Source organism: Mesoplodon mirus (assembly GCF_964341445.2).
Source record: "Mesoplodon mirus genome assembly, chromosome: 9".
Classification (NCBI taxonomy): Eukaryota; Metazoa; Chordata; class Mammalia; order Artiodactyla; family Ziphiidae; genus Mesoplodon; species Mesoplodon mirus.
The window spans coordinates 101,846,698-101,990,876 of record NC_138985.1 but is presented as its reverse complement, the minus strand read 5'-3'; the positions used below and the strand labels follow the sequence as shown (position 1 = coordinate 101,990,876).

Below are 144,179 nucleotides of genomic sequence, written 5' to 3'. Positions count from 1 at the left end.
CAGAGAACATAAATTCTAGTTTCTCTAGGACCTTCCAGAGGCACCCATGGTGGGGCGGGTAGTTGGGGCAGACAGTTCTTCAGGCTTCATGATGTCCCAGCTCAAATATCCCTCTACATTCTCCATATCCCTTTTCTCTGAATTTTATGCTAAAACCTCTTTGGACACATATTAGGTGCCAATAAATTATTGAATTATTTCACATATTACAGTGTTTTCATTTCCTAGGGCTGCTGTAACAAAGGACACAAACTGGCTTAAAACAATGGAAATTTTACAGTTAGAGGCTAGAAGTTCAAAATCAAGCTGTCAGAAGGACCATGCTCCCTCTGAATGCTCTGTCAGAGGATACTTCCCTGCCTCTTCCTAGCTTCTGGTGGCACCAGGCATTCCTAAGCCTTTAGTAGCATGACTCCAATCCCTGTCTCTCTCACATGGCTTTCTTCTGTGTTTCTCTGTGTCTTTCTTAGTCTTCCTCTCATCTTATAAGCATACCAGTCATTAGATTTGGGGCATACCCTATATCCAAGATGATTTTGACTTAACATCCTTAGCTAATTACATCTTCAAAGACCATATTTTCAAATAAGGTCACATTCTGAAATTCTGGGTGGATGTGAATTTTGGGGGGATACTTCAACCTTTTAGTTGCAACAGAGAGCTTTTTTAGTTGCACCTTAAAGAAAACCCCCATCTAACTAGCTTAAACAAATAAAAATAACTACTGGGATGAGTAGCAGAAAAGTCTAGGAATATATGGAACATCAAGAATGGCTTGGGCTTCCCTGGTGGCGCAGTGGTTGGGAGTCTGCCTGCCAATGCAGGGGATGTGGGTTCGTGCCCCAGTCTGGGAGGATCCCGCATGCCGCGGAGTGGCTGGGCCCGTGGGCCATGGCCAGTGGGCCTGCGCGTCCGGAGCCTGTGCTCCGTGGTGGGTTAGGCCACAGCAGTGAGAGGCCCATGTACAGCAAAAAAAAAAAAAGAATGGCTTGACCAAGGAAGTCAGTTTCTCTGTTTCATTCTGATCTGTCTTTTGCTGTGTTGGCCTCATTCTTAGGCTCCATCATGTGGCTTTTGGCAGCTCCAGGTTCACATCATCCTTATTGGTGGTAATCCTAGCTAAAAGTATATCTCATACCTCTCTCCAAACAGTATCAGCAAACATCTCATGTATATCATTGGCTTTTATTAGGTTTCATGCCCATATCTAAAGCAGTCACTGTGGCCTGGCCTTAAGTCTATACCTCAGCTCTAGAACCAGGCATTGAAAGCATGCAGACTAAGGGTGGAGGAGGGGTTCTTCCCAGAGTGAACTTGGGGTATTATTACCAGGAAAAGCATGCATGGGTGCTAGGTAGTGAAAAATGTAGCTATCCACTAGAATGTTAATCCTACCTTCATAGTTAAAGAGCTCCTGGAAGACAGCAACTCTGGTTTTCTCCTCTGTATTCCAGAGCCCCAGATAGCATCAGGCCTTCACATAAGTATTTGCTGACTTGTTTTGAATTTTTAACAACATTTAATCTCTGCAGACTTTACCCACTATAAATCTGCAACCCAGTTCCTGAACCAAGGTGACACACCCTACCCCATCTAGATACTCTCTTTGTAAAGCTCTATCTAGGTAGACCAGTTGGCCATCTGTTGTGAAATCATTCTGAAAAACTTCCATGAAAGGGAACTGGGAAAAAAGGCTCATGATTGGGTCAACATGGCAGGAAAGAAACACAAGTGGCAGGAAAGAAACAGTGGGTGGGGGCTTCCCTGGTGGTGCAGTGGTTGAGAGTCCGCCTGCCGATGCAGGGGACATGGGTTCGTGCCCCGGTCTGGGAGGATCCCACCTGCTGCGGAGTGGCTGGGCCCGTGAGCCATGGCCGCTGGGCCTGCGCGTCCGGAGCCTGTGCTCCACAAGGGGAGAGGCCACAACAGTGAGAGGCCCACGTACCGCAAAAAAAAAAAAAAAAAAAAGAAAGAAACGGTGAAACTGAGGAACAAAGAGATACAGTGCCACTTCCCCACTTTGTCCCAACACACACACACAAATCTCAATATATCTGCTGGGATGGAGTATTGTTACTCTCACATACCCCGGAGCCCTGGTGGAGTAAATAAGATTCTGAGTTTAGGCATGTGTCATCGAGGGGTTTAGGCCTGAAATGTTGTACCTTAAACACACGCAGATGGGCCTTGTATCCAAGGCCAATGCCCAAAGGGTGAAATCAGACAGCCCTTTAGGTAGATGAAGCTGGACTTGGTAACCACCCTGTGGAGTTTAATTTGCTGACCTAGATGTAGTTTGCAGCCCACAAAACCTCATGCCACAGCAAAGCTTTTCTTGTGCTGAGACAGCTGGCTGAGCGTGGTGTTGCAATGACTCAGTTCTTGGTAAAGGGTCTGCAGAAATTAGGGGCAGAGCTATAGTCCTAAGACCACAGTCCCAAGAGACCTTCCTGTTTATTCCATGGTGAGAGAAGAGGAACCTTCTGTTTGTGGGCACTGGTGTTTCATCAGATAGGACAAGGCTGGGGCTATGGGTTTGGGCTGCGTATACACAGTCCACTCATGATGGTCAGACAATTATACTCAGACTGATCATTCAGACTTAACCACACAGGCCAAAAGCATTTTTGGAAAGTGGTCTTCAAACTGTGTGAACCGAGTCACATTTCTCCTTGACTTCCATTTTGAAATTGGGGCTAGTTTACATGAGGAAGCTGACTTCAATAAAACTGGGGTTGAAAACTGTGGCTTCTGAGGACGCCCCATTAAACATAGCAGATTGAACATGTGTATAAGCTTCAGCCTCCTCCCAAAACCCCAGTAAAATATGAGTAAAGACACTTCTTTTTTTAAAAAAAATGCATATATCCAGAAGAGAGATAAGAGCAGAGAGAGGGATCAAAAAAATCCTAGCTGAAGCCTATTGATGTTCAAGGGAAATAAATTTACTTAGGATATATTTCCCTATTGTGAAATATATATCTAATAATAAATTGTTAGACATTGTTACATTGATCAGTGTTCACTAAAATATTCACCATCTTTGTGTGAATATATGTGCATGCTGTGTTGGTTGGTTTAATTTTACATAAATTTATGTTCTCAAAAGGATACATCTTAGAGTAAAAGGTGGCAGGGGATTTAAGTAATATCCATGTGAGTTTATGACATCAGCTAGTACATTTCAACCCTAGCAGTGCATTAGAATCACCTTCAAGTGCTTACTAAAAATGGGAACCCTGGGACTTCCCTGGCAGTCCAGTGGTTAAGACTCCATGCTTCCAATGCAGGGGGCGCAGGTTCAATTCCTGGTTGGGGAACTAAGATCTCACATGCCAGGTGGTGTGCCCCACCCCACCCCTAAACAAAAAAGGGAAGCTTTATTAAAAGTATATTCCTGGGCTTGCCTCAGATATATGAAATGGAACAGGATTGTGGATGGGGGAATTGCTAGGAATCTGTTTTTCCTTCAACTTTTTATTTTGAAAATTTCAAACTTACAGAAAAGTTGAAAGACTATAATGCTCACCCTATACCTTCCACCTAGATTCTACAATTATTAACATTTCATGACATTTGGGTTTTTTTTCCCTTTCTCTCTTTCTGTAACTATAAAATCTTTTGCTGAGACATCTGAAAGTAAATTTCAGACATCCTGACATTTTATTCTTGTTGTGGGTTGAATTATATTCCCCCCAAAGAGAGGTTGAAGTCCTAACAGCTTGGTACCAGTGAATGGGACCTTATTATAAATAGGGTCTTTGCAGATGTAATCAAGTTAAGATGAGAGAATATTGGGTTAGGGTGGGCCCTAAACCCAATAACTGATGTCCTTATAAGGGGAGAGAGAGATTGAACTCACAGAGAGACACACAGGGAAGGACAAGTGACCATGAAGGCAGAGATGCAGTTAATGCTGTCATAAGCCAAGGAACACCAAGGATTGCCAGCAACTACCAGAAGGTAGTAAGAAGAAGCAAGGACGGATCTTCCCCTAGGGCCTTCAGACAGAGCATGGTCCAGCTGCTACCTTGATTTGAGACTTCTAGCCTCCAGAACTGAGAGAGGATACATTTCCGTTGTTGTAAACCACCCAGTTTGTGGTAATTTGTTATAGCAGTTCTAGAAAACTAATACAACCTCTAAGTACAGGAGTTACCAAAATGCAGGTATTACATAGGAGTAAGGACGTTCTCCTCACAATCAATACCATTACCGCACCTAAGAAAATTAAGAATAATTCTATAATTTCCAATCCATAATCAAAAGGATCCAACTGTCCTCAAAATAACTTTTGCAGATTTTTTTTTCCTTTTTTGGTCAAGATCCAACCAAGGTATCTGATATTCATTTGATTGCTATCTAATTTCTTTTAATTCTATTTAATTAAAAGAATGTAATTAAATTAGTTCAATTTCTCTAATTTCTTTTATTCTGTAGTAATCCACCCTTTTAAAAAATGACATCAATTCTTTGAAGTATCCAGGTGTTAAAGAAAAAAGAATTCTCAAACTATAAAGAAGACTTGATTCAAGATTATTGCAACAAGGGAGAGAGAGAGGGAGCTCGACTCCAAATTCAACAAGGACAGGTGGGGATTTACTGCCAAAGAGCAGGTGAGGGAGTCAGTGGACGGAGATGTACTCATAGGAGACATGGTAGAGTAGGGCAGGGTGAATCTTGTTAAAGATAGGTTAAGTCCTTAGACATTGTCGTGGGTAGAAGAGGACGAACTGGATCAGATATTAAGGGTGATCAGATAGCGAGGGCGGAGGGATGACCTAGCAGCCCTCTGCTCAGGTTGGGTTGGGTTAGGCCCAAGACAGGGTGGGGACCAAGGTCAAGGCCGAGTGGAGAGAGGGTTCAAAGGAACCTGACTAAAGTCTGGTCAAGGAGAGAGCCTTTGTCACAGGTCAGTTGTCTCAGAGTACGTTCCACACTGTGAATTTGTCTTTTTGATCTCTCTTGGTATAATTTAACTGTTCCTCTGTCCCTGTATTTTCTGTAAACGGGAATGTAGGTCATGAGGCTTGGTTAGAAGTATGTTAATCACTTTGGCAGAAGTTAATTCATGGGTGGTATCGTGTATTTTGGATTATATCACGTCAGAAGGCGCATCATTGCTGCACCATTAGCAATGCTCAGTTTGATTGCTTGGTTAAGATGGTGACTACCAGATCTCTCCACTGTAAAGAGAAACCTTCTCCTTGGTAATTTGTAAGTCATCTGTGGGTGTTGTTTTAACCCAATGCGACTATCTTACCCTCCGATAACCTTTCATCCAATGGTTCCATTGTCAATCTTTGCCTAAATCACTTATTTTACTGGGGGCTGAAAAATAGTGTTTTCCAATTCTATCATTCCTTCCATTTTTATTGGCTGGTATTTCCCTTCCTCTCTCTTTTGTTTTGAAGATCACTGTGAACGTGTGGATTTTGTTTTATTCATTGTGTTACCAACTGTAGTCATTATTTATTTTGATGCTCAAATTGTTTCAAATTTGGCCAGTAAGAATCCTTTCCAGCTAGCTCCTATGTCTTTGAATACTTCCTTGTCTTCTGGCACGATTTGATGCCCTAGGCTCACTTCTCCTGCCTGAGACTTGGGATTGGCCATTTGTTCAAGGGACAGGAAACAGGCCCATCCTTCTCAATTACCCATAAGTAAGGTGTCACTTTCCTTACCATTTAAAATAAGCTTAATAATAGCTAATGTGTATTAGGTACTGTGTGCAGGCACCCTGCAAGTGTTTTCCATGCATCACCTCATTTAATTCACGTACTAATTCTTTGTGGTCAATACACTTATGTATCCCCCTTTTACAGATGAGGAAACCAGGGTGTGGAGAAGTTAAGTAGATTGCACAGAACCATTCAGCTAGCAAGTGGAGGAGTTAAAATAGGAACTCAGATCATTCTGACTCCAAAATCAAGCTTGGAACCACCATGCCATATTGCCAATTTGGCTACAAAAAGAGAAACTGCTTTAAAAGAACTGAACTTCATTATATCTATAACTAAACAAAACAAAAACCCCATGCTTTAAGATGATAGGCATTACGTAAAATTTAAAGAAAGAAATCCTTGAGAAATTTGGTAACTTTCTCATTAATTCTAAATTGCCAGTAATCACAGTTTAGGATAACCTGGGTCAGGCCTGGAATGTGATTAGCAACTCAACCAGAAGCCTTATCATGGAATGAATTGGAGCAGGGACTTTGGACCAAGTTAGTGGTAAAGCCTTCCAAGCTTCTCATAGCTGCAGAATTTTTCTCTGTTTCTGGGGTGGTCTGTTCAGCACTTAAGCTGTACAGGTTAATGGAAGGGATAGATAGGGGCAGGAGGGAGAGCTGCTGTGACTGTGTAGCTGTGTCCTGGTTCTCACTGGCCCAGGGTGCTGGGGAAGTTGGGAGAGGTGACTCACCCGCCCAGTCGAGGGCTGTGACACCTGAAAGAAGGGGCCCCTTTTTCTAATTTGCACAAAGGTGCCCTGTGGGTTGGTAGAGGCCCTACCTAAGCAAAGTCCTCCTGGCTTGAAACTGACTGTTCTGGGTTCAAGGGTGAGTGACTCTCTATTATCTCTCTCTCTCTCTTTTTTTTTTTGTGGTACTTGGGCCTCTCACTGTTGTGGCCTCTCCCGTAGCAGAGCACAGGCTCCGGATGCGCAGGCCCAGCGGCCATGGCTCACGGGCCCAGCCGCTCCACGGCATATGGGATCTTCCCGGACCGGGGCACAAACCCGTGTCCCCTGCCTCAGCAGGCGGACTCTCAACCACTGCACCACCAGGGAAGCCCTCTCTATTATCTCTTAATGAGAGAAAACTTCCTGCTCCCACAGGAATTTCCAGTTATAGTCATTAGCTTAGGTGTAACCCGAAATTTAAACGTAATTACATTTCTCTTAGAGCTAAGGTTGCTCCTAGAAACCTGCCAGTTTCCTTTCCAGGAGGAAGGTCTTTGGCTTTTTACTCTTTTCCTTCTTTTCCACCTTCACCTTAGCGTCCAGTTAAGCCTGGGGTGGTGTTTAGTAAGGAGCCTTAACCCGGACACCAAATGTCCTGCCTGTCCTCCCCCATCCCCTCCCTCCCTGGGTCTTTGCCCAGGGCAGGGAGAGGTACCTGAGTATCCGAGTGGTGGTGAGGGATATTCCAGGGAGCGATTGGTGGGGGGACCCATTAAGATAAAGAGGAAGAATAAACAGAAGCAGATGTGCCTTCTGCCCAGGTCCCCAGCCGGCTGATAAGAGCTAGTCTCCAGGGCTGTGCCTGGCCTCCTTGGAGCCAGGAGCTGGGCCAGGCTCCCCCACCCTCAGCTCTCCACTAGATCTTGTTTCCCTTCCTGGAGCTTTCCCCTCCACTGGAATACAAATCAAATATATTCACAATCTATTACCAATGCCAATGATTCCTCTAGATTTAAAAGATGTGCCCAGACAACTAGTCTCCTGCAAACTACAAAGGTGGAGACTACACACACACACACACACACACACACACACATGCACACACACACACGCGCACACAGAGAGAGAGAGAGAGAGAAGCACCCATTTAGGCTGAGATTAAAAAGCCCCAAGGTGGGGGCTTCCCTGGTGGCGCAGTGGTTGGGAATCTGCCTGCCAGTGCCGGGGACGGGGGTTCGAGCCCTGGTCTGGGAGGATCCCACATGCCGCGGAACGGCTGGCCCCGTGAGCCATGGTCGCTGAGCCTGCGCGTCTGGAGCCTGTGCTCCGCGGCGAGAGGCCGCGACAGTGAGAGGCCCGCGCACCGCGATGAGGAGTGGCCCCCACTTGCCGCAACTAGAGAAAGCCCTCACACAGAAACGAAGAGCCAACACAGCCATAAATTTAAAAAAAAAAAAAAAAAAAAAAAAGCCCCAAGGTGTCTCCAATCCCCAGGACTGATAGTCCCCCAAAGCTGTGGGGCCCCCTCCATGGGATGGATTGTCCAAGCTTCGCTAAAGGGCTCTGGGCTTGGGGTAGAATGAGTGAACAAGGAAACCTCTAGGAGCCCTTCTGGCCCTAAAATCCTCTGGCTCTCAGGGCTGTTTAAGGCCTCCCACCCCCAGTCCAGAAAGGATAAAAGCAATAGAAACTCTGGACCTTTGAGGGTGTGAAGGGCTTGGCTGGCACTGGGGCCGGGGCTGGCGATGGTCTGGGGTCCTCCCCCTGGCATATCGTTCTACAGCAATGTTTTTCCCTTTGAAAAGAAAAAATTATCATCAATCCAGAACAGACTTAAAATGTTAACTTTTTAATATTACCCAAATATGTGCACATTTCAACCTAGGTTTAAACTCCGTGTGTGCGTAAGTGGTCTATAATCATAAAATTCAAGCTGGAAAGAAGGGAGAAGCCAGGGTCTTACCCACCCACTCCCACCTTCAGGGCTGTCTCCTGTAGCAGCTTCCGTTTCTCCCAGACAGACCCAGTGTGACCAACTGTGTTTAGAGCTTCCACTGGGTGATCCCTGGGCTCAGGTATCACTGCCCCTTTCTCCTGTCCCTCCAGCCCGGGGGGTGGGGGTGGCCTCCTGCTGTTGTGCATCTCTGGGTTGCCTCAGCCTCCCCTATTTGGACTCCTGGTTCTTTCATCCTGGCAAGCTTGAGGTGGGGAGGCAGCGTTTCATAGATGTGGGCGTGCAGGTGTCTTAGGTGGGATGCCCCCAAAGCCACCTCTAAAGGGGGACTTGCGTGCAGAGTGTTTCCTGGCGAGTGTTCCCAGCAGCAGCAGCTGTGAGCAAGCGAGGGCAGAAGATGTCAAAATGCAGCACAGCTGCAACCAAAGCCCACGCTCTGCCCCGGAGTCATCCCAAACTGGGGCAGGGCTGGGATAGTGTACCCCACCTCCAGCCCCGCACGGGCGAGTTGGCCTTGGGCTGCCCCCGGGAAGGGGCCCCTGTGGGACACTGGATGAGGCAGCTCCGTTGAGGCAGGGCCATTCCTGGGGAGGGACTGGCTGGGAGCTGTCCTCCGTCCCGAAGGGGAACCTGGGCGAACGCCACAGCGTCCCCCTCAGGTTCAAAGCCCAGCTCTGCACCGTCCTAGTCACGTGCCCTTGACCAAATTCCTTATCCTTATTTAGCCAGCGTTTCAGTTTCCTCATCTGTGAAAAGGGAAACTGTGAGGACTCCGTGAGACTTTGTTCCTGCACAGGGAGAGCCTCCGCCCCTGCTGGCTTCCCTCTGGGGAAGCCATAATCTGTTTGGTCAGGATCCAGGGCACTGGCTCAGCCAGACTCATGAGGGGGTGGGGCTCCTGTGCCATAAAGGGTCATGTGCCGCGTCTCTCCCACTCCCTGCTCCCGGGGGCTGGGTGACCTTGCTCTCCTCACTGGCTTTTCCAGCTCGGGATGGAATGAGGAAACAACCAAGGTCCTCTGGCAGCCTGGCCTCCTGGCCCTCCCTCGTCTTCCTCCCAGGGCTTGTGTCAGGGGCAGGGGAGTCAGAGCTTTGGATCCTGGTGTCCCTGCCCTGGGATGGTGTGTCAGGTTCTGTGCTATTTGCCTTTATCCCATGTGTGTGCCGCAGTCCCCAGGAGCCCCGCAGGAAGGGAGGGGTGGGCGAACCAGGGTAGAATTCCTGGACCCCCAAATTCTACCTGCACTGTCAATAGTAGAAAAGATGGAAAGAAAGAAATAGAATATAGTGGGGGTGTGTGGAAGGGTACAGCAGCACAACAGACTTCTTCAGGGTCCCCTGCTATATATGGGAACTCGATGTGAATTAGAAAAGGTCCCTCCTCTGGGGGGACACAGCCCCATGAGCGCTCAGCTTAGCAAACAGTGTCTTTCTGCAAACTAGAAAAAGGCCCCCGATCTTCCCTGTGCACTCGAGGTGCAGTGCACGACCTGCCCAACCTTACGGGGGGACCCTGTAGGAAGGCTCCACTTGCTGCCACAGGCTCCTTGCCCTGCCTTCTGTCCCGCCAGTTTTCTCGGCCCACACCACACCACGTAGCCTTGGGTTCTGCACATTCTGTGCGGTTTATGGGCTTAGGATGGACGATCAGGTTATACTCCACAGAGCCTACCTTCCCACACATCAAACAACTCTCTGCCTTAGAGCCTTACATGTTCCTTTCTGTGATGACATTCATAGATTGTTTGAGTCCTGGAACTGCAAGGGACCCGAGAGATTACTAATCACTGCTGAGTGACAGGACCAGCAAGCCTGTTCCTTTGGGGACAGACCCCAGAAGCACCCCATCCTGGCAGCCTTTGCCCCTCTGAGGTTCTTCTATACGCATGTCCTGCCAGTCTCCCCTGCTCTGCTCAGAGCCCACGCCTAGTGACTTGTGTCCGTGGACATGGATCACAGCAACCTGTCCGTAAGGCATATGGCTGGAGAGCTAGTGTGGACAGAGCAGAAGTCAGGAGCCGGATGAGTTCAGGGGGATTTAGCTGGATTTGTTTCATCTAGACCCCAGTGTTGACTTTCATGACTTTTCTTGAATAAATGGGTAAAATGGGTCTGCATTCCTTCCTGGCGGCACCTGACTGGAGCTGAGAGGTGTCTCCCCAGCAGAAGTGCAGGAGTGGCCTGAACCCCAGTTTAGTGGGGAAGTGTTATGTATGTACTCCAGAGTCAGCCAGCCTGAGTTTCAATCCTGGATCACTTATTAGCTGTGAGACCTTGGAAAAGTTATTTCCCTCTGCCTCAGTTTTTCCATCTGTCAAATAGGATGATGACATAATGCGACCCATCCTACAGGGTTGTTAGAAGGATTAAGTGATTATGGGCTTATAATAGCACATAGTGCATAATATTTGTTACCTATTGTAATGACAGCAGGTGAGTTCCCATTGGGCAGAATAGACATTAATGTAAAGTTTCCACAAACATCATTTTATTGTCTCAGTGACCCCTGGATTCTCAGCAAAAGATTGTAGCTGGCCTAAGGAAACCCAAGTGGGGAAATTCATCTATGAGATCCCGTCCCCTCAGCAAGGCAATCTTCCAGACTGCCCAGGGCATGCAGGGCCAGTCTCAGCTCTGGGTCTTGCCTCGCTCAGAGCTCTGTCTCTGCCAAGGGCATGATGGGAAGGGCTGTGAACAGGCAGTTGTGCTCCCTGTCTGCAGCCTCCAAGAGCACATCCCAATATCTCAAGGCATCCTCATTCCCCTTCCTAAGTCAACAGCAAAGTGTTCCACAGCGTGCTGGGCATTTTAATTTCCAGTCTGACTCCTGCTTGGGGTAATAAGTTCCATGAACTTACCACCCACCGAGTGAAGTCCGATTTTCTTCTATTATTCCTAAACATCATTCTCTCAAGCTTTAAGCAGAGCCCCCTGGTTATAGTTCAGGATGGGGTGAATGAGTTCATGACCACTAACCATAACATCCATGATCAAACAGATATTATTCCTTCTTAGCCTTTGTCTTTCCAGAAGAAGAACCCTCAGTGTATTACTCTGTATTTTTATGGCAGCTTCCCTATTTCCTTGGCAACTTTGGTTGGTCCTTTTTCTCGTTTCCCGCGGTCTTTCATGAGGTGTAGAAAATCCACAGGGCAGAAATCCCTCCTCAACCATAATTCCCCGTATGCCACATTCTATACACTTGGATACACTTCCAAGTACCAAATGAGAATTTCAGTTCAATACATGCAAATTGTAGTCACTTTATTGAAGAAAACTGGAAGAAGAGGGGATTGGGAGTTGGTGAAAGAAAAGAGTAAACGTAGGCAGAGCGCCAGCAGAGGATTTTGCCATCGAGGGTGGGAACAGTAAAAGGTGAGATCTTAGAACTCCGCCCCAGAGCTGCTTTACACAACCATGCAAGATGCATCTTACCCAAGGGCACCCTCCAAGGGGGCAAGTGGGGGCTGGAGTCCAGTCGTCACCCACTCACCATGGTCCTGGGTGCTGGGCTGCACCAGCCAGAAAGCGTTATCTTTTCCTGATTTGTGTAAAGACACCTTGTGAGCCCGTGGCAGCCCTGCCCATTCCTCCATTGGTCAGTATGGGGGCAGCTGTGTCCCCCAGACAGGGAGGGCAGAAAAACCCAGGTCAGAGCTAGGCACTGGGTCCTGACGTGCTCTGCCATGAACTTTTCTTCGGCATCCATCCAGTGAGCACTTACTGAGCATCTGCTATGTGCCCATCACTATTTTAGGTGCTGAGAAGGCAGATACAGTTCGTGTTCTCACAGAGCTTATGTTGTAGTCAGGGGAAACAAATTAACAAAGTAAATTTAGACACCACAAGCATCATAATGGGCTGGTCCAGGGGCTTGGCAAACTACGACCCTTGGGCAAATCCACCCCTTGGCCTACTTTTTGTTTTGTTTTGTTTTTGTTTTTGTTTTTGTTTTGCAGTATGCAGGCCTCTCACTGTTGTGGCCTCTCCCGTTGCGGAGCACAGGCTCCGGACGCGCAGGCTCAGCGGCCATGGCTCATGGGCCCAGCTGCTCTGTGGCATGTGGGATCTTCCCAGACCGGGGCACGAACCCGTGTCCCCTGCATCGGCAGGCGGACTCTCAACCACTGCGCCACCAGGGAAGCCCTGGCCTACTTTTGTAAGGCCCATGAGCTAAGAATGATTTTTATATTTTTAAAGGATTATAAAACAAAATAAACCCTTAGGAGATACACAAAGCCTAATTATCTACTCTTTGGCCCTTTACAGACAAAGTTTGCCCAGCCCTGAGGTGGTAAAGTGCTCTGGAGGACACTGCTGGTGGCCTCCCCAGCACCCATCAGCATTTCCCAAATACATGGTAGCCTAGAGATTTGGGTGGGATGGGGCCTTAGCTGCCTAAGTCTAATCTGGGTCCTTTCAGCAGCGACTGGTTCAGGGATATGCGAATCAGCATGTGCGAGTCTCCTGGGTTAAGTGATGGGTTAGGTGAAGTCCCGTACTTTCCTTTGAGTGTTGGAGAACAAGAAACTCTCTTTCTGAGCTTCCCGGGTGGTGCAGTGGTTGAGAATCTGCCTGCCAATGCAGGGGACACAGGTTCGAGCCCTGGTCTGGGAAGATCCCACATGCCGTGGAGCGGCTGGCCCCGTGAGCCACAATTACTGAGCCTGCATGTCTGGAGCCTGTGCTCCGCAACAAGAGAGGTCGCGATAGTGAGAGGCCCGCGCACCGCGATGAGGAGTGGCCCCCACTTGCTGCAGCTAGAGAAAGCCCTCGCACAGAAACAAAGACCCAACACAGCCATAAATAAATAAATAAGTAAGTAAGTAAGTAAGTAAGTAAGTAAGTAAGTAAGAAAGAAACTCTCTTTCTGGATGAGGTGGGATATGGATGTGAGGCCAGGGCTTGCTGCAGCCATTTTGCTAATGTACAGGAGGTCATCATGAGGACAGAGCTGACCCCCTGAAGAGGGGAACATCAGAGAATCACAGAGACACAGATCCAGGGCCCTGACTTTTTAGTTCCACAAGCCACTACATCCCCTTCGATGTTTAAGCCAATTAGGGTTTCTTGTTTCTTTTGACCAACAACATTCTAACTGATACTCAAGGAAAAAAGGAGGTGATGTTTGAGCTGAGGCACGAATGATTGTAAAGATCTGGACGGAAAACCTTCCAAACAGAGGAAAAGGCAAATGCCAATGCCTAGAAGTGGGCACAAGCCAGGCACATGTGAAAAGCAGGACAGTCAGTGAGCCCTGGGGAGAATGATATCCGATGAGGTAGAGAAGTAGGCTGGGTCTTGATGACCAAGGAGAGGAGCTTAGATATTGCTCCAAATGCAACAGGAAGCCATTGTTTGTTTTTTTGTTTGTTTTGTTTTTTGTTTTAATTAATTTATTTTTGGTTGCGTTGAGTCTTTGTTGCTGCACGCGGGCTTTCTCTAGTTGTGGCGAGCAGGGGCTACTCTTCGTCGCGGTGCCTGGGCTTCTCATTGCAGTGGCTTCTCTTGTTGCGGAGCTCGGGCTCTAGGCGCGTGGCCTTCAGTAGTTGTGGCACGTGGGCTCAGTAGTTGCGGCTCGCAGACTCTAGAGCGCAGGCTCAGGAGTTGTGGCGCACGGGCTTATTTGCTCCACGGCATGTGGGATCTTCCCGGACCAGGGCTTGAACCCGTGTCCCCTGCATTGGCAGGCGGATTCTTAACCACTGCGCCATCAGGGAAGTCCCGGTTGGTTTTGAATATACAGAGGACCATGAGCTAAGGAACTCAATCGCCCTTAGAAGCTAGAAAAGGCAAGGAGACAATCATCTCCTAGGGCCCCCAGCAGGGATCACAGCCCTGCCATCCGGACTTTAGTCTCTTGAGCCCATATCAGACTTCAGACTTACAGAACTGCAAGATAATAAATCAGTGCCATTTTAAGCCTCTAAGTTTGTGCCAATTTGTTACAGCAGCACCAGAAAACGATATACCTCTTATGCAGAAAATGTGCTCACACCCAACTCTGCAAAAGTTCCTGCGTGATCAGAGTCCCTGAACTCTACCATGTCTAAGAACCCCTGGCGTAGAGGCCCTCGGGATTTGGAGCCTGTCTAGCTGACCGGTCTCCTCTCAGCTGGTCAAGCTTTCAGCAGGCTGTCTGCTGGGGAGGCCTCTAGCCCCTCAATAGCCATATGTGACTGGTGGCTACTGTATTGAACAGTGTTGGTCTAGAGGGTAAGGCGTGATAAATAGAAATAAACAGTGCCCATTGATCAGATTGGAAGTTATGTAACGTGTGAGTCACTGACCTTACCTCTATTCAGAGTACGGACTTTAAAATTTTATTTTAGTCAAAGTAAGGTACCACCCATTCTCAGTTCCCTAGCCTTATATTCCTCTAAGGTCTTAGATTACTCAACACAGAATTTTCCTTCTTTGAGGGGTTTTAGTTCCCCTTTGGGTTCTCTCATGAATGGAGCTGTCATTCTGCACACGCTGAGGCAGTATGAACATCTGAGTAACAGGCTCCTCATCTAACCAATAACCTGCCAATTTCACACTTGGGTTATCTCAAATTTTCTGATGGAAGTCTTTCTATATCTGTGGGTTCCCAATCTAGCTGGTCATCTGAATCACTTCAGAGTACTTAAAAGAAAACAAAACAAATAACACACATCCAGGACCTCTTGAATCACAATCCAGAGATGTGCTCAGTGATGTGCATTTTAAAAAATCTCAGCAGGGGCTTCCCTGGTGGTCCAGTGGTTAAGACTCCACACTTCCACTGCAGGGGGCACGGGTTCGATCCCTGCTGGGGAAACTAAGATCCCACTGGAATCTTTGAACAATAATATATGCTTTAAAAAAAAATCTCAGCAGATGACTGTGATGGGCATTCAGCCTTGGGCACCATCGACTTTGCTGAATAGGCCAGAGACTTCATCTGTGGCAGAGACACAGCAAGTCCTAGAGTGACAGATCCTCTGGGAGCAAAATTCCTTTTAACAATGTCAATGTTCCCTGGCGGTCCAGTGGTTGGGACTCTGCACTCCCAATGCAAGGGGCTTGGGTTTGATCCCTGGTTGGGGAACTAAGATCCCACATGCCTCAGAGCCAAAAAAGTGCAAAAAGACCCCCCCGAATCCCCAGTGTCATTGTGGCCAGGGGAGGGGTGGGGTGATGGCGGTGGCTGAGGTGGAGGCCTCAGAGGTCCCTTTGAGTGTAGCCTATTTTAGGCAGGCAAAGCCTAGCCCATGGGACAGGAAGCAGTATCTCCAGATGGAGACCAATATGAGAGAAGACAGAGAGGGCCTCAGGTCTCCCGTTGGCCTGAAGGCTGTGGGTGAGGAGGAAGTCCACAGCTGGTAACCCATCCTCATTCTCCTCGTTTTGCTTTTACCTATGGTACTGGCTTTCCTGGCAGTGAGTCACTGGAATCTCTTCTGCACACATAGGTGTATAACAGCAGAGCTAACCTGTGTTTCAAGGGGCAATTTGAAAGAGCAATGGGGACTTCCCTGGTGGCACAGCAATGGGGACTTCCCTGGTGGCACCGTGGTTAAGAATCCGCCTGCCAATGCAGGGGGCACGGGTTCAAGCCCTGGTCCGCGAAGATCCCACATGCCGTGGAGCAACCAAGCCCGTGCACCACAACTCCTGAGCCTGCACTCTAGAGCCCGTGAGCCACAACTACTGAGCCCATGCGCCACAACTACTGAAGCCCGCGCACTTAGAGCCCATGCTGCATAACAAGAGAAGCCACCGCAAGAAGAAGCCTGTGCACCGCAACGAAGAGTAGCCCCCTCTCGCCGCAACTAGAGAAAGCCAGCGTGCAGCAATGAAGACCCAACGCCGCCAAAAATAAATAAATAAATTTATTTTTTAAAAAAAGAGCAATGACGAAGGTAAAAAAAGAAAAATTAACCCAGTCCTTCTGGATTTCATTTTAATTGCTGGGTGTGCCCTGGGCACCAGGATCATAAAGCAGGCCTGGTTTCCTTCCTTTGATAAATTTAAAGAGCCCTGGATTTGCAGTCAGGACACCTGAGTTCTAGTCCCAATGCTATCACTAACAGCTGTGACACTTTGGGTATATGATTCAATTTACCTGAGCCCCACTTCTCTCGCTAGTAAAATATGAGTAATAATACCTGTCTTTTAGGTTATAGGGATTACCAAGTAAGATCACGCCTGTGAAAGCAATTTGGAAACTAAAGCACTACACAATCACAAGATGCTAACGTTTATAGTAGGGAAAATAACGCGGGACATAGAAAAGCGGGAGAAACCCTTCACCAGCTTCCGAGACGCTCAGGACTGGAAGCGTGTTTCCGTCCCTCTGCCTTCCTCCCTTTCTTCCTTGCCCCCTCCATTGGCCAAGGCGTGTGCCTTACAAACAGCAGGCGCTCTAATCCGAATGGCTGGATAAGTGAACTCGCTCCTGGTATTTTGGTCCTTGATACACACCTGTCCTGGGCTTCTGGGAAAGCAGCCCCCAAGAGAAAGCGCTGGGCCAGGTCTCCATCAATGTTTCCAGTGGCAGTTCCTCCGCAGGCGGCAGGTTTCCATTGGTTGGGGACCCCCTTGCGCCTATCTTTCATTGGCTGACTGCTGCGGGGATGAGGAGAGACAGCTCCTCTGCGGTTCACCGCCAAGAACCACTCAGGGCTGCTTGCGCCTTCTCCTCCCCCTGTCCCCATCTGTCCCTGGGAGCGCCCTTTTCCTCCGCGCGCTCAGTCTGTCCCGGGCCGCAATTCTAGTCTTAGGCCCGGAATCTACAGCCTCTGCTCAAGTCGCCTCCTTTGGGAAACGTTCCCCAGCTAAACCCAGCCACCACCGGTCCCTTAAAGGACATCTTTCTGGTCCTCCACTCAGAGGCGGAGCGTCACCCTCAGGGCCATGCGAGCTGTGCCTCCGCCGTCACTTTCCCAGGCCAGCACCGGCTGCATCAAAACGCTCAGGCACCTTCCTAACTCTTCCCCTCCCCAGTGGACTGAAGGTCTCTGGGGTTTAAATGCACTGGGCCCCAGTCAATGACCGAATAAAGGGGGACGTTTCTTTCATCACTTACAGAAAGTGTTTTCACTCGGCAGGAACAGCATCTAGTCCAACACCACCTAGCTAGAGAACACGGGTGCAGTTAGGGGCGCTTTCTAGCGGCTCCCCCCCTCCCCGCCACACACACTTCCCATCAGGCCACATTGTTCCCCGGCCTCCCCGGGCGGCGAACCCCGCAGCCCGGTCTGCCCGCCCCGGCAGGCCCCGGGCTCTGGACTCCCCTCCGCAAGCCGGGCGGACAGCTCGGGGGATGGGGGGTGGGGGCGCGGGCGGGGCCGGCGCTGCCAATCACCGCGCGGCGCACGTGCGGCACGTCTGCGCATCCGGCCCCCGCCCGGCGCCGGCTCGGCTGGGGGTCCGAGGGGGCCGGGGGTGCGCCCTCGGGAGGCGCGCCTGGGTAGGAGGTGTGACCGTGCGGGGGTCCGGGGACACGAGCGCGCGGAGGTCGGGGCTGTGCGCTGGTGGCGAGAAGGGTGTGAGCGCGCTGGGGTTGAGGGGCTGTGCGGGGGCCTGGGGGACGCGAGCGTGCGGGACGGAAGGTTTCTCAGGCGTCTGGAAGGTGCCAGCAGGCGGGGGAGTGAACAGGGTGTGAAGAGTATGTGAACGCGCCCGGGGGTTAAGGGGGATGCTTCGGGGTCTTGCGGAGGGCCGGGGGAGTACTCGCGCCGAGCGAGTCTACCCGGGTATCCCGGGGCTCACAGGAGGGTCCAGCGCCACTCGGCCGCCCCCCTAGCTGTAAAAGGGAGCGCCGGGAAGCTCCCCAGTAGGCCTCAGCCTGCCTCTCGCTAAAAACGGGGCCACAGACAGGTGGGGATGGGTGTGATGACCCGTGCGCATCTACCTCCGGCTTAGCCAAGGGCCGGGCCGGGGGCTTCACATGCTGGACCCAGGGCACCTGTTCAGGAGAAGGCAGATAGTTTTAGGCTTCTGCTTCACCAGCATCCCCATGCCTCAGCCCGCTCCCCCCCACCCACCCCCGGCCCAAAGAGGAGTATTTTACTTCTGTTTGTGGTTTTTAAACACAGAGCCCTCCAATATGTAAGCCAAAGGACGGAAGCCCAGGAATCAGAGCTGTCGGTGTGGACAGCGGGCAGGAAGGAAGATGGGGCACGGCCGACATGGCCCGCCCTGTGATGGGGCTTCCTGGCTGCTCGTTAATGTGCAGGGAAGTTAGGAAGGCACGGGACCAACATTTTCTACACCGAGCGGCATCTTCATTCTCCGGTGTACCGGTTGGGCCCCGGAAAGGGCCGCGTCCCAGCGAGGAAGCCGGTTGGATGTAGCTGTAGCTCGCTGGGAGTCCCCTGAGGTGTATTGCTGTTTACCCTCCTTGAAAGGCTCTAACAACTTCCGGAAGAGGAACTCCCTTTGAAGTGTGGGCCGCGTTTCGGCTGCTCTGACTTCGCATTGTCTCCTTTGATGTGGGGTGACGCCAGGCTCAGCAGAGACTGGCTACTGGGATCCAGAGATCAAACAGCCCTCCAAGTTCACCTCCACCAGGACAGACGTATTGAAGGGCCCGTTGAGATACTCTAGAATGGATCTCAACATTTTCCGTTTCCTGTTGTTTTAAAATTAATACAGTACATATTTTTTCAAATGTAGCATTCCGTTCTCTGTATCTATGAAATTACAATGGAAAATCTTGGGCTAAAGTGCTCTCTGCCTACGTGGCTTCATTTAATCCTCACAACGCTATTAGATGGGTATTATCCTCACTTTATACAGAGAACTTGAAGGCTTAGGGTCAGGCAGCTACAGGACGGAGCCCTTTTCCTGAGGACCTCCTCACTAAAAGTTAATTGGGCGAATCAAATGAATCAAACTACGCAAAACACAACAGTGGCTGGATCACAGTCAGTCCAGGATGAAAGGTGAGCTATTCTTCTCATCACTGTTGTTATTACAAATAAGAAACTTAACAGTTCTATTGCCGGGACAAGTTCTACAGGAATCACAGGCAGCAGACCTTGATGAATTCTTTTAGGAATGTTTAGGGTTTTGCTGTTTTCTAGTGAGAGCCATCTCCAAATGGTACTGGGAGTGGAATTCCTGACCAGGATGCTCCAAGACAAACTACACAGCATGGCTTCCCACAGAGATTTGCTCCCAGACTTGATCTGTCCTTCCTTCCTGGACCAGGGCTTCTTCCCTGGAGAAGGTTCTCACAAACACGCTGTCCAGCACTCAGCTGGGTGCTTTGAGGCCTGAGGGAGTCAAATGACATGGATAATGTAACTTGACTTCGTCTTAAAATTTCACAGAGTGAGTCAACATTATTTACTGAGTCATTTACTTTTAAATAAAATTTATTTATTTATTTAGGGCTGCGTTGAGTCTTTGTTGCTGTGCGCGGGCTTCTCATTGCAGTGGCTTCTCGTTGCGGAGCATGGGCTCTAGGCACACGGGCTTCAGTAGTTGTGGCACATGGGCTTAGTTGCTCCGCAGCATGTGGGATCTTCCTGGACCAGGGCTTGAACCTGTGTCTCTTGCATTGGCAGGCGTATTCTTAACCGCTGTGCCACCAGGGAAGCCCTGAATCGTTTACTTTTTAAGAAGTGTTTTAGAAGTGCTGCTTTTGGGCTGGGGAGTGTCCTGAAGGCCCCTCAGTTACCCGAGGCCAGTGTGTTGAGGGCTGTCCTACAGACAAACGTGCCCTGGGCGACCCAGGAGGACAGCAGTCGGGCTGAGCTGTCCCTGAGGTGTTAGCAGGACAGGATGGGGAGGTGGCAGGCGCTGCAGAAGCACTGCTAACTGAGGCGCACAGCAGGGCTTCAACGAGGGCTTCTCTTTAATCAAAGGCTGGTGGGAGGTCGAGCACAGCCAGGCTTTGCTCTTAACACGATAGGATGGAAGAAGGTATAAAGGAGTAACACGTGGTAATTGTAAAAATAATAACAGATGGGCTTTGCATGCTTTATATCATCTACCCTAGGAAGTAGGTTACTATTAATGTTCCCACTTTACCGGTAGGGATGCAGCTGCAGGGAACGTAAGTCGCCCAGTGTTACCCAACTAGTAAGTGGTCACTCAACTAGTAAGTGGCCGGTAAGGACTCCTGCTCATGGCTGTGTAACTCAGACACGTGGGGATGGAAGTGTTTTGTTCTTTTGTGCTGAGGATTCAGTGTACACTTTCTTGTTGTGGGGAATCAGGGACATCCTGGTCTGAGTCCAGGTGAGGGGAAAAGGAGCTGGCGAATCAGAGGGAAGGGGAGAACAGGTAAGGATCTGGTGGCTGAGCAGGGATGGGTGAGGGAAACTGGGACAAATGACACAGTGGGACAGCACAGTGACTGGTATTGTGTTGGCAGGAAGCAAGAGTGCCCTTTATTTTTTTTTTTTAAATATCTATTTAATTTTGGCTGTGCCGGGTCTTAGTTGCAGCACGCAGGGTCTTTTAGTTGTGGCATGTGGGATCTAATTCCCTGAGCAGGGATTGAACTGAGGCCCCCTGCATTAGGAGTGCACAGTCTTACCCACTGGACCACCAGGGAAGTCCCAAGACTGCCTTTTCGAGGTGTGTGTTCAGGGAGCAATGAAGAGGGATGGGCCTTTGCTGAGTTGAACTGGGAGCAGCAGGTGGCAGGTATGGAGGCATCACAGGAAGGCTTCCACACTAAGATGTCCGTTGACCGTGGCCAATTTGTGTCAAAGTATAGCAATGACACATCCCAGTTTTAACACAGTGTCATGGGTTGAATTGTGCCCCCCACCTGTATATGTTGAGGTCCTAGCCTCCACTACCTCAGAGCAGGGCCTTATTTGGAAATAGGCTCATAGCAGGTGTAATTCGCTAAATTAGAATGAGGTGGGACCTAGAGGGGTGGGATAGGGAGGGTGGGAGGGAGACGCAAGAGGGAGGAGATATGGGGATGGATGTATACGTATAGCTGATTCACTTTGTTATACAGCAGAAACTAACACACCATTGTAAAGCAATTGTACTCCAATAAAGATGTTAAAAAAAAAAAGAATCAGGTGGGAATTCCCTGGCGGTCCAGTGGTTAGGACTGCACGCTCTCACTGCCGAGGGCCCAGGTTCGACCCCTGGTTGGAGAACTAAGATCCCACAAGGCACGTGGCGTGGTCACAGAAAACCCAAAAAAACAAAACACAAAACCTAATGAAAAGGGGAGATTTGGACACAGATACACACAGAGGGAGTGAATATGTGAACACATGCCTTGTGAATGTGAAGGCAGAGATGGGTGTTGTGTCTACAAGCCAAGGAAGGCCGAAGATTGCCAGCAAATCATCAGAGCTAGGAGAGAGGCCTGGCGCAGATTCTCCCTCACAGCCTCAGAAGGAACTAACCGTGCCAACACCTTGACCTCAGCCTTCTGGCCTCCAGAGCCATGAGACAATAAATGTCTGTTGGTTAAGCTGCTCAGTTTGTAGTACTTTGTTGCACGGCCTAGTAAGTAATACATGCGGCCGCATATCCAATGGCTGCTCAGCTGCAACAGAGCTCTGAGATTTTTGAAACCTTGCTTTGTAGAAGCTAAGAGGATCTGTTCTATATAAAATGGTCTCCTCTCTCTCTTTCTCCAACAGAATGACGCATGGACATAGTTTAAAAAGTGAAATGGAATAGAAATATTAAAATTGCGATGGAAAATAGCTGTCGCTCTCATCCTTTGCCCCCGGCTCTCTCCAGAGGCAGCCACTCTCTATAGCCTTTATCCTGGTGTTTACCTCTATTGTTCTAAGTAGTATGCTTCTATTACTATTCCTTGATTTTTCAGTTTTGGACATGACCTGTTGAGGTCTTTTTTTTAAAATTAATTAATTAATTTGTTTGTTTTTACTTTTGGCTGCATTGGGTCTTCATTGCTGCGCTCAGGCTTTCTCTAGTTGTGGCGAGCGGGGGCTACTCTTCGTTGTGGTGCGCGGGCTTCTCATTGTTGTGGCTTCTCTTGTTGCGGAGCACGGGCTCTAGGCATGCAGGCTTCAGTAGTTGTGGCACGGGGGCTCTAGAGCGCAGGCTCAGTAGTTGTGGCACACGGGCTTAGTTGCTCCATGGCATGTGGGATCTTCCCGGACCAGGACTTGAACCTGTGTCCCCTGCATTGGCAGGCGGGTTCTGAACCACTGCGCCACCAGGGAAACCCCCGACCTGTTGGCTTCTAACCGTGGTAGCTGAGGAGTCACCTGCCCCCACCGTGTCCCTATATCACAACATTGATGAGATGATTAGTGTTCACATCATTAGGACCAGACACATGCTGTTAGCCGCCGAGCCAGGCAGTGCTGCGGGACCACACCCCCTTCTCCTACAACCCTTGTCTTCCTCTGGAGTTGATAACGGCTTTGTTTTTCCATTTGCCTGATTTCCTCTGAACCTCTGTGTTCCCCACATGCTGTACTGTCTCTGCCACATCGCTGTCAGCATTACCTTCCAGGCGCCCTGCCCTTCCCTTTTTTCCCAGGTGGTGCCCTCTGGCATCCTGCTCCAGTGTGGCCAGGTGGCTTCGGCCACAGGACAGCCCAGGTGCTGGGAGGGAGGAGGTTAGCAGTTTTCCTGTTTTCTGAGGCGGATGTTTCAATTCAGCTTTGGGGCAGAGGCTCTTTTTGTTTCACGAAGGCCACCCAGATGAGCAGGTGCAGCTTGTGGTCCTAAGGGGAGCTGGCAAGCCACCATTCATGTCATCTGAGTGCAGAGGTTCACAGTTCCGGTTTGAGCCTGTTAATCATTCGTCAAGCTGAGCCAGCTCTGAATCCAGGGGGTGCAAACGATTAGAGATTCCTAAACCCACTCCTGTGGAAATTGGTGTTTTCATTAATTGGGCTTTTTGAGGGGGAGGGGGTATTTGCTGAAAGGTGCTTGCAGGAGATGCGGAGCGGACGAGTGGAAGGTGCATTTTCTCCACCTATGAATAGAATCAGCACGGCTGGGTCATCAGGGTGTGCGGCTCTGGGGCATGGCAGCACCTCTCCATCCCGGCCTGGAGCCTGGTAGGCTCCCCATGGGCACTGTGCCATTAAACTGGTGGAATAAATATATTAAATGCAATAAAATTGTGATGAAAAATAGCCATCACTCTCATCCTTTGGTGGCCCCAAGGCTCTACTGGTGGTTTGGGTGTCATGGACCTCAACCAGAGAAGCCAGAGCAGAAGAAGGACATGCTAATGACAGGGACTAATTGGGGGACCCGTTTGAGGACTCCCTGAAAGACCCAGGGGAGACTCTGCAGGGGTGGGGCTGAGGGCCTGCATTCACCTGGAGCCTCAGAATTATTGTGATTTGGAGTCGTGATCTAAAAGCAATCTAATCTCTACCCCAGTCTGCTGAAAACTGGGTGTATGTGCATGTTTTCCTCAGAATGATGCAGGCAGATAGCCAAGGTATTTTTGACCCCTATTTTATGGATAGAAAATCAAAGTTTCAAAGAGGCTTATATCCTTAAGTGACAGAGAGGGATTTGGACCCCAGGTCCAGTGCTTGTCTACTTCCACTGAGTATGAAATTCAAGTCGCGGAAGGTAACAGGGGACATAGCAGCCCCATTGTACATGTTACTGGTCCTAGGGACAAAGTTTATTGCCTTCAGTACGGGTATCACATTTTAAGAGGAACAAGAATAAACTCAAGCATTCCCTAGATTGAAATAAGCTTCATGAAAATAGATCAAGTCTGTCCTTTTCAACATTATATCCCATCACCCAACAAGATCCGGCACAAAGTAGGTGCACGATAATTATTTATTGGATAAATGAATGAATTTGGGAGATGATGAAAGACCTGGAAACCAAGTCATTTAGGAAGTAGCTGGAGGAGCTGAAAGCATTTAGGCAGGAGAAAAGCACAGGAGAAATGTCTTCGAGTATGAAAAACCCCAGTGTGAAAGAGGGATCAGGTTGATTTGTGTAACTCCAGAGCAAAGCAGAGACAGCCCAGGGGCAGGACAAGAGCCAGCAGGCAAAATTAGAGTAAGAGCAATTTGGGGTCAAAATAACAAAAAACTTTGCAACAATGGGAACTGTCAAAAACGAAAATGGAATGCTTTGGAATGACCATTGGCCCTGGCATTTTGTAAAAGCAAAGGCTCTGCTGTGGGAAGGAGGTTGAGCCATGGCACTTAGGCCAGGTCTATGGAGAAAGCAACGCAGCCAGTCTGTGCCGGAGAACCCAAGCCTGTCTCCCCACTCGCTCCCGGGACACCAGGCTGCTGTGGCCTTCGTGGGCCCTTCTGTCTGCCCCCAGGAGGAGAGGAAGACCTTTGACCCCTGTGAGCCTGTCTTACTGCAGAGGCGCAAGGGATGAAACATCAGCAGTGGCAGTGATGCCGGAGCACCCACCGCATGCGGGGCAGATTAGAGGAAGGAAGGTGCTGAAGGTGTGGAACGGCAGACGTGCCGTGTGGGGCAGTGCGGGGGAAGGCGCCCCAGCCCGGGGCCGGGGAGTGTGGGAGGAGGAGTGAAGACATTTAAGATGTCTCCAGAGGAACCACAGGACTTGCTGCCTGACTGAATGTTGGGGGGGAAAGGACAGGAGGCTGAAAATAATTCTGAATGTGAAATCAAGCCTGGTGGTTGTACATTCAGAGAAGAAATTGGGGAGAGCCATTTCTGATCCAGGCAGGTTGTCAGTGAGATACTGAGGGTGAGGGTGCCTTGAAATGAGCCCAGAGCCTGGGTGAGAGGCTGGAGTTGTGAACTGATGCAGTATCAGGAACTGCCCAGTAGAAATTGGGAAGGTGAGGTCTTGTGGACAGAATAACTCCGAGGGGAAGAGTTGAAGAAAAAGGATGAAGCCCAAAAAACGTGCACGAGAACCACACTGTCCCAGAGATCAAGTTCCCTAACAGGTAAAAACTCCCCACCTCATTCCCAGCACTGGGGCCGGAACTCCAGTGATGGTGTAGTGCTTTCACAACTGAGGGACCTGCTAAGCTCAGACAGGGCTGCATTTCTTAAGATGCTTCTAGTCAGTGGGAAGTAGGTGGAAATTTCCTACATTCTGTTCTCTTCTAACAAGGTTGAATTTGTTGCTTCAATGGAAAACTTTACTGAAGTCTTGAGAATCCCATTCTAGCTATTTCTATCACTGTTGGACTCTAACCTCTTTATATTTACAGATTTATTTTGCCTCACTCACGGCTACTAAGTGTACTTTTACTGAGTTTCTATGGACAAGGTTAATTAGTCTCTTTTCCTGACTTCTTGTGATTTTCGTTGACCCCTGTTTGGGTTTCATAATCACACAACCTCAGGGGTTTTCTGAGGTTAAGGGAAAACAGCAGCTTGAAGGCTCAGGAAGTGGTTGGGCTTCGGGAGTTCTGGAAATAGAGCCCAGACATAGACTTACAAATTCTTGATGAGGCTGTATTGGTGGCTCAGAGGACCTGGTCCTCCAAAGACTAGTAATGCAGCTAGGCTGGCCTCCTGCCTCAGGAAACAGAGCACACAGAGACTTTGAGAGTGAGTAGAAGGCTGCTGGTTATACCTTCTCAGGATCCAGATATGCATCTGGGCCATACAGTTGGGAATTGATCTTAGGGCTTAGGGAAAACTGTTGAAACTCTTCCTGATTTGTATCAATTAGTTTAGATTCAGCACAACAACAGTGACTTAACCAAAATATATTAAATGGCTTCTCATATACATAGTCTAGTTGCATTATGTCAGCTTCACCGTCTTCAGGCACCCAGGCTCTTTCCAGCACTGTCTGCCCTCCCTAGACAATGTGCCACATCCTCATGGTCCAAAGTGACTGTTGGAGCTCCAGCCATCACATCTGACTTCCAAGCAGCAGGACAAAGAGACCTCCTGGAAGAACCATACTATACTTTTGCTTACAACTTATTGGCTAGAACTTAATGGCCAAACCAAGTTGGAGGAAGATTGGGAAAATTAGTTCTTTAAGCAGGGTATAGTGCTTCTCAGAATAGTTGGGGTTCTCTTATCCCAAGGGGGAGAAGGAACTTTGCTGTTGGGTAGGCGGCTAGAAGTCTCAATCAGAGAAAGCTGGATATAGAAGCTGTGATATAAACAGCTTATTGGGATTTATAATTCACTTAGGCAGATCACTTTACATCTTTGAGCTTCAGTATCTTCATTAAAAAAAAAAAAAAGTTAGACCTTATGACCAGTAGCTGTGGTTGTTATACTGTTCCATGAAGTCCTGGGGTTTCTTGGAGGTGCCTCAGAGGTGAACGGAAGCAACCAGAGCTGAGGCAGGAGAGGAGCCCAAGCCAGATGAACTCCTCTCTTATCTGCTTTGTTATGTTTCCACGGATCTCAGCAGCTCTAATGCTCCATGGCCCGGGGAGAAACTTAGGAGCAATGGTGCAAAGTTTCTGGGTTTCAAGAGGTGCAAACTGGACAGATAATGTATGCTCAGGTTTCTGTGGTTTGGGAGATGGATGCATTTCCATAATTCTGAAAATTCAGGGAGGCCTCAGGAAAAAAGCTTGGTCATACTTTTATGATTCTGTAGGTAATCAGACATAATTTTCTTGACTCAGGGGCTTAGAGTATATTTCCTAAGGGCTAGAGTGAAGAGAAAATGGACTTCAGAATAAGATCCAGGCTTGTTTCCCTCCTCTGCCATTTGCTGCTTCTTCTCAATCTCTCTGAGCCTCAATCTGCTCATCTATAAAATGGCGATAATCATGCCTCCTCTTTGGGCTGCTGGGAGAATTAAATGTATTCAAGTATGTAATGCTTAGTAGGCTGTGAGGAAATGTTAGTCTACTTCAATGTCACCCATTCATCACAGGGTCCCCACCACTTAGGGGGTTATGGTAGAGTAGAAAGGCCTGGTCTTAATGATTCTGCCAATCAGTTCCCAAGGCTCAAAGTAAAAATGATGACATTGGGAGTTTGGAACATCACCCTGAGCAGTGTCTGGGCCAAGCCCCTATCTCATAGGGTTTGGGATTCTTTCCAACATGCAGTGCGCTAGAACCAACCAAATCTCACTGCTATTGTTTGCTTTCTCCCCTGAATCTTCCATCTCTTTCTCTTTACTGGTTTTTCCCCCTCACCATCAATTAAATATTCTGAAGTCGTTCCCATCTTAAAACAAACCAAAAGCCTTTCCACCTCTGGGCAGACGACTACCGCTACCCATGTCTTTCCTCCTTTCATAGCCAAGAACCTTGAACAAGCTGTCTACACCAGCGGCCTCTCCTTTCTCCCCCCCTACGCTCTCCTGGTTCCCTGTGAGCGGGTTTGTGCCACATCTCTCCACGGAATCTGTTCCTGCCAAGGTCATGGACAGCCCCAATAACAAGTTTCAATTCTTCTGTGGCCTGAGTATTGCTAATTCTTTTGGCTCCCTGAGGTTGCCCTTTACTTTCTTTTTTTTGGCCACATCACGCAGCTTGTGGGATCTTAGTCCCCTAGCCAGGGATTGAACCCGGGGCCACAGCAGTGAGAGCACAGAGTCTTAACCACTGGACTGCCAGGGAAGTCCTGGTCACTCTACTTTAACAAAGAAAGTTCAGCATGTAGGTATAAGTAACACATATAAGTGTGACCCCTAGTGTTTCTGAGGATCGCCCCACCTCAGGGGGATATGGTACCTGTATGTTTTGTTTTTTTTTAATTTATTTAATTTTTGCTGTGTTGGGTCTTCGTTGCTGCGTGCAGGCTTTCTCTAGTTGCAGTGAGCGGGGGCTAATCTTTGTTGCGGTGTGCGGGCCTCTCATTGCGGTGGCCTCTCCAGTTGCGGAGCACGGGCTCTAGGCACATGGGCTCAGTAGTTGTGGCTCACAGGCTTTAGAGCACAGGCTCAGTAGTTGTGGCGCACGGGCTTAGTTGCTCCGTGGCATGTGGGATCTTCCCGGCCCAGGGCTCGAACCCGTGTCCCCTGCATTGGCAGGCGGGTTCTTAACCACTGCACCACCAGGGAAGCCCCCTGTATGTTTTTAAACTCTTGCAATTTTCTCTCTAACTGTTCCCGCTCCCCTTCCTGTGGCTATCTCAGCCCTGCTTCTGCTGCTACGGGCTGCCCAAGCTCTCTCTGACTTGCATTATCCCTAGATATGAACACACCCATTGTCTTCACATCCAAGGACATCACTCACTTGGTTCCCCTGGGTGAAAGAGACATTAATTCAAGTCTACAGATGCTTCCGGGGAATTACAGCATAGAAGAGAAAGCAGAGAACATGGAGCATCCGCCCCACGTACCTGGGACCCACCGGCCACTGGCACTGTGGAATCTCTTCCCAGCACCCCCTCTTCCTGGCCGCTCTCTGGAGCCTCCTTGCTCCCTACCCGGAATCTCCTCCTATATGTGAGCTTCTTTTAGTCGCAAGGCCCATCCCAAAGTTCTGTCTCTGAGGTCATCAAAGGCCCGTGAAAATAACTCTATGCTGGACAATTTCAGTTCCCTTTTGACTCAGTGTTCCCTTTCCGGCGAGAGTGAGGGTGGGTGCCTGGGGGGTGAGCCCCCCTATACTCACCCTCCAGACACCCTTGTACCCCGGGGTCTCCACCTTCAGCCACATGAAACACTGGCAGACATTCTGAAGCCAACTTTTCTTTCATGGGGTCAGTGGTTTCAAAGAATATTCTAGGCTTCCCTCCCCACCGTTAGCGCCTGTGGAAGGAGAGTACAGATCTTTTCCAGAGCAAACTCACGGGGTTGTGGTTTGTTTGTCTTGTTTGTCTCCCCACAAACTCCTGCTCAGCAACCTGACACTCTCCTCCCCGGGCTGTCATCACATCACTGTCTCCTATTTTCTTCTTTCCTCTGTGCCTATTCTGTCTGTCTCCTCCCAGGGCTCCTCTTCTTCTGCCTTCTTCTTTTCTTTCTTTTTTTTTTTAACTTTTATTTAAAAATACTTTCAGACTTACAGAAAGCTGTTGCATAACAATGTAAAAATACTTAACACTGCTGAACTGTGCACTTTAAAAATGGTTAAGATGGTAAGTTTAATGTTATACATTTTTTTTTACCATAGTTTTAAAAAATGCTAGTTGAAGGCTTAGTTACATTGCAAAGGAAGGGAAGGGGTAGAGATAGGAGCTGAAAGTTTGGGAGGAACAACTCACAAGTCAGTTTCAACTCTACTTAATAAATGTCTAGCATTTAACGCACACCTCAAAATAATTTCAGACTTACAGAAAAGTTGAAAACAATGCTACAGAGAATTCCAGTGTACCTGTACCCAGATTCCCCAAGTGTTAACAGTTAACATTTTATCGCATTTGCTTTACCATTATCTATCAGCTTACCATCTATTATCTTTCTTTCTCTCTGTCTCTCTCTGTCTCTCTGTATCTATCTATCTATCTGTTATCATCCATCTATCTATCTTTCCATATTACCTTTTTCCTGAACCATAGAGAGTAAGCTGTAGACATAATTCTCCTTTAGCACTAAATACATCTGTTGATATTTCCTTAAAAGGGCTTTCTCTTACACAGTACAGTGATATGAGTCAGATCAAAGTTACAAAAACACTGATATAGTACTAATGTCTAGATTGACTTTATTTCAAATTTTGCTAATTATCACAAAGCAAGGGTAGGAAAAGAAAAAAAAAACCTTTATATTTCCTGCTACAGGATCTAATCTAGGATCGTACCCTGAATTCTTTAGTTACTGTGTTTGTTACTTTCCTTCAATCCAGAACAGTTCCTTAGCCTCTCTTTGTCTTTCATAACCTTGACATTTTTGAAGAGCACAGGCCAGTTATTTTGTAGAATGTCCTGCGATAAGGATTTGTCTGTTGATCCCTCATTATTAGACTCAGATTATGCATTTTGGGCTGGAATGTAACAGAAATGATGTTGTTTCCTTCTCAGTGCATCATGTTGGGAGGCCCATGATGTCTATTTGCTACGTTAGTGGCGATGTTCGTTTTGATCATTGGGTGGAGGTGGTGGCTGGCAGGTTTCTCCATTGTAAAGTTACTTTTTTGTCATAGTTAATAAAATTGTCATGTATGGAAGACACTATGAGACTATGCAAATTTCTTTTTTAAATACTATTTTTATTTCTTCATCATTTTATTTATTTTTTATTTTTTATTTTTTTTTTATTTTATTTTTTTTTTTTAGCTAATTGGGCCTCTCACTGTTGTGGCCTCTCCCGTTGCGGAGCACAGTCCGGACGCGCAGGCTCAGCAGCCATGGCTCACGGGTCCAGCCGCTCCACAGCATGTGGGATCTTCCCTTACTGGGGTATGAACCCGTGTCCCCTGCATCGGCAGGCGGACTCTCAACCACTGCGCCACCAGGGAAGCCCTATTTTTTAAATTTTTTGTTTTTGTTTTTGTTTTTTTTTTTACATCTTTATTGGAGTATAATTGCTTTACAATGGTGTGTTAGTTTCTGCTTAATAACAAACTGAATCAGTTATACATATACATATGTTCCCATATCTCTTCCCTCTTGCGTCTCCCTCCCTCCCACCCTCCCTATCCCACCCCTCTAGGTGGTCACAAACCACCGAGCTGATCTCCCAGTTTAAATTTATTTTTGGCTAGGCGGCATGTGAGATCTTAGTTCCCCGACCAGGGATTGAACCCGCACCTCCTGTAGTGGTAGTGCGGAGTCTTAACCACTGGACTGCCAGGGAAGTTCCAAGACTATGTAAATTCCTAGATCTTCATGCTCCCTCGTCAGCCTTCGGCTCTTCTCACTCAGCAGTGAGCGTGGCTTCAGTTACTCGGCACACCGCCTCTCAGACCTCTGTCTTTGGCCAAGATGGCTCCTGGAGACACAGCTCCCTCACACGATGTCCCGTGGCCACCTTAAGTCAGCACTGCTTTTCCTCTTCAGGACCTCGTCTCTCATTCCTCTTCTATCCCTTGATGAGAGTTTATGGCACCACCACGCTCCCATGGTCCATCACCCTGACCTCCTGGGCATCATTCCAGACCCCTCCCTTCCCCCCACACTTCATGTCCAGTCAAAACCACTAAGTCCCATTGCTCTTACATCCCCAGTACTTTTTACTGCTCCCTTGGTGCAGGCTGTTATCATCACATGCTTGGAATCCTTCCACAGTCACCTCTTCCTGCCCACAGCCTTGCCTTCGCTCTCATTCATTCTCCATCAGATGCAGAGCGAGCTTCCCAGAGTGTAACTGTTGGTCCTCAAGGGTAGAACAGGTGGGGTGGGTACTACTTAAACTCCCTCAGCGGCTCCCCATCACCTTCAAAGGTACCAACCAGTTCCTTTACGGGCAGGTCCTGCCTCCTTCTCCAGCTGCCCCAGTCATGTTGATGTTTCCAGTTTCCCATTTTGAGTTGCTCTCCCTGTGGGTTTTCACACGTGAGATCTGCCGTCCCCACTTGAACCTGTTCACCAGCTCTTGCTGCCGTTCAGGCTTCAGCTTAGACTCTGTGCCACTTGCTGAGGAAGACAGTCCCTGCCCCCCTGGGCATGAGTTAGATGCCCTTCCCAGGTGCTCCCCTGGTACCTGGAACTTGCTCCATCCCACGGTGACACCAATCACATTGTTGAAACGGATTAGATCTACTTTGACACCTTCCACTCGGCTGTGAGCTCATCTAGTCCAGGAAGCATGTCTTGCCATTCCTTCTTGGGCAACTAGCACGTTATGTGGCTCCAAAGCACATGCTCTGTAAACATTTGTTGCCTGGATAAGTGGATGAGTGAGTGGAGGGGCGAGTGAAGGCAGGACTCGGCTGTGGGAGGAAAGTAACCAAGACTCTGCCGACTCAGAGACTTGGTTTCTAGGGACAACGTGGCCAGTTCTTGGAGTCCAGCTCTCACAGGCCTAGGACATCCAGGAGGAACACCAGGAACAAGACAAAATATTTCAGAGGCCAGAAGATTTAATTAAGGCAGGGCACTCATCAGATATCCAAGGTGCCTGTGATCCAGCAGGACTGGGTTTCCAAGTTGTAGATGACTCCAAAGGAACAGGTTTCCAAGGCCCAGGTGACTCAGATAAGGTTGGGCTCCAGAGTTCAGGAAGGGCAAGTGCCAGGTAAGAAAGCAATCAGCAAGGCTTCTGCCCAGGTGGCCGACCACACGGTCAAAACCCTCCGTTGACTTAGCAGCCAGTTCAGCCTGCGGTTTCCTAGGGAACCAAGGGCCAGTCTGTAGTGCAGCTTGGCGTGGAGCCGGGGACAGTTTCTGAGGGCCAGATGGCCAGATTCCGGTGTTGTCAGTGTTGCAGGGTGGGCGGCTGAGGGTCTTCAGGGTAGGAGTCAGCACTAGGGCTGGGAGGGTCTGAGAAAAGCTAGAGACTTACAAGGGCCACATGGGTGAGGGGCATGGGAACAGGCGAGATCTGGAGATGCCCGTCACAGTTGGCAGGTAGGCGCGTGCAGAGCCAGAGCCTGGTGGGCCGTCCGGAGACAGGGGCCACTGGTCCTGAAAGTCAAGACAAGAAAGTGAGTTAGAGACTGGGAGTGACCACCTGGTTGGAATCTGGGTCTAAAATATTATTTACCCCATGAAGGAAGGAATCTTTTCTCTCTTTTTCTCTGCTGTAATCCACACTGCTTAAAACACAACCTGGAACAAAAGAGTCGCACAGATCAGAATGAGAGCCAGTCAGGGCGATAGCAGGGCAGGGCTGATGGTGGCTCTTTCAGTCCTGGGAGGCAGAGCGTTCCAATGACAGAACTGACATTTTTAAAGTTTATTTACTAGGATTGATACCTACATGAAGCACTGATGGTAAAAAAAAAGAAAAAAATCATAAGGCATAAACATGTAAACAGTCACAGCCCTAGCAGAAGGCACTCTTTGCTGAGGGCTGGGTCCCCAGCACCTCAGACGCCCAGCCCAGGTGTGAGAATGTGAGGTTGGTCAGGGATGTCCCGTTGCTAAGGAGACCTGGAGGAGGGGGCGCTGCTTCAGTGGGAAGCTGAGGGGCCCAGAGCAAAACTCGAGACCTGACTTGTCCTGAGAAGGCAGGAAATGATTAAAACTGAACCCAATCACCAGATATTTTCTCTCTGGATCTTACTCAGAAGATATGTAGATTAAAGGAGTTCAGAGCATGCGCACTGGCCGTCTGAATTAGGCTGAGTTCCATAACAGAGAGGGGAAACCGTTTGTCATATGTGGTTGGTGATGGGCGCAAAATGCTCCATCTGTTGGATTTTTTCCCCTGATGGCAGCAAGAACTGGGAAGTAGGAACATCTGGACAGAGAGCTGAGGGACTGACAGATAAGGGGAAAAGCCTGCACTGCTTCCAGTAAGGAACCTGAGCTAGAAGTGCAGGCAGCGAAGCCCTGCCACCAGCAACGAGGGGCTCTGCGCTCCGAGGCTCCTGGGAGCTCCGGACAGGAAGCCTCTGACACACGAGGGATGAGGCAGCTCAGTGCCTATAGGTTGGGACAGGGAGACAAGTTAGGGAACTGAGCAGACCAGGTACTAGGGAAGAGGCGGCGTGAGACGGCCGAAGAAATGGCAGGTTCTGCTACCATCCCAGCGCCTGCCCGTGGTTTCTCATTTTCTGTAGCATCATAAGTGACTCCCCTTTCTGGGTTTCAAGGCTCAGCATCACCACCATCCTCCTCTTCCTCCTCCTCCTCATCAAAATACCATTTATTGATCACTTCCCTTTTGTTCAGTTACCTCACTTAATTCGCACAAAATCCTGTGAGGCAGGAACTATTTGAGGAAACTGAGGCTCAGCAAGGTTTAGTGACTTGCCAGAGGTCACTGTTACTAGGTCATCACCTAGTAGGTGGCAGAGCCAGACTTTGAATCAAGGTCAGAGGGACTCCAAACTCTGCAAGGTAGCCTAGAAGTTAAGAGCACAGACTGTGGAAACAGACTCACTAGTTGTGTGGCCGAGGGCAACTCCGTGACTCAGCTTTCTCGTCTGTAAAATGGGAATGATGGTGATACTAGAACTAACTCATAAGATACTACTGAGGAGCAAATGAGGAACTATAAAATATACAAACGACAGATAATATTTTAGAACAAAAAAGCGTTGCAATATTTGGGACATACTTATACTAAAAATTATTCTTTGTTTATCTGAAATTCTAATGGAACCGAACATCCTGTATTTTATCTGGCAACCCTATGGAGGGGGCTCCCAGGCAGCCTTGACCCCTTGCCCAGCTCGTCTTGCAGGATTCTCTGCTCTAGCGGGGCTTGTTTCCTCCCTGGCCTCCCAGCCTCCCGGCTTCTGGTCCTGCACTTTCATGCCCCCAACTCTCTCCTCTGCTTTCCTCCCCTCCTGGCCTCAGGGCCTTTCCTTCCTTCCAGCCTGGCTCCTCAGTCTTCCTGTGTCTCCCTCCCCCTGATACAGGCCGGTCCATCTGCCGTCCGTTCAGGTGAGTGACTCCACTCTCTCTTAACTGGGCTCCGTGAACCTATCAGAGCTCTGTCTTCCGAGTCCGGAACACGTACAGGTTTCAGGAAATTCTTGCTTCGCGAGCAGTTACAGAAATGGAACCAGCTTCCTGAGGGAGCCACTTCTGTTTTCCTAGGATGGCGGGGGTTATGCTATCAAAGTAAACCAGAAAGTCTTGGTGTCTCCGGAGGACCCCAGTCAGCCCCCTTCCTCTGGTCTATGGCTCTGTGTCACTTCTGCTTCCCACAGAGGGGAGTGGCTTGGGCAAAAGTTTGTTTTTTCTCAGCCAAGGAAGTAGCACCCAGGGCACCTCCCTTCAACTGCAATAAGGAAACGACAGCCCAGCCTGGAGACCTTTAGAACACAGCAGGGGGCGGGGCGCCCACAGAGTTGCTCATCCCCCTTTGTCACACCTCATCTCAGGTGGCATCAGGCCTGCCTGGCTCCTTCCCCTGTTTCCTGGGCCAAGGTGAGTCCTTGGATGGACACCCTGCCCTTGATACTCGCTTGTCCTTCCTGTGCTTGTCCTCGTCTTCCCCAGCCAGGTGTGGGCCCTTGTAGGCTGCATAACTAAAGCCATATTCCCGAAGAGTGGACCTGAGTCACAATAGGGCTTGTTAGGACCCTCGTCACCAGCCCCATCCCTGGAGCTTCGGACGCATAAGTCTGGGCTGGGCTGAGAATTTGCTTTTCTATCGAGTTCCCAGGTGATGCTGAGGCTGGAGCCCAGGGTCGCACTCTGAGTCCACAGGAGGTTGAGTTTCTGAGAGGCACTCTTGACCCTCAGCTTCCTGATCGGAAGACGAGGAATCCCAAACCAGGATGCAGTCCTCTGCTTGCCCGTTTATTGTGGCTGGCATCCCTGTAGCATGAAGGATTGAGTATGGTCATTGCAGGCCCATTTGGTAATCCTGTCTGGGGAGGGCTTAAAGAGGCATGGCGTGGTGATTAAGGAACACTTAAAGTTGGAAGGGCAAGTCTTTCCTACAGCATGTTTATCATCCAGTGTAGACACAAAGTGAGAAGTAGGGGTAACGATTAGTCACTTACTATGCAATCACACCCCTCAGTAGTGGGTTCTGTGGGTGCTGCTGGGAGCAGGTGGCTGCTGGCTCTTGAGTTGAGTCCCTTTCCAGGAATTACCCTCCTTGTTCAAGGTCACCTACATCTATTTATCCCTAAATCTGGGGAAGGTAGTCCAGAGGATAAATGCTTCTAGAAGTTAGAGGAGGGCTCTATCTTTAGGACCTGGTGTTCACACAGAGGGGGAAGCAGACGGGGCAGTGACAGGGTCTGGCAGCCTTTCCCCGCCCTCTCTGTGCTAGCCCCTTGCTCCTGAGACCATGGGAGCCCAAGGTTTGTAGCTTGCTCCCCCCCAGGACTTTGCCGCAGTCCATCTGCTCACCCCGCTTCCACCCAGACTCCTGTTCCTTTCACACCCTTCCTTATACTAAGACTTAAGATATTACTGCTGAGAAGATACTCATCTCTCAGCCGTGACCTTTTGTTATCCCCATAAAAGCCACTCAGGTAGATACCATCTCCAAGAAAAGATAAAAAGAAAAGAACATCTGGAAGGAAAACAACACTGACACTGCAGGGAATCTTTGAAGGGGTCCCCTGATAAGGTGCTATGAGCATTTATAAAAAGCAAAGAAGCTCTTTAAAGTTAAATGTGAGGTGCCCAAAGGACTTCTAGATATAAGGATCATTGTCCTTGATAAGAATGACTGCTGGGTTGAACTGGGGGAGCTCCCTCCGTGAAGGCCGTCAGGGAAACTAACCTCCGGGCACACAGTAGGCATTGAACAGACAGTGACTGAGTGAGGAAACATAGGCTAGGCTGAGCTCTCTGTCAGTCATGTCTTCACGAGTAACACTGATGATGTCAGCTAATTTTGAGACTAAAAATATTCCCACCGTGCTTCCATGAGGCTTTTGCAAGTAGTGGCCCCCGATGACTCCAGAGACCCCCCGAGTCCTGCAGAATATGAAAGAAGAAGTCCATTTGGAAAGTGTACCTGAAAAGGAGTCCTCAAATGCACCCCCCGCCAAAGCTTTCCTAACCCTCCCACCCATGGACAGACTTAGCCGCCTCTCCCTTTGGACGGGCACTGTCCCCCAGGGCCCCCTCCGAGCACCTGACACTGCTCCTGTAACCCTGCACTGCACTCACTTCTGGACAAGTCTCTCTCCTCCCCAGCCTGTGAGCTCCTCAGGGGCAGGGGCCATGTCTGTATTTACACCCATGACCACAGTACCTGGCACACTGGGGGGGCCTTAATATTTATTGAGTGAACAAACAAATTACATATATTGTTCCAGAAATAATCTAGCATGGGGAAGATAAGGCAATTCATTTTAGTTTGGATGAAATGATATTCTTCCAAAATCCTTGAAGTAAAAAGGAAACAAAGAAAAAGCAGAAATTGACGTTAGTGGCAGGACACAAAACAAGACTGATTAGAGCACTGGGGAGGGAAAAAAGATGTTCTCTGTGGATCTGGGTTCGTTCTATTCTCAGCTCCTTTTCTGGAAACCAGGGCTTTGTGTATCTTTTTTGACACAGTGGAGGACACGGTGTGCAGAGAACATAATGACTTTCTTTGTGAGGATGACCCCTACCTCAACCCCCAGTTCTTAGATTTTGTCTGATTCTCATAAATAGGCAAAAACTGACAAATCAGTTTCCTTCGACATTTTGGAGTTGCATTCACAAAAATAATTCAAAACATGTAACGATAAAGTCAACTGATAAGTTTGCAGTTCATGCTTAGGTAAGCCATGCTCTTATAGTTATATAAAGCATTCTATGAACAAGTTGTACATAGTACATTTTAATGTTCCCAAATATCAACATTTTTTCAGTCTTTAAGAGGGCATTTGTGTGTCTTTTCCATTAAATATATTTCTCTTTCCCCAAGTGTCCCTGTTCCCTTTTTTTTTTTTTACCAGAAACGTGTGTTTCATCATGTCTTCAACTTTTTGTAACAATCTACAACTTTACCCTCATAATTTCTTTAAATAAAACCAAATGATTAAAGGAACATGCAAAGAGAAATTCTGGAAAATAAAAGAATAACAGTTCAGATTTACTGGGATTTGCTGTGTCCCAGGGACACTCTAAACACTTTATACTCCTACCTCATTGACGCTTCACAACAGCCTCGTGAAGCAGGTGCTCTTAAACTCAGCCCCACCATGTAGGTGGGAGTCTTGCCCAAGGTCTCACTGGTGTTGGTTGGGGGGCAGAGGTGCAGACTCTGGTGTGTAACCCCCTGAGCCTGTGCTCTCAGCTCCCATAACGTCCTGCCTGCCTTCCGGGACCGAGATGAGAAAGAGGGGAAGTGGGGGCTCTTGCTTAAGCCCTGTCAGTGAGAACTGAAACATGGTTACCACGGAAGATGGCTTTCTGGGTGCGATGAGCTTATCTGAGCTGAGGCTGCTTGGCTGTCTCCAGCCTCAGCGTCACTGGTGTTCAATGTACAGAAAAGGATCTGGTTTTCTGACGGTCTCCCTGTACTCTGTTGCTATCTATTTCAGTGCTTTCTGTTGGATTCTCATCCAGAGTTTCTTCTACTTATGCTTGGTAGACACTTGAACTTCCCCCTCCCCTCCCCAGCCTCCCCCATTGCTCCCAGACCGAGAGCCACCTAAAGCAATTGAGAGGTCAGAGGTCAATGGCAGGAGTCAAAGGTCACAGGCCTGGTCCCCTAAACAATGGTTGAGGGTCAGACAATTGAAAAGCGAAGGGTGATAAAAACTTCAGCGTCTGTGAACCAATTAATTAGACCCCCTGTCCCTGTGGAGTGAGTGCAGGACACCTCAGATCCAGTGTGGGCAGCACTAACGAAACGCTAAGGTGAAGCCATCACGGAGAGACAGAGCTTTCCAGAAAAGGACTTGGCTTCTCAGAGACCTTCTGTTATCTTTTTTTTTTTTTTTTTTGCGGTACGCGGGCCTCTCACTGTTGTGGCCTCTCCCGTTGCAGAGCACAGGCTCCGGACGCGCAGGCTCAGCGGCCATGGCTCACGGGCCCAGCCGCTCCGTGGCATGTGGGATCTTCCCGGACCGGGGCACGAACCCGTGTCCCCTGCATCGGCAGGCGGACTCTCAACCACTGCACCACCAGGGAAGCCCGACCTTCTGTTATCTTAATCACATATTTCTTTCACGATTCCAACCAATATTCGTGGTCCACCTGGTGTGAGCAGGGCAGGAGGAGGAGGGGATGAGGGTATTTTATCTGTGAAGTCAGAAAACTCGGGGTGACCCTTTCTCCAGCGGGGTGTAGAGGGCGTTGCCTCAGCAGGACGGAGCACGTGTGCCTTCTCAGAGCTATTCTGCCCTCCTTTTATCCGGCATCCGACGTTTCAGACTAGACTCCCTGGCACGCCACAAGATACCCTCTCTACTTCCCTCTCCTGGAGGGAAAGTATTTTTGTTCTGGAAAGAGAGGCTTTGGGGCCTGCCAACTTAGGGCAACTCACACCTCAAAAGCTGCTCGGGTTTGGGCTCTATATTCAAATTCCTTTCGTCCAAACTCTTAATCTCCCCAAGAAGGGACCTCCTTGGTCAGCAGCTCTATCTACCTGCTTGCAGCGATTTGCTTCCCCCGTGAGGAGTAAAGGGGATTCTCTGAGAATTTGTGCACGGTCCCTGGCCCTTTCACTGGTTTCATTCAAAAGTGTTTATCAAGGGACTTCCCTGGTGGCGCAGTGATTAAGAATCCGCCTGCCAATGCAGGGGACACGGGTTCGATCCCTGGCCCAGGAAGATCCCATGTGCCTTGGAGCAACTAAGCCTGTGCACCACAACTCCTGAGCCTGTGCTCTAGAGCCTGTGAGCCACAACTACTGAAGCCCGCGTGCCTAGAGCCCGTGCTCTGCAGCAAGAGAAGCCAACACAACAAGAAGCCCGTGCACCGCAAGGAAGAGTAGCCCCCACTTGCCACAACTAGAGAAAGCCAGTGTGCAGCAACGAAGACCCAACGCAGCCAAAAATAAATAAATAAATTTAATTTTTTAAAAAAGTGTTTACCGAGCTAATGATAATAGTAATATTCATAAACGTATTCATAAAGAGAGGAGGATTATACAGCAAAATGTAAGAGATTATGTGTGAACTGGTTTTTTTCTTTGTATTTTTCTGTAGTGACAAAGTTTTCTGTGATAAACAGACTCATTTTAAAATCAGAAAACAAAAATGCTATTTTACACTATTATTGATCATGTAGATGAACAAAGCCCTCTTCATAGCATGATGCAGAGATAGACTTCTGCTTCTAGCCATAATGGAGCAACATAGATGAGATTTACCTTCTCACCTAAAACAATTTAAAAACCAGGCAAAATATATGAAGCAATATTTTTCAGCCATGGTACAACAGGCAGCACAAGACAATAATACCTAAAAGACTAGAAACAAATGAGGAGCACCATGAAATTTCCCCAGATCACTACCTGGAGAGTTTCCATTTGCAGTAAAGGGAGGAGGACCCAAATGGAGCTCAGTGGTGTCTTGAGTTGAGGAAGCCAACCTCAGAGTTTGGAGATGGTTAATGATGGTTAATTTCATGTGTCAACGTGTCTAGGCCACAACACCCAGATATTTCTAGATGTTTCTATGAAGGCATTTGCGATGGGCTGAATGTTTGTGTCCCTCCAAATTCATGTGTTGAAGCCCTAATCCCCAATGTGATGGTATATGGAGGTGGGGCCTGTGGGAGGTGGTTACATCATGAAGGTGGAGCCCTCCTGATGGGATTAGTGCCCTTATAAGAAGAGATTTGAGAGAGGTGATTTCTCTCTTTCTGCCATATGAGGCTACAGCAATAAGGCATCCATCTGCAAACCAGAAAGTAAGCTTTCACCAGAAACTGAATTGGCAAGAACCTTGATCTTGGACTTCCCAGCCTCCAGAACTGTGAGATGTAAATGTCTGTTGTTTAAGCTACCCAGTCTATGATATTTGAAATAGCACAAGATGACAGTATTAAGGCAGTATTTTCTGGATGGGATTAATGTTTAAATGGGTAGACTTTGAGAAAGCAGATTGCTCTCCATAATGTGGGTGGTGGGCCTGACACAATCAGTTGACGACTTTAAGAAAAAGACTAGTCTCTCCCAAGGAAGAGGGAATTCTGCCAGCAGACTGCCTTCAGGCTTGAGCTGCAACATCAACTCTTTCCTGGGTCTCCAGCCTGCCAGCCTACCTTACAGATTTTTGGCTTTGTCAAGATATATATATATCGACATATATATATATATTCATATATTTATACAGATATGAATATATATAACATATATATATTCATTCATTCATTCATTTAGGGGATCCACTGAAGTTTCATGAGCAGGCCAGTGTGGATCAGTGAGATACTTTAGGAAGATGCCTCAAGCTGAACTGGAGGAGTGAGAGGCTAAAGCCCTTTGGAGATATTCTGGGGCTGGGGACTGCCAGAATCCAGGTGTGTGGTAGGAAGGAAGGAGGGGATGGGAGAGGGAGGGTCAGTGAGAGAAACATTTTTAAAGAAAGAATTCATAGGGCCTGGTAAAGACTCTTTTTTATTCATCTGACTGGGAGTGAGGGAGGCATTTTAGTGAAGTCCTCATGATGCAAATGGAATACCAGGGATTGGATAATGATGGATAATGAGGAAAGAGAGGCACCCAAGTTCTCATGGAAGAAGGAGATGGCTAGATCAGTTCCTAGAGGAGTGACAGCTTGTTTAGAATTCCTCGGGCTTTGTTGTCATTTTCTCCAGGTCAGACACTTCTTGGACAATTACTGCCATCAGACCCTCTGCTAGGCAGTGTGCAAGGAAACCTGGGCTTGCAGGAAGGGAGAGAAAAGGTTTAATGGGGAACAGGAGAGGAAGGATGTACAAGCAAGGAAGGGGGATAAGGCACCAAACAGGCTTGGCAAGAGGGAGGGCAGGGGTTATACAGTCATGGGTGGAGGGCTAGGCTGCAGCTTCTGAGTCCAGAAAAAGACAGAGGAAGTCTGGGAGAGGAAGGGAGTTCAGAGGGTAGGTGAGGTGTGGCCTCCAGCTGCCCTGTGGGTCGTGAGGGTCTCTAGCAAGACTTTTGCACCCTTCATCCAGGATGTTTAACCTTCTCCCTGGGGACTGTTTATCGAGACTCAGTCACTGCTCACTGGACTCCTGGCCGTGCTCTGCCTGTTCAACAAGTGCTCTGTGTTGTTCTCATGGCAGAGGGCGATTTCTGGCCCTCGGGTATCCCAGGGTACGTGGAAAAGGCATGTTTGAAGCTGGAAAGAATTCCTCACTCTAAAATTTTCCTTGGGACATGGAATTTAAACTTCTGTCACTGACAGGACTTTGCTTCTCATTTTCCTGAATGACTCAAATGTTTCCTTCAGACAATGGCAGAGTGTATCTTGCTTGAATCATTGGACTTCTGTTATTTTTGTAAGATGTGGGTGGACAATATGACTCAGTATTTTTCCAAGAGATGTGAAAATTATATTGCCTATTTTGGATCATTTCATGCTGAGATCTGGAATCTTTTTCTTGAATTTCAAATCTTGGAGCTTGGGAAATTTTTGTTTCTGTTTTGCTTTTCAATCATTTCAGATCTTTCCCAGATAAAATGTTAAAGGAAAAATGACTTAAAATTACTTAGCCATAATTCTAAGTTATGAAGTATGTTTTGAATTATAACCTATTCTACATTTTTTAAATAAGAGATTTGCTAAATCTAGTGGTGTGTTTGCCATCTTGGTTGTGAAGACAATTGGGGAATATGGGGTTAGTAGGGTTTTGAAGGTCATCTAATTCAAAACCTTATCTGGTGTGTGAATACCCTCTGACTAGTTTTCCAGCTTCTGCTCGGGCACCTCTCTCTGACAACTGAGTTCTATTTGAGTGCATCAGGTGATGGAGAGCTCTTTGGGTACCAGGCAGTACCACTTCTGCACAGCACTTTCACACAAAACTAAAACCTGCTTCCCTGTAGCTTCCAAACCCTGGCCCTAGTTCTGACCCTATTCTCTATGGATCTCTATTGAATAATTCTGTAACAGTGTGATAGATTTTGAAATGCTTACTGCTGTATTTTCTTTCTTGATAAGTCAGGTCCTTTAGCAGTCTTTTTATTATTAATGCTAGGATAAGACTCTGAGGCTTAGTGTCTCCAGGGAGGATAGTATTATGGGATGAATTGTGTTCCCCCTCCAATTCAGCTGTTGAAGTCCTAACCTCCAGTATCTCAGAACGTGATTGTATTTAAAGATAAAATCTTTAAAGAGACGATTAAGTTCAAATGAGGTCTTTGGAGTCTGCCCTAATCCAGGCTTAATGGTGTCCTTATAAGAAGAGGAAATTTTGGACACAGAGAGAGGCACCAGGATCATGAGAGCACAGAGGGACAGCCATGTGAAGAGGCAAGAGGATGGTTGTCTTCAAGCCAAGGAAAGAGGCCTCGGAAGAAAACAATCCTGCCAACACCTTGATCTTGGACTTTTAGCCTCCAGAACCATGAGAAAATGATTTCCACTGTTTACAGTTCCCAGTCTATGGCATTTTGTTGCAGCAGTCGTAGCAAATTAATACAGATGTGGCAACTAAGAATAAGAAATACATGCCACAAGGGCAGTTGCTTTCAGATAGAAAGAGTGGAGGGGAAATGCAAAGTATTTCCAGACTATGTGCACGAGAGCCACTGGGCAGCCCTAGAAAAGAGCATGGAGAAAGTGTCTGGTGCCAGGGCTCTCGATGTCCCCACACCGCACTTGCCTCCAGCCCTGAATTTGGCCCTGGGCGGGAGCCATTGTTGACAGTAGAAGCATCTAGAAAGTTCTGGAGCAGAGGCAGATTTACCATGAAGCTAATGGAGCTTACATTTCAGGGCCCTTAACTTTTTGGAGCTTCCTCCAGTGCCTGAGGAGGTGCCCTAGCAAAGTGTTCACATAATCTTGTTTTTAAAAAATTTGCAAAAGATATTTTAACTGCAGTTCGTTGAAACCACTGCCTCTTTCTACTCCGACTTCTTCTCCATCACACTTCTCCTCCTGTTGAGTGATGGGAGAATGGCCACAGCTAAGGGAAATTTGAGTTGGGGTTTCATTTTTTTGTTTTTGTGGAACATAGGCACATAGGCTCTAGTCAGATCTGGCTAGCTGTCCTGGGGTAGGAATGGCTACCAGGTGGTGGTGTACTAGTAAATGTTTAGCAACTGGATTTGTAAAGTTTGCCGATTTCTATGGTGTAAATACTCCCACCGTGGCCCATTTCAAGCTGTCAATGTGACATCACTGTAAGTGGAGTTGGGAAGAGTATACACCATTAGGTAGTATTTGCATCATACGGATTCAATAGATGTAAACAACCTTAAGAGCATAATAATGGTAAAACGTAGTGAGATAATTGGAAAATGATGAGTTTTGAGTATTTATTATCTTTGTTTTTAGTATTATTTATTTAATTGGAAGTTTATATTATTTAATTTTTAACAATGTCTCTGTTTAACAACTGACTCACCAAATTCCTGGAAACTTACCAATGTACTCCTGTGAGCCACAGTGAACCAGCTTCATCTCACGACTGTGAACCAGGTACACTCCCACTGCCCACTTTGTTGATTCACCATGTTTCATGTCAGGAAGATGCAGGGTTAGAATTAGTAATTTGATATGAAACGTGAATAAAGGAGGAGAAACTAGGTTTTTAAATGTATGGAGCCAGAAGCTAGTCTGGAAAACTCTTTCACTCATCAGGCATATAAATTTGTACACAGGTGATTTGGTTCTCATCAATGCCTAGTTGAAGTGATAGTTCTTGCCTGTCAAGAATATGCTTGATAATGCAGTTTATAGAATTATAAATGCCCCATATAGTTAGAAGGAAACTTTGACGGTGTATTAGCTCCTATCCCCTTTCCTCTCTCATATTCTTGCCCCCACAACACTCCCTTTTGCTTTCTCCACTCCAGCCACTCTGGTCTCCTTGCTGTTCCTGGAACTTACAGGGTGTATTCCTGCCCTAGGACCTTTGTACTAGCTCTTCTGTCTGGAATGCTTTCCCCAGGTAGCCAGATGACCAGTCCCTCATCACTTTCACGTCTTAGTCATTTAGTCACTTTCTCATGAGGCCTTCCCTCAATCTAAAACTACCACCCAGTTATCCCCTTGGCCTTTCCTTAATTGAAGTTTATTTAGACCTTATCACCTAGGATGTCAGCTTCCTACACTAGGATGCAAGTTCCATGAGGACAGTTACTTGTTTTGTTTTAATTTTAAAGTTCACTGCTGCACCCCTGGCTCCTAGAAGAGGGGGTGGGACATGGTGGTGGTGAGTTCCTGTGATCTACCAGTCTAGTAACCAGGAAAGAAAGATAAGTTCAAGCAGTAATGGCTGCTAATGATCCCTCTCTCTCTCGTTGCCTCTTTTTTTTGCTTAACTGACTTGTAATTATAGAAACAATGCGTGCACATAGCAAAATTAGAACAATCCAGAAAAGTATAAAATAAAAGTATAAGATGGAAAATAAACATCACATTCCCTTCCCCAAACGGATCCCTCAGACTCACTCCTTAGAAGCCCCCATTGTGAAGATTTTCTGTTTTACGTTTTATGGTGGTTATTACAGAACGCCAGATAATTTGTTTATGACTTTCTTTCTTGATTTATCAATGTAGAAAGTATCTACTAATTCCTTGCTGTGCAAATGAAGAATTTAACACGTCTATAATGCTGCCTACTTTCTCTAACCAGTTTTTATTAGATATGTTATTTCAGTTCTTCAGTTCTTCTGTGGGATATCTTACAACTTCACATAAAATACTAAAACCTTTATTTCTGGGTTTATCAAATTCAGGCAGATCCTACTGACTCTCTGCTGATAGATGAAGAAATTTGCACACTTTTATTTCCTTTCTTTTCTCATCTGCCTCTCATTTCTTTATAGACTTTTTTTTCCATTGTCAAGATTTAAAATATTTACATTCTGTGACCATAGGTAAAGTTTTCTGTGTTTTGACTATAGATTGATTCTAAAAATAAAAATCATTTAAAAAGCCATTACAATATTATAATTATTTAAATATTATTCATCACTGAACCAACAATGATTGGCTCTGTAGGGAAGGAATGTAATCCAATGTCATTAAATCTTTGAAGCTTAAAGAAAAATCATTTATGCATCAATGCCTAATGTATCCCCTATTTTTTAAACTTCCTTTACTTCTAGGTCATTCTCAGGTAACACTGTTTCTGGTATTTCAAGCCACTGTATTTCTTGGAGTCCTTGATTTGTTTTTCTGGAAGCTCTGGGGTTTTTGTTTCTGTTTTTTGTTTTTTGTTTGTTTGTTTGTTTTTGAAAACTACTCAGATACTTTTTTCACATAGGGTAGGTGTCAAATTTTCTAAATTCTTACAAGTCCAAAAACATCTTTTTGCACTTCTACTTAATTGACAGTTTGGCTGAGTATAGGATTTTAGGTTCAAAGTCTTTGCTTCTCAGAACCTGGAAGCAGGGCTGCCTTCACTGGCAGGAGACCTGTCCACCCCAAGAAAGAGAGTGGCATGAAATACAACGAGCATTGGAAGCCGAGAATGGCCTGAAATAAAGGAAGCACAGATTAATGAGGCTCTGTGCTTAAAAGGGCCCTCGTTTGGTTTAAGTCTCTGCTGTCACCATCTTGAAATTCTTCATAATTTTTTATGGAATGCCACATTTTCATTTTCTCTGAGCCCTACAAATTATGAAGCTGGACCCGCTTAGAAGACATTCAAGCATCTAGCCATGTTGATAAGTCTGAAGTCAGACTGATTCTTATTCCTTGGCAGGTAACATGCTTTCTCTTTCTAGAAATTTTGAATATAAATACATACATACATAAATTTTAATCTGAATTTTATTCTGGATTTTCACCAAGGGGCACCTCCCTGTGGAGGTGCCCCTTGGTGAAAATATAACTGCTTTGCTTTGGCATTCAGTGGGCCCTTTTAATCTGAAATAATTCATTTCATTCCTAAGCTTAGGGGATTTTCTCCTTATTGTTTCTTTGATTCCCCCCCCCTTTCTTTTTTTCCTTGAAGAACTTCCATTTGATAAATATTGGACTTTCTTCATCTTCTATGTCTCAATTTCCCTCGCGTATCTCCTATTTGCTTGTCTTTTTTGCATTATGTTCTCAGAGATGTCCTTAGGTTTATCTTCCAGATCACTAATTTGGCCTTTAGCTTTGTTCATTCATTATTTCACTCCTTCACTTTTTTTCTTTTACTCTAGTAGTCATAATTTTCAGGTTCCTCAAACTCTGTGAGGAATTCTGAAGCAGCTATGAAGGCTCCTTTTTCATAGCAGCTTGCTCTTTTTTCTTGAAATTTGCTCTCAACTTTCTCTGAGGCTACTCATTAGAATTAAGAAAAAGGTGTATTTCTCTTGTGTTCCTGAATTATGCTTCCTCTAGGGTGAGTTGTTGTTTCTTTGTGTGTTTGTTCTCCACATTAGTCCTTCTGTTTTACGCCACTGATTTTCCTCACATGCCTTTTTGTCCCTTCACATTTATAATACACATTTCTCTTTATTAGTATGAGCTGGTTTGGGCTTTTTCTGCAATTTATCCACATGGTTCTTCCTTGAATGGGAGCCCTTACTGTGTGAGTTTTAGGTAGGTGGGCCAGGGAGTGTTTACAGGCATTCAGATCAGGTCTGTGAGTATCAGGCCCGCAGGTTGGGGGACTTCTCAATTATCAAAGGAGGAAGGGCTTTATTCTGGGAAAATAGCAGCTCAGTGTATTTCTATCCTTATCTTTTACTCCTTCTCTGCCTTCTTTTTCCTGGCTTCTGTTGTGGAGGCCTGGAGTTACCTAAGCCCTGCTGCATTTCTCTCCCAGCCCTCAGTACCCTTATTAGGAGCCCTCCTTAGGCATGCTGCCCACTTTCTTTAGAGAGCAGTTCTAGCTTCTGCCTAGATCAGGGGTTCTCAGGGTGGTACCAGACCAGCAGCAGCCTAAACATCACCTGGGAACTTGTTAGAAATGCAAATTCTCTGCCCCACCCTAGACCTACTGAAACTCTTGGGGGTGAGGCTCAGCAATCTGGGTTTTAACAAGCCTGAAAACAAGCCCAATAGTCTGACAACTATTGGCCTAGGGCAAAGCTGCTGCTGCCAGCAACTCTGTTTCTGAGGAGGAAAGGGGAGGGTACACCTGTTCCAGGTGGTTCAAGAGTTCTTTAATGAGTTATCCCGATGATTGTCCCATGGCTCACTCCTTGTCTTTAAATATATTGACTAGAGCTTGAAGCTTCTCTGAAGCTTTCTTGGGAAGATCCACAATTAGTTTGGGTGTGGTTCCCCTTTCCCTTTTTCAGCCAATCAAATCCCACCTGCTTTAAAAAGTTAGCAATTTTTTCATAATAATACAAGGATCTAAGTGATAAATCGAATAGTACGAAATGACTTACAGTGAAAAAAGCAGTCCTCTGTTATTGCTACACCTTTGCTCCCCACCTCCATGCCACCCAGGCCCATTCTCTACTGGCAACTACTTTGAACTCTTTTAACCACTTTTCTGTTATTTAACTCCATATTTCTAAATAAAATACTTATACGACTATTTATCAATTTTGGACATTACCTATTGACTTCCTGTTATTGTTATTGGGGATTTAGCTCTTTCAACCCATCCTCCCCCTCTTCTATTCTCTCCATCTTCTCAGTACAGTTATATTACAATTTTAAAAAACCAATAATCAGAGTTTAAATAGGGTTCACTATAGAACCCCATAGTGTACTCTGATTGTTTCCTTTCTCTTACAACTTTAGTTTGTCCTAAGGTTAAAATCAACTTGGTAACTCCCCTGAGGTCCAGTGGTTGGGATTCCGCACTTTCACTGCTGAGGTCCCGGGTGCAGTTGCTGGTCGGGGAACTAGTATCCTACAAGCTGCGTAGAGCAACCAAAAAAAAAAAAATTATAAATAAATAAACTTCTATTTTAATTTGCTTATTTTCTAAGTGCTTATTCATTCATTTTAATTGGCCCCAATGAGCCACTATGTCTACCATCAGGTTTTTTTTCTAATGTTAAAAAGATCATTTCAGGGCTTCCCTGGTGGCGCAGTGGTTGGGAGTCCGCCTGCCGATGCAGGGGACACGGGTTCGTGCCCCGGTCCAGGAAGATCCCACATGCTGCGGAGTGGCTGGGCCCGTGAGCCATGGCCGCTGAGCCTGCGCATCCGGAGCCTGTGCTCCGCGTCGGGAGAGGCCGCGGCAGTGAGGGGCCCGCGTACCGCAAAAAAAAGATCATTTAAAGCAATCTGTTAGTTTCATTATTTTTTAGTCCCTGGAAACCTTCCTCTTGTCTTCCTGTCCTTCTGTCCTCCTTTCTCATCTGACAGATTGCTCTCCTGGCCTTCTGCTCAGTTACAACCCTGGGATTTCCCTTTACCATTCTCCCGGTGGCATGCATCTTAGTAGGAAGTACTTAAGCAGCTCAGCAACAAGTCACCCTTCCTTGAATTGTATTTCTAATTCCTGGCCTCTGTCCTAGTCCCTGTGACAGGTCATGCTTTTGATATATCCAAGATCACATAGGCCTAGTACCTAACTTTCTTCCTGCCAGTCTCTTTGCCCCAAGAAAGTCACCCAACCCCTAAACTCCAGTCCCAAGACAGGAGCCCTCATAGCTGCTCACAGACTTCCTTGATGCCAATGGGTGCCTTTGATTTTTAAGTTTATTATCCTTCGGATTCCATATTATTGGGTCATCTTCAGCATACAGAGGAAAGAGACTGTGAAGTCATATGGACCTGGGGTCAAATCTCACCTGTTCCTCTTGCTAGCAGCATAGCCTTAGCAATTGTCCTATTTTCCACATTAGAAAAGTCTAAGGATCAAAATACTACTCTCATTAAGATTGTTTTATATGTTTATAAATACTAGCTCTAGATTCCATTCTCTGCTACCTTGTCTTTCTGGTCCTACCACCAACAACTTTCTTTGCATTGTCATCTGGTTTTCCCATTTCCGGTGGATAAACTGATCCTTCATGCGTCTGCACCTGGATCTGTGCCTCTAGAACCACCTGCCTCCGCCTCTCCTGTACTTTGATACTTCCCTCTGGCCCACTCAATAAGCTAAATCTAGTTTAAAATAGAGAACCTTTCTAATCTTCCCATGCTGCTACAAATAAGTGGGTCAAACCCATACATAGTTTCACATACCACTTTTTTTTTTTTTGGCAGAGACTATTTTCTAGCTCCAAAGACATCTTCTGATAAGAGATGAAAATTAAATAGATGTTGAGAATTTTGCTTTATCATCTGTCAATATTACGCCATCCGCCCCTACCATCATGCCTACACCTTCCTTGTTCTTTTTCTCACTCTAAATATAGATTAAAGAGTCCTTTTAGTTGTCCTGAATTTCTTTTGGCAAGGCCCAGCTCATCCTAGGCTTTGGTCTTCCTCACAGCTTTTATACAAATCTGTGCTGAAATTCTGTGTTTGTTCTTGACTGAATGTTCTTTTCACCAGGTCCTTTGAAAATCTTGGATTTTCAGGGCTGCCTGTGTACCACATGATTAACTCTTTGCTCACTATTTTTTTACTCTTGTAAATTATAAGTTTCTTAAAACAGGAACCATTTATACATTTCTTTCATTTTCTTCATGGCATCCAGTATACTGCCTTATATGAAACAGACCTCAGTAAAATCTTATTAACCAAACTTACTTTTGTTTCTGCAGGTAATCCTTTTCTAAGGTAATGCTTTTTAGTATTTTTGTTAAAAATCATCTTTAAAGCTATTTTTTCCTCAAACTTTTCCTCAAACATAAGAGAATATAAGCTTCTTTCCCATGACTGGCCCTGAATATTCAGGCTGATTATACATTAATTCCTATTTTTAAGTACTTAAGGAAAAGATAGCTGGGAATTCTAAACCCTATCTCTAATACTATGAAGCAAGTTATTTAGTAGTGTTTTGTAGCATTTGTGCAATTAGAAAACAAAACTAAAATTTAAAACCCATTTTGGTTTTAATGTTAATTTCTTAAATACAACCTATAAAAGAATAAATATGTGAGGCAATAAACTTGAGGCAGGACTCACAATTTAATTAAATCTACAGGCTTAATAGGTTGTAAATTAGTTATCCATAGGCAAAAGATTTATAAGTCATATATGAAGAATTCAAAGACAATGAACAATATCCAAACTTATTACATATATATTCATGCTGCAATTTTCAGGTCACAAAAGAATTACTTGTCATTTGGGTTCAATTTGAAAGAGATTCTTTGCATTTTAAAAATATTTGTTTATTGATCATTAGGAGTGACTGCTAATTGCATCAATCAGGAACAAGGAGGAATCACCCCTGAAATAAGGATGCAAACAAAATTTATTAAGAAGTTGTCCACTGGGGAATTCCCTGGTGGTCCAGTGGTTAGGATTTGGTGCTTTCACTGCGGAGGGTGCAGGTTCAATCCCTGGTTGGAGAACTAAGATCCTGCAAACCGTGTGGCATGACTAAAAAAAAAAGAAGAACGTGTCCATAATTCTCTATTTATCAAATTTTTCTATTTATTAAATTTCTCTTTATTCTTATAGTATTGCTAAACACACCACCTTGAATGCTTAATACATGTTTGGTGGTGTTGTTATATACAAGAAATTTTGCCACTGCCTCTCATTCAGTCCCCTTTAGAGATACACATCCCAGCCTCATTACTAGTAAGTACCTCCTTGATTATTTGGTTTGCTTCTTATAACCTGAAAAACCAAAAACATGTATATATATATACACATACACACACACCTCCCACTTCTACTTGAGGTGGGAGTGAAACTTCTTTATACTGCTTGGAAAGTTAAAATTTTTACTATTTCATAAATAAGGATGGTGAAGGACATAGAATTTCTTTCAATATTTGTCTGTCCTTTTGGACTAAACATTCCCTGATCAATCCCAGTCCAGATTAGATGTCCTTCCTATGTGCTGCCACAGCTCTTCGTGCTTTTCTCCATCAAAACTCTTAGCATATTATGTTAGAATTTTATATTTACTTGTTTATCTCTTTTATGGTAAGAGCCCACTGAGGACAGGGGATGTGTCTTTTATTCTTGTGTTCTTAGCAACTGCCAGATGTATGGAGTAGACACTCAATAATAAATGAATGGATGAATAAATAGTTTAAAATGTTGCCAACCTCTCGGGCTAATAACAAGTACACAATACCACAGACCCAGACATGCATAAATTTCCAGACTGAATCATTATTAATAACATGTTGCTCATCCCACCAGGCGCATCTTCTCCAACTGCATCGAAGTACCGAAGAACTCAGAATGGGAAACCATGATCTAGTGTCCTCTGTAACTATTTTTTAGTAAATGGGTTGGTAATTGAAACATGGAGATTTTGTAGGTAATGTACACCGGAGCTTTTTTTTTTTTTTTTGGCAGTACGTGGGCCTCGCACTGTTGTGGCCTCTCCTGTTGTGGAGCACAGGCTCCGGACGCGCAGGCTCAGTGGCCATGGCTCACGGGCCCAGCTGCTCCGCGGCATGTGGGATCTTCCCGGACCGGGGCACGAACCTGTGTCCCCTGCATCGGCAGGCGGACCCTCAACCACTGGGCCACCAGGGAAGCCCCACAAGAGCTTTTTGATAGACCAAAATAATAACAAATCCAAAGCATTTGTGATTATGGGATAGCTCTAAGCTCTAGGCCCCTGAAAGAAGTTTTAAATTTACAGAAAAATTGAGAAGATAATATAGAATTCCCATACTCAGATACCAAGTTTCCCCTATTTTTAACATCCTCCACTTGTACAATACATTTGCTACAATTAACAAACTGATATTGATGCATCAGAATTAACTAAACCTCATGGTTTATTCATATTTCCTTAGTTTTAACCTAATGTCCTTTTTCTTTTCCAGTATCCCATCTAGCACACTACAATACATTTAATTGTCATGTTTCCTTAGGCTCCTCTCGGCTGAGACAGTTTCTCAGGCTTTTCTTGTTTTTCATGACCTTGACAGTTTTGGGGAGTACTGCTCAGGTATTTTGTAGAATGCTTCTCTATTGGAATTTGCCTGATGTTTTTCCACATGGTTAGAATGGGGCACAGGTGGAGCTTTTCTTTTTTTAAAAAAATATTTATTTATTGGGCTTCCCTCGTGGCGCAGTGGTAGAGAGTCCGCCTGCCGATGCAGGGGACACGGGTTTGTGCCCCGATCTGGGAGGATCCCACATGCCGTGGAGCAGCTGGGCCCGTGAGCCATGGCCGCTGAGCCTGCGCGTCCGGAGCCTGGGCTCCGCAACAGGAGAGACCACAACAGTGAGAGGCCCGCATACCACAAAAAAGAAAAACAAAAAACAAAAAACAAACAAACAAACAAAATATATACATTTATTTATTTAGTTGCACCAGGTCTTAGTTGCAGAAGGTGGGTTCTTTATTTGTGGCTCATGGACTCCTTAGTTGTGGCATGTGGGCTCCTTAGTTGTGGCAGGTGGGCTCCTTCATTGTGGCATGCAAACTCGGTTGTGGCATGCATGTGGGATCTAGTTCCCCGACCAGGGATCGAACCCGGGCCCCCTGCATTGGGAGCACAGAGTCTTATCCACTCCGCCACCGGGGGAGTCCCACATGTGGAGGTTTTTGTATGGAGACTAGTCTAACAGAGTGGTTATCAATATGTGGGGCACACGCCTGTGAGTAACATCATCTCTCATTAGACAAGGGATGGAGTGGTGGGGACACAGCGTCAGGAGCATTTAGGAAACTTTCTCTGTAAAAGGCGCCCCTCCCTATTCCTCTTTAGAAGGGTCAAATTCTACCTCTTATTTCATAACCCTTTGGGTTGTGAAGCTTAAACAAAATAATAGTCCCATAGCACTTTGATTTATGAAAGGCAGGTGTAACTCTAGAAGGTATTATCCACTACAAAAATATCATTTATTTAACTTCAGAACAGACTCAGGAAAGGTTAGACTTTTAAACTTATGGAAAATTACAAAAATACAGAAAAGCTGAAAGGCTAGTACCACGAACACTCATATACACATCATTACCTAGATTCAGCAATTGTTAATATTATTGTATTTGCTTCATTCATCTCCATCTTTCTTTTCCTCTTTTTTTGCTGAGCCTTTCAAAGCAAATGCTGACATCATAATGCTTTACCTTTCAAGCCTTATCATGTGTCTCCTAAAAATAAGGACATTCTTTTACAAAACCACAGTACTGTAACACAGCAAAGAAAATTAATGTATACTTAATGTCATCTAATACCCAGGTTATATTAAGATGTCCCCAATTATCCCCCAAACTGTATTTTCTAGATTTTTTTGAATCAGGATCAAAGTTCATAAATTATATTTAGTTATTTTCCTTTCTTTTTTTTCTTTTTTTTTTTTTTTGCAGTACGCGGTCCTCTCACTGTTGTGGCCTCTCCCGCTGCAGAGCACAGGCTCCGGATGCGCAGGCTCAGCAGCCATGGCTCACGGGCCCAGCTGCTCTGCGGCATGTGGGATCTTCCCGGACAGGGGCACGAACCCGTGTCCCCTGCATCGGCAGGCGGACTCTCAACCACTGCGCCACCAGGGAAGCCCATTTTCCGTTCTTTTTGTTGAAGTATAGTTGGTTTACAATGTTGTGTACAGCAGGTGTACAGCAAAGTGATTCAGATACATGTATATATATATTGTTTCTCAGATTCTTTTCCCTTATAGTTTATTACAAAATACTGAGGATAGTTCCCTGATCTATACAGTCCTTGTTGGTTATCTATTTTATATACAGTAGTGTGTATCTATTAATCCCAACCTCCTAATTTATCCCTTCTCCTTTGATAACCATAAGTTTGTTTTCTATGCCTGTCATCTATTTCTGTTCTGTAAGTTCATCTGTATCTTTTTTTTTTTTAGATTCCACATATAAAGCGATATCATATGATATCTGTCTTTCTCTGTCTGGCTTACTTCACTTAGTATAATAATCTCTAGGTCCATCCATGTTGCTGCAGTGGCATTGTTTCATTCTTTCTTATGGCTGAGTAATATGTCCTTTATCTATCTATCATCCATCATCTATCTACCTATCTATTTATATTTGGTTATTTTCTTAAGACTTTTATCTAAAACAGTGTTCCTCCTCTCTCCTGTTCCCCTCCCTTTTTCCTTTCCTTTTTTTTTTTAATACGGGCTCTAGGCGCGCGGGCTTCAGTAGTTGTGGAGCGCAGGCTCGGTAGTCATGGTACGTGGGTTCTAGAGCGCAGGCTCAGTAGTTGTGGAGCACGGGCTTAGTTGCTCCGCGGCATGTGGGATCTTCCCGGACCAGGGCTCGAACCCGTGTCCCCTGCATGGGCAGGTGGATTCTTAACCACTGAGGCACCAGGGAAGCCCTTCCCCTCCCTTTTTCTTAATGACACCTTATTAAAGAGACTAAGCCAGCTGTCTTGTGGAAGGTTTCACATATTGGATGGGTGTTAATTCCCTGTGGTATCTTGCAACTTGCTGCTCTATCTCCTGAATTTCCTATAAACCGGAAGTTAAGTCTAATGGCTTAATTACATTCAGGTTAAACATTTTTAGCAAGAATACTTCATAAGTGAAGCTGTGTACTTTATACTGTATCCCTTCAGAAGGTATGTAATGTCAGGCTACATTTTTGATTAGTTTTCCTTACTAATGTCACTTATCTGCTTTGCCTTCATTTATACCACTTTCTCATCACTGTTTTATTCTTAAATTTGCATGTTGACTGAATACGTTCAACATGTTGACAGTTTCCTTTAATAACTTCTTAAACTGGGCCATCAGTTTAGAATTTTCCCCAGCTCCTGGGGCAGAAGCAAAGAAAATCAGGCTGACTGTCAACACAGCTGCCGAGCTTTGTGTGCTGGGGTCCTGCCTTCTGTCCCGGGACCCTGCGCTCCTTCCTCCCAGCACCAACCATACACTTCCTCTTTAAGATCTAGTCTCCTTGGGTGATGTTTTCTTTTTTTTCCCTTTTAAATTTATTTATTTTATTTATTTATTTTTGGCTGTGTTGGGTCTTCGTTACTGCGCGCGGGTTTTTTTCTCTACTTGCGGAGAGCAGGGGCTACTCTTCGTTGTGGTGCGCGGGCTTCTCATTGCGGTGGCTTCTCTTGTTGTGGAGCACGGGCTCTAGGTGCGCGGGCTTCAGTAGTTGCGGCAGGAGGGCTCCGTAGTTGTGCCTCTTGGGCTCTAGAGCGCAGGCTCAGTAGCCGTGGCGCACGGGCTTGGTTGCTCCGCGGCATGTGGGATCTTTCTGGACCAGGGCTCGAACCCATGTCCCCTGCATTGGCAGGCGGATTCTTAACCACTGCACGACCAGAGAAGTCCGGGTGATGTTTTCTAACCAGTCATTTCCTCTCCCCTTCAGCTCCGTAAAATCAAATTTTCTATCTTCTCCTACAACTTTAAGCAGGCTGTTCCCTGCTTACTCTAGTTAATCTGATGAACAGGCTCTTGTGAGGATCAAGTAGCATAAAGTGCTACACAGGAGCAAACCACTATCATTTAATACATGTCAGTGGTTCAAGGTAGCGTTCCCAGAATACGTTTGTTCTGTGGGACATTAATAGTTATTATGAGAAAAGAAAACTTCAACACATTAAGAGGTCAAATGATTTTGGGAGATGCAGAGTCAAAATTACACAGGCTCCAGATTTTTCTTTCTTTTTTTTTTCTTTGAACTGCAGAAGTCACAGTATGTAGCCTTGTCCAACCTTACTTGACTATGGAAACCTTCAGTCCCCAGAATATTTCTTTTTTTAAAATTTTTGAATTTTATTTAATTAATTTTTTTATATAGCAGGTTATTAGTCATCCATTTTATACACATCAGTGTATACATGTCAATCCCAATCTCTCAATTCATCACACCCCCAGAATATTTCTTAGTGTGAGTGTTAGTGTTCCACAGAAATCACCATCAGTGGGATACCTCTCACACTTGGTATATCTATATTTGCTCAGTACCCTCTACCCTACCTTGAAGGGATGACTGTAAAAGTGGGAATTTTATGCACCCTGGCAGACCGATAAAGAAAACCACTTGGGGTGGGTAATTTCTTTCAGGATCCCCAAATTACATTGCATAGGCCAAAAGTCTATAACTTTCTTCACCAAAGAAATGACCAGATCTACAGCTAAATACTCTACCATTTCCTTTCTTTTGTTAACATTTTTTTCTAATGATTCTTTTTTTTCTTCAAGTATGGATAGCGTTTCGGAAACAAGCTCCTTCTGTTTCTGAATCTGTAAGAAGAAAAGTAAATATCCTCTAGGAAAAAAAAAGTATAGGCACTGACTGAAGACCTGAGGAGTACACAAGTAATAGCAAATTAAATTTTACTTATAGAAAGGAGCATGGTATGGACTTCCCTGGTGGCACAGTGGTTAAGAATCCACCTGCCAGTGCAGTGGACATGGGTTCGAGCCCTGGTCCAGGAAGATCCCACATGCCGTGGAGCAACTAAGCCCGTGTGCCACAACTACTGAGCCGGGGCTCTAGAGCCTGCGAGCCACAACTACTGGGCCCATGCTCCACAACTACTGAAGCCTGCGTGCCTAGAGCCTGTGCTCTGCAACAAGAGAAGCCGCTGCAATAAGAAGCCCACGCACCTCAATGAAGAGCAGCCCCCCTTGCCGCAACTAGAGAAAGCCCGTGCGCAGCAACGAAGACCCAACGCAGCCAAAAATAAATAAATAAAAATTAAAAAAAATAAAGAAAGGAACATGGTAGAATCAGAGCACTGGGAAGGCGGGTTTTGAACAGTTTTCTTTTTTGTTTGTTTTTAAAATTAATTAATTAATTTTTATTTTTGGCTGCGTTGGGTCTTCGTGGCTGCACGTGGGCTTTCTCTAGTTGTGGTGAGCGGGGGCTACTGTTCATTGTGGTGCGCGGGCTTCTCATTGCTGTGGCTTCTTGTTGCAGAGCACGGGTTGTAGATGCGTGGGCTTCAGTAGTTGTGGCACGCAGTCTCAGAAGTTGTGGCTCACGGGGTTCTAGAGTGCAGGCTCAGTAGTTGTGGTGCATGGGTTTAGTTGCTCCGCGGCATGTGGGATCTTCCCAGACCAGGGCTTGAACCAGTGTCCCCTGCACTGGCAGGCGGATTCTTTTTTTTTTTTCTTTTTTTAACATCTTTATTGGAGTATAATTGCTTTACAGTGGTGTGTTAGTTTCTGTTTTATAACAAAGTGAATCAGCTATACATATACATATATCCCCATATCTCCTCCCTCTTGTGTCTCCCTCCCTCCCACCCTCCCTTTCCCACCCCTCTAGGTTGTCACAAAGCACCGAGCTATGTCTCTGTGCTATGCGGCTGCTTCCCACTAGCTATCTATTTTACATTTGGTAGTATATATAAGTCCATGCCACTCTCTCACTTTGTCCCAGCTTACCGTTACCCTTCCCCGTGTCCTCAAGTCCATTCTCTATGTCTGCATCTTTACTCCTGTCCTGGCAGGCAGATTCTTAACCACTGTGCCACCAGAGAAGTCATGAACAGTGTTTTGAATAAAAAGGAAGGAGAGGGAATACTGAGCAAGGGAATAGCAGACATGGTCATGGAGATAGACCAGTATCGGTAGTAGTGGGAAGCAGAGGTGTTAGGCTGGAGCAAACATTTCTTTTTAGAGAAATGAGGGTTTATGGACAAGTGGAGTGTTAAAAACAATCCACAGAGTGACTTCGATTTGATATGAAAATTAAGGAAGATGTATGGTAGATACCAGAGTACCTGCAAAGGAGAAAGGCAGAGGTATCCCCACAGTCGTTGCCAACCAATGCTGGCATGGAGCTGCGTGTCTCTCCTCAAGATTTTTTTTTTAATTTTTTATTGGAGTATAGTTGATTTACATTGTTGTGTTAATTTCAGGTGTACAGCAAAGTGAATCAGTTATACATATATATATATCCACTCTCTTTTTAGATTCTTTTCCCATATAGGCCATAACAGAGTATTGAGTAGAGTTCCCTGTGCTATACAGTAGGTTCTTATTTGTTATCTATTTTATATATAGTAGTGTGTATGTGTCAGTCCCAATCTCCTAATGTATCCCTCCCACAGGATATTTTCTTTCTGAAATTCTCTTCCCCCTTTTTGTAATAATACTGTCCTAGCCTTCCCTCCTAACTTTCTAGGTGCTCTTTGGTCTTATTATTATTAATAAACAAGTAAAATAATTACTCATAATTATAGCTAATAGCTATATGGGTTACTATGTACTAAGAATTGTGACCTGCATTTTGTTATCTCATTTAATGCACCTAACTGTGTGAGGTAGATATTCTTATCACCCCTTAAAATGAGAAAACTAAAACCCAACAGTTAGTAAGTTGTCACAGAGATAGTAGATTGTGGAATCCAAACACATGCTCTTAATTACTAGGCATGGAGATTGTCACTAAAATTTTGGCATTATTCAGCCTTCATTCTTTTCTTCTCAAGGTCAAATCTCAGTGTTTACAATTTGCTAACCTTTCCTTACAGATTTGTATGCCTTATAGTATTCTTATTCTTGCTGATTTTTTGATGTGCCTTTGAAACTAGCTGTGTTTCCAAACTGGAGACTCAACTAAGTGGACCAGGAAAATACACGGAAGTGATGCTAGCATCCTCACTGGATCCTATCAGGTGGTGCATGATTCTGATCTGTCCCATGACTGATGGCCCTTGATCGCTTGATTAAGATGGTGCTTGCCAGACTTCTCCACTGTAAAGTTACTTTAATCCTCTTTGTAATTAGTAAGAATTTTGTGGGGACATACTTTGAAACTTTGTAAATATTCCAATCCTTTTCAATCTTTCAATTTATGTTATTTACATCTGTATGGTTTCCTATGTTATTCAATGTGTTTCAATACATTATTATGTTTTATTTTGTCCCAGATTTGGGACACAAGTTGGCCTGTGTCCTTTGGACATGCCCCATTATTCTTTGCACATGCCCTTTTTTTCTGGCACAACTAGGGGCTCTAGTCTCATCCTGTACTTCTCTTCTCCAGTCCTGGAATCAGCCGTTTTGCCAAGAAGAAAAATGGTGTTTAGAAGGCAAGATCTGGGCTAGATACACTCATCATTTTGTTGTGCCCCAGACCCTCTCAGTGGACAGAGTGTGCATGTACTTACACACCTATATTTATTTCTATAAATAGAAATAGATTGATACCTCCATTACCAGTTCACTACCGAAAGATTCCTTCTAATTTTCTTTCTATATTTGTAATCTCTTCCTCAACAGTGAGAAATTGGCTCCCATTTTCCTTAATATATTTGCTTACTGGATCAATCCTCTTGTTCATAACCAATCTCCCATCACCACTGCTGCCTCCTCCTCTGCTTGGCTACCCTCCTCACTCCACCTACGGTGATATCCCAGTGCCAGGCGGCCCTTCCAGCATTGAGAACACCCCCTACCAGGCCACGTCCCTGTGTGTCCCTTCTCACCCCAACTCCAACATGATAGCTTTCACTGCCTGCTCTTCCATGACAACACACATCCTCTACAGTGTACTTTTAAAAATACATGATCTCTTCTGCTTATGATAAAGCCTCTGTGAGGTAGTTAAGGAATATATTATTATCTATAATTTTTCTTTGAGGAGATCTTCAAGGATCTAATTCAAGAGAAATGGAGTGACTTGCCCAAGGTCACACAGCTTCTACAAAGCAGGGTCTGAATGTAAGGCTCTTTTCACTACCTGAATCCAGGATGCCTCTAAACATATGCCAGAGTTACAGTAACTTTTCTTTTTTCACCAGTAGAAATATGTTTCGAACTCATTCCCTCTGTGGTCAACTCTGACTTCTAGGTATTTCTTTTCCTGCAAAATATGTGACAAGCAATGGTGTGGTAGAAAAAGGACCGGTTGTAGAACCAAGACACTTAAAAACTTTAGCTCAAGACCAGATTTCAGATTTTAGGCAAGTTAATTACTTTCCTCAATTATAAAAAGCCTAGACTAGGGACTTCCCTGGTGGCGCAGTGGTTAAGAATCTGCCTGCCAATGCAGGAGACACGGGTTCGAGCCCTGGTCCGGGAAGATCCCACATGCCGCGGAGCAACTAAGCCCGTGTGCCACAACTACCGAAGTCCGCACGCCTAGAGCCCATGCTCCGCAACAAAGAAAAGCCACCCCAGTGAGAAGCCCGCGCACCGCAACGAAAGAGTAGCCCCCGCTCTCCGCAACTAGAGAAAGCCCGCGCGCGCATAGCAACGAAGACCCAGCGCTGCCAAAAATAAATAAGTAAAAAAAAAAAAAAAAAAAAAAGGCTAGATTAGATCAGTGGTTCTCTCTGCCTGGGGCTGAATGAGACGGGAGCTATAGGGATTTTACCAACGACAGAAATGCTTGCGAAATTTAGCTACAAATATCTGATTCCATAATTCCTATATATATGCATGTATATATATATATATATATATATAATTTTATTGAAGTATAGTTGATTTACAATGTTCTGTGATTCCATAATTCTTAACATCCCTTCCAATTCGCGTAATTATAACAAGGCAATCTATTTTTATTCGATATGTGTTAGCTGTTTTTATTCTTATCAATCTCATCTTTCATTCAAATATATTTTATTAGTGGCCTAATTATGTGCCAAGTACCGTATTATCTGGTTTTTGTAGTAGTCCCTTTCCGAGGTGTCACTGTCATTTAGAATTTTATCCTTATCTTCCAAACTGGGAACTTGAAAATATTCGCATCTAAGTCGTGTTGTTTATAAACATGCCGGGTTCCTCTCCGGTCCTTCCTCCACCCACATTTCAAGGCTGGTCCCTCTCGGCTCACAGCCATTAAGTGAATTCCTCTTGGGAACAACCTCCTTCACCCACCAGTGGTTCCATCAACACTAATTTCCTGGCCGGTCGGTGGGAATTCGGGTGGGACGTTTTGGAAGTTTGAATGACTCCCCAGCACACTCCTGCCCCACAGCAGGGCATAACCTGCTCGCTGTGCCGTTAATCCTAGGCTCGGACCCACGGAGGTCGCGGGGCGGCTGCTAATTGATTTAAGATTCTCCCCCGGTCGGGAGGTGGCCCTGGCGGGGCTCTAATTTCCTCGGTTCGCAGAGCCAGAGAACAGACGCAGCGTGCGCCGCTTTTCACTGCGCAGGAACTTCCCCGGCCTCTGCGTTCACTCAGAAACGCCGGAGCCGGCTGTTCGCACGCGCCCGCTGTCCTCCTCCCGGGACCGCGCTCCCCGCGCCACCGCGCGTGTCCTCAGGGAGCCTCTGCCTCCCTCCGCCTCCCCCGCCCCGCGTGCCCTTCAGCCTGTCCCTCCGCTGGGCTGACGCGAGAGGAGCGCGGCGCGCGCGCCGGCGGCAGGACGACGTGCGCGAGACGCACGGCCCCGCGCGGAGCGCCGGAAGGAGACGGGCCGGGACCTCGCGCGTCGTGCGCGCGCCGCCGGCCGCTGCCCGCGGCCCCCTCCCCGCCACCAAGCGCCCGGCTGTGGCCTCGCGCGCGCGCACTGAGGCACAGCCGCCGCCGCCGCCGCCGCCGCGGCTGCTTCTCCGGCTGCTGCAGGAGGCGGCGCTGGCTGGCGGCTGCGCTCGCTCCAGTCGGCGAGCGGAGCTGCGAGCGAGCGTGTGTGTGTTTTTTAAAGATGGCCGGAGCGGCGGCGGCGGTGGCCGCGGGAGCAGCAGCTGGAGCCGCCGCGGCAGCCGTGTCGGTAGCGGCTCCGGGCCGGGCCTCGGCGCCCCCGCCGCCCCCGCCGGTATACTGTGTGTGCCGGCAGCCGTACGACGTGAACCGCTTCATGATCGAGTGCGATATCTGCAAGGACTGGTTCCACGGCAGGTAAATAAGCCCCGCCGCCGCCGCCGGCCACCGGCCAACCGCCGCCTTCGCCGCTCCGACGGCCCGCGCCGCCCTCCGCCCGGCCGCCGCGCCGAGCGCCGAGGGGCCCCGGCGCCGAGCCCCCGACCCGGGCAGCGGGGCGCGCGGGGCCCCGGGATCGCCGGGCGCCAGGCGGGCTACGGGGGCTGGTGAGATCGCCCGGCCGGGCGAAGAGTCGCCACAACAAACGGGAACAAAGGGGACCAGCCGAGAAGTTGGCAGGGGGAGACCGGGGCGAAGGGACGCGGCCGGGGTAGGCGCCGGCGGAGGCGGCGGGCGGAGCGCCGGCCCGGCCCGCCGCCCCTCGCCGCACCCGCAGCCCGCCGCCGCCCCGCCCGCCCGGGGCTCCCGGCCCGGAGTCGCCGCCCGGCCGGCCGCCGTGCCCGGCCGGCCGCCGCGCCTTCCTTCCGGGCGGCGACCGGCTGGCCACGGCCCGGTGTCTCCAGAAATTGCCCTCCTTCCCCCCGCCTCCGCCCGCGGGTCGCGGTCGCGCCCCCTTCCCCGGTCTTTATCAAACTTCCTCGGCCGCGGGGCGCTGAGACGGGGGCGTCGGTAGCGCCAGCCCGGCGGGGCTCCGCGGAGTAAACAGAGCAACAGATGAGGCACTCTCGGGGACTTGAAAGATGCCAGTCGGAAGTTGGGGCCGGGGGTCCCGGGCGGGGCGGCGGGGCGGCTCGGGTCGTGGCCTCCACCCGCCACCCCGGCGCAACCCGTCCCGGCGGGGGTGGTGCGGATGGAGTGGGCAGCGGGGCCCGAAGGGACAGCCTCTCGTCCCCAACCCCCCGCGTCGCCCCCGCGCCGCAGCCCAAACTTTACAAAGAGTGAAATTTCCCGTCGCCCGAGGGGCCGGCGACACCCGGGCCGCTCGGGGCCAGCGCCCGGGGGCCTGGTGCGGGCGAACTTTCGCCGGACAGTGGGGATTTCGGGTCAGGTGGCGGGGGCGGCGAGTGTCGCCGTCTGCCTCGGCCGCCGCCTGTGTTTCGGGTTTGACGTTTGTGAGAGCTTGGGCCGCCTCCGCCGCCGAGCCGCCGACTCGTGTGTTTTGTAATCAAAGTGTGAGGCTAATAAAGGGCGGCGCCACAGCCTCTTGACTCCGGCGTGGGAGGGATTCGCAGGCATTTAAACAAAGAAACTAGTTGAGGTTGGGCTCCCAAAGTCCTTATTTGGGTCTTGTGGCAAAGCCTGCGGTCACTTTTAGGTGATGCAGGTTTCCCGAGCACCGTTTCGTGTCGTATCTGGGTGAGAGTACGCTCGCGGGTAAGAGCAGATATGGTGACTGTGATTGTAGGAAGTGTCCTTTGATTGACAGCAGGACATTTAAATACAGCCTCCGCTCCCCCCCTCCCCAATTTTGCAGAAACGCTACACGACCAGGCCAGATGTCTTAGTCTCCCTCTACTGGACCTGGGAGAGAAAACCAGTTAAATTACAGCGTTCTTGTCAGTGTTTAGTGCTAGGTACAGTTGGTTTTATTTAATTTTCAACTACATCTAGTTTTAATCAGTTTTCAGGTTGCACAGTTCTGACAGCACAACAACAGAGGGGGAAAAAAACCACATCAAATTGTCACTGTAAAAGAAGGACAACATCCTTATTTTGTATATCAGATAATCTTTTAATAGTCTGGTATATGCTGGGAATGTTATTGCAAATGTGCCGCTTTGCAATTAAGAATAAATTATCTAAAGATCTTTTTTTATTACTTGAAACCGATGTTTCGCCTATATTTTGATTGTATGTAAAACTGAAATATGAAGATACCAAGTTTTGCCAATTCTATTTCTACATCCTCTTTTCCCATCATAGGCAACCCGAACAGAGATTATCCAAAAATCTAGGTTACATATAGAATAAAACCCAAATCCCTGGTGATTATGTAAATTCTTATTTTTTTCAAAGAACTATTTTAGCTGCTTAAGAAATTTGCCCCATGGTACAATGTAGAGATTTGATAGGTTAATAAATTTTTGACTACAATTTTATTTATCTTAATTTAAGTAACACTATAACCATGAAAAGCTGCAGGTAGTTTATGGAGAATTTTGTTAATACATTTAAATACAAATTCGTAAATAGGAGAAGTTGAAGAGAGAATAAAGAGGGTGTGTGTGAAGGAGGGAGAGCAGGGCCAAAACAAGTATGATCTCCTTTGTCACATAGATTTGTGTGACTTTATATCTGTGGAAGTGACTTTGAAAAGTGCTTTTTGAACCCAGGGCTTTTTTGACCAGCAATCCTTGATAAGTTAATGTGATTCAGATGTCAAAAGTTAGAAAATTTCGTGATAATGTCCTGCCATGCTTATTAGCAAGTTTAATTCTTAATGAAACATTGGTAATTTGGGGTCCATATGTTTTTCCTGTAATCAATATTTACTTTATTTATTGTACCACAAAATGAATGCTTTGTTGAACACAGCAAAATGTTCCTTAGGTATTAATTATTAAACAACTGTCATTTGCTTATGTGAGAATTGGCCCCTAAAGTACCAAAGTACAACTTTAACCCCCATGCTCAGCTTTCCTTTGGTTTCCAGGGATGGTTCATCTGCAGAAGAGAAAGAGAGGGTAGGAGGGTGGATACAGAGAATTGTCTTTCCTGGATAACTTCTTGGTACTTTTATTTTTTTCGAGTAGAAGAATTTTTTAAACTCAAGGAGTCAGTAGATTTTGGTATAAATTTGGGTTAACTCTGCCTGGAGTTTCTGACATCTGGAAATCCGAAAAGTTTTCGCCCTAATTTATCCTGAGTGGGAAGATCCTCCCTTGATGCTTTTTAGCCAGGCATGAGGGCAGATGGAACCAGCTTCCTCCAGGTTTGAGGCTTTTGAACTTTGACTACATCCTTGGTGTTCAGGAATGCCAGTCCCTCAGTCTGCCTAAGCCTTTTCGGTAAGTGAGAGGGGAAAAGAACATGTGCCCAGGGTACAACATATAATTGATACCCTAGGGGCAGCAAGCTGAGGAATTAACAGGATTTTCCTGGGCAGGTTCCTTCCAACCTAGAGATGGAGTTTTTCCTCTCTGAGTCCTTGGTGGAAGTAAGACAAGTGGAGATCTTTCTTGACAATAGATGTCTTTCCATAGAGCTTTTATATCATTCTATGCAAAACGGCATCATTGCCCTAATTCAGTTGTATTATAATGTCTTTTGTCTCCCCATTATAATGTAAACACCTTTATTTATTAGTCTTGTTAGTCATATATTCATTTTGATTGGCAAAAGTAACATTGTAGAAAAGTTGGGAGGTACAGAAGAGAATCAAGAATATGAAATTACCCATGTCTTCCAGTGATTACCAGTATTTTAACATTTAAGGTATACGTATGTATTTTAAAAAATAAAACTAGGAATTTATTTCATGTATTCTACTGTTACCTATCGTTCATTAATGTATACTTTTTCCTATATCTTTAATGTTCTTTGAGAAACATTTTCAGTGGCTGCATAGAGTTTAATTTCATGGAAGTACAATACATTTCAAAATCATTCTCCTCTTGTTAGTTTTTTACTTTGTTTACTAGTTTTTCTTCTATTTCCTAATGATGGATGGTTGATTGACGTCCTTCTGAATAAACCATTGTTCAGCATCTCTAATCGTTTCCTTAGAATAAATCAAATGAGTTAATACATGTAAAACACTTAGAAGAAGTTCTGGCCCATGTAAATAATCAGTAAGAAAATTCCTTGAAGAAGAATTATTAGTCACAGGGCATAGATATTTTTAGGCTTCTTGTGCCTATTGCCAGAATGTCTTTCAGAAAGGTTATTTCAGTTTATACTCTCACCTACTGCCAACTTGCGTTTCCCTGGATTCTCACTAAGGTATTATTAACCATTATCTCCCTCCCCCCAGCCCCCCCAAAAAACCCCCAAACAAACAAAAATGTTGCCATTCTGCAGATACCAAAAGACATACCCATGAACCCAGAAGCCCATTCGTGGCAGCACTATTCATATTATCCCCAAACTGGAGCAACTTAACTGTCATCAATAGTCGATTATATAAATTGTGGTATAATCATAAAATGGAATGCTCCTTAGCCATAAAGACGGAATGCACTACTGATGTATGCAACAACGTGGGTGAATCCCACGGATATAAGGTTAAACAAAAGAAGACCGACATGAAAGCATATACTGTTTGATTCTACTTATATGAAGTTCAAGTACAGGCATAATTGGGTAGAAGTCAGACTAGTATTGATACTCACCTCTCTGGGGGTATTTCCTGAGAGGAGGCTCAAGGGAGCTTCTGAGGTGCAGGAAATGTTCTATATCTTGGTCTTGGGTTGTTGTTGCATGAGTGTATACAGATGGAAAAGTTCACTGAGCTGTATGGGCACTGAAGGTTTTTTTAAAACTTTATGACACTTCAAACGTTAAAATAAAAAGTTTAAAAGATTAGGAATTTGCCACTTTAGTAGCTGACACATAGTATTTTGTAATTTTATTTCATTTCTTTTTCCAGACACAAGGGACTGCCTCTTGTGTGTTATCGAGTATGATGTTGGCTTTGGCCCAGTTTGCAGTATGCCTGGCGCTGTTCTTGGTGCTAGGAATATAGCAATGAACGAAGCGAAGTCCTGGCTCTCCTATAACTTACATTCTGTGGAGGTGGGGATGGTGGGGAGGTGGGACCGAGGAGGAAATATACACGACAAAGGGATGCTAAGTGCCGTGAAGAAAAATTGAGTTAGGAGAAGAGAGAGGACCGGGGGTGGTATAAGGCTGCTTTCATACGGTGTGATTATGGAAGGCTTTGCGAAGGAGCCATTTGAACCCTAGAAGATTTTGGATTTCGCTCAGAGCAAATAGTCAAATATTTTGAGTGGAGGACTAAACGATCTGACTTAACCTTTAAAAGGTTCACTCTGGCTGCTACATGGAGAAAATACTGGAGGGGGAGGCAAAGGTGACAGGCAGGTGAGTAAGAAAGCTATTGTGATAATCCAGGTGAGGGATGATTTTAAACGTTTGAGTGGTTTTGGTAATTTACAAATGTCCTATATTAATTTTCATTCCTGAAGTCTGAATGAACGAAGAGCCTGGTTTATGGGGATGGAAGCATTTTACCTAGAATAATGCTACTGGAGAGGAGTTTCTCAGCTACTCACTCTTAGAGTCCCAGGAACGCAGCCGAACACTTACTGAATGCTTTACCAAGTTCTAGGCACTGTTCTAACTGCGTTAGCTGTATTAATTAACTCATCTAACTCTCACTGGAACCTTGCTGGGTAAGTGTTGTCATCTTCTCCATTTTACAGATGAGGAATCTGAGGGTTGAGAGGTTGGTAACTTTCCGAGGGTTGCACAGCTAGAAGGTCATAGAGCCAGACCTGATCTCTGTCTCTATCGTGGGGTGGGGGTGGGGGAGGGGTGTGATGCAGGTAAAACAGATGTGCCAGAGCTCCAGAGAAATACCTGTAAACATCTTCCTTTTTTTCCTTTATTAAAATTATTTTCTTTGGCGTAAATATGTTTAAAATGATCATAACTGCCTTGGGAACAGAGTATGAAATCAGTATTTGAAAAGTTTTATAATTAACTCTGTTTCATCCTTATTATAATGGATTTCTAATTGGAGCGTATTTTGATTTTTTTTTTTTGATTTTTTTTAATGTTAAGGATGGGAATTATTTTTAAAATTTGTTTTATCTACGTTTCCGCTTAATGATCAAGTCGTTTTGTATTATAAACTTAATAGGTGAACATGTATCTCCCTGTAAGAGACAAAAAGTCCATTTATTGAGTTGCTCAACATCTTTTTTTGATGTGACGGTTTATCATAGGAGAATATATGAGTATTTTCTTCATATGTTTCACTTATAATAGTATTCTACATATATACTCAATTTTGCTATTTGAACTAAAATATGTTGTGAAATGGAGTCTTATCTCAGAATGCTTAGTGGCACTAACATATAGTTCTCTCATCAAGCTTTAAAAATTTTTAACCCGTCAGTTTGGGGCAGATTTCTGCTTGGCATGCTGTCGTATCCTGCGTTCTTAGGTATGAAGTTGAGTTTACTGATCACCTAAAGGGGATGCGTGCCTTTTTATTTGTTGATCTGACATGGTGGGGCTCAAGAATAAGAACAGAACAGGAGTAAGTAAAGGAATTTGATTATAAAGCAAGCTTTGGTTGGTTTGAGCAGTTGAAGCCCCACAATAATTTGCACAGTTTTTGAACAGTTGGTCAGTGCTGATGTTGCAGCTGCTACCAAGTGTCTAATTCTTTTTGGAAGTTACGTTTCATTACTGTAGTGATTGCCTACTTACTTTTCCATTAATATTAATATTATACTTTTTCCATTAATTATGGTGTGAATAAATGGTAACATGATTTTTTTTTAAATTAATTAATTTATTTATTTTTGGCTGTGTTGGATCTTTGTTGCTGTGCGTGGGCTTTCTCCAGTTGCGGCGAGCCTGGCTGCTCTTCGTTGCAGTGGCAGGCTTCTCTTTGTGGTGGCTTCTCTTGTTGCGGAGCACGGGCTCTAGGCAGGTGGGCTTCAGTAGTTGTGGCTCGCGGGCTCTAGAGCACAGGCTCAGTAGTTGTGGCGCACGGGCTTAGTTGCTCCATGGCATGTGGGATCTTCCCAGACCAGGGCTTGAACCCGTGTCTCCTGCATTGGCAGGCGGATTCTTAACCACTACACCACCAGGGAAGTCCGACATGTGATTTTTGTATGTATTTGTGTGAGCCCTAGTTCCTTTTATTGGAGAATGGTTGTTAGAAACCAAGGTCTGGCACTCGGTAGGCTCATTGCTTCTAGACGTTCTCAGTGGACAGAGCTAGGAAATACTCTAATCACACACATGCACACACACCTGTATTTGTGTTTATGTCTATTTGTATTAAAACCATAAAACTTTATAGTGATACCTTTGATTCTAATGTAACACCACAGGGTTCATTTTAAACTTACCCCTTTCCTTACTTACGACTTTGTTGACTAACAGAAATGCAGCTCTCATTATCTACAATATATTTATTTGTTCAATCCTAGTGTATACATAAAGTACGTAAAGTAGCTCTCAAATTGCTAACCCATACCTTTCTGAGAAACCCAGTTTGCTAAGTAGATTACAGTATTTGTATGTAGGGTTTTTTTTGTTTTGTTTTTGTCTTTAGCCTTATAGTATCTAGGCAGAAAACCGTTTTCTAAAGTTAACTTACTTCTTTTCTTCTACTTTAGTGTGTCATTTATTTGTAATATAGTTCAGGTTTATTTGTTACTGTTTATGTTGCATTTTGGATTCCTCCTCTGTCCTGGTTGGTTTTAATTGCTGATTTATGTTTTGGGTATGTGGAACATTACTGTGGTTCTGAGAAGCCAGATGTCACCTGAAAAGGAATACTCAGAAGTGTCTTGCCCTCTTCACTCCTCCTCCCCGTCCCGGTCCCCCATCTCCCCGATCCCCACGAGTAATCACTCTTTAGTTTCTGGTTTATCCTTTCTGTGTGGAGTTTTTTGTTCGTTTTCCCACAAATGTGCAGATCCTTGTGTATTTTCTTATATCTACTTTTTTTACCCTGTGTAGCATACGATAAATACTCTTCACTTTGCTTTTTTTTACTTAACGGTGTATACTGGAAATCGCTCCATGTCAGTTCATAGAGCTCTTCTTTATTCTTTTTAACAGCTGTATGGTACTCCTTTGTGTGCATGTACCCTGTTTTATTTATCCATTTTCTTGTGTATGGGCCTTTAGGTTGTTTATCATATCTTATAGTTACAAACAATGCTGTAATGAATAACCTTGTGCATATGTATTTTCATATTAATGGAGGTATATCTTCAGGTTCGATTGCTAGAAGTGGGATTACTTGGTCAGAAGATTAAGTGCATTGTTATGTCAGGTTTACCAGATTTCCCTCCAGAATGGTTGGACTAGCTTTCATTCCCACCAGCAGTATAAGAAAGTGCAGCTTTCTCCACATTTTTGTCATCAGGATGCATTGTCATGTTTTTAATCTTTGCCAATCTGGTAGGTGACAAATGGTATCCATGTTTTGATCTGTATATCTCTAATTACAAATGAGTTTGAACAATTTTTCATGGGGCTGAGGGCCATTTTCCTTCCTTCTTTCTTTCTTTTTTTTTTTTTTAAGAATCATCTGTTTATATATTCTGAGAGCCCCTGCATGTGTTTGAGCAAGCATAAATGGGATGGTTAATGGAAACTAGTTGAACGTTAAGATTCACTTACTGGCACGGACATACATACTCTACCAAATGTAAAACAGATAGCTAGTGGGAAGAAGCCGCATAGCACAGGGAGAGCAGCTCAGTGCTTTGTGACCACCTAGAGGGGTGGGATAGGGAGGGTGGGAGGGAGGAGATATGGGGATATATGTATACTTATAGCTGATTCACTTTGTTATAAAGCAGAAACTAACACACCATTGTAAAGCAGTTATACTCCAATAAAGATGTTAAAAAAAAGAAGATTCACTTACTGGGTTGGTTTGTCATTCATCTGAATGTTGCTAGCCACCATGATGGTTTTGACTTTAATTTCAATTTTTGTGGGTTTTTTGGAGAAAATTTCAAACATAAACAGAAATAAATAGGATAGTATAATAGGCTTCCAGATAACCATCACTCCACCTTAGTGATGATCAATTCATTCATGACCAATCTTGTTTCATCTAACCCTGCCCCCATTTCCCTTGCACTTGGTGTTATTCTGAAGTGAACTGGTGACGTGTCATTATATCTGTGACTATTTCAGCATGTGTATCTATTAAGATAAGGCCTCCTTTAAGAAAAACTACAATACCTTTAAAACAACTAAAAATAATTGAAAATTGCATAATATCATCAGTATTCAGTGTTCAAATTTTCAGTTGTATCATAAATGTCAATATTTTTTACTATTTTGGTATAGTAAATGGTAAATACAGTAAATTTTGGTATTGTAGTTTGAATCAAGGTCCACATAAGGTCCACACATTATGATTAGTTGATGTGTCTCTTAATCTGTAGCAGTGGTTCTCAACTGGATGGGATTTCGCCTCCCAGGGGACACTTGGCAATGTCTAGAGACATTTTTTATTTTGGCAGCGTGATGGGGTGGGTTTGTCCTGGCATGTCAGAGGTAGAGGGCAGGGATGCTGCTGAACATCCTGCACAGAGCAGCTCCTACAAGAGAGAATTATCTGATCCTAAATGTCAATAGTGCTGCTGCTGGAAAACCCTGATCTGTAGATTTTCCTCATGTTTCTCTTTTTTCCTTTGCAATTTATGTGTTGCAGAAAGTGGTTGTTTATCCTCTAAAGTTTTCCACTTTCTGGATTTTGCTTATTACATCCTTGCAGTGTCTTTCAGCATGTTCCTCTCTTTCCTGTAAATTGGTAGTTGGAGCTAGACAAGCTTGATCAGATTCAGGTTTTTCCCGCCAAGAATATTTTGTAAGTGGGTGGTGTAGTCTTCTATCAGGAGGCATGAAATGTCTGGTTGTTTCTCTTTTTGTCATGTTTGCTGCCATTGATCAATGCCAGTATCCATTCATTTATTCATTAGCAGTTGCAAAATGATATTTTAATTTTAAAATTTCTTCTTCATTTGTTAGCTGGAATACTTCTATAAAGAGAAAACTTTCCTTCATCTACTCCTTTGGTTACCATTTGTATAGGAGAGGTAGATTTAAACGCTTGATTTGGGCTTCCCTGGTGGCCCAGTGATTAAGAGTCCGCTTGCCAATGCAGGGGACATGGGTTTGAGCCCTGGTCTGGGAAGATCTCACATGCCACGGAGCAACTAAACCGGTGTGCCACAACTACTGAGCCTGCGCTCTAGGGCCTGCGAGCCACAACTACTGAGCCCATGTGCCACAACTGCTGAAGCCCACGTGCCTGGAGCCCGTGCTCTGCAGCAAGAGAAGCCACCGCAATGAGAAGCCCGCGCACCACGACAAAGAGAAAGGTCGCCACGACTAGAGAAAGCCCGTGCACAGCAACAAAGACCCAATGCAGCCAAAAATAAAATAAATAAATAAATAAATTTAAAAAATAATGATAATAAAAAAAAGCTTGATTTTTTCCCTTCATCACTAGTTTTGAAATTCATTGGCTCATTAGCATCCTCTATTGGTTATTAAAGGAAAAATTCAGTGTATAATTTTTATTAGCTTTAAGCAATATGAAGTAAATTGATGAATTTTAAAAAAGGTCCATGTCTCCTGTGACCACATAACTTGTAATTAAAAAACAAAAACAAACCCCCAAAAATCTGTTGAGAAATTCAAGCAATATAGAAGGATAAAAAAGTAAAAAGTGAAAGTCTCTTGTCTCCTTCCTATAGTCCTCTTTCCCCAGTGGTAAACACCATTAACAATTTTGAATTTCCATCCAGATGGAAGGGTTCATATACGGTATACATGGTTTTGTACCTTGCTCTTTTTCATTTATTAAAATATTCTGGAGGTCTGGGAGAGCTTTTCACATCAGCATATACAGATACCTCATTCTTTTGAATGGCTGTGTAGAATTCCATTCTGTGGATTTACCATAATTTACCTGGTTCTCTGTTGAGGAATTCTTCAGCTGGTTTCTTTTCTCCCTCTTTGTCCCTCTCTCTCTCTTTTTCTTGTATTTACTTAACAGTGCTGCAATATATATATTTGTGTGTTTATCATTATTCTTGATGAGCATTTATGTATTCTTAGGGTAAATTCCTACATTATACATTTTGAAATTGATTTTAGCTGTAGTCCTATTTACAGTTTATTTTCTAAAGGGACTGTTGATCAAAGACAGGAAGCATAAGGAACACTGGTACTGAAATATGTTTGATGAACTTAAACGTACTAACTATGCAAATGTAAGATACTTCTTTACCAGTATGTAAGTTGCATTCATCTGGTAATTCTAATGCATCAAAAAATCATTGTTAGAGGAAATACAATGACATATCCAATTTGTATTTTATTATGGGGAGGGGGAAATAAAACTCTTTCAGAATGCTTTGTGGAGAAGTGCTGAACTCTTCCTTTGTAAACTGGAAGTGTTTTACTTGAGCACAAAACACAGAAATTCAAGCATAATATTGACTTCTATTTATCAGTTAGTAATCATAACAGTCTGTTATCATGCAGTAAATTATGAAACTGTAAAAGCTGGAGGAAGCTATACCATTGTAGGTAATTTGGTGTTTTTTAATGCACAAAAGCTGTTGTCAGATGAGTGGTCCTATTTGACAAAGAAATTGGAATGTAGTCCACTGTGGTCCTTTTGATTTATACAGTGTCCTATGGATACTTTAATATTAATAAATATAGAAAAGAAAAGAAAATGGTCCTGGAATCTGTCTGGAAGTCCTGGAGATATTCACACTGCCCAGGAATCCCACAGATTATTAAAACAAAACAAAACACATGAACAAAAGTCAGAACAATGAAGCGGTTTGGAAAGCGTCCTGACTGAGCCATTAAGTGACGAAGTATGGGGCAAAAGGTGCCCTCGAAGCAGAGGCTTTCTGGCCAGTTCCCATCAATGACTTCGGAAGCTTTCTGTGGTGACCGACCACAGGGGAGCATTCTCTCCCAGAGCCTGGGTTTGTGGGTTCCCGGGGCTTTCCTCTTCTCTGTGACCTCCTCCTACAGTGCCTCACCTGTCACGCACGCCACACTGTAGACATGTGATCAGTCTTTTTTGACTTTACTACTTTATGAAGGAACCTTGGGATATAAGCTGTCTGCAGATTAGAGGAACTCTAGTCTTTTTACTTAATTTAACTTTTCACAGGTCTGACTCATGTTCCTCTCTTACATTCTTCCTATTTTAAGGCTGGCTTTCTGTGTGTCTGGTTCTTGAAGTCACTTTCCTTTTTTTGCTGGCCTGTTCTTATTTTCTGCATATCGGAGGATCAACATTTCCTTAGATGCCATGGTTACTGGGAGAGCAGAGTCCCTTCTATTCGAGTCAGGGACTTCTTTCCTCACGCCTGCTTTTCCAACCATCCAAATGCCAAGTAGTCAGCACTGGGCTCTGCTTGCCTTATTTTCCTATTCTTGCCTCTCCCTTTGTGGGAGGAGAGATCAGAATCCCTGCTCTGAACTTGTCGTCTCATTTCTTGAACCCCTTGTTGGAAATGATTATCCTCTGAAAGCTCCAAAGTCTTTCACACACCTCTTTCCCTCAGAATCACCTCGTTGGGGCTGCCTGTCCCTTCAGGAGTGTTACCCAGGGAATCTACCCACTTACCTCCTGCCAGTTGCAGGGTGTTTTTTTTTTAGTCTTATCCTGGCCCCAGGGCTGCTGCATGATTCATTCACCAGTTCCAGTGCTTTGAAAGGTTCTTTTGTTTCTTTGGCCAGGAGAGAGGAAGACTGTGGTACAAGCTTTCTTAGGACTTTAAGATCAAGTGATTTTAAGATATGCGTGACTTTTCTTCTTTCTTCACCACATCAGTGATTTTTGGTGTCATTACCACTGTCACATTTCAAGCTTTTATTGACCACCGTCATGGTTTCTGCCATATCTGTGTAGCACTTGTAATATTTATTTAATATTTTTCTTTAACACAACTTTAAATGGATTTTGGTTTTTTAAATTTAATTTTGTCCTAAACAGTGGTCTCTGTTAAATCATATGTTTGCACTGCTCACTACATATTTTAATATTTGTGAGAAAAGATATATTTATTGAGATAAAGAGTATTCATCATCTAAAATGTTTATGTGTAAGATTGTCGGAAGGGTGATGGTGATTGATAAAAGGGTAATACAGAGACAGGGAAAGGATACAGGTTTCTTTAATGGAAGTAAAGAGTTGAAGATCTTGACCAAATGAGAATGGCTCTATAAAGCAGGAGGCCCAGCAGAATTTGTCCCATTGGCAGGACAAGCTTCCCCGGCCTCCAGTTCTCATAAAGGTGCCCTGTTGCCAATGATGATGCCATCTGGGAACTGGATCCCATCAGGTTCAACCATTCTCATGGTGTTGACGGTGCTGGGGTCCTCTGGGTTCCTCCCTATTTTAATGGTGACCTTGCCTGCCCAGCAGGTGTGAGTAACTGCTCACAACCTCAGCATATTCCTCAGTATTTATGGCAAGATTGGATGACTTGTGGATCAGCTTCTTCTCTTGTGTGCCATCTTTCTAACAGTCTTCAAGCCTGCTTGAAGTCTGTTCCTCCAGGTATGCATAACTCTACACTCTGGTCGACCTTGAACTAGGTCAATAAAAAGTAACTAGAAGGTTTGTACACACCCACAGAAAGAAGGGATCCTTAAATGATGAAAAGTAGCATATCAATTTTGTCAAAATAGCATATAGTCTTCAAATAAATGACATTTTTTCCCCTTTAGACATTTTTTATTCTAGCCATTGTTTTTGAAGTGTCAGTGCTACACATCTTGCATTCAGTCATTTGTATGTGAGCCAAAGTTTGCTTTAGTATGGAGAGATCTATTTTCAGAATTAGGAAATTTCTGGAATTGTAATTTCAGGAAGAAAAGGAAACTGCTAAGTCATTGGAAATTATCCTTAGGTGTATTAGATGTATTAGATCCCATCTCCTTTCCCCTATTCAAGGGCATGACTTCAGCATTACCCCCTCTCTCACAATATCATTGTTTCTCTCATTAGTGTGCAAATAATATATAACTTCATTAAATAAAGTCCTTGACCTTATATTCCTCTTTCAGCTGCAACCTCATTTCTTTTCTCCCTTTATAGCAAAATTCATCAGAAGAATTGTCCATATTTAATGCCTCCAGCTGCTTTTCTTCCCTTCTCTCCTTATCTAATTGAGGTCCCATTCTCTCTGAACCCAGTCCAGTGGGGCTTTCGTCTTTACTACTCCATTGGAACAGTTCTTATCAAAGTTACCAATGAGTTTCACCTTAGTTGGCTTCTAGGCAGTCCCTGTACTGATTTGCCTCCTGCTTCACTCTTCCCTCCTCCCCCTCACTCCTCATTGCGGTTCCTTCTTATCTCCCTGATCTTTTGTCACTGGAGTACCACAGGGTTCACTCCTCAATAGTTCTCTTTTTCTAGCGTTTATCTGGTCCCACCACTTCAGCTTTCATCTGTATGTGGATGATCCCTCCATTTTTATCTCCTTTGTAGACCTCTTCCCTCAGCTCTAGTCTTAAATATGTAGTTGCCAACTTAACTATCTCTACGTGGATGAATAGCAGGCATCCCATCCTCTAGTGTATCTGAAGTCAGCCTCCAGAGCTCCCTTCCTCAGCAGCTCTACTCACCCCATAGTCCTCTCCATCTCAGTCAGTGGCAACTCCTTCGGGCCAGAATCTTTGGAGTCACCCTTGCTTCTTCTCTCATGATCCGCATTACATTTTCAGCAAAATCCTTTATTAATAAAGGATTAATTAAAATCCTTTATTGGCTTACCTTCAGAATCTCACCGCTTCTCATCACTTTCACATCCCTTCCCTATATAAACTGAGATTATTGCAGTAGCCCCCTAACTAATGCCCCTCCTTCTGCCGGCACAGAAAACAGAGTAGTGCTTTTAAAATGTCAGACCCTGGGACTCTTCTGCTTGAAACCCTCTAAAGAATCCCACTCAGAGCAGAATAGCCTTCCTCTGGCCTGAAAGACCCTGCAGATGGTCCCCGCACTCTCCGTCCGGCATCATCCCCTGCCACTGCTCCCTTGGGCTGTACTAGCCTCCTGTGTGTCTGTCTCCCCCCAATAAAATGTAAGCTTCAAGAGTACAGACACTTGATTTGTTGATTTTATCATCGCTCTATTTCCAGTGTCCTGACAGTGCTTTGAATGAGTGAATGATTGAGCCATAGAAGGCATTTGGGTTCATTTTACAGCATGAAGTTCATCTCTTGAGAAAGGAAAGCAGGTAGTGTCAAGTGCGTATTTTACCCACGTACAATACTGTGGCATACCGAACGAAGAAGAAACTAATATTACGGCCTGCATCTCCACCTGCTAACGTGCCTTTTCCCTGCTTTCACCGCCCATGCTTTACATTGCCTTCTAGCTGTCTCTACGTGACCTAATCTCTTCTACCTACCCTAGCTTCATTTGTTTTCCTTCCTCATTCTAAGACCCACCCATTTCTCAGAGTTTACCCTCCCTCTAACCCTCCCCCCACCCCTCACCGCAGGTACCTAAGTGTAATTTAGCGTAACACTTTCCTCTTCGGCAAAAATAATTTCTCTGGAAATTCCCTGGTCATCACCATGATTTCTTTCTTCATTTAAAAATAGTTCCTGAAGTGCTGCTTTCTCTGTGGAACTTAAAACAGCTAAAATATTTTAATCCCTTTTGTCTAAAAGACGATTGCCCTCTTCCCATCTGCTCTCCTGGTCCAGTTTCTGCACAGTGATCCAGTCTCACAAGGGATTCATGGTAGGTGAGCCCAGAGTTGAGGCTGCTCTCAGAGGTGGGACAGAATTTGTCTTTAAAACCCATCACTTTTATGTCTGTCTCTGGAACTGATATATAGTAAGTTGGTAGGAATGATTATTTCTCCCTCTGGAGAATTGCTGAGTTCCAGTGATGGTTTTCCACGTATACAAATCAGTTGTGGATTTCCTCATCAAGCTGGACTATTTTGTCCTTAATCTTTGTTCAGGAATTAAGTATTAAATATTACTTATTAATTAGTGATATTATTTACTTAGTCTATACCTATTGACCTCTAATAACTTTATTTATATGTATTTTATGTATATACTTGTTCATTATTCATCCCAGAGAGGATGGAGGAATAATAGACAGAAGGGTGAAGAACACAGTGAGTGTTAAGATGAGCGTATGTGTACAAAGAGTGACGAACACATGTCAGTATGTCTGCATATTAGTTTGGCTAGACTGAAACGCTGCAGAGGTCGCAGGTCTGCAGAGGCCCCATCCCTCTCCCCCGGCTTTCTGTGTTTCCATCTCTATCCCTAGCTCTGTCTGTGTCTCCATCTCTGGAATACTTCTTGTTGAAAACACTGGAGACTTGACCTGAGGGCTTTTTCTGGCTACAGGTGCTCAGCAGCTTGTACTTGAAGCGGGCTGGAAATTCTGAGGAGTTAATGCCTCTGGCTAGCCCTCAACCTTTGTCGATTAGGAGACAGTGGATAAATACCTAGCTTCCTCTTCCACTGCTGAGACCACCCTGAAGTCCCTTCTGCATAGCCTTCCAGATGTCCCCAAAGGGGCAAATGCTCGTGAAGGTGCCTGCTATGGCTTCCTCTCCTTCCCTGTCCCCCTTTTCCGCTCCCCTACCAGTGCTTCCAGAGACCACCTCCCAACATGGACACCCCCTGAGATTCGTGTGTCAGGGTCTGCTTCTGGGACACTCCAACCTAAATGGGTAGAAAATTGTTAATGTGAAGAGTGACCATAAGACAATTGGATTTGAAAGTAGAGTTTGGATTCCACTTATTAAATAGCAGATAGATTTTTTACATGAGAGCCACGTTCATGTATTAATGCCTATATAATAAGTGTGTTTTCATTTACTTATGTCTTTGTGCAGATGCTTTGGGGCCATGACTCTCAAAGTAGAATATGAAAGCTGCTTGCTTACTTCATTGAATAGTTTTCTGGTACAACCTTGAAAAGATGCCTTGACTTGGAGTTTATGTGTGATAGGGTTTTAATTTGAGGCTGTTTTAATTGATTTCTCCCTTCCTTTATTCCTTTTGAATCCCTACTTTTTAAAATGCTAGAAGCATTTCATAGTAGTAAGTAACCTTTTAGCCTGGGAACAACTGCAATAAAGTGTTAACATTTTACAGATTAATTAGCATATAAAAACTAGCAACAGCATTGCCATCTTTGGGGAATGTTATGGTCTACTTAAGTAAGATTTTCCTGTAACTGAAAGATTCTACTTGTGAAATGTGGCTGAGTATCCTAGAAAAGTTACTCAGAAGATAAAATGCTTTTTTTTTAAATTAATTAATTAATTAATTTTATTTTTGGCTGTGTTGGGTCTTCGTTTCTGTGCGAGGGCTTTCTCTAGTTGCGGCGAGCGGGGGCCACTCTTCATCGCGGTGCGCGGGCCTCTCACTGTCGCGGCCTCTCTTGTTGCGGAGCACAGGCTCCAGACGCGCAGGCTCAGTCGTTGTGGCTCACGGGCCCAGTTGCTCCGCGGCATGTGGGATCTTCCCAGACCAGGGCTCAAACCCGTGTCCCCTGCATCGGCAGGCAGATTCTCAACCACTGTGCCACCAGGGAAGCCCAGAAGATAAAATTCTTTATGTGTCAACTATTTTTGGAAGGATTTTAACAATATATTACGCTCTTCTTGATAGAATACTATATCATTTAATGTCTAACCATCATGGACCTTAGTTATTCTCTATGCCCTGTGAGCTGTTGGCATGTGTTGGACCATCTCATCTGTGCACTAAATTGCTCCAGGCCAGTGGGAGCAATTCATTGATAGTGTTTCACCTCCTTCCTTGCTGTATCTTTTTCCTGCTGTTTCTTATCTACTTTAACCAGTCCCCACTTCTGCTTCTAATTTTCTGTGTTTTCTTAACTAGAGAAAAACTTCAAGATTTTGATGGGAAACCTGATAAGAGGTCTTCTTAAATTGCCCATTCTGTCATTCTGATACATTGGTGACGGTAGTATGGGCCTAGCCAGGAATGGAGTCAAGCTATGCAAAAGGGACTTGGCAAATATCAGTTAAATAGTTTTGACAGGCAAGGTTATAATTTTTGAAGTCAGAGAGCTCATGGTGCTAGATAGTAGCTTTGAATTCTTACCTTAGGACAGAAGCTCTGTGGGGAAGGGTGGTCCTGGCTCATAGGTAATTTTGCCCAGAAGAAAATCAGATGGCTGGCATAGAGATATGGTGTATCTTGCTTCTTATGGAGATTGTGTATTTTGACAAAATTGTCAGCTCTTTAAAGTAAGGGTACACAGTCTTTAGGCTTGAGCCTAGAAAGTGCCCTATAAATATTTGTTAATTATATTGTGATAAGGGAAATCTGAGACAAACATCTTGATAAGTTTCTCTTAAGTTTAAAACGATAGTTTTAAAAAGTTTTAGTGTGTTATCGATTATTGACTATTTTTGCTCAGGTGCTTTCCGATAATGTGTGCTGTAAATGCTTGGTAATGCTGTCACTAATTTGGTATCCTTTGTTGTTAAGGGAGTGGTTTCACAAAACATTTAATGTGCTGGTACTTTGTACCAATTGTAAAATTGTAAATTAAAAAAAAGTTTGTGAATTTAAATTGTAAAATTGTAACCATTATAATTATACAATATTAAATTTATAGTAAATTCTTCACAGCTGGTGAGTCTGAAAATTAACTTCTATAACACATTCCTAAGGTGGGAAGTAATAGCCCCCATCTAGGTCCCCATCTGGTAAGTGCAAAGTGCACATCAGTTTGTTGAATTCTCCAAAAGTCTTGCTGGTAAGTAAAGTGATTTGATCTTAGCCCAGCATCTCCCAGGCTTATTTGACTATGGAATCTTTGTGTGTGTACCCTTAACTCCTGTGGGATAGTTTAAGAAATGTTCTTTTAGAGAATGCTGTGTACGCAGTCTGCACTTTGTCCTTTCTGATTCTCACAGATTTCGGTCACCGTACAAAGGAAAACTGTTTCTCTACTTATAACACGTCTGATACCAAATGTGTGGGTTTCCTACACCCAGCAGTTCTCCAGTTCTCTACAGACACCAGCTGGGTATCCTACAGTTTAATTCAACTCTGACAGTAATAACCTGGAGTTAGTGTAGACCCCACAGGTTAAGGGCTCAGTCCAACAAATCTGCCCCCCCCCCCACTTCAGACACCAGTTACAAATAGTGGATTCGTGGGTTACATAAATTTCTGTCTGACTTGGCTACAAATTGGGGGTTTCCACGACCCCCTCTTTAGGTTTGATAATTTGCTCTACTGGCTCACAGAACCCAGGGAAGACTTTACTTGCTATTACCAGTTTATTAGGAAGGATATTATAAAGGTTATAAGTGAATAGCCAGATGAAGAGGTACATAGGGGAGGTCCTGAAGGGTCCCACATGCTTCTGTCCCTTTGGAGTTTGGGGTACACCACTCTTCTGGCACGTGAATGCACTCACCAACACCAGAGCACTCCGAACCCCTTTGGGTAGGGTTTTTATGGAGGCTCCACTGTGTAGGCACGATTGATTAAATCATTGACCATTGGTGATTAACTTAATTCCCAGCTTCTCTCCCCTCCTTGGAGGTTGCGGGGTGGGGCTGAAAGTTCTCACTCTCATCCTGGTCGGCTCCTCTGGTAAACTCAGCCATCCTGAAGCCATCCAGGGACCCACCCAGAGGCATAAACTCAGGTGTGGTTGAAAGGGGCTTGTTATGAATAACAAAAAGACACTCCTCCGTCACTCAGGAACTTACCAGGGTTTTAGGTGCTCTTGCTCCAGGAGCCAGGGATGAAGACCAAATATATATTTCTCATTATATTGCTCTATCACCATGGTTTAGTTAAATACTAGTCCCCCGTGACACGATTCAAATTTTGGTCATCACGATGTAGTAACTGTGCAAATAAAATATAGATTTTCCTGCTAGCTCTTCAGCACGCAGGTCAGCAAGTCAGTGTGTCCACAACAGCTGGGCACCTGTTCTTCAGCTCACACACAGACAGGAAAGGGTGTTGTTGTACTGCTTCCTTGTTTCCCATTGATAAGCGTGACGTACTAAAAAGCTGGGTAATCACAAGAGGGAAGTGGTCAATAAAGATGAAAGTCCAGCAAAGAACAAACAGTGATGTTTCTGGAAGTGAAATTTAAATTGAGCATAAATGAAATAATAAAATGAGTAACTGATGGTAGGAATGTTGACACTGCCCACCATTTGAGAGGTTGTTGATATGCAGCCAGGAGCACTTAGAGAAGGCAACCTTAAGAGCATAATGTTTTAAATTACAGTGTACTAAGTAAATGTTTTAGTAATTTTTCATTTCTCCATACATTATAACCAACAGTAAGAGAGTTTTAAATGTTTTAACAAACATTTTTGAAGCTCAGGGGACAACTGTAATTTTCCCATTGATTACGAAGATAGCTTTGCATAGTTTCAACTTGCATAATTATTTTTATGCTCCCACACTACCATGCAAAACAAGGACTGCCTGTATCTTTCTTGTGTTTGCCAATCATTTCTCATCTGACCTCTAGTGGAAATAAAGAAGAATTACAAAGTGAACCTTGAGGAACCTATAATGATGTTATCTTCTGAATGGATCTAATAGGTAAAAACCCCTACATATTACACACTTAACACTTTGCCCTTACTGTATGTTTTGAAATAGGAGGGTCCAGTGTTTGCTGTTGACCTTTTCTGGACAACTCAGCACTACCCGTTTTTCTGTTGATGGGTACTTCTGATTTGTAATTTTGTTGAAGTTCTTTGAAATCTTCATGTAGGGATGTTTGTTAAGGATTATGTCAGGATTTCCATGATCCAAACTTCTACTCTTAACTCATCCTTCATTGAGAATGAGGAAGCCTGCTAAGGGTGTTAAGTAGTCCCCCTTAGAAACCTTAGTTTCTGTCCCAACAGAAAGTTCTCTAAGATGAATTCTTTCTCTTGGCTTCACTCAGAATGTAGTCTCTCCCCTTAGATTTGGGCACTGAAGACTGTTTACAAGAGGAGAAAGGTTATTAGGGAACTAGATTGGCTTGAGTTGACTCCTGTCCTTTGTAGTTGACTCATCACTAAGTGTCCTCAATATAAAAGTTTGTGACTTGCTGTTGTCTTTTATCCCAGGGTGTGATCTCTTAGCCGTGCATATACTAAATCTTCTGTAGGTGTCATTAGACCCTGGAAAATATAGCTTTCCTTGCCATGCTCACAATGGGAATTAAAACTGTCAGCTGGGTTGAAATGAAAATACATGATGGCTATTGGTTTATCTTTTAAAAAATCTATTTCTACTTATCTATTTAATCTATGTATTCTTTTAGTAGATACCCTACTTGGAAACTCAAGTTAACATAAGGACACTTAGAAGCTACAAGAAAGGAGAACAGAATAAATGGGCATAGTATATAAATCTGTAATGAACAGAGATGTTTTTTGCACAATGGGATTATATACCTGCGACTAAACTCGAACATTCAGGAATAATGCATCCTTTTTCATTGACAAAAAGTATGGATATTTCAAACTAAGATCCCGAAAGAAAAAGTCACCCATTATTTATTTTTTCCTCCTCACATCCATTTTCTACCCCTTTATATTTGCAAAATTCATATTTAATTTTGAGTATGATAGGGTATTAGCCAGGATAGTAGCCCAAACTAATGCCTCCCTAATGTGCTTGGAATTTCTGCTTTCCGTCAGTAAATATTCTGTGAGCGGGGACTTCCCTGGTGGCGCAGTGGTTAAGAATCCGCCTGCCAATACAGGGAACACGGGTTCGATCCCTTGTCCGGGAAGATTCCCACATGCTGCGGAGCAACTACGCCCGTGCGCCACAACAACTGAGCCTGCGCTCTAGAGCGCCCCCCCCACCCCCGCGAGCCACAACTACTGAGCCCACGCACCTAGAGCCCGTGCTCGGCAACAAGAGAACCCACCGCAATGAAAAGTACGCGCACCACAACGAAGAGTAGCCCCCGCTCTCCGCAACTAGAGAAAGCTCGCGTGCAGCAACAAAGACCCAACCCAGCCGAAAAAAAAAAAAAATGAAGGCAGTAATGTATATAATGATGGCACAGTTTTTAATTCCTTCCTTTATTAACTTAACATTTCCAAGCAAACGTTTATGTAATTGCTACTGTTTATCCTTTATCATCATGGCAAGTTTTTTCTCCCCTAAGATGATTTACAAAGTTCTTATTAAATTCTCACATAATATTCATTTTGGGATAGCATTTATTTGCTGTTTCACTGGTTATAAGTAGAAATGTAGTCTGTCTTCATGAAATAGCAGATGTTCTGGGCACCATTTGCACTATAGCGTTCCTTAGTCACTGTTGGCATACCTCAGGCATAGCCGGACCGGCAGAAAGTAGATTCCTAAAGAGGAGTAAGAGGGTATTAGTTTGAGAGATTGAAGAGCTCGTGGAACGACCACAAGGTGGTGAAAAGCAAATCTACTTAGCTTTTTGGATATTTCAGAAATTTAAAGCAGCTTTTCTTTCTTTAGAGCATCCTAGTGGAAACTATTACCTTCCTGAGATAATAGTTTGTTTATGCTTATTTGTAAAGATACTTTAATCCATTTACCATTTACGTTGCCTACCCTGTGTACTCAGGTGTCAGATAGGGACAAGAACAAGCATGTTTTCTGTGCTCTAGAGGCAAGTAGTATAATGTTCAGCATGTAAATTGTATTTGAAGTATATGTTTCACACATTCATCTTGGAACAAATTTTATTAGAAGCATGTCAACAGAATTTTCAGCTTTTTAAGGGGTGCATTTTGTATCAGTGAGCTCACCTCTTGGTTCTTCAGTCCCTCTTATTTTCCTTACATGTTCTTTGTTCATTTCCTTTTTATACTGTCGTCCTCCCTCACCCTTATTAACAGATGTTCTTGAGTCAGCTGGTTGGAAATAATTCAGGAAGCCCTAGGACAGTTGGAAACATGAGCTGGCTATTAGAGGTAGAAAAACTATCTAATTTTCTGAGATTATTATGAACCAAAGGAATTTGGTTCAGAGTATGCACTTCATTCAAAATCCTTATTAAATATAGTTAAGCATATTATATGCCAGTAAATAGCTTTAATGTGTCAAAAAATAAAATCTTCAATGCCATACTTAACTTGTAAAGAAAAGCACTTAATTTTTTGAAAAGAGTTTTACATGTCAGCAAGAGAATAACAGAAGTTGGGTTTTTCTGAACCACAGATTTAATAAAAAACTACCAGGTTGATTTTCAGTGAAAATATTTCATATGCAAATTAGTAATTTTTGCTTTAGCTGATAATTGATGATAAAGTATCTTAGGGTTAAAACACCGCATAAAATGCAATTTAAAAGTGGAAATGCCTGTTGGCATCCTAGTACTTTTAGCAGGAATATCAACCTATTAAACTAATACCGGTTAGCAAAGTAAGATTTTTGGACCACCAAAACAGTTGTTCTGCAGTTTCAATTCTGAACATTTTATGTTTATTAACTTAATTAATTTTCTTAACTTTGAGGGAGATACTGTCATTATCTCCATCCTTTCAGATGAGACCAAAAACAGACAGAGAAAGTTACCCAAAGGCGGCACATATAGGTAGTAGCCCAGGATTTTAACATAGGTAGACTGACTCCAGAGAACTCAACCGTCAAAAGGAATTAAAAATTGAAAAGGAATTATCTTCTTTTTCCCTTAAAGAATAGCCATTTGAGTGTCTAATTGTGCTCTGAAGAGGCATCACTGAAGAAAAAAATATTAAGCTGAGTCATAAAGCCAAATTTCCTGCGTGGGCTCCAATCTCATAGGTAATAAGCCCAGAGCTGCATAAGCTATGATTGGTACCTAATAGAAGCATAATAATATTAATGGTTACTATTCATTACTTAATAATAGTTACTGTACTATTTCTTATTATATGCTAAGCCATATGCTTTACATATTTACATACATTGTCCTATTTAATCCTAGGGGAACTCCTGCTCAGAGGAATTAAGGAAGTTGCTCAAAGTCAAAACTACTGGAGCTAGAAATCAAACCAAGTCTTTCTTTCTTTTTTTTTTTTAAATTTATTTATTTTACTTACCTATTTTTGGCTGCATCGGGTCTTCGTTGCTGCACGCGGGCTTTTCTCTAGTTGCAGCGAGCGGGGGCTACTCTTCGTTGTGGTGCGTGGGCTTCTCATTGCGGTGGCTTCTCTTGTTGCAGAGCACAGGCTCCAGGCACGCGGGCTTCAGTAGTTGTGGCACGCGGGCTCAGTAGTTGTAGTTTGCGGGCTCTAGAGCACAGGCTCAGTAGTTGTGGCACACGGGCTTAGTTGCTCTGTGGCATGCGGGATCTTCCCGGACCAGGGCTCGAACCCGTGTCCCCTGCATTGGCAGGCGGATTCCTAACCACTGCACCACCAGGGAAGTCCCCAAACCAAGTCTTTCTAATTCCAAAATCTATGCATCCCACTGAAGCCAGTTGACACCTGTTTTTCTGGTGGCATGAAACTAGACTGGGCAGTCCTTGCCTGGCTTATAGTTGTCCCAAGGCCTCAGCTGACCCTAGAGTTATGATATGAAAGGAAATATGAAGAGCAGGTTATAAACCACCACTCTGTATTCCTGGTGTTAATTCATCTCAAAGGCCACTTCGCATCCTCTTTGATGGTATTAGTGTGAGGCTTTGAGGGTTGCACAATGGATGACTCAGTCCTCTATGAAGAAGTCATAAAAATCGCCTTTGGGTAGAAAGATGAACTTTGAAACACAGGCGAAAACTTGCACTGAAGCAAAATTTTAAATGAATGAATTTCATTGCTACATCCTACTACCGTGTAAGGAAAGATGAGAAATCTACTAATTCATACACTGAAAGATCTTTCCCTTTTTTACCAACTGTGTTGCCTTTAGTTCCCATACCAAATTCTTAAAAAATTCAAGCAGAACACTTTTTTTTTAAGCTGCTTATAACTTTACCACAACAGATCAGTTTTAAAATAAGTTTTCAGCACAGTTAATAATCAACAGAAATTTACTGGGATCATCATGTTGAGAGGGCACTCTAAGTGGTCCTGAGAGAAGTCTTGAGCTCAACTCAGGAAATAGGGTGTGTAAAATAGCTCAATATTAGACATCAATGAGTGGAAATGTGTGTGAATAAAATGTTGCAGGACTTTCTATGGGGTGATCCAGTGATGTTTCACCAAGGAGGAGGAATTTGTGTTGAGCTTTGAAGCCTAGGTAGTGTAAGGTTCCTTGGTGAGGAATGGGGAGAACATTTGAAGCAAGAGGAATATCTAATGAAGTCCACTGGCAGGAAGATCTTAAAGAATTTGGCCACGTACTCTTCTAACACCAAGAGGAGGGAATATAAATGGGAGCATTATCCAAGTGGAAAAAAGAGAATGTTTGGCAGATCCCAGGGAATTCTGGCTAGTCATTAATTCAGTTCTGTTCTCGTTAAGTGTCAAAAAAAAAAAAAAAAAAAAGCCAGCTAAGCAACAATTTCAGAAGATTAAGACAATAGAAAGTGCTAAAGTTGTCACTGTCCCACTCACCAAATGGCAATGAGGCTGTTCTTCTATAGATGGAAGCTATTCAGAAAAGGTCAGATTGTCACCCCTATAGGAAACCCCCCCACACATACACACACACTCCCAATGGTCTAATAAACATTGAACATTTTGCCATTAGGAAAAAATGGAGCGATTTGTATATGAAGGAAAGTTTTATAAAAGAACTAAATGGAGTGAGAGACTAAAGGGGATTTGAAAGTTATTCTTTAAAAGTTTGCTTTCAGAGTTCTGCATTTTATGTGTCCTACTGCATTTGCTCTTAACATATCTGTTAAAGCTACAGTGACTCTAGAATTCTTTTAATGGGGGCTGAGGGATGGGAGAAGTTATCCCTCCCTTTGCGAGAGAAACTGAAATGTATGTAGTAGTTCCTTTTAGTGCTGTCCAAAGATCTGAAATAACCTTCTTGGTCTAGGGGCATTTAATTTTTATGTTTAATTTGATTTTTTAAATTATATTTTATGTGATTAATATAAAGGATTGTTTTTCAGATTTACTAATTTATCAGATGTACTGTTTTTTATTAATTTACCAAATTTACCATTAAGTTCTGAAATTTTTTGATAAATGTAAGCTATCAATGTTTTGCCAGTTGATTAGAAGTGGTCAAAACCTGAGGATATCACTGACATTTTAGTAAAAGAGAGTATAGAGGGTGAGTGTGGAAGTGAAGAGCAGAAGCTGGAGAGAGGAGCCGTGGATCTTTGAGGATCATTAGCCAAGTTTTGCTGAAGTGTCCTTAATTAATTGGAATGTCCCTGTCTTCTCTTTCTTCCCTAAGCTTTATGGGAATCACCTATATATGTATCTTAGATATTCATATGTTAGTTTATGATGTATGCTGGTTTAGGTTTTCCAGGGTATATCCAACAATTTTTTCTCAATAATTCTTTTGGTGTAACCATCACTTTTTAAGCATAAGGAATGTGGCCATAGTCAAGGTATGACGAGACAAACCACGAGTTTCTAGAAGCGTCAAGTTGGCTTCTGTGGTCTTGAGTTTCTGTTCTGGTTGGAGTAGCACCTGTTACTGACACCTAATGAACCTCACTTCCAAAATCAGGGAAGTGTGGTTTGGAATTGTTTCACTGAATATAGAGATACCTTCTCACTTACCTCCAGGGACCCTTTTCTTTGCTCCATTTTAGCAACCTGCTGTTATTACACTTGTACCTTATCACTGTCATAGACTACACTACTTCAGAAACTTTAAATTCTGAACATTCCATTCTTTGAGCATCATCTCTGCCTCTTACAGATTGGTTGTTCAAGGCCTTCCACTGAGTCAGTGCTGAGAACACACTGAGACACCCCCTAAGACCATCTCACCATCTTTCACTACCTTTTTCTGTCTTCATGCCCCTTTTGTCCAGTTTCGCTTTCATGGTTCATCATTGTATTTTCTCCCTGGTAAATATCCTCAACTCCCTTTCTAGTCTTTGCCTGCAAAACCCCAACTCTCGATGGACCCAAGCTCCTCCTCTGGGCCTGCGCCACATGGTTGAACATTGCTAAGAAAACGAAAACAATCACACAGCTGTGCAGAGATGATTTCACTTGGAATTCATTATCACAGACCTCAGGTGGAGTCTTAGAGCTACCTAGCAGTGTTACTCTTTCTTGGTCTTCATTCCTCAGATCGACTATTTTGTATTTCCTTTCCTCACACTGCTCTACCACTTTCCAGACTCGGCTGATTATCTCGCACTAAACTAAGCTGAGAAAACAGAAGCCTTCAGATTGTAGTGTGACATCCAATTCATCTATTTTTCTTTTGTCCCTCGTGCTTTTGGTGCTGGATCTAAGAAACCATTTTCTGATTCAAGGCCATGAAGATTTACTCCTATGCTTTATTTGAGGAGTTTTATAATTTTAGGTCTTACATTTACATATATGATCCATTTGAGTAAATTTTTATATATGGTGTGTGGTGGGGGTCCAACTGCATTCTTTTGCATGTATTTGTCTCAGTACCATTTGTTGAAAAGACTATTCCCTATTGGATGATCTTGGCACCCTTGTTGAAAATCAGTTGATCCTAAATGGTAAGGGTTTATTTCTGGACTCTCAATTCTGTTCCATTGATCTGTATGTCAGTACCATACTGTCTTGATGACTGTAGCTTTGTAAGTAAGTTTTGAAATTGGGAAGTGTGAATACACTATCCAATGATTCTTAACCGTTTCTTTGGGTTACAGAAACCCTTTTGGGTGTCTTATAAAAAACCATGGACCCAGTAGATTGTACATAAATAAGTAAAAAATTTTGCATGAGGTTTATTTTATTGGATTGGAAATTGATAGTTTTTCAGTTAGAAAAACTTTTTAAACAATTAGCATATTCACCTTTGCTTTCTGTGGAAATACATGAAGTATATCTAAATTGGACAGATAAAACCAAAGAAATTTCCATTCTATAGAAGTAAATTGCAAGTACTTGATTCAGTTACACGGATTGAATATTCAAATGGAAATGTTATTTTTGACAACTGGTTTTGACTTTTTTTTTTTGTCTTGATGGCATCAAACTCTACTCAGACTCCCAAAGACATTATGGAAGCAAATGTACTGGAGTCCTCAAATGAGAACAGGTTTATTTTGGGGTATCCACAGATCTTTAAGATACATTGTTTTTTGATATTTTGCTGTAGTTGTTAGATTAATTCAAGGTTTTTGTTTGCTTAATCTTTTTATATGATTGTAGATAGAATTTTATCCTTAAAAGTATTTTAATTGTAAAAGAACACAGAAAAGTGTCTAAAACATAAATATATAACTTAATGAATGATTATAAAACATATACCCTTGTAATAACAACCACCCAGGATCCAGACACCTCCCCCCAATCCTTTCCAGATCACAACTCCCTAGAGGAATCTGTGATCCTACTGTTATGATCTATCTCTGCTTTTCTTTATAGTTTAATCCCTAAACACTGTACTTCAGCTTTGCCTGGCTTTAAACTTTATGAACAAATAGAATATATTGTATATATTCTTGTCTTTTTTTTTAACATAATATTGACATTCATATAATTCATTCAGTTATTGCATGGGTCGATAGTTCTTTCATTTTTATTATGCAGAATTCCATTGTGAGAATATACTGTAGTTTATGCATTTTACTGTTAATGGACTATTAGAAATAACGATTCTGTAACCTTTCCTGCATAGTGTCCTTGTGCACACGTGCATGAGTTTCTCTAAGGTACATGTACCTAAAAGAGGAATCGCTTGGTCATAGAATATAGGATTCTTCAGTTCTTTTACAAAATTGTTTTCCAAAATGGCTGTACCAAATTTACTCCAGCCAGTGGTATATGAGTTTCCATTGCTCCACATCATCTTCAACATTTGGTATCAGTAGACTTTTTAGTTTTAGCCAATATGATGAGCATATTGTGGTTTTAGTTTGCATTCCTCCAGTTATTTATGAGGTTACATATATTTTCATGTGTATATCAGTCACTTGTATTTCCTTTTATTGTGTGCCTAGTTACATCTTTTGTTCATTTTTTTTTTTTACTGGGTTCTTCTTTCCTTCTTTCTTGCCTTCTTTCTCTCCTCCTTTCCTTTCCCTCCCCTCCCCTCCCCTCTCCTATTGATTTGTAGGAGTTTATTATACTGTGGGTGTAATTCCTTTGGTGGTTATCTCTATTGTAACATCTTCTCCCACTCTGGCTTATCCTTTCATTCTTTATAGTTTAATGAACTATATATTTTAGTATAATTAAAGTTACCAGTTTTTCCCCTTATGGATAGTACATTTTACGTTTTGATTAAGACAACACTTCCTACCACAAAGTCATAAAGATATTTTGATTTTATGTTATACAACCTTTGTAGTTTTCCTTTCACGTGTGTTTTCATGCGTGTTTCTAATCTATTTTGGAATAAATTTTTATGTTGTGAGATAGGTGTCTAATTTCATTTTTTCCCCATACAGATATATAAATGGTGTCTCAGGACCTCCTACAGAAAAGTCTGTCCTTGCTGCATAAGTGTCCACATATGCCTGGGTCTGTTTGGGGGCTCTTGCATCAGTTTTGTATTACCTTCATTCCTACAACTTTAAAATATGTCTTGATACCTGGTAGAGAGTTTGCTTTTTTCTCCCCCCGCCCCACAAGAATGCCTTACGTATCCTTGGTTCTTTATGTTTCCGAATCAGTTTTACAGTCAGCCTGTCAAGTTCTACAGATTTTGACTGGGATTAAATTGAATCTATAAATGAATTTGAGGAGAATTAATATCTTTACATATTACACTTCAAATCCATGATCATGATGTATATCTCCATTTATTTAGGTCTTCTTTAAAGTCTCTTAATAATGTGTTATAATTCTCCTTAAAGGGGTCTTTGCATAGTTTTTGTTAAATTCCAGCATACTTGACATTTTTTTGCAGTTGTGGATGATGTTTTATTTCATTTTTCAGCTTTATAATGTTGGTATATGGATATATGATTACTTTTATGTGCTGGTATTGTATCTAGCAACCTTTCTTTTTATTGATTTTTGTAATTCATCCACAGATTCTTTTTCATTTTCTACATGTGTAACCACAGCATTTGCAGTAGCAGCTTTGTTTTTTCTTTTCCAATCTCTATACCTTTTAATTCTTTTTCTTATTTTACTACACCAGGATAAGTTTCATTAGAAGTGGTAGCATTGTTTTGTTCTTATCTCAAAGAGACTGCTCTCGTCTTATTTGCGTAGGAGTTTTATAAGTACCCTTTACCAGATTTTGGAAGTATCCTTGTAGTCTTAATTTTCTACGGTTTTTTTTTTTTTGCTTTTTAATCATAAGTAAATGTTGAATTTTATCAGATACTTGTCCTGCTTCTTTTTAAATGGTCATATGGTTTTTTCCTTTAATCTGTTAATGTGGCAAATTTCACAGATTAAATTTTTTAGTGTTAAAACCACCTTGCATTCCTGAGATAGACCAAACTTGCTATTTGCATCTTTGCTCATAAATGAGAGTGACTTATAATCTTCCTTTCTTGTATCATCCTTTCCAAGTTTTAATATCAAGGTCATGCTATCATAAAATGAGTTAGGAAGTAAGTCTTTTTTTCCTACTTTCTGGTGCAAATTTTATATAATATTGGAATTATTTATTTCTTTAATATTTGCTAGAACTTGCTTTTGAGGCCTGGGATTTTTTTTTTTTTTTGGAGGGAGGGATAATTTTTAATATAAGTAACAATTTTAGGACTCTTCAAATATTTTTTTTCTTTGTGACCCAGGTTTACCTGTCATCTATATTTTCTAATCTTTTAGCATAAAATTGTTCATAATACCCTCTTTTGCATTTAGCATGTATAGAATCTATAGTTTTCTTCCTCTTTTCATTCCTACCATTGTTTATTTATGTTTTATCTCATTTTTCTTGAGCTTGCTAGAGGTTTACAAGTCTTTTCAAGGAATCAATTTTTGGCTTCAGTGCTCTATTGTATGTTTGTTTGCTGTGTCATCAGTTCTGTTCTTTTAGTTTTCCTTCTGTCTGTATTTTTAAGGTTTATTTTGCTATTCTTTCTGTAACTTTTTGAGGTAGATGTTTATTAGTTCATTAGTTTTAGCCTTTATTATGATTTATCTTTTGACTTGGGTTATTTAGAATATTATTTCTTTCTTTCTTTTTTTTTTTTTGCGGTATGTGGGCCTCTCACTGCTGTGGCCTCTCCCGTTGCGGAGCACAGGCTCTGGGCGCGCAGGCTCAGTGGCCATGGCTCACAGGCCCAGCCGCTCTGCGGCATGTAGGATCTTCCCGGACCGGGGCACGAACCCGCGTCCCCTGCATCAGCAGGTGGACTCTCAACCACTGCACCACCAGGGAAGCCCTAGAATATTATTTCTTAATTTCTAAACACATGAAGATTTTCTAGTTAACTTTTTGTCATTGCTTTCTATCTTGAACTGTGGCCAGAGAATTTCTGATTTCAGACCTTCAAATTTGATTGTGGCCCAGTATATGATCACTTGTTACGAATGGTCCATGTGTGCTTGAGAAGAAATGTGTGTTCTATGGATGTTGGGTGTAGGATTCTATAAATGTTCATTAGGCCATGTTTTTTTAATCCTGCAGTTCAAATCTTGTATATTTCATAGATTTTTGTTTTTCCTGTTTATTCTATCAGATACTGAGAGAATTGTCAAAATCTCCACTACTGTTTTGTCCTCCTGGTGAATTGAAATTTTTATCATTATAAAGTAAACATGTTTATCTCATATTTTTTGCTTTAGATTCTGTGTTGCTTAATATAGCTGTACTTTCTTTTGATCACTATTTTTGTGGCATTTATTTGCCCATCCTATTACTTTCAGTCTTTCTGTATCCTTGTTTTACGTCTCTTATAACCAGCAAATTGTATTGTTTAAGTCCAGCCATATAATCTGTCTTTTAACTTGAGCATTATTTAGTCCGTTTGTATACAATATAATTACTGATATATTTGAATTTATACCTTATTTTGGTCATTTTGTTTCTTTTTCTCTTTTTCCTCCCCTCCTCTTTTTAATCACCCTCTGCCCCCAACTAGTTTGGGAGCTATGCTCTCTGTTTCTGTTCTTTTAGTTATCTCCCAAGAAATTATAATAGGGGTCCTCAACTCATTATTATTGAAGTCTAACAGTAATCATTACCTTCTCTTTCCTTCTAGTATAAGTGCCTTGGGACCCTGTAACTCCATTTGTCCTCTCCTGACTCAAATGCTGCTATTGTCATGTGTTTTAGCTCTTTGTATATATATTTAAACCACACATGACATTATTTGTTTTATGTAGTCAGTGTTTATGTAGATTTACCCACATATTTATTACTCTACTTTTCTTAGCTTTTCCATTTTTCTTGCATCCCAGACCTCTCTGTGATCGTCTTCCTTCTGCCAGAAGTACATCTGTTGGCATTTTCTTTACTGTGGGTTGGCTGGAGGTGAACTCTCAGTTTTTGGTTGTACAAATACTTACCCCCCCTCCTTCTTGAAACACATTTTAACTGAATATTGAATGCTTGGTTAATATTTTAGGTTAGCAGATATTTTCTTTAAGCCCATGTAAGATATTCTAATGTGTTCAAGTTTCCATTATTGCTTTGAGAAGTCTCTCATCCTTGCAAGTAACCTGTGCTTTTTTTCTTCTTATGGCTTTGAAATTTTCTGACTTTGTTTTTCTGCAGTTTTACTATGATGTGATTAGATGTAGACTTTTTATTCATCCTGCTTGGGATACGTTGGGTTTCTTAAATCTGGAGATCAATGTCTTTCATTATTTCTGCAAATTTTTAACTGTTAGCTCATAATATTGCTTCTACCCCTATTCTCTCTTTACCTTCTGAGGCTGTGGTTAAATGTATGTTATACACTTTTTCATTTTATCCTTCATGGGTCTTGCAGTCTTGTTTGTATTTCCCACTGTCTTATTCTCTCTGCTACATTCTGAATAATATGCCTGTCATCCATTTCACTAATTTTCTCTTCCACTGTTACACCTGTCAACTGATGCCCCAAAATTCTGTGTTAGGTCTGCTTTGGTTCTTTTTCAAGTACTAGTTATGGTTGTGTTTTTGTTCTGAAACTTTTTGGGAGTACAAACATGTATAAGTTTTTACCCTAATAAGTTATTTGGGAAGTGAGCAAAGCTGCTGTGGTCTTTCTTTGATGAACTACTCCTGTTTTCAAGATGTCACTATGTAGTTTTATCAGTTCTTAGGTGGGTCCCTTAAACTTTATTTTTATTTAAGTGCTACTGCTGTATAATCCATGATACGGAGTATTCCATATACAGTGCCTCAGACTCATTTAACTGGTTAATTAGGGATATGAGACCTAAAGCAGAACTGTTAAGACTCAGTGCTCTCACCACGTCAGTGATGTTACCCAAATTTACTAATCACCTCTGCTGATGACAGCCATATTTTAAAGTTAAGTGGTGTTTTAGTCTGCTCAGGGAGGAGAGAAGGAGAGGAGAGAGAAGAGAGGAGAGAGAGGGGGTATGTGAGCTCTGTGGTGTCTCTTCTTATAGGGACACTAATCCTATTGGATTAAGGCTCCAATCCTTATGACCTCATTTAACCTTAATTGCTTCCTTCTTAGAGGCCCTATCTACCAATACAGTCACACAGGAGTGTACAGCTTCAGCATGTGAATTTTGGAGGGACCCAAACATTTAGTCCATAACAGGTAGTATTTACATAATGGTTTGAGGGTGTTATGGTTTATAATTATGTTACTTCTGCTGTCTCTACTGCTGCTAGTAGTGAATCACTTCCCGCATATTCAACCCCACAGTTATTCAGCAAGTATGTAAGGAAGAGAATTAAGTTTATTCTTGCATGTGTTTCTGTACTTTACAAAGTTTATTGGGGAGGTTGTACATTTCTCAGCTAAATTCTAACCAATCTGTTACAGTTAAGTGAAACTCTTCACCTGATTTACACATTGGCTTTATTTCTCTTTATCTTAGCTGTGTTGGAGTAGAAGAACATCATGCTGTGGACATTGACCTGTATCACTGTCCCAACTGTGCAGTTCTCCATGGTTCCTCCTTGAGTAAGTACTAGACGCTTAAATAAAAATGGAAGTTTAGAACTTAATATGTACATGACAATACTTCAACGATACTCTGACTAGTTATACTATACCCACCAAGAACTATAAGGAAGCTTTTTCTGAAGATGTTGAGAATACAGTTTTTGTTTGAATTATTAAATAACTTATTTAACAAGTCAAAACATGAAGTGAAAAAAATACTATCCTTCTTAATTGCCAGTGCAAAGCCCCCAAACTCAAATACATATTTTCAAAGCTTTCAATGTGCGAAATGCAATAAAGTAAAATTTTTCTGATTCTGGCTGTTTTTAATCTCTATAAATTAAAAAAAAAAAGAATGGTAACTAGACTTACTGTAGTGATCATTCTGAAGTGTATAGAAATATTGAATCAGTATGTTGTGTACTAGGAACTAACATAGTGTTGTTGGTCATTTATGTTTCAAAGACAAATAAACAGACTCATAGAAAAAGAGGTCAGATTTATGGTGACCAGAAGCAGGGATGGTGGAGAGGATTTGATAAAGATGGTCAAAAGGTACAAACTTCCAGTTATAAGATAAATAAGCACTAGGGATGTACAACCCGATAAATATGATTAACACTGCTGTATGTTCTTTATGAAAGTTGTTAAGAAAGTGGCTCCTAAGAGTTCTCATCACAGGAAAAAAAATTTTTTTCCTATTTCACTTATTTTGTATCTACATGAGATGACGGATGTTCACTAAACTTATTGTGGTCATAATTTCATGATGTATGTCAGTCAGATCATTATGCTGTATAACTTAAACTTATTCAGGGCTGTATGTCAATTATTATCTCAATAAAACTGGAAGAAGGAGCAAAAATCTTCCAGTACTATTTGCGACAGTGAACAGTATAGGATAAGACTTTAATGCACACACGTGCATTATACTTTTAGGAGAAAATTAGGGCACTGATATGCTTAAGTACTACTTCTGTTGTCTGAATTCGGTCATGCTGTTGAGTATGGCCTAGAGCCCTGCCCAGCTATCCTCTGTGATGGAAGCAACTTCCCCACAGTCCCTGTCCCACGGAAGGCAGAGGCCAGACCAAGTCTTTGCCTGCACTCTTCTTCTTGAGGGGTGAGGGCATGGGCAGGGAAGCTCACGCGTCCTCTGGAGTACACCAACAACACATAGAAAATGATATTATTGTTAGCCTTTTACAGATGCTTTAGAGGAATAGATGGGAATATTAATTGTTGTACAAATATGAGAGAAGAGATTTTAAAGCCTTTGGATTGTAACTATTTCTTTCTTAAAAATGTAGACTGCGGGCCTCCCTGGTGGCGCAGTGGTTGAGAGTCCGCCTGCCGATGCAGGGGATACGGGTTCGTGCCCCGGTCTGGGAGGATCCCATGTGCCGCGGAGCGGCTGGGCCCGTGGGCCATGGCCGCTGGGCCTGCGCATCCGGAGCCTGTGCTCCGCGGCGGGAGAGGCCACAACAGTGAGAGGCCCGCATACCGCAAAAAGAAAAAAAAAAAAAAAATGTAGACTGCATGCTAGCTTTTTTGTGTTCATAAAATTAAAGAGAAAAACTGTAGACTTAGTCATTTTAGAACTGAACTTTTCCCGAACATACCTTGATACACACTTGGGTCAGATGTAGGTAGCCTGTACAGCCTCTTTATTTTGAATGCAGCCTTTCTCCTAATACTTTTTTAAAATAGAAATTTTGTTCTGAGGTTATGGGCAAGTGATTTTTTCAAAAGAGACTTAGGAGCAACTGACTGCTTATCTGTTCTGTTAGAAATATTAAAAATTTATCAGTTTCTTTCTAAGAGATTTAACAAATTAAGCTATATGAATGTATTAAAATTTTTTTTGTAAAATGCAGATTATCCTTTTTGTTAGTTACACAGTATAAAATTTGAGGTTAGCGAATTGGTAAAATTGTTACACGTATAATTGACTAATTTGTTAATATAAATGTTTTTAAAGGTTCTTATTTTGTGTAGCACTGAAGTATGTAGTATATAACTTGAAATAATTATTGACCAAGTGTAATTCTTTGAGGAAATAAATAATACTAGGTTGTTATGTCAAGAAGGGAAACAGAACTAAAATGTAAGTTTCAATTTAGAATTTAAGTAAATAACCCCAAAATGAAATAATTTGAATTTAATTTCCATGAAATGTTAAAGGGGTTACTATGAATCAGAATAATGTAGTGTTTAAAACACCATTGCAGGGACTTCCCTGGCGGTCCAGTGGTTAAGACTTCACCTTCCAATGCAGGGGGTGTGGGATCGATCCCTGGTCAGGGAGCTAAGATCCCACATGCCTCACAACCAAAAAACCAAAGCATAAAACAGAAGCAATATTGCAACAAATTCAATAAAAACTTTAAAAGTGGTCCACGTTAAAAAAAAATATTAAAAAAAAGAAAACACTACTAATGTAATGCACTCTATTTTCTTTTTTCCTATATGATTTAATTTTTTTAAAAGCTTGTCATGCTCACTAAATTGATTTCACAATCCATAATGGATCATGACCTGCATTTTGAATAACAATACTTCAGAGAGAAGCTTGACTGTTGCTTGCCCTGTCGTATGCTTCTCACCCTTGAATAACGTAAGATCAGGCATTGGCTGTCTTCTGGGCAAAAGTCCAACTCTAAGTACCTTTAGGAAAATGCCCAAGATCCAGGAATCTGTTTTATCTTGATTTAAGACTCCACTGCCCCTCACCCCTCACCCTTGTCCCTAATTTGGGTCATACCTTTTGGTCTTAAGCCTCTTTTGCTTGCCACCAACGATTTCCTGTTTCTTTGAGAGCTCCCCAGGAATCCTTACTACAGATACCATCGAGACAGTATAATATCCATAAGTATGGTGAATTTAGACTTTACCCTCCTAATGGGAATTAAGAACTCTGTTCGAGGTCCAGTGTCAAAAAACCCAGCCTGTTACTTAAACACATATTCTCAGTGCTCCTCAGGCACATGCAGTCGAAACTCAAAATTCTCTCTCGATTCCCTATGACCACTATTAAAATATTCTTTCACTGGCCTCCTTCCTTTAAGAAATTCAGTCAGCTCTTGCAGCGACTGATTTTATGTGTTAAGGATGTTGGCCCAACAGGACAGTGTAGCCTTCTGTTAACATCCTGCAAGTCAGCACATTTAAAAGAAAAGAAAAGTAATTGGCAGCTTATTGGTTGCCCCAGGCACTATGCTAAGAAAGACTAGACCTATGTTTTCTCTTTTGCTATTTGTAACACCTTGATGTGAGAAAAATTATCTTACTAGGTCTTTCATGTAGCTATTTGGCAGAGCTGGAGTTTGAACCCATAGCTGTCCAATCCCAAATCTGTTTGAATTCTAATCTGTTCCGCCAAAATGAAAATGAAAACAGTGTAACATCATCGTTTATTTTCAAATGGGCAGTCTGTTCTTTCTCCCTCTTTTTCTCTTTTTCCCTCGCTCCCTCCCACTGTTGACCTGGGGCTTTTCAAATAGGCTGCTCATACATATTGGTAAGAATGTGAGTTACTTACCACTTTTCTGGAGGCAGGCTTGCAATATATAGCAAGAAACAGATTTATGTATATAAATATTAATATTAATTTCATCTTTATTTAAAGATGCATCTACATTTACATCTTAAAATTCTAGGCTGCCTTTAAATTGTTTTTGAATATTTAATAAGGAGAAAATGCCCATGATAAGAAAGGTAAGCAGGATAAACATTATGATCCCAGTTGAAAATAAAATGGGGTTATGTATCTATATATTTGTAGGGAAAAAAATGCCTGGAATGAAATACCCTTGAATTTTAGAATTGATTTTAAGTGAGAAAAAAAAAAAACAGTAACACACAAAGGACACCTTAATGGTATTTTCTAGGAAGGTTGCTTAATGATTGTCAGTTTTTCCGTGACGTTTTTAAAAAACGGGATTTACTCTCTTCCATCTTGGGGGTCTGACTGCCATAAATTACTTGAGAATCTTGTTTTAGACTCTTAGATATGAATAAGCCTGATTTCCACCCCTATTGATTATTTAGTGTGACTTCTTATCCATATGAGGATCCAGCATTATTTTATTATTATGATCTTTGTAAGGTGAAGGATTTGAAATAACTTAGACTCATAGAGTTGTGTCCTTCCCCCAAGGTTTTATTATGAAAATGTTCAAACATACAGGAAAAGTTGAAAGAATTTTACAGTGAGTACCTCTAAACCCACCATCTAGATTCCACTATTAACATTTTACATTACTTGCTCTATCTCATATCTGTCTGTGTAACTGTCCCACTGTCTATCCACCTTATTTTTTGATTCATTCCAAGTAAGTTATAGACGTCAGTACATTTCCCAGAATCATGGAGGTTTTAGGCTTAAAAGTGATTTTCAAACTTAAAAGAAAAAAAAAAAGTAAAACTGAAATCTTTCATTGATACCACACAAAAGACATGTAGGTGGTGCCCCTCTGGGGGAGAGAGGAATGAGGTCCAGAGCTCCTACCTCAGCCTCTTCTCCACCTTCCCTTTTATTAAGGGTTCCTCAACACAGTCTGAAAAACTGTACTCATTCCCTTCATTTCCACATTGAGGAAACTGGACCCAGACATGTTAACGAGATTTGCCCGAGGTTGCAGAGCGAGTTATGACTAATCTAGAAGTCAAAGCCAAGTGTCCTGATTTTGGTTGCTGTGCTTATTCAAGATTGTAGCCTCCGGGGCTTCCCTGGTGGCGCAGTGGTTAAGAATCCGCCTGCCAGTGCAGGGGACACGGGTTCGAGCCCTGGTCCCAGAGGATCCCACATGCCGCAGAGCAACTAGGCCCGTGCGCCACAACTACTGAGCCTGCACTCTAGAGCCCGCAAGCCACAACTACTGAAGCCTGCGCACCTAGAGCCCGTGCTCTGCAACAGGAGAAACCACCGCAGTGAGAAGCCTGCACACCGCAACGAAGAGTGGCCGCCGCTTGCTGCAGCTAGAGAAAGCCCACACACAGCAACGAAGACCCAATGCAGCCAAAAATAAATAAATAAATAAGAAATTAAAAAAAGAAAAAAGATTGTAGCCTCCCAGAGCTGTAGAATCACGGGATCTGAGTGTTAGAACTGACCATAAGTTATTTATTCTGTCATCTTACTTGTCCTCCTTTCGTTTTGATGCAGTCACCTGCTATTCTTTGTGTCAGTGTAACCATGCTTATTTTGGGCATAAATCTTGACGTAAAAGAGAAGGGAACTGTGCTGTTAAAATAGATTTCCGACGTGGGATCAAAGGCCCTGTCCTGAGGGGATGATTTGGATGATCCATAAAAATCGTATTATGACCTAATGTTCTAGTGAAAATCATGATTTTAAATAATTGTGAGATTTTATATGTGTAAATGTGGATATTATAAAAGGCTCAATCTGCTGATTTGAATTTGTTGGTTTAATTTTAAAATCATTTTTGAAATAAAAAGATTTTTTAAAACCCACAGTTAATTGCCTATAATTGCAGCATTAAATTTTACTTCTTCAGCCTTAGAAATGCATTAAAAAATGTGAGTATTATTGTACTTGACAATTGTTGTTTCTGATTATATAGACTATAATTGATTATAGAAAGTACATAGTACCACCAGTTACAAAAATGCTTTCTTTTTTTAATCTTCTAAAATTCCAGTGAAAAAGAGGAGGAACTGGCACAGGCACGACTACACAGAAATTGATGATGGTTCCAAACCAGTGCAGGCTGGAACTAGAACTTTTGTGAAGGAATTACGTTCTCGAGTCTTCCCAAGGTAGGAAAGCTGTTAGGACCAAAGAACATTTAAGAATGTTACCCAGTAAGGTGACATTATCTAAAGCAGCGTTTTCAAACTTCAGGTTGCAAGCCATTATTATTCTTAATCAGCTTTTTACTTTTTGAAAATAAAACAGAATAGAAAATATGGGTACATTGCAAGTAATAGGAGTAAATAAGCATAGTTTCATGGAAGCTTTGTTATGTGCATGTGTACTGGATTACTGGGTAAAAATGTATTTAACTGTAGGCCTCAGTCCAAAAAGTGTGAAAGACACTGATCTAAGGCACTTATTCCCGTGCTTCGTTCCCTATGTTGTGCAGCTGCTGCTTCTCTTTCTCCTTCACCTCACTTACACCTATTTTCATACTCTGCTTTTTTCTTATGTTATTTTCCTATCTGCCTCCACCCTACGTCTGCCAGAAGTCCCCACAACCGTTGCTTAGCCTCTGGTGGCAACAGGACTAGGCTTTTTTATTTTTTTTAAAGATAATGGAAAGTATTTGAGTTATCTGTGGCTCAAAGAACAAATGTCAAACGCATTATACAGCATTTAACCATGCTAATTTAGATCATTTCCTACTCGCTGCCTGACATCTATTTAAAGTGATAATGCTTAATAGGCTTTTTACACGAGATCATATCCAGGCTTGTTAAAAAGGGGAAGCACAATTTAAATTTCAATCACAATATCACCTGCAGCCTATTATGGAATTATTTCAGATCTTGTAACTATAAAACCCTTGCTATTTCGTCATAGTCTTTAGGATACCTGGCCGTTCCCCTCCCTTAAACAGAAACATAAATGATAAGCAGCTACTGTTGACTCCCTCACATACTGAGAGAAAAATAAAATATATGAAACACAGTGATTTCCACGTGATTTTTGTGATATTAAAGGCCTTATTCTCAAATATTCTCCTTTATCAGTTTCAAAGTCATTGGAGAAATGCCTGTTTATTTTCATTGATTGATTTGGAGCCCAGGGCCAGAGTTTTCAGCCAGGCTCTATGGGCTGACTTCAGAGAGGCTTGTGAGTTTCCTAAAATTGTATAAACAGTTGACATGTTGACATGTGAATGTGAATTTTTCAGGGAGAGGAGCCTTAGCTTTCGTTTTTTTTTTTTTTTTTTTTTTTTTGCGGTACGTGGGCCTCTCACTGCTGTGGCCTCTCCCGTTGCGGAGCACAGGCTCCGGACGCGCAGGCTTAGCGGCCATGGCTCACGGGCCCAGCCGCTCCGCGACATGTGGGATCCTCCCGGACCGGGGCACGAACCCGTGTCCCCTGCACCGGCAGGCGGACTCTCAACAACTGCGCCACCAGGGAAGCCCAGCTTTCGTTTTTAAAAATAGGTTTGTAACCCAAAAGTGTAGTGTTAAAAGTCCTGGCCCAGTGATTCCCGTGGCTTCTCGGCCGAAGTATTAAACACAGATGTGAGCAGGTTCCAGAGGCGGTCACAAGTGTCCACACTGTACTCACCACTAGTTAAAGGTCTTTGGTTTTATTTAATGTAACTCCATAAACCTCCACATCATTTAAAACCATGGCAGGGTGACAATAATTAACTAAATTATACATACTTAATGTGATTGATATAGAAGTGTATAAAATAAAGTGAAGTGAACTCCAACTGTCTACCCCGACCCCCCCCCTTTAAGACAAAGTCTTTTGAGACCCTTTTTTACATAAATGATAACTTTTAAAACAATTATGTGTATAGGTGTATGGATGTATATATACATCTAATTTTAACAAAGAAAATGGGGTTACGTTATGCATATGTTGTGCAACTTGCTTTTTTTACTGTTACGTTTAACAGATACCTTCCTGTGTGTATACACACATTTACCTCACTCCTTAACTGCTGTGTAGTGTGCAATTGTGTGTGTGTTGTGTGTATGTATATGTATCCTGTAATTTACTTAACTGTCCCGCTATGGTGTATGTTTAGTGTGTGTCCAGTTTTTTCCTCTTGTAAGTAATGATGTGCCTGTATTTTTTTTTTTTTTTTTTTTTTTTTTTTTCTTTTTGCGGTATGCGGGCCTCTCACTGTTGTGGCCTCTCCCGTTGCGGAGCACAGGCTCCGGATGCGCAGGCCCAGCGGCCATGGCTCACGGGCCCAGCCGCTCCGCGGCATATGGGATCCTCCCAGACCGGGGCACGAACCCGTATCCCCTGCATCGGCAGGCGGACTCTCAACCACTGCGCCACCAGGGAGGCCCGATGTGCCTGTATTTTTAAGCACTTGTATCTACATATTTTTGATCAATGGGGGGAGGTAAAGCACCCGACATTTAAGATGGAGGAGTACAAGTGATTTAAGATTCTCCCTCAGGTTGGAGTTTAAGGAATTGTTAAATTCTCAGAGGTTGGGGAAGAAGGAACACTTGTGGATGCTTATGGGGAAACTAAAAGGCAGTACAGAACTCAGTGAGTCCGGTGAAGGAGCTCTGAGCCCTCCACGTACAAGACTGTCCAAGAAAAGTCTGTCTTGATTTTTTTTAGGCCTTAAACTGACCTTCTGTTATTGAGAAGGTGGGACGACCTGAGCTCAGTAATTCAGAGACCAGTTTCTCCTGTCTTCTCCTTGACACCTAGGCTACCGATGACATCAAGACTGTTAAGATCTGACTGTATAAATGGCACCTGTTGTGTTTAACCTATGATACAAGTGTTGCACTTAACTTTGAATGTACAGCAGCTGCATTCTGTGAGAAATTGGAAGGTAAAATCTAGAATATCCCCACTTAAAGAGATCTTTGGGGTTTCCCTGGTGGCGCAGCGGTTGAGAATCTGCCTGCTAACGCAGGGGACTCGGGTTCGAGCCCTGGTCTGGGAAGATCCCACGTGCCGCGGAGCAGCTAGGCCCGTGAGCCACAACTACTGAGCCTGCGCGTCTGGAGCCTGTGCTCCGCAACGAGAGGCCACGATAGTGAGAGGCCCGCGCACCGCGATGAAGAATGGCCCCCGCTTGCCACAACTAGAGAAAGCCCTCGCACAGAAACCAAGACCCAACACAGCAAAAATAAATTTTAATTGATAAACTCCTACCCCCAACATCTTAAAAAAAAAAAAAAAGAGATCTTTGATTTGTGGTTAGATAGGGGATAGTGAAAAGGGACAAACCACGCTTAAGTGTAATGCCTAGAACGTGTTAATCATTAAAGAGGGCAGCTGGAGGTTCAGCATCCCTTTTTAGTGGCTTAAGGTGACTGCGTGTTAAAATTTATTAAATACTGGTGATAGCAGATCTTTGAAACCAGGAGTTCTCAGTTGGGGCATTTGGACATTGTCTCAAAGAGTAGGGACCACAGATGCTAGTCATGCCCCAGTGTGCAGGACAACGTGAATTGTTCTGTGTCCGGTGAGACTTTGCAATGCCTAACAAATATTTGTGTAGACTTTTATAGCCAGATAAAATCTGGTCTGTTTTTACTTATCCTAACCAGCTTTTATTCTATTGTACCTCCTCCCTTTTGCTCTTCTGGTTTTCTATGCAGCTTGTGTTGAGTGGCTTCTGATCTTGTTACTTTTAAATCCAACCACTCATTACAATCCATTGTAAGCATCCTATTATTCTGTTATATTTTCTAGTGTTGTTTACCTGAACATTTACATATTGAAATATGTATTTTGCTGGAAACTAATTTGTTTTTTCTCTTGTTATAGTTAAGGCATTTTATATAATACATACATATTTTTCCAATTATATGTAGATTGAAGTAATTATCTATGACTCTAGAGTACTAAAAGGGGCTTTATAAAACATTTGTTATAAAAAGGAGAATTAGGTATGATAGGTTGAGAACCACTGATGTAGATAATAATATAGTATATGAATTAACCCATTACCGGATTACCTTTTTTAACTGAACTTATCAACAAAGATGACATGTTACTCTTATGCTTTCCTTAGTGCCGATGAAATCGTTGTAAAGATGCATGGCAGCCAGCTGACACAAAGATACCTGGAGAAACATGGATTTGAAGTCCCTATTATGGTCCCCAAATTAGATGATCTAGGACTCAGGCTCCCTCCACCTACTTTTTCTGTTATGGATGTGGAACGTTATGTAGGTACGAACTTGATTCCTTTAATTACTTGGGAAAGCATGGTAAAAGTAAAATTGGTATTATCCTAAAAATACTAAAAGTTGAATGAAGAGATGTTAATTTAGTTCCGTTTCTGGGTCAGGAAAAGTGAAATTCAGTATTACCTATGTTGAAAACTATTTTCTTCTCAGCAGACCTACATTCAGAAAGACAGAGAAAAACATTTTGCTTATTTTTATTTACTCAGCCTCATCCTACCGCTTTTGTTGTTGTTGTCATCAAATTTCCTGATACTTGCTTAGGAACAGTTACTATGGAGGGGTAGCTACAGACTGAGGAAGAGGGCTTTGGGAAATCGGGTTGGTTCTAGGCCTCTGTAGCAGCATTCAGGTACAAGATTTCCGGATCCTGCTTTAATGACCTCCTGCTGCCTAGAGAAAGGCTGTGAAAAAGAGGAGCTCATTTTCAAACCTGTTTTTATATTAATGACTTGGTGATACTGCCATTTAACGATGCCTGGCCCTAATTTTTTATATTGAGGCCCGGAAAGGTATAAGAAACAAGGTGGAAGACCCTTCATCTGCTGCAATATTGTTGACATTTTCAGTCACTTTTTTCATTCGCATCAGGGTATTTAGAGATAAAGCTGACTCTATGTAGGTCTCATTCCTTGTCAACAAAATAGGTAGAGATTATTTGAGGATTAGATCTCAAATCTATCTTGACTCAAACTGTCTATTCTTTAGAGTATGTTGTATGTTATCTCCTGAGCTGGAAGTATCTGAGAACTTGTCCCTTTACTGATCCACTGGTTGACATTGATAGTTTTTCACTGAGGAAGTCCAGTTAAATTGTCTGACTTCACATTCAGCTAATTTTGAATTATTATTATTATTTTTTTGTGTGTGTGTGTGTGGTACGCGGGCCTCTCCCTGTTGTGGCCTCTCCCTTTGCGGAGCACAGGCTCCGGACGCGCAGGCTCAGCGGCCATGGCTCACGGGCCCAGCCGCTCCGCGGCATGTGGGATCTTCCCAGACCGGGGCACGAACCCGTGTCCCCTGCATCGGCAGGCGGACTCTCAACCACTGCGCCACCAGGGAGGCCCTCGTTTTGAATTATTTGATAAATTAGAGGATGAGGCTGAGGTTTCACCTAAACCTGTTTACATAGATAGCACTGTAAAGTAAACGGCTAGTGTAATATAAGTGTAGGAAAAACGTTCATGCTACTTGATAGCTAACTTTTTAGTACTGCAGAATGCTTCAGTTAACAGAATTGTTTTGCCTCGTAAGTATAAAATGGTCTATTTAGCAATACTTTCTTAACTTTTATAAAGTTACATTAAAGTAAGAAAATCACTTGTTTCCTATTTCAGATTAAGTATTGCCATATTTTGAATTTCACCTTATCCTACAGGACATCGTAAAACTAATTATGCTTTTTAGGGTGATGCAGTGTTGAGCAAGCAATACTTCATGATTTTCTAGGAAAATTGTAAATTAATCCCAATTCAGAACTCATTTCACAGGCCCTAATATGAACTGGTTTTTGCTTCCTGACCACTCATTTTTTTCTTGAAGCAGAATATTAGAAGGGAAGACACTACCAGGCAAGCAGAAATTGTTTGTCCTGGTTAATTTGTTCACTAATTCCCCAATGACCGATTGGTTTCTCAAAATGATGGACTCAGAATCTTAGGTGTTAGTGAAAGGGAAAGGTCAGTCCCCTTATTTTATGCATGAGGAATGCGACACAGTTGTTACCTACCAATGTAATATGCATTTTTGTCGTGAGCTGCACAAGAAATCATTGGTGTGTAGAAAGCTTTGTAAACATATAACATTTTACACTCAGTGTTAATTATGCAGCTCTGTCTTAATTGCTTTATTCTTTCTTTCAAAAATCATCCCTTTGTTCAAAAGTTCCAGTTGGACTTAAAAAGTAAGGATATAGGAAAAATCTTTGTCTAGGCTATATAGTTTTTATAGGTGGCTTAATTATCATACAAGTAAATATAGTCTTTAAAATATTTTTGTTTACGGCGTCTATTGATGAAATTCTTAAGCCCAATGATAAGACTATAATTTTTCTCTGCAGGTGGTGACAAAGTGATAGATGTCATTGATGTGGCAAGGCAGGCAGACAGCAAAATGACACTTCACAATTATGTTAAATACTTCATGAATCCTAACAGACCAAAAGTGTTAAATGTGATCAGCCTTGAATTTTCAGATACAAAGTGAGTAGTTCTGGACGTTTTGGCTTAGCCTTCTGAGTGTTAGCTAAAATGTAGTTAAATGATGAATTTCTTTTAGTAAAAAACATAATTGTGACTTCTAAAGTGGTCCAGTGATATAGCTATGTTGTAAATTTTGCTTTGATACCCTCAAACTTTCAGTACTGCTGTTAGCTGTGAGTTCCAGTTAATTTCTTGGTTTGGGTTGAGATGGGAGATGAAATTTTAAGAAGTTTTAATTTGCATGATGTGGGTGTGTATGTGTGTGTGTTTTTTTTTAAAGGATGTCTGAATTGGTGGAGGTTCCTGATATAGCCAGAAAACTTTCCTGGGTGGAAAATTATTGGCCTGATGATTCAGTCTTTCCCAAGCCATTTGTTCAGAAATACTGCTTAATGGGAGTTCAAGACAGCTACACAGATTTCCACATTGACTTTGGTGGGACTTCAGTTTGGTACCATGTCCTCTGGGTAAGCTTGGGGTATTTCTTTGTTCACTTAATCACAAAAACATACAGTCTTATTTTTCCACGGGTATATTCATTTGCTATAAATGACATTTGTAAAGAGGGAAGTTTTTTGTACTTTTTCTGTGGGAGCTATCATTTTAAATACTTAAAGAAGCATTATGATTTTCTTTTTTTAATCCAAAGTAATGGAGGAGCCATGAATTCTTAATTTATATAGATTCCCTTTTTTTGCCCCCATCTTATAAATTGATCTCTTTTAGCCTTTTGTCTCTTTTTGTTTCTTCTTCCCCCTAGTCAATTACCAGTTAATCCCTGAACCTAATACCTGAGAAGGAGCAAAATTATAGTAATAATTGCTTCTGACCTTAAGGTGAGGCTAAAGACAGCTAGTTGGATAAGTCAGGAATGCCCATAAAAATACGAATTCTCCTCAGGAGCTTATATTCACCTTGCTTTATCTAGAACTGTGCTATTCCGTACAGTAGCAACTCAGCACATGTGGCTACGTTTAAATAATTAAATATAATTTAAAATTCAGTTCCTCATTTGCACTAACCACATTTCAAGTGCTCAGTAGCCACATAGGGCTTATAACTACTATATTGGATAGCACAGATATAAAACATTTCCATCGTCACAGAAGGTTCTTTTGGACAGTGCTGATCTAGAACCAGATCTTGGTCAATATCACATGCCTGTGCATCAGCAATGCTCTGGACTATGTTTGATGCTGTGCCCTTGAGCTCCTCTTCCTTTCCTCCATGAGAAAGCAAAGGGTTAGTTCATTAAAGAAAGTTTATTCACAGATCTTTAAAAATAATTGTATTATTATATGTCTTAGGAGAAAGGGCAAAGTTTGCAGAGATGACTCTCTGTAACCTGGGGCCTATTAACATGTATTTACTTCTATACTTGGAAAATGAGATCAGTAGGATGTTTGTGATTCTTTACCCTCCTCTCTTGTAACTATGTCTCCATCACCACTTTATTGACCCCTTGTCGTATTTGAGAGGGGGAACCTTAGCTCCTTTGAAGATGCTTATTAAGGGCAATAGCTATTGATCAGGTTATGTGAAATATGTCTTTTTGAACCTTAAAAAATCTGATGATTATCTAATTTAATTTAGAACATTGTATTGGGAAATTACATCAATATAGGCCATCCTAAGAATGGCATTTCCTTTTTCAAAAATAGTGTGATTACTTCCTCCTAGGGCGAGAAGGTTTTTTATTTGATAAAGCCAACAGATGACAATTTGGCACTCTATGAATCTTGGAGTTCATCTGTGACCCAGAGTGAAGTGTTCTTTGGAGATAAGGTGGATAAATGCTACAAATGTGTGGTAAAGCAGGGACATACCTTATTTGTTCCTACAGGTAAGGTTTTAACCCCATCCCGCTCCCCATAGTGGATACTCGTCACGGGGAGTCAGCTCTTGACTGAAATCTCTGACGTTAACGTGTTTGGGAAGTAGTTCTGCATAGCCCGAGAGATGACTCTGATCTTGGACTTTCCACTTCTTTGTGCCTTAGAGGGCTTCTCTTGTAGTCAGGCCTTGATTTGGCATTGTGTTTTATGTCATTTGCCTTCACTTTTATTTTTATTTAGAAAAATTCATATACCATAATCCTCACCCTTTTAAAGTGTACAATTCAGTGGTTTTTAGTAGATTAACAGGGCTGTGCAACCCTACCCCTATCTAATTCCAGAACATTTCATCACTTCAAGAAGAAACCCCATGCCAATTAGCAGTCACTCCACATTTCCCCTCCTCTGAGCCCCTAGCAACCACTAATGTGCTTTTGGTCTCTGTGGATTTGCCTGTTCTGGGCATTTCTTATATAATACGTGGCCTTTTGTATCTAGCTTCTTGTAGTTAGCGTCACGTTTACTAGGCTCATCCATGTTGTAGCACTTGTCAGTGTTTCATTACCTTTTATGGCCAAATAATATTCCATTGCATGGATGTACCACATTTCATGTATCCCTTCATCAGTTGATGGACATTTGGGTGGTTGCCACTTTTTGGCTCTTACGAATAGTGCTGCTTTGAACATTTGTGTGAAAGTTTTTGTGTGGAGGTTTGTTTTCATTTCCCTTGGTTATATATACCTCATAGTGGAATTGCTGGGTCATATGGTTTAATGGTGTTTAACTTTTTGAGGAACTGCCAAGCTGTTTTCCTAGTGGCTGCACCATTTCACGTGCCCACCAGCAGTGTACAGGTGTTCCAGTTCCTCTGCATCCACACCAACACTGTAATTATCTTTTTTTATTGTTGTCATTCTGGTGGGTGTGAAGTACTTGTATTTCATTGTGGTTTTAATTTGCATGTCCTTAATGAGTAATGACGCTGAGCATTTCTCTTATTGGCCATTTGTATATCTTCTTTGGAGAAATGTCTGTTTAAATCCTTTGCCCATTTTTATGTTGGGTTGTCTTTTTATTGTTGAGTTGTATGCATTCTTTACATATTCTGTACACTAGACCCTTATCAGATATATGATGTGCAATATTTTCTCCCATTCTGTGGGTTGTCTTTTCATTTTCTTGATAATGTCCTTTGCATAAAATTTTGATGAAGTTCCCTTTAATTTTAACTGGTCAGCCCTACATTGATGTCAAAGGCCCAAGCCTGCTGTAAGAATCTGGGCAGCTGTCCTGGGGCAGTTAGGAGGCAATGAGTCTGTTTTGAGGGACCCTAGGAAGGGATTGAGTACCAGCCTTAGCTATAGCCTCAAGTATAGGTATCAGGTCTGTCATTTTGAGACGTGACTAAATGCACGGTATGGACTCTCCAGGTCAGTGGTTTTGAGAATTGTGTTCTTCTGATTTGGGTGACCTTAATGGCTACACAGTTTGTAAGGATCTGTTACAGGCCCTGCTTTCTTACCTTGCCTCTGGAGTATATAATAAGAAGTATGTGTTGAGCAAATGAGTGAATAAATGCCTAGAACTACCAGAATTTATAAATCTAGATACGTATCAATATTTTCACTGTGAATGGGCTAAGCTCCTCCCTTAAAGCCCCCCAAAGCTCCCTTTTATAACATATTTTGTTATGCCCACTTCAAAAATCTTGAATTCACATTTATCGTTAATATAACCTCCTGCACCAGTAATTCCCCCCCATTGATGTAATGACCTAATTAGAATATAAAGAAGAAATTAAAAATAATTTATAATAATACACCATTTTACAATGTCCCTGCTCAGGCACAGCAGCATTAGAAGTCAGGATGATGCACAGGCCAGCTAACCAGTACAGGTGTGTAATTGGTAGTTCAAAGTCTGTAGCTTTGGTGTGGATTAATGGTTCTCAAACTTCATTGACCATCAGAATCACCTGGAGGGCTTATTAAAACGCAGAGTGCTGGGCCTTAACCCCAGCGGTTCTGATTCAGTAGCTCTGGGGTGGGCCTGAGAATTTGCATTTCTAACAAGTCCCCGGCTGAGGCTGGTGCTGCTGGTCTGGGGAGCACATTTGAAAAACTGCTGCTGTAGATAGTGTGATTTTTTTTTTTCTTTTTCCCCAAGGTAGTTGGCAACTGATACACTTCCTTCAGTTTACGGGCTACCTAGTTGTATTCCTGGAAAATTGTGCCAAAACCATGCAAAAGATCCTTGTTTCATATGAATGGAGTTATAGTTTCTGGGCTCAGACAGTTAATAACAGATTTTGTAGCTATCTGAATGCCCAGCAGAAATTTGAAAGCCCTGACTACTGGAGGACAGTCTCTTACTGTGTGGAGCTGTCCTGCATGTTGCATCCCTGGCTCCCGCTCACGAAATGACAGTAGTGCCTCCTGATCACTGTGACAAAAAAAGCCCACCAGACTGTCCAGATCACACTCTGCAGGCGGTACTGCCTCCATTGAGGACCACTGATCTACAGAATTTGAAGCCAAAAGAGACTTCAAATTTGTGATTTCGGGGTCAAGCTCAAGGCCTTGTGCCTTTGAGCACACACATGGTCACCACTTGAAAGCCAGTCTTGGGGGGAGTTTTTTGATACTGTGTTACAGCACAATGAGGGATCAGAATATGAAAAGTATAAGGAAAATGGGATCTGTCTATTTTAACAGTCAGTTTTTACATGCAAACGTATGTGTGTATGTTTATTTATGTTTATATGAAGTCTTTATGTTCGGTCTACGGACCTTTCTTTCAAAAGTTTAGCATCGGGCTTCCCTGGTGGCGCAGTGGTTGAGAGTCCGCCTGCCGATGCAGGGGACACGGGTTCGTGCCCCGATCCCGGAAGATCCCACATGCCGCGGAGCGGCTGGGCCCGCGAGCCATGGCCGCGGAGCCTGTGTGTCCGGAGCCTGTGCTCCGCAACGGGAGAGGCCACAGCAGTGAGAGGCCCGCGTACAGCAAAAAAAAAAAAAAAAAAAAAAAAAAAAAAAAAAAAAAAAAAAAAGTTTAGCATCATCTCAGAAATGAGCCTCACTTTGAAAACATGGGAAATCATTTTGACTTTGTGGGAAAATATCATTTTGATCTCCAACATCTATATTTATAGGACCATAGCCCTGCCTAATGCCATGTGGGTGATCTACTTTTTCTTTCTTAGAGGAAGGTCCCAGGTTGAGTTCCATTGATCCTCCTCTGCTTGGTCCCTAAGGACACTTGTTTCAGGATGACACTAGGGAGGCAAAGCGCCCAGCCAGTCCCACTGTTCATTTAATGAAAACATGCCTGCCTCACTCTAACCAGATTTGACTTGTCTCAGAGTAAAATCTTTACTATGAAGGAGATTGTGTTTTGAAGCTAAAAAACTGAAACAGCAACAACCACAAAAACCTTCACCTATCCTGCACCGTAATTTTGTCTAATTCGGTCAATCCATTTATCTTAAACACAGCACAGAGGCTGGCCTATAATAGGCATTTAATACATATTTGAATCACTGAACCTCTAGATGGTAATAGACATTAGCTTCTCTAGCACTGAAGTATGAGGTAAACTGATTTTGATATTTTGTGTTTCTTAAAACAGGTATATATCACATTTGTGTGTTTGAATATTGAAAAATCACTGATTTATATACTTTTAACCATTTCAGGGTGGATTCATGCTGTGCTCACTTCTCAGGACTGTATGGCTTTTGGGGGGAACTTTCTGCACAACCTTAACATTGGCATGCAGCTCAGGTTTGTGTCATCAGTATTTAAAGGATCTTTTGTCCTTTCTTAAATAGGACTTAGTTCTAAAAGTCAAAAAAAAAATTCAGCAACATACTTAATTGAGATCTCATGGAGTTAGGCCCTGAGAAATTATTAGGAACTTTTAACAAAAGTATTGTCTTAAAATTTTGACAGGAGAACACCTTGATGCTTTTCTAATCTAAAACAAAAAATAATTTATTCAATTTGGGACTAGACATCTCCCCAACTTTCAAAATTTTGTAGAAATGGATAGGCTCTCCTTTGGCTATTTTTACAGTGAAGGAATTGAACTAAAACCAGTCAGACTCCGGTGTGACCTGTGGTGCTGGGGCGGAGCAACCCTAAGTTAGGATTGTTGTCAAAACACCTGCTTTAATTGTTCTGTGGTAAAGGATTAACAGCTATTTCCCCTTCTGCATGAGAATTTGACCTTCCCCTGGTAGCCTAATGAGAGAAGAATGTTACAAGGCAACATTGCTTATGGTAAAATGATTCCTGATTGATAAACCGCATCAGTACTGGCAGAACTAGAAATATCTAGTAGGAAGCCGTGTCTTTGGGCTTTTGTGAGTGTGACTGTTATAACTTGGCATGCCCCTGGGGAGCCCCGGAAGCCACGCATCTGTGGAGTCATTCCAAGAGATTCTGGTTCTTATGGGGGGTATGAAGCTTTAAGCCAGGACAGCTCCCACCCTTGCCAAGTACGAATCTTGTTTCTTTATACCTGAGCTGTCCCTGGGGAAAGACGGCTCCTGGCTGTGTGGACTGCTGCAAGGACTCCCACGGAAGACTCACCCTGTGGCGAGCTGTGGTTTCCGTCTTCTCACCTTGACCCTTGCCAAGTGTGATCCTGAGCTTGAATGCTTAGTAGAGCCTAAAGAAAATGCCGTGAGAGGGTGTTGCAGTGCCGTCCAACACAGGCAGCTGGTTTCTAAACACATCCTTCTATTTATTATAGTGGAACCCTTGTAAAATTCCTTCTGTTAAAACAGATCCCAAGGGGTGATCTTTTTGAAGACCAGTGTAAATTCTTCAGTATCCTGTCAAATCTGTTAAGGGCGGACCTGAGTAAGATCACAACTCAGTCTTACCCACGTGTGGTGGTGTTGAGCGACCTGCGCTACTCGATTGGTCTATACGTCGTGGCTGCTTATTTTAGTGAAGTTGGTTGTCTCCATTTAACTTTGAAATGCTAATATTAATATTAAATTTCTTCAACTCTTATTTATTTAGGTGTTATGAGATGGAAAAAAGGCTAAAAACACCAGATCTTTTCAAATTCCCTTTCTTTGAAGCCATATGTTGGTTTGTAGCCAAAAACTTGCTGGAGACCCTAAAAGGTAATAAATAATCTGTACGTTTTGTTGTTTCATATGATGCATGATATTTCTAAATTCACTAAAAGCCACTCGTAGAAAGCGAGGTCCTTTTTAAAATGTGCTGTGGCTATTGTCCCTATTTTGTTTTTTAAATGCATGATTTTCCTCTGTTCGGAACCTTTTTAGCAAATTAGCAGATCTCTAGTCCATAGGCATAAAAATCAGATATATGAAGAGCTGCATCAGAACCACACGGGCAATATTGAAAAATGTTCCTTTCACTGGGACTTTAGTCATCTGCACACATTATCAGGCACGTAAAAGTGCCTCACTAACAAAAATGCTGTTGAAGCCAAGGGACTGTTACCTAGTATTTGTTCCCAAACATTTGCTTTTAAAAAATTGAGGGAGTAATTTTCATGTCCTGAGTGAATCAGGTGGTGTCTGTGCCATTACCATTATGACCATTATGTGGCCAGTATAAGGCAGCTGTTAGCACAAACCAACTAGTGTCAGGCTATGCATCTATAGTTGAATAAAAATGGTTCTTTTCAAGGGAGGGGGGAAATATATCCCTTTAAACTTGAAAGGTACCTCTTTTATGTGGAATTTCAGATTTGGATGTTTATTACTGGTTTAGTAATCTTTGAGCAGTCAAGTTGGAGACTCACTGTAACTTCCACTTTCATCTATTTTTTGCTTTTCGTGCACTTATGCCCATGAAAATGCAGTCCATCTGGTTTTCGTGTTGTCTGACTGTCCTAGTCAGTTTGCCAGTAGTGCTACTATTTTTAAAAATTATTTAATTAATGAATTTATTGGCTGCTTTGGGTCTCGTTGCTGCACGCGGGCTCTCTCTAGGTGCAGCGAGTGGGGGCTACTCTTCGTCGCGGTGCGCAGGCTTCTCATTGCGGTGGCTCCTCTTGTGGCGGAGCACGGGCTCTAGACGCGGGGACTTCAGTAGTTGTGGCACGCAGGCTCAGTAGTTGTGGCTCGTGGGCTCTAGAGCACAGGCTCAGTAGTTGTGGCGCACGGGCTTAGTTGCTCCGCGGCATGTGGGATCTTCCCGGACCAGGGCTCGAACCCGTGTCTCCTGCACTGGCAGGCTGATTCTTAACCACTGAGGCACCAGGGAAGTCCCAGTGCTACTATTATAATTAACTCCCAGAAGAAGAGATATAAACAGATTAAACAATAAAGTCTAGTCTAAACATTTGGGTTTGTTCCCCATTTAAATGTTACAAAAGAAGAAAAGGTAAAAGGAAAAAAAACAACCAATAACTTAATTCCCAGGATGGCATGCACGGAATTAAATGATAAAAATCATTTATGGTTTCTTTCCTTAAAAGGGGGGCTGGGGAAAGCTCACTTTCTTTGGAAGGAAAGAGCAGTAGAACCCCATCTCACACCTTGTAGCACTGTACAGAGGTAGGTGTCTTGACTGGTGCAGCTGTACAGGATGGAGGTGGGATCCCATGGAGGGGGAGGAATAGTGCTCTTGGGTATTTTTCTTGGCTGCAGGAATGTCACAGTAGACCCACAGAGTTGCGATATATGATTTTCAGTAAAATACTGGACGGTAAAGTTCATAGTCTCCTATTCAAGTAGAAGCCTGGGAAAATAGGAACACTTATAAAAACACTTACAAATGTCCTTATTTTCTGGAAATAAAACCCAATTACTGAACTCTCCAGATAAGAGATTGGCAATTCAGTATTCAGAAAATTCAGAGCACTTTTTCCATCTTTCTCTTCTCACTAACACATACATGTACACACACACACACACACACTGACACACATACACACCTGGAGTAATGCTTTTTCCTTAATGTCTAAGAGGGGCTCATCAATCGACTTTTTAGAACAAATTAAAAATTTATCTAAAAGACAAACTCTTGCTGTTCCTCTTGCAGCCAGAAGCAGCAAATTGTTCAGTCTTAAAATAACGATTTAACCTTTGTTTTAGACCATTGAGAGTTCAGAAATATTGAGGTCTGACTGAAAACATGAACCTATACATTAAAAACCAAAAAAAACACCAATTACTGTAAAAGGATATTTGTAGGTGAGGTTTTAAAATGTTTTCATTTTGTCAGCTATATCAGTACAGGCTACCTGGCAATATTAGTGAGTCAGTCCAGTCCCACTAAGGCTAGAGCCAGATGACCACTATACCAATTGCCATTGTCTTAGGATTCATCCTGGAAGCAGGAATGGTGGTCTTGTTACCCCACATTATGTTGTTTTTTTATTCCTGACCCTTTAACTTTCTACTATGGCCTGTTATCTTCCAGCTCAGGCGGTTAATAAGGTTTATATGATGGGTTAAATAAGTGTGGATTATATGAAACTCTTAAACTGTGTCTAGTGTTAGTAATAATAAAACAGTGAACCAATTTTGGGTTCATGTAAGTAAATTAAACACTGAGCAGAAGTGAGATCTTTTGCTTTTGTTTCACCTTACCTGAATTTTAGACCACATCTAATATATTTAGCAGGAGTTTTAGATAATTAATTTGGTTTTAAAACCCAGAAGAGACATTTGTATGTGTGTATGTGTATTTGCCTTTACAATAATGTAGTATGTCATGCCCATAGTCAGTTGGGTAGGTCACACACTGTGTACACATACTCACTCGTACAGTTCAGAGAATTACACAGCTGTCACTCAGGTCAGCTCTACCCAAAGTAAGCAAAAACAGCCTTGCTGCTACCTTAGGGAGGCCCAGTTATTTTTCCCATTGCACCCTCCTCCTTACCTTCTAGAGAGAGCCACCACCCTGACTTTTGTGAAATCCTTTTCTTCAGTTTTATCACCGTGTCACTAACTAAAATAGTTTAATTTTGTCCATTTTTAGACTTCTTGTGAGTAGATTCCTACTGATACTCTTTTGTGACCTGTCTTTTACTCAGCATTATGTTTGTGAGCTTTCTTTTAACTGGAGCATTTAGTACAACTACATTTAATGTAATACTGTTTCTTTTTCTTTCTCACCTTTTCAACTGATTGTTTATTATTTCTCCATTAACTTGTTTGATATTTGGTGGTTACTCAAAACCTAAAGTTAATCCCTTTGTCACAGAGCACTAACTCCTTTCCCCCTCAACTTCATTGCCACAGAACTGAGAGAAGATGGTTTCCAGCCTCAGACTTACCTAGTACAGGGAGTGAAAGCGCTGCATACTGCTTTAAAATTATGGATGAAAAAAGAAGTAAGTAGTTGTCTTTGGTGAAATAATTGTTAATTTTTACATGGCAAGGTCAGGAAGAGTCCTTATGTTATTTTGGAGTAGTAGAAGGAATGGAAATCATGCTTTAAGTACAACCTGCATTTTATTGGATAGTATATACAAATGTACTGGTTTATGTTTATATTTATGAGAATGAAAGTACCTTGGTACTTCTTTAACCTCAAAAAGAAAGTAAATTTGAGTATATCTAGGATATTGACTAAGAAATGAACATGTAGATATAGAATAATAATATATAACTTTGAGCTCACATAGTGTGCTAACCACTGTGCTTAGTTGTTATATCCATAAACTCATTTACTCTTCAAAACAACTATATGAGGTTGGGGTACTCTTGGTATCCCCATTTTACATATGGGGAAGCTGAGGTTCAGAGTTTAAGAACTTGCCCAAGACAACTGGTGGAGCTAGAATTAAAGCTCAGTCTCTGTGTTTGCAAAGCCTATGCTGTTATCCCTCTGCTAGTCTTATGTAAGAACGAAGGAAAAGAGAGGTCAGGGTTCAAGCAGGAGATTTCCATTTTTCCCCAAATGTGGTCTAGTTTGCATTTGAATCCCACCACCTCTAAGAGGTCATCCCAGGTCTCCTTTTGGAAGCAGTATGTCCTTTCCTTATGCGTCCATAGCGTATCTCTTGTGCCAGTGGACTTAAAAATAATGTCCATAAAGTAATGTGTCCATGTCCTCTTGTCTAAGTTTATAAGCTCTTGAAAAACAGGGACTTTCTCATCTTCATTTCCCTCCTGGAGCTTTACACACAATGTTTTAAAAAATGATAAATAGTTGAGCTGATGAAAATACATTCCCATGCTAATTTCTCGAATGTCCACCTGAAATAAAAATCTCCCTCTTAAAAGATATTGGGAGACAGTAATTAATAGGTTACCCTCCCAATAATTTTATGCTCCCTTTCACTTTATTATCATTGCTGCATATCCATTAAGAGTAAGGGCACTGTGGAAGCATTCAGGAAAATAAAAATCATGTCTCCCAATGTCAAAGATGTCATCATCTAAATGACAAGTAAAGGCATAAACAGATTACAAAAGTATATAGTATATAAGAAGATAAAAACAAAATAAAGGGTATGTTGCAAAAACCATGTAATTCTTTTCCTTCTGAAGGCTGTAGACAAGTTGTTCTCAAACTTGTCTGTTTATCAAAATTGCCTTTAGAGCTTTTTAAAAATAAACTCCCTGGGCCTCCCTGGTGGCGCAGTGGTTGAGAGTCCGCCTGCCGATGCAGGGGACACGGGTTCGTGCCCCGGTCTGGGAGGATCCCATATGCCGCGGAGCGGCTGGGCCCGTGAGCCATGGCCGCTGATCCTGTGCGTCCGGAGCCTGTGCTCCGCAACGGGAGAGGCCACAACAGTGAGAGGCCCGCGTACAGCAAAAAAAAAAAAAAAAAAAAAAAAAAAAAAAAAAAACAAAAACTCCCTGCTTCTTCCTGAGAGATTCTGATTTAATTGAGCTGGGGTAGGATGTGAACCTCTGTTTTTAACAGACTTTGTAGGTGATTTTGATGCACAGTAAAACTCATCAATAATACATACTGTTGGGCTTCCCTGGTGGCGCAGTGGTTGAGAGTCCGCCTGCCGATGCAGGGGACACGGGTTCGTGCCCCGGTCTGGGAAGATCCCACGTGCCGCGGAGCGGTTGGGCCTGTGAGCCATGGCCGCTGAGCCTGCGCGTCCGGAGCCTGTGCTCCGCAACAGGAGAGGCCACAGCAGTGAGAGGCCCGCGTACCGCAAAAAAAAAAAAATAATAATAATAATACATACTGTTAATTCATTGCATTTGAAGTGCACTTTTAAAAGCATGATGTTTGCAGTTAACTGTAAACCTTGCTCTAAGATGAGAGGTAGCTTAGCATAGTGGCTAAGAGCGTGAACTCTGGAGTCAGAGGCTTGGATTCAAGCCTTAGCAATGCTGCTAATAAACCGCTGACCTGTGCTTCAGCCCCTCAACTGTAAAGTGAGAGTCCTAATAGTATCTCTGTCATAGTGTTGTTGAAAGGATTTATGAGTTAACACTTGTAAAGTACTCAACTGTATCTTGATGTCGTTAGTTTGTTTTAACAAACTATGCTAAACCAAGGAGAGGATGTAAAGCAGAAGTAACAATTAGTATGTTAAGTGTGCCTAAAAGGTCAAAACTTTCTTAGATACACAGATTAATATTTGGAAATAGACATAATAAATAATGACGGCAGTTTGCAGTTCAGTAGATATGGTAACTCACCAATTAATTCCTCTTTCCTGTGGATGGGATCTTTTCCCTATTTCGCTTTCAATGTGAAAAGAAAAAAAACTTTGCGAATTAGATTTCCCATGAGAAACTAGGATTATTTTAGTGCCTATGTTCCCCCTTACAGATCCTTTCGTATTATGAATTAAATTTAGTTAGTTTCTTTACTAATTATAGTAGTAGTTAGAATTACAGTAGGCTTTGAGGTGTAGAGTCCATATAGAACAAAATTTACAGTAAGACAAGTCCATTTTTAACTCAAGGTAAGAGGATTTTATGAGTTAATAAGGATCTCCTTAGAAGATATGAAACCAACCACATGAGCTCTGAGACCTGACTTGTGGGTATTTGGCCTTGTCTGTAAAATCTAGAGAACCTGAAAATTGATTTAGTAAATTAGTTTTTACATCTTAAAATGTAAGTAACTTTGGTTGTCTTATCTTTGTTAATCCAAATACAGCTTGTATCTGAACATGCCTTTGAAATTCCAGACAATGTTAGACCTGGACATCTTATTAAAGAACTTTCTAAAGTAATTCGAGCAATAGAGGTAAGAGTAGAAACTATCATCTAAATGCCTGGTTACTATCTGCTTTGAGAAGCAGTTGGATCTACCACCACACTACAAACATTGGAAAGCCCTGACACTCTTAGAAGAAATAGAATGCACTGTGTCTTGGAAGGAGTCTCAGGTTTTCAGGCTCCCAAAGTCCTACGGAGAAATCTGGAATACTGTATCATAGTGAAGTAATAAGGAAGCAGTTACCAGGTTATTTCAGGTTCTTCAGGTTACTCCAAAAATAAAAAAATACAGCATAAACAAAACTTTCAAATCTCATTCATTTCTGCAATGCAGAGATGAATACATGTTAAGAAATGAAAGAAAGAGAAAAGGTAAGATGAGTGAGAGCTGGGTGAAACTGAATTGGAAAGAGGGGTGACACAAGTAGGGTGGGGCACGGAGGTCCACTTGAGTGAAAGTATTTACAGCAGCTCGTTTAGGTGAATGCCCTTTGATAAAAGCCCATGAAGTCTTAGATTAGGTGTTTTAATTTGTTAATTAGGAGCTATTCTAGGTATTAAAGAAAGGGGGTTTTAATTAAAGTAATTCTTGAGGAAGGTGGTTCTGTTAGTGTCCAGCTTGAACTGAAAGGAAATTAAGTGGAGGAATGGCGGCTAACTGATACAGCTCAGATTAGGGCTGTGTTTGGGGAATGAAAAGAGGTGTACGTCTAAGAAATATTAAAATGTTGGGTTTAATATCCTTGGATAGAGTATTTCATGTAATTCTCAATATGTTCAGATATGGTAGGAAATAATTTTCTGTTTTTGAAGAGCTGCATATAAATGGATTTTAAAAATCAAAAGTCACATATTTAATCTTAAATATATATGTAAATGGTTAAATATATAAATATCATATATAATAACAACCAAAACTAAGAATAAACTCAATAAGAAAGGTTTAGGTCTATATGAAAAAACTATAAATCTTTACTAAGAGAAATAAAACTATAGTTGAATAAATGGGAGTGTCATTTCTGAAATATGTCAATTCCAAATTAGTATTACAAATTGAAAATGGTAAAATATACCTGGAAGAATAATTGGACAAAAATAGTCAACAAAGTGTTTTTTTGTTGTTTTTGGGTGGGTTTTTTTGTTTTTTTAATTGGAGGGTAGGGAGTACAGAAGGAAGCAAAATGGCAGTAGAAAAATGTACAAAGAAAATATAAACAGGTATTTCACCAAAGAAGACATAGAAATGGCCCATCCAATAAACATATGAAAAATATTCTCAATATGTGAAAAAGTATTCAAGTACAGTTTGCCACATAATTTATGATTTCAAATGATCACTTATCAAATTGGCAAAGATAAAATTCTTTATTTTTGTGCTGCTGGTAGGAAGTGTAAATAGTTCATGCTTTCTAACTGGCATATCCCTTGACTTAGCATTATTTTAATAAAGTAAATAAGAGGAATCCAATTAAACTTTGTACATGACCATACCTGTTTACCACTGTCACCTCTTGGAACCAAAATGATAGTAAAAGAATAAAAAGCAATATCCCCTGAAGACAACGAGAATAATAGAGATGAAGAACTCCAACAAAACTTTGGAAGCTGGAAAGCAAATGTTCAAGTGGTAACTGACTTAGCAGACCAGAGAGAGCTAAAACCTGTGTGGGCAATGGGAGAAGACCAGAGCAGGTCTTATTTGTACAGTAAAACCTTCAAAAAGTTCAGCAATCAGGGAAACTAGGACCCTCTGAATAGGAGAGTGGAGGTGGGGTTGAAAGCAGGATTGATTAAAGGTCTATTTAAGAAATAAATTGACCTCCAGATCCCTGCCTTAACACATACAAAAAACTAGAGATTTAATTTTTTAGAGGTTGAACTTGAGACTGGACTTTGGCCACTGAACCCAGCTGAGGGAGATGGGTACCGTACTGAAAACAGGAGGATTAAGTGACAGTCTGCATAGTGAATGACTCTTCTTCCATGTGGCTCCCCAAAACCCTGGCAGTCTGGCCTGTACCTCCCAGGCCAAAAAGAAGATCCACTGATGTTGACAATTTGAAACCTTCAAATGGAACAACCCAGATTCCTATAGTGAAACCCATCAGTTGGTAAAGCCCCACTCACACAGAGCTCCCAATTAGCTTTTTCCTTTTTACATACAGTGAAATGCACAGATCATGAAAGTACAATTCGAGTTTTGACAAAAGTATATACCTGTGTAACCCTTACTCCAGTTGAGCTAAAAATCATCTGCATCACCCCAGAAGGTCATTTCTTGCCCCCTTCTATTCAGTCTTTGACTATCATAGCTACCACTGTTCTGACCTCTCCTGCTATATCATAGATTAATTTTGCCTATTTTTGAATTTCAGATAAAGGCAATCATACGGCATATAGTGTTTTTGTGTCTGGCTTCTTTAAACATAAGGCTTTTGAGATTCATTCATGTTGCACCTGTCAGTAGTTCTTTTTCATTGCTGAGTAGTATTCGGTTAAATGAATATACCACAGTTTGTTTTCCATCTTCTGGTGATGAATATTTGGGTTATATGCAGATTTGGCCATTATGAATACAACTGTTATAAGCAACCTGTGTGTCTTGTGGTAGATACATGTTTTCATTTTTCTTGGATAAATACTTGGGAGTAGAGTTGTTAAGTCATAGGGTAAATGAACTTTTAACTTTATGAGAATCTGCCAAACAGTTTTCCAAAGTGGTTGTACCATTTTACACTCTCACCAGTAATGTATAGGAGTTGTAGTTGTTCCATATCCTTGCCAGTAAGTATTTGGTGTTTTCAGTCTTTTTAATTTTTGCTATTACAGAGAATATGAAATGTTCTTTCATTTTCATTTCTTTACATTTTCCTGAAGACTGATGATGTTGAACACCTTTTTGTGTGCATGGCTGTCTGTATATCTTCCCTTATGAAGTATCTGTTTGAAGTTTTAGCCCATTTAAAAAATTATGTTGTTTTTATTATTGATTTTTAGGAGTTTATTATATTATCCTGGACACAAGTTCTTTGTCCTTTGGCATGAATTCATTCATGTATGTACGGATGATATATATTATATATGAGATATATACATATATATAATAGTAAATATTTACCCACAGCCTATGGCTTATCTTTTCATTATCTTCATGGTGTCTTTTTTTTTTTTTAACTGTTTTTCCCCTTGAGATATAGTTTGTATGAAAAATGGTGTCTTTTTATGAGCAGAAATTTTTAATCTTGAAAAAGTCCAATTTATAATATCTTTTTCTTTTATAAGTAGTTAGTACCTTTTTGTGTGTCCTCTCTAAGAAATCTTTGCCCACCCAAGGTCTTGAAGATACTTTCTTTTTTTTCTAGAAGCTTTTACATTTAGGTAAATGGCCAATCTAGAAATTTCATACATAGCGTAAGGTAAATTAAGGCATTATTTTTTCCCCATATTTTTATCTAGTTTTTTTAGCACCATTTCTTGAAACCAGTTAGCTTTTTAATGCTTCCCTTTGAAAATGCATAGAAAGCCAAGAAAATTTTTTAAGACAAAGACCAAAAATAAAGGATAAGAAGGGGAAAAAAAAGTATTCAGAGGAAACAATCAATAAGCAAATAAGTCTCTAGCCCAAAACCCAAACATAACTGATACCCTGAAGAGAGAAAAGAGTAAATAGTACCTCCATGAAAAAAGAACAGGAAGCTTTAACAAAGGAACATTCAAAGAAAAAAGAAAAGGAGCTCTTGGAAATTAGAAATAAAATAGAAACAAAATTTAGTAGAATGGTTGGAAGATAAAGTTGGAAAAATCTCTCCCAAAGTTAAAAAAAAAAAAAAGACAGAAATAGGACAGAAAAATTAGGTCGTTTTACACAATCACTGTCAAAATAATGTGAGTTCCAGAAAGAGATAACAGAGAAAACAAGATTATCAGAAGAATAATCAAAGAAAATGTTTTAGAATTCAAGGACACACCTTCCCAAATTGAGAACTCTACAGAATGCCTGGTACAGTGAGTGAAAAAAGACCTATTCAAAGGCACATTTGGTCACATTTTAGAATACACGTAATGAAGTATATCCTAAAAAGCATCAAAGAAGGAAGTATGGGTCATATACAAAGAACTGGGAATGAGAATAATATCAGATTTCTCAACAATAACACTACAGACTAGAAGGCAATAAAGCAGACTCTTTAACATTCTGGGATAGGAGGGATGCCAACCTACAGGTCTGCGTTCAGCCAAGCTATAAGTCAAATAAGATGGTAAAGATGTCAGAGAGGCAAGGTCTCAAACAATTTACCTCCATGTTCCCTTTCTCAGGAAACTCTTAGAGGATGTGCTGAGAGGGAGTAAACCGAAAAAGGAGGAGCCCTGGAATTCATTCTTCCAACAAATACTGAGTACCTACTATGTGCTGTGTCCCATCAGGAATGGTCATAGAGCAGTGAACAAAACAAAGGCCCTGCCCCTGTGGAGCTTAGTAGGAAGAAGCTGGCCGTAAATATTTTAATGTCTCAGGAATAAAGGAGTGCTCTGAAGAAAATAAAGGAGGGGAAAAGGGTAGGGAGTGACAGCCAGAGATAGGGGGGCGGGGATTGCAGCTTTATGTGGTAGAATGGGAGCAGGTCGGGAATGGCCTTTGGTATCATGTGCAGGCCCAGAGTGCAGCTCGTCCAGGATGGATCAGGAGAATGAAAGGCTCCATATCAGTTGTTGATCTGAAATTCACATTTAACTGGGCATCTTGTACTTTATCAGGCCTTCCTGTCTAGGAGGTCTGTCTCCAAAGAAAAATATAAAGATTGATAAAGTACTTAATGTGTTTGAATGTTTGCATTCTTCTAGTGGGAATTTGGGGATCAATTAGTGATAAATACATAGCAAGCAAAACAGATGGAGATGAGGCAATTATAAACTCAAGGGAAAGTCAAAGGATGTAAAAGGAAGTAAAGGTAATAATAGTATGTTACATGGCACTGGGTTGTAAATAATTCTCACTGAGTCCAATTTAAATACTGAATACTGAAGGAAGAGAAAGTGTGTGTGCCTTTAGGAGAGGTGTGCAAAGATTAAGGCTTTATCTTGCATAGTAGGGATTCAATAATGTCTGAAGCTGAAAACCAAGAAATAACAGTTTAAACATGTTCTTTAGACATTTGGAGGCAAATAACTGAAACAACAACAACAACAAAAAAACAGGGCTTCCCTGGTGGCGCAGTGGTTGAGAGTCCGCCTGCCGATGCAGGGGACACGGGTTCGTGCCCCGGTCCAGGAAGATCCCACATGCCGTGGAGCGGCTGGGCCCGTGAGCCATGGCCGCTGAGCCTGCGCGTCCGGAGCCTGTGCTCCGCAACGGGAGAGGCCACAACAGTGAGAGGCCCGCGTACCGCAAAAAAAATAATAAAAAAATCTTAACTTAAAAAAAAAAAAAAAAAAAAAAAACAGCTACAAGAGTTGGAAGTGCTGGGTATATACCCCAGAGAATTGAAAGCAGGGTGCACACACATGTGCACGGCAGCATTATTCACAGCATCGAAAACGTGGAAGCTCTCCGGATGTCCATCACAGATGAATGGATGAACAAAATGTGGTATATACATACAAGGGACTATTATTCAGCATTAAAAAAGAAGGAAATTGTGACACATGCTACAACACGGATGAACCTTGAAGTTACTGTGTTAAGTGAAATAAGCCAGTCACAAAGGGAGAAATATTGTATGATCCCATTTACATGTCGTTCCTAGAGTAGTCAGATTCATGGAGAAAGTAGAATGGTAGTTGCCTGGACGGGGGCTAAGGAGGAGAGGGGAGTTATATTAAGAGTTTGAGAGGATTAAAAAGTTCTGGTGATGGTTAGACAACAGTGTGAAATGCACTTAATGCCACTGAACTGTGGCATTTTACACTTTGGTAAATTACATATACGTTATGTATAAATTACGTATACATATATTATGTGGTACAAAATTCTGTGTATGTTACTACAATGTTTAAAAACTTGCAAGTTGTTACCTCTGGAAAAAGCGAATCAGATGGGGACGAGTAGAGTGCGCTTTTCATGATAAGCTTATAGAGTTTTAATTTTTAAAGCTACATAGAGATGTGTGACTTTGGTTTAAAAAGCATTTATTGATTTATGCAATTAGGTATGTGAAAGAATTTCATCATAGGGAAGAACTGGAAGCAGCCTAAATAATTGCCATTAAATATTAGGTCAATAAATTATGCCATATCTCTACAGTAGAATATGACACAGCCTTTAAAATATACTGAAAATCAAGGAAATATGTTCATAGTATATTACGTGGGGGAGAGAAGGGGAAAAGGTCTCAGCAAAGCTGTTCAAGTTTTATAATTTGGTATTCTTTGTTTATATGATTAAACTGAATGTTTTTTGTTTTCTAAAATATTTTTATGGCTGATTATTTAGTCAGGTATGTTTGTGGCCTTGTCATAAAAATATCCTGAATTTCATTCTTAAAGGAAGAAAATGGCAAACCAGTTAAATCTCAGGGAATTCCTACTGTATGTCCAGTTTCACGATCCTCAAATGAAGCAGCTTCCCCATACCATTCCCGACGAAGGATGCGGAAACTTCGAGATCATAATGTCCGAACTCCTTCTAACCTAGACATCCTGGAGCTCCACACGAGGGAGGTGCTCAGAAGACTGGAGATGTGTCCCTGGGAAGAGGCAAGCTTCCGTTCCATGGTCACACGAGAGACTTGGTCGTTTCTGAAAGGCCTTCAGCAGGACTATAGAAAGAGAACAGTCTGGCCGTTCTTGTTGTCTGATCTTTGCTTAGTGCTGTAGGGGTCAGCGGTGCTTCTGCTCGTGACAGGGACATGCTTCAGGGTAGAAGTAGGACAAACAGATCTCATCTGTTCGCCGGCACGTTTACTGAGTGCTTACCAAGTGCCGCGTGCTCTTCTAGGCTCTGGAGAAGATACCAGAGTGAGCGTAACCTAAGTCCCTGCCCTGGTGTAGCTTCCATCCTAGCTCAAGTTGGAAGGATTGAAGTCAGAGACAGATATTAAAATAGTATAATTTCAGATAACAAATGTTATGAAGAAAGGGAGCAGTAGAGCCAGAGAATAAAAGGGCTCGGGTGGCTGGCTGCTTTAGCTAAGGTGGTCAGAGAGCCTCTCAGGTGGGTGCATTTGAATGCCACTTACATAGCAGAAGTCAGATGGATACGCAGACTTGAGGAAGAGTATTGCAGACAGAGGGAAGAGCAAGTGCAGAAGGCCCTTTCCTGGCCCAGCAGCAGCAGCGTGGGTAACTGTTAGGCTGGGAGTCTGTTAAACCCATGACTACAGTTTGAGAAGTGATGGCCTAATGGACAAAGGGGAGAAGCAGTGGGGCAGTAATGAGCTCAATGTAGGGGCCTTTGTAAAACATGCTAATGACATGTGGTGAGATCCATATCATCCATGATTTTACATCTTGAGGATAATTTAAAATGAATAAGATAGCAGTATCTCTTAATTAACATTTAAAGAAGCTATATAGAAATGAAAACTTCCTTAAATATTTTAAATTTTATATAATTATATTTATACTGTTTTAAGCTTTTGTTGTTCTAAACCGCCTTAAACCCGTAGCCATCTAGGAGAAGATTTAGCTTATTATAAAAGGTTCTATTTATTATTAAAGAAAAATACTACCACGAAAAGGAAATATTCTTTATGTATTGAAAACCAGCTACTGTTGTGCCTTTGTGTCACCCGGTGGCCTTTGTTCCCGGTGATAGCAGGGTGATGACATGTAAATTGCTGGGAGTGCCTGGTGGGAAGACTAGAGATTAGGTCAAAGATAGGGTGACTGGAAAGGACCCAGCAGCTAGCACTTCTGCAGGGAGAAACAAGGCAAAGAGAATTCAGATACATGAAGGCAGTACTTCTCCAGCTTTTCAGTTTTTCAGCTTTCTGCAGAGTGAAATGTCTGAATTCACTTGTTAGAGATTTTATATTCTGCGTTATAGAATGTGTTTTATAGTTAACTGGCCCTACAGAAAGGTGAACCGGATTCATGCTTTGGTTTTAGGAACCATTTAGTTTTCGTGCCACACCACTGCAAACGCCCTAGCCTCGGAGGCCGCCCGGCACTCTTCAGCATGCAGGGCTTGCGGGGGGAGGTGGTGGGTGGTATACAGTTCTTTACTTGTCAAGCTGGTATATTTGAGGGCGGAGGTTAAGTAAGTTCTGTTTTTATACTTTAAGGACACTTTGAGCTCTAAACTGAATGGAAAATTCAACAAACATCTCCAGCCATCTTCCACGGTACCTGAATGGAGAGCGAAAGATAATGATCTCCGATTACTGCTGACAAACGGAAGGATAATTAAGTATGTGAAGTAGATCAAAGTATCCAACAGATTAGTTTTCAGTGGATTCCCTCTGTTCATTTAATCCCTGGTCCAGACCATTACACAGCTGCCTGAAATATGGGGAAAGTGTCTTAGTTCTCTATTTTCTCTGTAAGTTAAGGAGGATTTAATACCATTGGGCTACATGGTTGCACTGTTTTCTGACTCGGTTGTTTTTCCCACTGTATACAGGGATGAGAGACAACCCTTTACGGATCAGAGTCTTTATACAGCAGACAGTGAAAATGAAGAGGATAAGAGAAGGACAAAAAAGGCAAAAGTGAAGACGGAAGAGAGCTCAGGAATAGAGGGGGTGGAGAATGAAGCGTCTCAGAAACCACTTAACAGTATGTTTGTTTTAATGGTCATTTTAAAGGTCTGCTCGTTACCCATGTGCTAATAATATGTAAAGTAACTTGCTCATTTTAAAGTGCTTAAATCAGTAGTCGGATTACAATTTCTGTGTCCCTGATACTCTTTTGAGAAGTCTGGAGCATTTCTGAGTCGTCTCTCCATCAGGGAAATGCCAGATTTGACCACCAAGTGAGGGGTGGCGTCCAGGGAAGGTGGTATGAGTGACGAGGATGTCGCCGGCCAGTGACACCCTCATCTAGTGACAGTTTTTACAAGAGTCACATGAAGTTCATGCATCTTACGGACCTCTACTCCAAATAATAAAATAATAAAGTTGCAAGTTTAGTCCTATTTCTGAGATAATTTTAGCTAACATACATGTGGTTTTCAGAATTAGGAGACATATATAATTGGCTGATCTGAACCTGTTAACAACCCATGTATTGTTTTATTTGACTGCCTGTTGACAAGAAGGCCTCTACTTGGTTATTAATTGGTTGTCATCAGTATGATGAATAGTAACACCTCCTCCTCCTCGAGATCTTTCTTCTTTGAATGAAGTCTTCATTTTCTCAACATTTTTCAGGGCCTCCATATACCCTTCTATCTTAAAAAGGAGTTAAATATTTTAGTACTTGATAAGAAACTGTTCCAGGTGATTAACATTATTTACTCCATGTTGGATACCTCAGTCCTGCTAATTCTGGGTAAGTTGGGTATTGCTGTAGTTGCTGACTCTGCCTTTGTTCTCGTGTCGGGGGAGAGGCAGCTAATCAATGGAATTCATCCAACAGTTGCTACAGCAAGAGAGAGGCAGGGCTGGAGCCTGGTTCACGCTTGTTGGATTCACTGTCTACTTGAATGTGTCTTAGGCTTAGGAGACTTTTGTTTTGTTTTGTTTTCTGTTGAGAGAAATAACGCACAACGGAAAGTGAAAAGCATCTTGCAGCTAATTTTAGTGTTAGAGGTTTTTTTCTGGAAAGAAATATAAAATAATCAACCCACCCATATAAGGATTATATCACCATATTCAACAAATACCCCAGATGTTTTAAGAATACACGTTAATCTGTATCTTGGTCAATTAGGGAGATAGTCCATGGGGGAAGAATGAAATGAAGACAACGAAAGCAGTGAGAAAAGGACGGAGCAGGAGCGATTGAGACATCTCACAAAGTTAGACAGGCTTTGGATGGCACTTCATTCAAATTCTAATGACTCTATTTTTCTCTCATCATTTTCCTTCTCAGGGTTTTTAACAAGTGTGAAATCAGAACTCAGGAATCGATCATCGGAATATTCTGATATTTCTGATTCAGAAGACTCTGGACCTGATTGCACCGCACTGGTACGCCTGGAGCCCTGAACTTAAAGTTAGGTGACAAAAAGATGAGCACCCACTTTCCTTTACCTAGGAGGAAAGTTCATGACAGCTTTCCCAAAGCCTGTCTCTCTGACCTTTGTGGCACAGGGCCTTCTCTGCAGTGGTAATTATACACACACATCCCATCATGTGACTATTTACATCTGGTCGACATAGCTTTTGTCTGATTTTGGAAAGGGTGGAGGGAGATACTGTTCTCATGTTTCTCGTATTTCTCTCATAGGTTATATTTCATTTTGCCTTAAAGAAAACCTGTACTATGTGGGTTTTTTTACTAAGGAATTATGTCACTGTAGTTATTAGAGATTTTCACTTTTTCATATGAAATACAGAAATAATTCCATGATAATTAAGATTCTCACTTTCCCTAGACGGATAAAGTGTTTCTGGTTAGTTTCTACAGACCCGTTCAGATTTCTTATATAGATTTGCCTCCATTTAATTATCTCAGAAAAATAATTTTACCACTGAAGAGTCTGAAAGTTCAGGTGATGAAAAGAAACAAGAAATTACATCAAACTTTAAGGAAGAATCTAATTTGATGAGGAGCTTCCTTCAAAAGAGCCAGAAGCCATCTAGAAGCGAAATTCCAGTTAAAAGGTAGGCATGCTGATGATGGTAGTCTTATTTTATTGTGATATAAATGATAGGAAAACGTTTGTTGCTTTGTTTGGGGTTTTTGTTTTGTTTTGTTTCAAATTTTACCAAAAATTTTATTAGAATTAAAAAGGTTCTTGGCTTTTTTGCTGATCCGCCCTTTAGGGAGTGTCCTACCTCGACGAGCACAGAGGAAGAAGCTATTCAGGGCATGCTGTCTATGGCAGGGTTGCACTATTCCACGTGTTTACAAAGGCAGATACAAAGCACAGACTGCGGTGGTGAAAGACGCTCTCTCCAGGATCCCAGCAGCTGCCACAGCAGTAACCATGAGGTTAGGCAGCTGTATCGCTGTGATAAGCCAGTGGAAAGTGGTAAGAAACATAAACTATAAGTCTCGGAAAAATAACATATAAGCCCCACCTTAATAGCCCTGTCATCCTAGTTGAGGTTAGAGATTATGAATAAGAACTGTTCATTGCACATTCTTAGTTGGAAATGGTGTTAAGCCTATTGGCAAAAGAATACATAATGTTGACAAATGTAAGATGCAAGTATAAGAACTCAAAATGTAAATTAATGGATTAAGAGTTGTGTCCACTGGCTGTCACAAGACAGTATTGTTTCCCTTTTATAAGTCGGTCAGAGTGGAGGGAATGTTTTGGTGTCTTAATTGATGTGCTAAGTTTGAACAACCAACTCTTTTTCCTTTTGTGGAAGCAAGTTTTGAATTGTTTCTGCTTGAGGATATTCTCTCCTACCTGAAAAGGAAGCATTAGGAAAGAGAGAAGACTCGGTGGCCTTATCAGTGATGCCACACAGTGTTTTCTTCTGTCTGCCTTTGGTGAAAAATTTTATTTCCCTAAAAATCTGAGGAGGACTGGGGAGAAGATGGTACCACATTAAAACTGAAGTCTGTTGTAGACATTGTGTTCATTCCCACCTAACTGTGTTAACTAAGTACCAGGAGCTTGACATTGATTTCACTTAATTCTCGAAACAACATTTTGGGTGTATGTAATGTGGCTTTAATAGGTAAAGGAAAAAAGACTTAGTGGACTTCACTTGCCCATACTTACATAGCTGTTCAAGAGGTTGGAATTTGAACCCAGGACTAGACCGTTTGATCTCAAAATCTTTGCTTATTGTCTAAGAGGAAACTGAGGTTTAAAGAGGTTAAGTAACTTACCTTAAGATGCATTGATAATGGAAGAACTTAAATTCAAATCTGGGTTTGTCTGTCTTTCCACTGTACCATTCTGTCTCCCTGTAGTCTCTTTGTCCCTTGAAAAGAAAGCTTCTATGGAAATGCTGCCAAATTCAGGCAAACATATGCCTTTATTCTATATGGGAAAATATATATTACTTTTAGAGAAAGTATTATTGCACTTGGTTTTACATCTATAGCAGATGGCCATAGAATTTGATCTAGGTCCTCCAGCATCTGGCACAAAATCCTGCCATAGAAAGACAGTCATTGGGAGAAGTGAAAGAATTAACATGTTAGATTGAGAGCTGGTGATTGTTTTGTTTTTGAAGGGAAAAGAGTGTGGTGAAAGTATATGAATAAAGAGTTAGTATATTCATTTTAAAATAAAATGTCAATATAAATTTACTTTCAATTTTAAGTAGCAGGCTAACTTTGTTCTTTATGATCCAGTTTGTGTGAAGATCATTTAATTAAAACTTCTCTTTAGGGTATCATGTCAAGACTGAAGATCAAGACTTGAGGAGTTCTTCCTGGATTAAACAATTTGATACAACTTCCAGATTTAATCGTCAGGTATATTCAAGGTTTGAAACGCTAAAATAGATTGTCATTGGCTCTGCTTTTGCCTTCTTTTTTTAAGCTGCAATCAGTAATCAACCACTAGACCTGGAAAGCTTAAAAATTACCATTAAACGCACATTTGAGCAGCTGTCCATTTTTAGGGATTCTGATGTAATGACTGATGAAAGGCTTATGGATAGAATGTGATCTGGAAAAGAACAGTTTATTTAAGAAAACAGTTAAAAACTCCTGGCTGCCAACACCTTTAGGTTATGTCTGGCTAGAATGAAACATGGAAGGAAAAAAAAAGTACCACGAGGATCCTTTTAGTCTCTGACGTTGTTGGTCAGATTTTTTTTTTAAATGTTATTTTATTTATTTTTGGCTGTGTCGGGTCTTAGTTGCGGCGCACGGGATCTTTGTTGAGGCGCGCAGCTTCTCTCTGTTTGTGGTGTGTGGGTTTTGTCTCTCTAGTTGTGGTGCATGGGCTCTGCAGTTGTGGCACACAGGCTTAGTTGCCCCGCGGCCTGTGGGATCTTAGTGCCCTGACCAGGGATCGAACCCACATACCCTGCACTGTAAGGCGGGTTCTTTACCACTGGACCACCAGGGAGGTCCCTGTCAGATATTTTTAGATACTGAATTTCTTTGAGAATTTGATGATAGTTACAGATTCTCTTTCCAGAAAAATATCCATCATAAATATGACTTGTGCTTACATTTTCTCGTGGTCTGTGTCCACCCTCACCCCAGACCACTCGTTGACTCCAGATTAAGAGTCCCTGCTCTAAGAGAAGGCACTTGATGTTTTAGGATCCTGGTGTATGAATGCTTATACCAAACAAAACAAACCCAGAATACCTTTTAAGAAAACCAAAACTTTACCAGTAGCCCCATACAAGGAAAGCAGTATGACCTTTTGCTGCAGACCTTGGAAAATGACAGCCGAAGAAAGAATCAAAATTCCCATGTGGCAGAGTGGAGTCCTCAAGCCTCCCCAACGCCAAGCATTCTCTGAGTAGCAGAAATATGGGTAGTTTTTATGTTCTTCCTTTGGCTCATCTATATTTTCTAAATACTTATCAATTACAGTTATAGTAAGAAAAAGAACCAAGTCATTTTTTCAAGGCAAGTACAAGTTCTTTTCATGGAAGGATATGCTCCAGGGTCAAAGGTCAGCTAAGAAATCCCTGAACTATTAAGAATTCACTTATTCAGTGGATGATTTTATAGTGCCTCACTGGTTATAAAATTTATAACTCATTAGCATTATAGGATTTAGTATTAAAAGTAAGCTATTATTTAAATCTAATGGTTGTTTTTCTAATTGTCTGAAAATAAAGAAGTAGGGGACATGATTAGCAAGATCACCTTAGAGAAGATTGAATTTCTATTGAGTGTAATCTAGCGAGGTATTAGAAAGGTTGTCACATGGAACAGCTGTTTCTTCATGCTCAGCAGTATCTGTGAGACTGCTTTAAAGCAAGTCTGTGTTGAATGCTGTTTTTAAAACTTACTTGACCGTTAACAGAATCAGAAATTCACTTTAATACACACACACACACTTAAAAACTAGTTTCGTGAGACATCACATCTGCAGCATGCTCTTTTATCTTTCCTTCTCTTTTTAATTCTGGTCAGGACCCTCTCTGTTTTGATTTCCAGACCCACCAGTCATCTATCTATCTATCTATCTATCTATCTATGTTTTCTTCTCGACTTAAATTATGAGGCATCTTCAAGACTTGAATCCTTCAGCACTTCTAGGTTTTGGAATGAGATGACCCTCAGGAGGGGTGGTTTTCTGTGGCTACTACGTTAAGAAAACCCAAGTTCAGTAATCTATTTCTTCTCCCTCTTGAATTGTTAATGCATAGAGAGGTTAAATACCTTACTTATCTTAAAGGAACCCTAAAAATTCGACCTTATTTCCTCTCTTCTTTTTTAGGATCTAAGTAGAGGCCAGAAATGCATCAGAAAGGAAGTTTCATCAGAAATCAGTCAGAAGGTACACAGTAGGAATTCTGTGGACAGCAGTGGCTCAGGCCCTCAGAATGGAAAGTATACGCAGAGTTCAAGCTTGATGTCAGGGCCGTGCCAGATAAGCAATGGCAGTGTAAGCCCAGAAAGGCCTGTTGGTGAAGCTTCCTTTTCAGTGCCCCTTCACCCCACCAAGAGACCTGCATCAAATCCACCACCTATCAGCAACCAGGCAACAAAAGGTAACTGCTACACGTGTGTAGGTCACGTACATTTCTGACTGTGTATGTTGGTGACAGTAGCAGTTTAGATAGACGTCGTCTGTACCCTCACGTGGCTCACAGCCTGCTGCGTCACACACAGCGCAGCGGTAGCAGCGTGCACAGGTTCCTATGGGGACAGAGAAGCAGGGTACCTCCGTCAACCCTGAGGAGCAGGAGGGGCTTCCTGGAGGGGGAGGTCGATCCTGGAGAGGCTGACAACGGGTGAGCCATGCTGAGGTGGGGGAAGGGACAGGGTAGACAGCACCGAAGGCAGAGGAGACAGTGTGACCCACAGGACAACGGGGAGAAAGGGCACGGCGTTATGTACGAAACTGCCCTCAGTTTCGCTGCTGAAGCACAGTTTGAGGCAGGACCGGGTAAGAGCTCGTGCTGAAGAGATAGGCAGGGATCAGAGCGTGGGAGGGTCTCGTAAGTCGTAATGAAGGAGGTTGGCCCTTCCCTCCCACGTGATGAGGCGCAAGAGTTTTAAGCAGTGGAATTCCAGAAGTGTGACCCCGCCCATTCAAGACACCGAAGGGCCTTTGCCTGCCATGTCGCCCTCGTTGAAATCTTCCAGGTGCCGTCCCCTGTGATTGTCACTGTTATTTATGCTGTGGTGGTGTTCTGTATATTATAGGTAAACGTCCAAAAAAAGGCATGGCAACAGCCAAACAACGTCTTGGGAAGATCCTTAAATTGAACAGAAATGGCCACGCACGTTTCTTTGTGTGACGGAGCTGCGGTTGTGGTCACTCTTCCTTTCGGAGACCGGTCTCGGGGTACGGGGTACGGGAGCCTGGAGCTTCCGCGCGCCCCCGCTGAAGCAGTTTGCATGTACCGTAGGGAGCACTGCCTGAAGAACAAAATGAACCTGATGCTGCATTTTCACTGTGCCACACCCACTCAGCAATAACCGTTTTGGACCTGGTGGGGAGAGGAAGAAGGAGGGTAGAACCTTAAAAAGAGACCTTGAACTGGAAAGGGTCTCTTGTCAGGGCTTGAATTTCATTTTGTTGTTGGTAGTGTTTTGATTTATTTTCAGTGGTAGGGTAAAGAATTATCAATAATTTATTTAACAGATGTTTTTTTTTTTTAAAGTTAACAGCTTTTAAATTCTTTCTTTTTTAAAGCTATTTATTTGGAAGATTTCTGGAGAAATATCTCACTAATTTAGATTTAAGAATGTGAAGGTTTTTAAATTATTTTTGATAGTGCGTGTGTTACACGTGGAGAAGAGCCACGGTAACAGTAACTAGTCTGGACTCTTAAATTTGCTATTCAGGTTAAAGTCTTAAACAGGGATTTGATGCATTAATTATTTTAAATTAAGATGTATATGAAAATCATTTTATTTTATATAATTCATGTGTTTTTTATAAGCTATTAGCTTCGCTTTTGCTAACATCCAAGGTGCATACTGTTATCCAGGTCGATTACCTATATCCCACCTTCCCTCTGCACTCCCCATCATTTCATAACGACACAAGACTCTTCTCTTTGCAGGGAAATACTTTCATAGCCAATGTGTAAGAACTACATAGAAGACCCCACATGTCTCATTTCATTTGACATTGCAATTTTCTTCTAAACCGAAAAATAGGCTTCTTGCATTTTCATTTTTTGCTGATGATATCTGGGTCCCAAAGAGTACAGCTTTAATATCTTTTTCCTACTTGTGGGAAAAGTATTGTTAAGTTTGGTTAAATTGTCATGTTTGTAGTTTTTCACATACATTTGTAACGACAGAGGGCCTTCTTCATACTACTCGTGTTGGAGGGCAGGACCAACACCTGCCACAGAGGTTATATTTTATGACGCTTTTATTCTGTATACCTAATTTGTTGGAAAATATGAAATATGGTTTGACTTAGAATATTCAAATCTGCATACTAAGCCGTAATATAATAAGACTATATATTAAGTTGTGTAGAAGCAAGCATGTTGGAGTAGATGGTTTGAGTGTGTGTGTGTGTGTGTGTGTGTTTAGTTTTTTATTTCTTAACCTTCTAAAGAATTATTTAAGATATGGATTTGGAGTAAAATGGGTGCTTTTTGCAGTTTCTTCCGTCTGTCCTAACTTAACCAGTGCACAGTGAGGTTAAGGATCTGGTTGAGCTTTAAGGAATCATTTCTCTCCTTTGTGCACAACTTTTACTAAGTGCCAGTTTTCAGTTGCTTGCAATAGCTTATATTTTCCTTTTCCGCCCCCCCATGACATAAAAACAAGTGATTTCTGCGGGGGGTGGGGCGGTGGAGATATTCCCAGTTCTGACAATAGAGCATTTTACAAGTTCCTACAAAGAAAATATAGGCAAATTGGATAAAATTTATTTTTATGGAGAAGAAATACGGCCATATTATGGGTTTGTCTTTTTTTTTTTTTTTTAACTCAGCAAGGTAGCAGGACTTTCCCTTCTGTATTAAGTATCACTTGAAGAGCTAAGAAAAAAAAGTCTATACCATTATCTTTCATGGTCACATTCAAATGTGTATTTTCAAAGAGAAATCTTTCTTACTCTGCCTCCGTTCCAGTATTTCATGGAATATATATGAAATATCTTACAAATTAGCCTTTTTGGTCCAAGTGACTGGACCACTGTCTGGGTCTTATCTGGGTGTCAGGAAGAAGAATTTTTATGGGAGTACTAAAGGTCTATAATAGGCCTACTTAAACTCTGTATGCTATGCCAAAACTAGGTAGAGATAGGTACAGTCAGTCATTTGTTGGTCATCAGAGCTCAAGATGTCCAAAATGTGGGTCTGCCTGTTTCTCCCACCTTCCCCACACAATATATTGTTGTGATGTTTTGGTTTTCTGTAGACACCATTTTAGTGTTAAAATACACATGTTTTGGTGTTAGTTTAAGCATTGAGAATTATAATTTCTTTTTCCAGCTACATTATGATTTGGGTTCTTTTGTTGCCTTTACATTTTTCACAGCTCTAGGTATTTTTAATTACCTTCTTTTTTCTTAGCTATAAAAATGAAAATAAATAATTTATTTTTATGAATTAAAATTGTAGCCAGTATCTGCCCTGTGTACTTAGGCTGGTAAATACTAATTTTAAGTAGCCAGTATGTTGAACTTTTAAGTGCAGGAACTGTGGATTCATTTTTGGCAGTGTTAGCCCATTAACTGGCTAAGTTCAAAAAACTTTCAGTAACATGAAATAACCACTAAAACAGAATACATGTAATCTTTTTGTGTATTGGTAAAAATCCAGCCACTGATCCAGTGACTTCCTTGTCAAACCTCTTGTAAAATCACTGGCTGTGATGCATCCCTTTATCTTGTGGAAATGACAGAACTTTGAAGTAACTCAGCATCTGGACTCGACTGCAATAGACAGCCTTTCGTCTTTCCCTCAGTCTCATTTATTATGTGTTGTACAGACCCTGCAACCTAGGAAAACAGCAGTGGTGGCATTTAGCTACTTATAAGCAAATACAAATTATGTCAAACACTTATGATTTAACATATGCAATTTTAAGTGTAGTAGTAGGTAATCATTTTCCTATATTGATTCAAATAAGTGACTTCTGTTAACCTGGGATCCACTGTACTGTAATTCATAATGTCACATAATATTATGCTCTCCAGTATTGATTAATGGTGTAAACTATACAAAGCTGGCAGTTTATAATAGTTCAATACCTAGAAAAACTTTGAACTTCATAAGTATCAGTTAATTTTTAAAGCATACAGAATTGAAAATTCTGACTGAAACCATCGTATAAACTCAGAAAACAAGCCCATCTTTATCACTACTTAGCACTGAATACTGCTTTATTTTTTTTGCTCTATTTTTAATAATCCTAATTATTGCCTTTTTAATGAACTCTACTGTATTTATTCATATGAGATCAGCAGGTATTTATCAGACATCTACTATGTGCCCAGCACTACTTTGTACTGTGGGGGGCATATAAAGTTGAAGCTGTATTGTTTGCTCTTGAAGGTATCTTCTCCAGGAAATAAGCAGTATTATTTTCACTTCTAAGCAAACTTAAGCAGGAGGGCCCATTCATAAGACAAAACTTTATTAGTTTTAACAGAGATACACTATACAACTGTAGAGGTAGAAGTAAAAATATTTTATACTTTCAAAATTTAAAAAACATGTCAAAAGTTAATAATCAAATGTTCGTAATCATAGGGGCATGTTACAGCATGAAAGGGAGCAGAAGGCCTCGGTGTCCGTCCAAGTTCTGCCCTTTATGTTTCAGCTGTGTGACCTCGAAGAAGTCACTTACTCTTTCGGAGTCTTAGTCTTCTCATTTGTAAATTTGGATCAAAATGCAGTTAAGAAAAACACAGAAAAGCATTCCTTAATCTGTTAACACTTAATATTTGCAGAGGATTTATCATTATTTAAGTTACAACTGACAACAAATGCACATTTATATGCTTTTTTTTTTTTTTTTTTTTTTTTTTTTTTTTTGCGGTACCTGGGCCTCTCACTGTTGTGGCCTCTCCCGTTGCGGAGCACAGGCTCCGGACGCGCAGGCTCAGCGGCCATGGCTCACGGGCCCAGCCGCTCCGCGGCATGTGGGATCTTCCCGAACGGGGGCACGAACCCGTGTCCCCTGCATCGGCAGGCGGACTCTCAACCACTGCGCCACCAGGGAAGCCCTATATGCATTTTTAAATGAAAACTGCTGTTACTCATAAAATTTGCTTCATATCAAATATATGCCCAGAGCTTGCTACCTAAAAAATCTGAAGAATCTCTAACAAGATGCTGAATTAAAGTCAGAATCAGTGCATGAAGTGAAAGAAAAAGGAATGAGATACTTTATGGATAAGAGTGAGAATGTTTATCCGCAAGTAATCATTAAGATGATTTAAAGTAATTAAAAGATAATTTTAGGTTTTTCTCAAAGAGTACTGCTTCATAGATTCTGCATACTCTTCAGGGCACTAGCATAAGGTAAAATAAGTCATGGAATTAAAATGATTTAACAACTATCCATGGTACTAGGGCGGGAAAATAAGATAGATGGGGATCAGCAAAGACAGCTCCGAGTTGGCCAACAATGGCTCGTTGGGTAGAGAGAGAAACAAACCACTGTAGTGTAGGAAGGGAGACTCGGCCGGACAGCTTCAGAAGAAAAGATTCTGCTTTTTTCAAGAAATGCTCTTTATGGTGATTAGTCAACTCCCCAAAGAGCTGATGAATAATTGTATGGTCCAGTATACTACTGCCAGAAGTAGCTATTGCAGTATGTAAGCATTTTATGATTTCATATTAAGAGATGAGGGCTTGATATAAATTTGAAAGTTTTTCAAAAGTTCATTTTTCTCGTTAATTATTAAGCTAATTGCTTCCTCCAAAAAGAGAAGTTAAAGATCACCAGTCATTTTCAGATGCCCTAAGACCTTCATCTAAAGCGGTTTTGAGAAGGTTGAACATCAGGTCTTTAGCTTAAGAGAGACAAATGAAACCCAGCCAGGGCAGTGACTCGCCTGGGGTCACAGTGGATCCCAAACCTCTGGTACTTTGCTTCCTACAACAGCCCCTGTTCTGTGGCACTGTGAGGCCTCTGCTCATCCTGTGGTGGGTGATGTCGATACACTTTCTAGAAGCCAGGTGGAAAGAAAGGGGAAGAAGTCACATACTCATTACATTGCTGTTGAACGTAATGTAATTTTAATAATGGAGCCTTACTAAAAGCCCTTCCCTTATTTTTGATTTTTTTTTCAGTGAACGTCATGCCGTAAGTCAAATATTTGCTATCCCTTACATAAAAATTTTTTAAGTTAAGGACGTTGCGAAGCAAATGCCTGTTTTCAAAGCAATTAGCTTATTGTGACTGTGGTTTTATTCTGTTTGGTGGGGTTTTTTCCCCTTTAATGGGTATGGGAAAATAATACTCATTAAGCTGCATTCTACCCCTTAGAGCCTCCCTCTCACCCTTCCTGTCCTTCCTAGTGTCCTGAAGCTTTGTCTTAACAAGCGCAACATTAAATTTTCTTTGTTAAAGCCTTTTTGAAACTGTATTCAGTGATTCTTCTAACAAGTTTGTCTGCTCTGCACTATTTCACTAATAAACCCTGGCTACCACGTAGCCCCTGACCTCCAAGTAGTTTACCTATGCAAGACCTGTGACATCCTGAATTCACTTTTCTTTATTTCAGAAAGCACCCCTAAATGGAACTTGATCAAAGATAAACCTTGTCTCCACCCAGTTTATTTTGGCCATTTCCTATTCAAAATGTCAGCTATTTTCCCCCAAGACGTTTCACCAAAACAGTGATCATAAGTGCTGGAATATATACTATTTTGCAGGAATAAAATAACCCAGAAATACTCTTATATTTCTTTGGTGGATTTTGGTTGGTAACTGTTACCAGCAGGAGGTGTAATATATAATGAGGAGTTGATTCCTTGCCTAGAATCATTTCTTCCCTCTAAGAGTCATAGGATTCACCTTTTATTTTTACAAAGCATACATATAACTTCCACGTTATAGTCAGGGACCTGAGGTGTAACTTGCTAAGTGAACCCCAAGGTTATTTTATCTTGCAAAAGAAACCTAAACCAAACTAAGGGCCTTACATTTATGGTTAGACTGAATCAAAAGCTATAACCTCAGTTTTTCCGAAAACAGCTTCTGACTGCAAAGCATGTCCTGCAGTTGTTAGGTGTGAAATAGCACTGATCAGGAAATGCACATCCGTCTTGGCAGGCTGCATTTCCTTCCGAAAAGACTTTTCTACTTTTAATATAAATTAAGCCATAACAGTTTCATGCTGTGGAAAGAGGGTGAAAAGGTTCATTTTAAGAGATTATATAATATGAACTTTCACATTTACTGTGAAATGTCGAACTTTGCCAGTGCTTCAGCAGGTTTGTTTGATTTTTGGGGGGGGTGGGGGGAGGGTAAAGGGTGGTGACAGGGAGGGGTAGTATTGGTTTTAGGGGGTTTAAATCTGTGAAATTTGAAAAGGGACAGTTGTTGGCTATGGTATTTACTAGTTTTGTAGTAATGTTTTGCTAGCCTGACTGACTTTCCTGAGCTGATTTTCATGCCCATGGTCCCAGGTGACTGTTAGCCTTTCTCGTTCGGGGTGTCTGCAGAGTAGTGTCTTGTTGTGTGGATAGGCGGTCAGTGTGTGTGCACGTGTGTCCTTTGAATAGAGAAGCACACTGTGTGACGACAGAGTGAGGTGTGGCTGGGAAGTGGGATGCTGAAGCTTTAAGAGCATTTTTTTTCGATTCATAACAGTATTTCCCATCTTTTGCCTGCAGGCAGGGAAAATGTACAGTATTTATTTTGTTTCTGTTTTAAATTTGTAAGTTTTTAAGTAGCTTACATTGGTTATTATAGGGGAGGACAAGTGACTTGTTTAAAGTTGTATTTGGTATTCCTACTTTCCAATTTCTGTATTTTAAAATATTGAAATTAAAATTGGTATTAATTCTGTTTTGATTTTTTTTTTAGCACTCGGTGTATTTTTTGCTCATTTTGTTTGAAAGCATAAATGTTGTATAAAATGTGTCTTTGAAAGAAAAAATCTGAATTCTATATCCAGTTCTGACTTTCTGTTCCCTTTTTCTGCTTATTGAGTCTTGGGAGAATTATCTGAGAATGTGAAAAACTGTCAGACTTATGCTCCTTACTAGTTCTGAAGGTTTCAATGTAAAAAGTTATGTGTCTTATTGCTTTATGGGATGTGTTGCTGGGGAAGCAGTTGCTGAAACAGAGGAACACAGAGGGGTGACTGGGGAGAAAAGGCTGCTCTGTGGCCACGGGTGCGGGTGCTTCCCGACAGTCACATAAGAGCCCTCGTTGTCCCCAGCCTGGGCCCCCCGCAGATGTTTCCTGAGCACCTGCAGAGTCCCGGGCCCTGCTCTAGTGCCAGAGCTACAGGGTGAACGAACAGCCCCAGTTCTCAGGGAGCTTCTGTGGCTGTGAAAGGCAAGGGAGAGCGAGGCGCCCTGGGCCTGGCTGCCTCGTGCAGGTGAGCACGGAAGTGCAAGTTCACCGAGGAGGACCAGGCGCCTTCTGGACACGGCACTCTGAGGGCGCCCAGCTCCAGGCCTGGGGGGATCTGAGTGTGCCGGTACAGAAGACCCAGGAAGCAGGACCAGTGGGGCCAGCGCTTCAGGGCGGAAGAGGGGCCTGGGAAGGGAGCGGGGAGGAGCAGCCCGAGCCGTGCTGGTTCCTGGAAGGCAAGGCAACCGAAGGGCCTGAGGCCTCAGCTCTTTCCCTGC

At 42.5% G+C, this 144,179-nt stretch overlaps 1 protein-coding gene across 3 annotated transcripts; it reads left to right on the top strand.

Annotated features, from left to right (window-relative positions):
• The first annotated feature begins 62,225 nt into the window (after positions 1-62,225).
• Positions 62,226-142,823, top strand: KDM7A (lysine demethylase 7A). 3 transcript variants are annotated; one of them, XM_082631837.1, is made up of 20 exons: positions 62,226-62,481; positions 96,120-96,205; positions 101,854-101,971; positions 105,892-106,052; positions 108,126-108,267; positions 108,548-108,734; positions 109,948-110,110; positions 113,800-113,887; positions 115,136-115,242; positions 118,345-118,436; positions 121,181-121,270; positions 127,726-127,935; positions 129,465-129,589; positions 129,803-129,957; positions 131,215-131,312; positions 131,800-131,948; positions 132,111-132,319; positions 133,643-133,728; positions 135,665-135,938; positions 136,597-142,823. In XM_082631837.1, exons 1-20 carry the CDS (start codon positions 62,288-62,290, stop codon positions 136,689-136,691), a joined length of 2,829 nt encoding a protein of 942 aa, XP_082487963.1. In that variant the 5' UTR covers positions 62,226-62,287; the 3' UTR covers positions 136,692-142,823. The 3 variants fall into 3 exon arrangements, with proteins under 3 accessions (XP_082487963.1, XP_082487965.1, XP_082487964.1); XM_082631838.1 differs by lacking the exon at positions 62,226-62,481 and adding an exon at positions 95,363-95,836; XM_082631839.1 differs by lacking the exon at positions 136,597-142,823 and having other exon boundaries at positions 133,643-133,739; positions 135,665-135,751.
• The last annotated feature ends 1,356 nt before the right edge of the window (positions 142,824-144,179 follow it).

Bases quoted from the DNA above. Each gene is read 5' to 3' on its own strand.
- KDM7A (XM_082631837.1), top strand. From the start codon at position 62,288: ATGGCCGGAGCGGCGGCGGCGGTGGCCGCGGGAGCAGCAGCTGGAGCC. The intron at 108,268-108,547 runs GTGAGTAGTTCT...TTTTTTTTAAAG, and splicing joins CTTGAATTTTCAGATACAAA to GATGTCTGAATTGGTGGAGG. The intron at 133,729-135,664 runs GTATATTCAAGG...CTTCTTTTTTAG, and splicing joins CTTCCAGATTTAATCGTCAG to GATCTAAGTAGAGGCCAGAA.